The sequence below is a fragment of the Nelumbo nucifera genome, chromosome 7, assembly GCF_055504915.1.
Source record: "Nelumbo nucifera cultivar China Antique chromosome 7, China Antique-T2T, whole genome shotgun sequence".
NCBI classification, from domain to species: domain Eukaryota; kingdom Viridiplantae; phylum Streptophyta; class Magnoliopsida; order Proteales; family Nelumbonaceae; genus Nelumbo; species Nelumbo nucifera.
Genome location: NC_142655.1, coordinates 32,818,723 through 32,962,901, shown reverse-complemented (window position 1 = coordinate 32,962,901; position 144,179 = coordinate 32,818,723). Strand labels below are relative to the sequence as shown.

At 38.6% G+C, this 144,179-nt stretch overlaps 4 protein-coding genes across 6 annotated transcripts; 1 reads left to right on the top strand and 3 right to left on the bottom strand.

Moving 5' to 3' along the window:
- Positions 1–11,824: 11,824 nt before the first annotated feature.
- On the bottom strand, positions 11,825–13,014 carry LOC104598285 (endochitinase EP3-like). The gene is made up of 2 exons (XM_010260273.3): positions 12,543–13,014; positions 11,825–12,452 (listed from the first exon to the last, which is right to left on the bottom strand). The coding sequence occupies exons 1-2, from the start codon at positions 12,958–12,960 to the stop codon at positions 12,049–12,051; spliced, it is 822 nt and encodes a 273-aa protein (XP_010258575.2). The 5' UTR covers positions 12,961–13,014; the 3' UTR covers positions 11,825–12,048.
- A 41,434-nt stretch (positions 13,015–54,448) lies between these two features.
- TOC90 (Avirulence induced gene (AIG1) family protein) lies at positions 54,449–68,066 on the top strand. The gene is made up of 3 exons (XM_010260272.3): positions 54,449–54,605; positions 54,861–54,995; positions 64,926–68,066. Exons 2-3 carry the CDS (start codon positions 54,869–54,871, stop codon positions 67,148–67,150), a joined length of 2,352 nt encoding a protein of 783 aa, XP_010258574.1. The 5' UTR covers positions 54,449–54,605; positions 54,861–54,868; the 3' UTR covers positions 67,151–68,066.
- Positions 68,067–73,085: 5,019 nt separating this feature from the next.
- On the bottom strand, positions 73,086–75,300 carry LOC148790341 (uncharacterized). The gene is made up of 4 exons (XM_088892266.1): positions 74,859–75,300; positions 74,323–74,471; positions 74,138–74,217; positions 73,086–74,019 (listed from the first exon to the last, which is right to left on the bottom strand). The coding sequence occupies exons 1-4, from the start codon at positions 75,298–75,300 to the stop codon at positions 73,086–73,088; spliced, it is 1,605 nt and encodes a 534-aa protein (XP_088748392.1).
- A 17,694-nt stretch (positions 75,301–92,994) lies between these two features.
- On the bottom strand, positions 92,995–142,881 carry LOC104598283 (putative serine/threonine-protein kinase PBL3). 3 transcript variants are annotated; one of them, XM_088891120.1, is made up of 7 exons: positions 142,591–142,616; positions 139,264–139,359; positions 137,809–138,146; positions 137,588–137,723; positions 114,251–114,387; positions 114,048–114,171; positions 92,995–93,606 (listed from the first exon to the last, which is right to left on the bottom strand). In XM_088891120.1, the coding sequence occupies exons 2-7, from the start codon at positions 139,292–139,294 to the stop codon at positions 93,158–93,160; spliced, it is 1,215 nt and encodes a 404-aa protein (XP_088747246.1). In that variant the 5' UTR covers positions 139,295–139,359; positions 142,591–142,616; the 3' UTR covers positions 92,995–93,157. The 3 variants fall into 3 exon arrangements, with proteins under 3 accessions (XP_088747246.1, XP_010258573.1, XP_010258572.1); XM_010260271.3 differs by lacking the exon at positions 139,264–139,359 and having other exon boundaries at positions 142,591–142,881; XM_010260270.3 differs by lacking the exon at positions 139,264–139,359 and having other exon boundaries at positions 137,809–138,149; positions 142,591–142,879.
- Between the last annotated feature and the right edge of the window lie 1,298 nt (positions 142,882–144,179).

Genomic DNA, 144,179 nt, shown 5'->3' with positions numbered 1-144,179 from the left:
ATTAGACTCAAAAAAAGCAAAAATCGCAAAATTTTAAAAAGGTGCACGCATGGGATGAGGCACAAGGCGCATCAAGCGCATGCCTGGGTGTGCCTAGGACCTGGGCGAGGTGCATACCCCAAAATGTGCCTTGCCTGTGCGCCTAGTAGGCACACCTTAGGCGCACCTTTTTAAATCATTGAATAAAAGTAATGTACATCAGTGCATATCATATTGGATCTCGTCTTTTAAAAGTGCAAGGGGCAATTTGTGCCTAGGGTGCAAGGTGCAAGGCAAGACATGCCTTTTTGAAGCAAGGCGCAAAAATACAAAAAATGCCAAAGAAATAAAAGAAATGTCAGAAAATTCAAAACAATGCCAAAAAATTTAAAAAAAAATTTGCAAAAAAATAAAAAATATTAAACATAATATTAATAAAAAATATAAACTTAAATTTTAAAATAAATGTTTTAAAAAACCTATTATCTAAAATTAAAATACATAAACATAACATGTAAAGTGTATTCAAATGAAAATTTAAAAATAAAATCAAACATATAAAACATTTTCTAGAATGTAAAACCCACAATCTCTTTTTTTGCTCAATTGCATTACTTCAAATAGATAATGTGATGTAAAACATATTGCATTCCAGATTCTACGAGCCGCCTTTGTACTAAGCCCCTCAAGGTTGAGGAAAGCCCAAACAAGTCTATGTTAGGGTCTTAAAGGCAATTAAAATTATAAAATTGCAGCCTCAGGCTGTGAGGTGTGCCTTTTTAAATCATTGATTGGATCCTGAGGTTATAAACAACCCAATAGGCTGAACCATGTCTACTTCTCTCAGATCTCCATTTAAGAAGACATTTTTGAGTCCAACTAATGGAGATGCCACTCAAAACTTGCAACAAGAGATGATAGAGCTATTATGGAGTTCATCATAGCAACAGGTGCATATGAGTCATTGTAATCCACCCTATACATTTGAGAGAAGCCCTTTGCAACAACTCTAGCTTTGTATCTCTCTATAGATCTATCAGTTCAATTTTAACAGAAAAGACTTACTTGCACCCCACCGGTTTCTTTCCCTCAAGAAGATCCACTAGTTCCCTTGTATGATTTTTATGTAGGGCTCTAATTTCATCTAACATAGCACTATTCTGCTCAGGTATCTGCTTAGCCTTTGCAACCCTTTTGGGAATTGAAGCAGTACAAATGACAGAACCAGTAAGAGGCCAACTCCCTGATTTCTAACACCAAATGAGAAAGTTTCCATGGATCCAAAGTCTGTCCTGAAGCCCAGCTTATAATGATGATACTTCTTGGATAATATATACTCTCAAAGCCACAACCAGTTGACTATAATAATCTATTTTTACCTTTTGCTTTTGGACTTGTCCCTGTTATTTGATGATAAAGATCATCTAGTTATTGTTGGCTTTGGAGCGTGGTACCCTCACTGTGGTGGTGAGGTTACTGGCCCATTTTATGTTTAAGACATGGTGGAGTCATGCTAGAGAGTAGGTCTTGGTGCAATGGTTGGGTTACCCCATAGTGACCTGGGTGACCAGGGTTGTGTACATCTGTCCCTCCCCAGACCACGCATTGGCAGCGGCCTGGTGCACTGGGCTGCATTTTACATGGTAGGGTCATGCTACTGACTCATTTTCTTACAAATATTTTTCCATTGGTATCCAAATTCTATTTAACAAAAAGAGAATTTACGTATATGATACAGTTTATTCATTAGCCAGTATTGCTGTCAAGGCACCAAAGCATAGCTCGCTGACAGGGGAGTGTCATGTCACCTTGGTGATGGATTTTTTTTTTTTAATAAAAACCTAAATCCTAGGGTAATTTCCATAGGTTTCGTGGAAAATCAACATACTCATGAGAAGAAGAAAGAAAAGAAAAACTCAAAAAATATAGGGTTGAACCCTTGATTTTGTCCTAGGAAAAAAAAGAAAAGAAAGGGGTGGTGAAGCGGAAGAAGATTGTCTTAGAAAAAGTAATGGAAAGACTTCCAAAATAAAAAGGAGAATGGGTGGAATCCTTGTTTTTGTCCAAAGAAAAGAAGAAAAGAAAGGGGCAGAAGAAAAGAAGACGTACCTTTGTTCTTCTCATGTGATAAATCTTCTCTTGCTTGTTTATCAGTTAAGGTTTTGAAGCGCCCACCCACTTGTGTGTTGTAGGTTGTCAATGATACCGGAAAATTTGTGGCCCGATCTGGCATCTGATCCGATTATCTCGGATTTGGATGATGTGTTGTAGTCAGATCATATTTGGATTTTGCAATCTGCATCTGATTAATAATCAGATTGGATTCGGATTTGATTCCATCCAATCCGATTAAAATCCGATCCGATTATATTATAATTTTATTGATTTTTATATAATTATATTTAAAATATAAAAAATATATTTTTATATATGAATTGATATGTTTAATAAATTCAGTATATTATATTTACATTAATTTATTATACATAAATGTTGAAAAGTAATTAACTTTTGATTTTTTTGTTTGTATTTTAAAAAATTAAAGCAGAGCCAGATTAAATCCAAATCCAACCTGATTCTATTATAATTCGAATTCGAATCTAAGGTCTTCAAATCTGATTGGGTTTTGGATAGGACTTGGATGCAAGTTTTCAACAATTGGACCGGATTCAGATTTTGCAGAATTCGATCCGAACCCAATCCAATTACAGCCCTAGTGTGTTGTGATTGAACTTGAAAATATAATAAAATAATAAAAAGAAACTAATATATGAATTATGGAGAAGAGAAGTGACAATGGAGATGACCCTAGGAGTGTTAAATTTTTTAAATGTAAAAGATTGTTTTGGATATTGAGAAGGCGACACCAGTGGCTGATGGCGATTGTGTTAGCTCAAAATCTCTCCCCATGGCTGAGGTAAGCGAATTGAAATAGCCAGGTAGAGAAGAATAAGGATACAAGGGCTGGTGAGTTAGGTGGTAAGGGGGACAATGGCCAGAAGAGGAGTTATAGGGAGGTTGTAGGGAAAGGGTTGTGGCCGCAAGAAGGCAAATGAGAAGTAAAGGTGGCCAAGAAAACCATTTATGTGGTCATTGATAGGTCAGAAAATTTTCAAGAAAGTTTTACTTGAAGCGATGCTTGATTGGAAGATTTGAAGGCAACCCTTCATTGTACCTGGTTGAACTTTGGGAGTGAATTGAGAAGAAAATGAGGATTGATTTTACCATCAGTAGTGAACAAACTTCTTAGTTCCTAACATTATGTACCTTTTACTTATATTGTCAGAGTAGGAGATTGAGAGGGTTATGAAGGAATGAGTGCACAACATTATGATAAGAGAGTCCAAATTTTGGATGGACTAATGGCATTAGAGTGTAGGCACCACAATGAAGAAGATTGGGATTTGCCAACTCTCTAGCATAGTATTCAACGCACCAAGGTGAGGTTAGGCAACCTGGGGGCGCCTCATTGCCTAGGCAATATAGGGGCTGAACCCCTATTTTTGTTATAGGAAAAGAAGAAAAGAAAAGATGGAAGGAAGAAAATGTGTTGATTAGAAAAAAAATTTAAGTTCATTACTTATTGGTTCATGTTTTGAAGTTTTTGAGGGATTAATATTGCACTTAGCAATGTCTGTATTGATTAAGTCATAACAAATAAGAAAATAATAAAAAGAAATTAGTATATAAACAAACAAAATTTATACTTTAGTTTAATAATGTCTATTTTATAATTATAATCTCAAAAAATTAAGAATATAAAAGTATTTTATGACAATATACAAAATTGCTTAGCAATTAGGCGAGGTGAGCCTCTGAGGAGAAGAGAGAGGGGAAGGAGAAGAGTCAATCATACTCTCTCTCCATCCCCAAATACTTTTATTAAACCTGATTAGAATAGTTGGTGTAATTACATGAATACCCTTGGGTAGGGCGACTACTTAAAAACTTACAGAAAAAAAAAGATCAATAGGCCCATTAACACAAAAATGATAAACATTAGGCTGAAATAAACTAAGGCCCATCTGGCCCAATATCTCTACAGGAAGATTAAGGAACCAAAGTCTGAAGTATTGAATATGACAAATGGAACCAGAAGAACAGTATTGGTGATGTCATGACTTCTAATGTCAATGCTGCCCCAAGTGAAGAAATTTTATGAGGGCCGATACAACTTATGAGATCTATGAGCAAGCAGAATAAAGGTGATCTTTGTTGTACTTTGTTTCTGATCTATGACAGAGAACATGGCACCAGAACAAAGGTGAACTGTCAGATCAGATGCCTCTTCCTTTCTTATTCTTATTTCTTTGTTCTTACTTGTTGAGAAATATAACCTCAACAAACCAACCACAGTAGAAACATTATTGTTATTCTTGTTTTGATGTTTTAGTTTTCTTTTTCTTGGTCAAAATGACCAAGATTTATTCTTTGTGAGAGGGCCGAACTTCCTCTATATGAAGACACAAGGGCTTGTACTATTAAGATTTGTGGGAGTGGATTGTGAGGTTCAAGTTTTTTTTCTCAGATCTGAGCGTAAAGATCTTGTAAACGGCCTCTCTATGTCTGCAGGGATAAGGCTGTGTGCATCTGTCGCTCTGCAGATCCTGCATTGGTGGGAACCTTGTGCACTGTTTTTCCCCTTTCCTAGATTGGTTATGAGTCGTGAAGATTAGTAATAGATGTTGATGTTGATGTTGATCATTCCCAACTTGGTAATAGATGTTGATCATTCCCAACTTGCATAAGTCGTGCTCCAGCTTACTTTTAGCAACTCCTTTATTAAATATGTCTACGAACTGTCTTTTAGATTAGATGTTGATCATTCTCAACTTGACTAGGCCACCATAGGTTGCTTCTTGCTTTTCCAAGACACCAAACCAAGAGCGTAAATTCCAGATGTAGAGCATCTATCATCTAAGGAGCCTTCCCAATCTACATCTATATATGCCTCAAATTTCATGTGTCATAATTAGAAACAATGAATCTCCACCATGATGCTTCTTAAGGTAAGCATCCTGTCAATATCTACACAATGTGAACTTTGTGGAACATGCATATATTTGCTTACCATACTCATTACATATGAAATATCTGGCCTGGTGCAGGGATATAGAAGCCATCCTACCAACCTCTGATACCTCCCAATCCCAATATCTTTAATCTGCTCACCATCAAAACCATTAATCCTATGCAAGGTTCAAAATATTGATACAATCCTATCTGGATTATCAATTTAAATGTTTTTCAAATATTTAATAATATGTAATAGCTTTAAATAAATAAAATTCAAATAACAAAAAAAATTTAAATATTTTATAGATGGTTCGAATATTTAAGTAACTAGATATTTATCATAACTATATTTTAAATAGTTAAAATAACGAAATTATGTAATAAATTTAAAAAATTTATTTAAAGCAAAAAGATAATTATAAAATAATATTGAAATTAATAATAATTTAATATATTACAAATTTAATAATGAAATTATGTAATAATAGTAGTATAAATTATGATTTTATGGTTAATTAAATTCCATAAATAACTAATATTTTAAAATTTAAATATTTTACATATTATTTAAGTATTTAAATAGTTAAGTATTTTAAATAACAAAATACCTTGAAACAAGGTGTCTCCTCTGGTGGAAACAAAGTCTAGCCTGAACTTTCTAAGCAACCACAACAGAGAGAGCCTCCCATCATGTGATTTATTTTTATGCTTGGTTTGGATTTGGCCAGGGCTTCTATATTTGGCCAAGGCTATCTTTCAAAGTGCTTGCATTGCTCCAGAACGAGAAGATAAACTCCCAAACTTGTCTAAATCATCGTTGTTGTGTCTTGAATAGACTGTAGGCATCTCCTTCTTCCCATTCCATTTTTAACGCTTTCAACTAGTCCTCTTTGCAAAAGCCTTCTCACATCAGAAATAGAGAACATGGACTAAAATTTTTTATATAGATTTGACTTCTTAAAAAGAAATGGCGATAAACCCTTTAAAGAAGAGGGTTTTCTAATTTTTTAATGTATTTGAATATTTAAAAGTAAGGGAACAATACAAACGAATGTTCTCTCACATCCATTAACCAATTATAGGAATTTAATTGTGTGATGCTGATCTGGCACATTATGATAGGTTATACAGGAAAATGTGTAGATTAGGATGTGCAAGAGATCCGGACTCCTTTCAAACACAGTTAGGAAACTTAACTTAGAGATGTTTTAATCCATTGGGTTGTGATGTAGGCGCTTATATCTTGGGCCAATGGTACACACGCGCATGGAAGAAGGCGGCGCATAGAGCGGATGCAATGAGAGCGCGCGTAGAGCAGAGGTTGGCATGCAATGTAGGGCCAATAGTGCGGCCACATGCGGCGGCCTCGGATGCCGCGCGGTCTCAAGTATAAATAGGGGGTGACCCCCCAAGGTGAGCATCTAGACTCATTACTGTTAAGAACTTCCTTGCCTCCCTCGTGGCCTCGTTAGAGCATCCCAACCTCAGGCCTCATCCACCTCCCGTCACACCTGTACTAACTTGACCGTCAGAGTCTTTGCCTCAAACTAGCACTCGGGGCCTCTAACGTTCTCTCTCTCTCTACAGGTTTGACCTAGCAGCAGTTAGTAGGCGTCATTGACATCATCATTAGGTGCACGACCTTGGGTGGCACCTCGGCCTCGGCCCAAAAGGCCTACACTAGGTAGCTAAACATCCGAGGGCCAACTCCCAAGAAGCCGAAGGAAAGAGAAGCCCTCACCTTTACGGACGAGGACTTGAAGGGGATCTCAGTCTCCCATGACGACGCGCTAGTGGTGTTGGTCATCGTTGCAAATTTCATGGTAAGGAGGATATTGGTCGACAGTGGCTCCTCAGCCGTCATCCTCTTCTACGATGCCTTCGAGAAGATGAAGCTGGCGCCCAAGCGCCTCCAGCCCGCCAACGTGCCACTCGTTGGCTTCTTCGATAATGTTGTCAAATCGGAGGGAAGAATCACCCTACTAGTCACGGTAGGGACAAAACCTCGGCAAGTGATGAGGATGAATGAGTACTTGGTCATGAAGATCGGCTCCCCCTACAACTTCCTCACCCTCGACCACCTTGGGTGACCCCAGGGACCCCTTGGCCTCATAGATCTAGCACTTTCATTTGGGGAGTCATCACCCCTTTGGTTGCATTTAGCGTCTATGGAGGCAGTCCTCTCCCTCAACACCTCTACCGTAGGCCTTGGAGCAAGGACCCCAAGCTCAGCCGAGTAGCCTTCGCTACTGCTGGCAAGCATCGGGGTTTGGAAGGAGCTTACTTTCGAAGGGTTTGGGAGTCCATAGCATTCTAGGCCAGAGTTTGAATAAGACATTGTACCAGGAGAAGTCCTTTACCTAGGAAGACAAGGTCTAGAAAATTCTAAGGAAGGCAGGAAGGAAGTTCGAGGTCTTTGAAAGCTAAAGTGCTTGGAAGCAAGTGGTGAGGGCAGACTCGACTAAGTTCCCTATTTAAAGGAAAATGGACGGCCCAGATCGCCTTCAATCTAATGGCCACGGAGAGACCGCCTCTACGGCACAATCCAACGACAGAAAAATGTCACTCGCCTCGGGGAACCAAAATGGCGCTGAGTGAGACGGTCAGTCTACTCGTTGAGTTAGATGGTTCGCCCGGCGATCCTGAACCAGAAGTAGCGGGACCCGATCAACCTAGCTCTCGTTTCGCATACTGATACGGTGCGGTCACCCGTACCATGCACGGCTCCAACCTGGAGCCCATCTCGAGCACGGCCCTGGCCCGTTAGTATGGAGACCCATAGTGCACATGGCCGGCAGCCGATGCCAGAAATCATCCCCCACACGGTTTGTAGCTTGTTAGTAGCAGGACCCGTCCTATGCATGGTCAATGCACAACCACCTACCACCAAGTGTCACCCTCGATGACCACCGACCGAGGCCTACACCTTGTATAGATTCACCACGACATCAGCAAAGTGCAGGACCCGGGGGCAAGTACGCCTCTACCCATATCCAACATGGGTTCGAACTTGCAGAAGCCGAGGTCGAGGCTTCGGCATGGTAGAACCTTTACAACACTCCTCGGAAGGAGAACCAAAGACCGAGTCGATGCCACCGCAATCAAAAACTAAGTGCACCCTCGACAAGATGAAGCCAAGGCCGAGGCCCTCGTTAAAAAGATCCATCTGGGTCTCCCAGTGAAGATAACACACTCTCTTCGACCAAAGCCAAGGTCCTCAGATAAGACCTCCACCACGGCCTCAAGAGTGAGGGGCAAATGATGTATGTGCTTATAACTCGAGCCAATGGCACGCACGCGCGTGGCGGAAGGTGGCGCACAGAGCGGATCCAATGAGAGCGAACGTAGAGCAGAGGTCGGCATGTGATGTAGGGCCAATAGCACGGCCGCACGCGGAGGCCTCAGATGGCCACGCCCTCAAGGCCAGACTGCATCCTGGTCGTTCGTGTCCACCTACCTCTAGGCTCAAGTATAAATAGGGGTGACCCCTCAAGGTGAGCATCTAGACTCTTTACTGCTAAGAACTTCCTTGCCTCCCTCGTGACCTCATTTGACCATCCCAACATCAAGCCTCGTCCGCCTCCCGTCATACCAGTACTAACTTGACCGTCGAAATCTCCACCTTGGGCCAGCACCCGGGGCCTCTGACGTTCTCTCTCTCTCTCTCCACAGGTCTAACCTACCAGCCTTCGGCCTTAGCGAACTTCAGACTCATTAGTCAGCCTTCAGCTTAGAAGTGGATTTACCTTGTTGCCCTCAAACCATCCTAGGCAGCAACAGGTTACCTAACCAGTCGTCCTCTCCAAGATACAAGGCGAAGTATTGTTCTTACTCTAGTAGGTTCGACAAGTAGGCTAAAGTATCTCCAACATCAACTCCTGGTTATTGAGAAAAAACTTGACCAACAAGTCGTTCCTTAAACCATTGTATCGAATCATCAACATTTTTCTTTATATGATATACCCAATGTTTTCGAACTACCATTGATCTGGATGGTTGTATTGTTCAGCCTAGGAACCGTCTAGGAAACTGGTTCTGTTTTACCGCAAACCCGGTCCCTGGCCAAAAACTGTTGAATTGGTCAATGACCCGCTAACTCGGGAGGTTGAACTGTTGACCTGTTCAATAGTTTTGGCCATTTTTTATTTTTTTGTTGAATAGTACGTCTATTTGGACTGGACAGTCAAACTGTCGAACCAAAAACCAATGGCCAGAATGATTCTGGTTCTAGGTCGGTTTTTAAAACCTTGGATATACCCATTTAAATCCAATTATGTTCACATATATGTGGCTGAGGAGGTACCAAATTCCATGTTCCATTATTCATGAGGACATCAAAGCCCTAACCCATGGTACGCCTCCATTAAGCTAGCTTTTGCACCTGTGAAAACAAGCAGGTTCCACTAGATCATCAGTAAGTGAAGAAAGCAATACATGCACTATAGGGTATTTGTAGCATTACATGCAATATAGCCTCGAAAACATGTGATTGGGACCTAGTAGTCTTGGAGTGAGATCAAACTGGTGGGAGAGCAAGTGGCGCATCATGCAATGGACTCTATAGAGCAAAACTTAGGTGGAGGGGAAGTTATTAAGTAGAGGAGAGGAAGAAGGTATAGGAGGCTAATAGAAGGGGTGTCAATTGGACTGGTCTAATTCGATCCAGTCCAATGTGAGTCCATTACAAATGGACCAGATCCAATCCAATCCAATGAATATTTTGGATCATTTTGGATTAGTCCAATTTAATGTCTGGATCGTTTAATATGTTCAAATTTGTTTTAATTTAGATTGATTTCAACCCAAACACAGTTCATTGACACCTATATTCTTGTCTTATATCAATGGACCAGATATTGGTTTAATCCAACCCAATCCAATGTTAAATTTATTATGGACAGACCAGGTCCAATCCAATCTAATAAATATTTTGGACTAGATTGGTCCAATCCAATATGTCTTATTGGTCCATCCAATCCATCCAAATTAATTTTCACTGAAAAATTATGCAAAGAGAACACTGAGAACCCGTAATAGTTAAGAAGGGGATGGAATACTTTTTCATCAAAAACCACATCACGACTAATAATGATACAGTGGGATTCAAACATTGGTAACCTTTGTGAGAAAGGCTATAACCAAGAATGGCCATGGTAATGAGAGTGATCATGCAAGGCATGAACTTCATAGGGTGTGGCACTATATTAATCATGGTTTTTGAACCGTCGTTGATCCACACACTCAGACCACCGTCATTGAATCAGTCAACAACCCATTGACCCGGGCAGTCAACCCATCAATCCATTCAATGGTTTTTGACTTTTTTATTTTTTTAATTTTTATTGTTAGAACGAGCCGTCCGTTCAAACTAGATGATCGAACCATCAACCTAGAAACCGGTGGCCAAAACAATTCCATTTCTAGGTCGTTTTTTAAAACCATGATATTAATTGAGAATTGCAGTGGGCAATCTATTTATGAGGAGATCTGGTTTGTAGGGCTTCATCCCAAAAGGTACAGAGAGAGCCCGGGGGGGGGGGGGGGGGGGGGGGGGGGGGGACAAAGGGCAGGAATGGAGACTTAGAGAAAGGAGTGCACTGGGATGAGAAGTTGATATAGTGGCCTAGGGGTGTCAATTTGGACTGGATTTGGTCCAATCTGATCTAGTCAAATGTGATTCCATTATAAATGGACCAGATTCAATCCAATCCAATGAATATTTTGGACTAATTTGGACCAGTCCAATTCAATGTCTGGACTATCTAATCTATTCAAATTCATTCTGATTTTGATTGGTTTCAATCCAAATCCACTCCATTGACAGATATATTAATTATTATCTTATATCAATGGACCAGATATTCGCTTAATCCAACCCAATCCAATTTAATAAATATTTTGGACTGGATTGGTCCAATCCAATATGTCTTGTTAGTCTGTCCAATCCGTCCATTAGAAATGCCCCGAGCATCGATCAACAATGGTGAAATTCAAAGAAGCAATTATCATCACATGCAAATTGACTAACATAAAGAAAGGAAATACCAAAACATTTATAACATGTGAAAGCTGTATGAGGTAGAACACCACGTCGCCCACAAGCTAGGTTTGCAGTTGGAGAAGCATAGGGAGAGAAAGAGATCAGTACGTTGTTGCAACCATGTACCCTACCCATGGTTTCTTATAATGATAAAAAATAGGACTTGATAGTAATTAAAGATAATGAAAGAATCATAATCGGTACCCAAATTAATTATCCATTTAAATTAAGTAGAGAGAAGAAGGTCACGTGGGTGAAAGATATCTTATTCAACAAGATTTGAAAAGTGGTTATTGAAGGAGATGGACGATAAAACCAAAGAATATGATGGACGATTAAACATAAATTCTTAGAATTAATAAAGTTTGTTTAAATTAAATTTGCTAAAGAGAGTCAAATGATTTATCCAATCTTCTTCAATCTTTAATGGAGATGGTTTTTAAAATGAGTTATATAGCCATTAAGAGAAATGCTTGAAACAAATTAATGAGCTTTAGGTTGTATTTGGATGTGATGTAAGTTAAGGGTTCGGTTTTGTATGCATTTGGAAAGAGGGTGTAATTAATATTGATGTAAAGTATACTCTCGCTCAATTTTGTGTTTATTTGGATGAAGTGTAGTTTTATGTCGACAATCGATGCAAAATCCCATTAATTTTAAAGTTTTATATCGATAATCAATATAAAATACATCAATTTTATCGATGTAAAACTTTACATTAATGATGTTTTATGCTGATTCCAAACGCAGCTTAATTTGTAGCCAACACAAGTACCTTTAGAGCTGGCCTAAAGTCAAAACTTGTCAAGTTCAAGAAAAGGCAAATGAAAGAGTCAAATACCATGAAATTACAGTCGAGTAGTAGAAGGCTTCCGATCCCTTTATTAATTATTTAATTTACGTTACACTCCATTTTCTTTTCTATTAATGCTACAGTACTAGAGTACTGTTTATTCAATTTCCCTATGAATGCAACTTCATAGAGATCTCTGTTATTAATTAATTACTACATTCTAACAAGTAAGGTTGTCACCCGGCGACACACCGAGCTTGTTACAGTAGTCGGTGTAGTACCCAACTCGAGCCTGAACAGCGCCGGAGTTTCCTCCTCCACATTCACCGCCATTAATGGCTCTTATCGTGGCGCCGAATCCTTGTCTCATGACCGAATGGACATTGTTCATCCAGAACCAGAATGCAGTCTTGAAAGACACCACCACGTCGTTAGCCACAGTCTCCGGAGCATTCAGACCGTTGAATCCGATGCTCTGTCCGGCAGGCCCGTAGTTGTAGTTCCAGGATATTTGGATCGGACCACGGCCGTAATATCCTTTGCCCGGAACGCATGGATACTGCGTGTTGCTCTCGTCACAGTAGTCCTTTGAGGCACCATCGATCTCTTCTATGTAGCAGAAGTCTGTACGTACGTAGACCCAGAAAAGATTTAGATTTGAAAGACAAATTAATCAACTCAGTAACAGAGTTGCAGAGAATTGAGGAAACTTACGTCCAGTCTCGTGTGTGACATGTGCAAAGAAAGCAGCAATCTCGCGCTTCGAGTCATCGGCGGAGCCATCCTGAGCGAAACGAGGGTAGGAATTAAGGGCGTTAAGAAAGGCACCTCGGGTGTAGAAGTTCTTGCCTGCGCAACCGGAGGCCGCTTTGCCGATTATTCCGTTGAAGAAATCGGGTGTGACAACGTCTGCAACTGAAACGCCGCTACTGCTGCCGCCACCGCCATTGTTGCAGGGACCCTGTTGGCATCCGTCACCACAGTAATCGTTGCCTGTGCCGCAGTACCCAAACCGGCTACAGCAGAGGTTAGGGGCACAACCACAGTTCTGACCCACAACGGGATCCGGCAAAAGACTGGCTAGGGTTCCGGCCACAAGGACAGTTAGGGTTATAATTTTGACAGTAGCCATGGAAGGAGAATGGAGGAAAATGGTGGAGACTGAGAGTATCGTGCAACTGGAACGCCTGAGTGTGCTATTTATGGAGAAATAATTTGGGCCCCGTTTGGCGCGACTGTTCACGTGATCTACGGTAGATCGTCTTTTATCTTTTTGCGTTTGGTTTGCCACAGATCTAAACGCCAAAGGTCAATGTACAAAAAAGCGGACAGGACAATTTTCGATAACCAAACAGGCTTTAGACTGCTCAGATCTTAAGGAAGAACTATTAAAAGATTTTTCCAAAAAGACTTACCAAAGGACCATCATGATTGTTGCTGATTCCAAAATTACGATATCTTGAAAGCCAATCCAAAACCTAAACCACTTTGGCCACAAGTTTCTGAGCCAACAATTGGACTATCTAGTTTGAATGAATGGTCTATTACAATTAAAAAAATTTAAAATAAACACAATTAAAAATCATCACCAATTTTTAACTAAAAAAATGGGTTAAGGGTGAAATGGAACTGATTACCTGAAAATTTAGTTTGACAGCATGATACATCAGTTTACTAACATGTAATGTAACATCACCCGTGATCACGGAAGAATTTACATTAAAAATAAAAATCATGTGAATACTCTAAGAAAACAACATCCAATTAAGCATTGGATATGCTAAATTCATTGAAAGATATTCTTGAATGACAAACTCGTCGCCACGTATGAGTACATAGATTTCCCCATCCCCATAGGGTCCATTTCCTTCTTTTTTTTTTTTCTTTTTATGACAACAAATTCATTTTGTGTTTTATTTCTACTTGATTCTAAAAATAATTGAAAACAAAATAGTTATAATTTACAATTCTATGTACGACCAAATATATTCAAATACATTCTAACATGGTTTTTAAAATGGGACTGGACCGGATGGTTGGACCAGAAAAATCGAGAATCGATCAGGTCTGTTTTACCCCAAAATCGTTATTTCACCAAAAACATTGATTTAATCAGCAAACCGCTGACTTGGGCGATCGAACCATTTGACTTATTCAACGATTTTTACCGCTTTTTTTATTATTTTTTGTCAAAACGGACCATCCATTCAGTTCGAACAGTCAGACCGTTCGACCCAGGAACCAGAACCCTGACCGGTTCGTTGTCCAATTTGATTTTATAAACCTTGCATTCCAATATATTCAACCATATTTTTTGAGGTGTTAACACAAATTCATTAACTAAATCACAAATACACAACATGAATCCCAAGTTTTGGGCCTCAAACCCATTTATTGAAAACACAAACATATATACACACACATCATAGGTCCCCATGTGGCAGGGAGAGCTCTTCTTGTTCCTAATTCATCTACAAATGGGATGGAAATTTTCCCATCCCCCTCTGCGTGGGGGAAAAAGTATTCCCATTCATGATTCATTCAGGACATATCTCTTTTAGAATTTAAAACATGGAAAAAATTGTCATTCCTAAGTGTAAATACTGCAACTTTATTTGACGTTCTTCCAAATAAAAGATTCACAAAATGGCTATGTCCATTCTAACCGAATTCGAAGTTCCTCATCGCATAACAGTACTCTTAACTACACCCACCTCACAGCGTGCATTAAGAACATTTTCCCATAAATAATAAGATACAAATAGGGGAGATGTTCCAGATCTGCCGCTGCAAGTGATGTGAGGATGGCGGGAGGAGCACATCTGTATTCATTCTAACGACCGGTAGGTAGAAACCCTAAATGTATGTTGGTCAAATTAGTTAGGCAGATCATTGGATGACCTTGCTATTTTTCCACTATCGAAAAGAAAACTATCCATTGGACAAAGCTTGACGTGATCAACCATCTCACTTTACATAGACCCAATTTCTCTATTCTGGTTTTTTCCTCTGTAAATGTCGATTCAAATTCGATCAATTAATCCATTTATAAAGAGATCAAATTCAGAACGACTTCGATCAGATTTCAAATTTGACTTGGACTAACAAATGAAATAAATAAGTGCATCCCTAATTAGTCTAGGAGTCTTAGTCCTCAAGTGGGTCCCATTAAAAGTTACCACCCACTAGGGGTGCTCACGAGCCAAGTTTCTCATGAGTTATCCGAGTTTGGCTTATGAAAAGCTTGACTCAATTCGGTTTAAACTGAGTTCGAGCTTGATATATAGGCTCGTTTGCTAATGAAGTCGATCTCGAGCCTAGTGAAACTTGGTTCGTGAGATTCATGAGCCTAGTATAATAAATAATTAATTTTTTATTATATACATACACACATACATACATACACATACATATACACAAAAGTTGTTCATTAATCACTATTCACTAATCCAAAGTTTCTTGCAACCATTCAAAAACTAGGTGGCCTAATGGGCTTTTGGAACTTCATGTTTGAATTAGGAACTAAGTCGGTTCGGTTTGGGTCGGTTTCGGTTTTCACACATCGGTTTAGGAATTTGCACAACCGAAACTGACCCGTGCTGATGAAAACCCGGCCGACTCGGGTTGGTCGGTTTGGGTCTTCTTTTGAACAGCCCTAATGCATAATTTTTTATTAAAAAAACATGACTTGTAGTCGAAATCGAGTCAAGCCGAACTTGAACTTGTGAGCTTTGAACCGAGTTGATCTCGAACTCGAGCCTAACATGATTTCAGTAAGCCAAGCTCAAATATCCAAGCATTCGGCTTGGCTCGGCTCGAATCCACCCCTACCACCCACCCATATTGAGCATATTATATTATTATATTTGGATTCATCATCAATTATAAAAATCTGCACATCCTCTCATTTGGATGCTCCTTCCGAGTCTGAGTAACAAATTAAAAGAAAATGCAGGAATTCCACAATTTAATGAAATCAAATCCCATGTGGGAGACAGTACTCATTCCAAGAAAATGATCAAACAAATGATACTAAAGGAAGTGTCACCAAGTCATTACATTTTAAGAAAAATTGACCTCCCCATGTATATGAATTTTAATGTACGTACTAGTGTGAACGCACATGTAAGGGCGTCAATTGGATTGGATTTGGTCCAATTCGATCCAGTTCAACGTGAGTCCATTACAAATGGGCCAGGTCCAACCCAATCTAATGAATATTTTGGATCAGTCTAATCTGTTCAAATTTGCTTTAATTTAGATTAATTCTAATTTAAACTTAATCCATTGACACCTATATTCCTATCTTCTATCAATGGACTAGATATTGGCTCAACCCAACCCAATCCAATATAAATTCATTATAGATGGACCGGGTCCAATCCAATCCAATAAATGCTTTGGACCATTAAATATGGACTGGTCCAATTCAATATGTTTTGTTGGTCCATCCAATCTGTCCAAATTGATTTGGTTTGGACGGGGTCCAATTCAAAACTGGTCCATTGACACCCCTAGGCACATGCTATTCTATGCATAAAGATGGATTGCTCTTTTCCAAGAACTAATTTCTATTTTATAATAGTTTGAGGAGTATGTAATACGAAGATACAGTATAATTTCAAAAATACATTCTAATAGGAATAGATGAGTCCGGATCTGCTCCTCCTCATAGAGCGTTCCTCACACGGTCACACTTTCCTAACAGCATGTACCGGCCATACATCGAAAACATCTTGCATACTTGTATGTTGTTATTCATGGGAGATGTTTTCAGTACACGGTGGAATGCGACTGTAAGGTGGTATGAGGAGCGCTGTGAGGAGCAGATCTCAATTTAGAATAGATTGTCAGTCACCAATAGTTGTTACCTTAAAGCTGCGTTTGGAAACGATGCAAATGGAGTGTAAATCTTGGTTCAGGGTAAATTTGTACTCTGGTTCACTTTTACCTATGTTTGGCAACATTACATTTATACATTGACAAATGACAGACCAATACATATTTACATTGATAATAAGATGTATGGCTGTGTTTGGAAACGATGCAAATAAGTGTGAATGCAAATATATAGAGTGTAGAACGGTTCATATAAATTGCAAAATTGGGTTAGTTTTGCACTTACAAATTTACCTTCTTACCAAACAGACTTTTAGCCATAATGGTTGCGAACATGAATTCCAATAAAGAATATACTTTTTCTTTTTTATCAAAAGTCCACTTGAATGCAAATTTACTTCTTTTTTATTGATGTACTTTTACATCTTTTTATCAATGTAAATATGCATTGGTCTCACATTTGTCAATGCATAAATGTAATGTTGCCAAATATAGGCAAAAGTGAACCAGAGTGCAAATTTTTGTCGATGCATAAATGTAATGTTGTCAAATATAGGCAAAAGTGAACCAGAGTGCAAATTTATCAATGTAAATATGCATTGGTCTCACATTTGTCAATGCATAAATGTAATGTTGCCAAATATAGGCAAAAGTGAACCAGAGTGCAAATTTACCCTGAACCGGGATTTATACTCCATTTGCATCGTTTCCAAACGCAGCTTAAAGGTACATCAATAAAAAAGAAGTAAATTTGCATTCAAGTGGGCTTTTGATAAAAAAAAAAAAGCATATGCTTTATAGAAATTCATGTTTGCATCCATTTCAACTAAAAGTCTATTTGGTAAAAAGGTAAATTTGTTAATACAAAACTAACACAACTTTACAATTTATATGAACCATTCTACACTCTACATTTTTACATTTACATTTATTTGCATCGTTTCCAAACGCAGCCTAAGCTTGTATATAGACTAAAGAGAGTAATTTTTTAAAAACTAAAATATATCATTTAGCAAAGAAAAAAATACAACTGGGGGCATGATCCAGTCCGAGCTCGGCCCCACCCAAAAACATCCCAGCAAGATGGATTTTAGGCATGCTCGACCAAAAAAAAAGACGAGGCTATTGAAATGGTAATATTAAAAAGGGTAAATTGGTGAAAGTTTCTGATCGTAGCTGAAATTTTCCCAGAAGTTTGGTAATTAACCTTTTTCTGAATTTTCTAATATATATAGTTGCAAGTGGATTCTCTCTTTTAAATTTCTCTAACAAAACGCGTGAAAATGTCTAAAATATCTATTGAATCTGGTTTCTACGGAAAAAATAATATAAACTTTATAAACATTGGAAAACTAGAGAATTTAAAATTGTAATTTTACCATTGAGTGATTGATATGAAGACAAATTTGGAAAGAAAATTCATTTTAGAAAAGAAATTGGAAGGGTTTGAACTAATGATTCATATGAAGAGAAAATTTGGAAAATAAACATTTTGATAAAAAATAACTGCACGAGTATTTTGGACATTCCCATTCTTCTTTTTAGAGGTTTCTGACAAAAGGAGTCTATTTACAACTATATTAGAAAATTTAGGGGAAGTGATTGCAATTATCAAACTCTCAGTTCAGATCTGCTGACCATAACATATTAATGGCCACGCTCATCCAGCTGCACATTGAAAATATCGATAACCACAACACAACCAATGTTCCATATGTGCGGCTGGGTATCTACCACTACTACAGATTCTATGAAGAAAATGGGGTAGAGCCCCTATTTTCTGTCAAAATTAGTAATTATTGAATAGCTGTATTGTTGGACTCAATAATTATTAGCCCCTATTTACTGAAAATTTACTGTCATTCAAGGAGGGATTTGATAAGGAGAATGGGGCAGAGTCCCCGTTTTCTAAGTGTATTTATTTGAAGTAGACTAGTTCTCCTTAGATAACTCAGTTGGTGTTGTTTTAGTATGTTTTTGGTCCTATAGACGTTTATAGATGGGGTGTTTATCAAATAAACATTTAATTGATAAACACTACTTTAAACGTTTATTACTTTTGTTGTTTGGTTGGGCATTTCATGGGTATTTCAAGCAATACCCCATAAAGCTATCTTCCACCTCAACTTAATGTTTATTGCTTTTGTTTTTTGGTTGGGTGTTTCATGGATATTTCAAGTAACACCCCATAAAGCTATCTTCCACCTCAGCTTAATGTTTATTTTTTTTGTTGTTTGGTTGGGCATTTCAAGTAACACCTGCATAAAGCTATCTTCCACCTCGGCTTACAATGCTCCGAGTAAGCATTTCATTTCAATAAATGTTAGGGCGTTGGGAGAAACCCGAATTTGAAGTTTCCCCCAACGCCTCAAGCACATAAATCCAAGTGTTTCTGTTTTTTTTTTATGTTTATCTGATAAACACTGAAACCAAACAGTGGCTTCATGCACAATAAATGCCAATGCCTAAGTGGCGCTGATATGGCGGAGTTTTTCCAATAAATGCCCACATAACAAAACATAGCCTTATGGATTACAATAGTCTTATCTCTTCAAGTAGAAGATCTTCAATATTGTGATAAGCAAAGCTTTTGAACAAAAGATGTATTAGAACAAGGTGGAACATATTCTATGGGCACATGTGACATGGATGAATTAGAATTGGAATCAAAATTCGTTGGAATTAAAAATAGAATGGTCTATTCCCCTACCTGTTTAGTTCAATTAGAATCGGAATCAAATCAGAATTGGCTGAAATGGACTCTCATTCCCAAGAAAGGGAAGGGAATGGGCATTCCTCCAGTGAAGGAATGTCATTCCACCAGGGTATCAGATTTCAGTTCTGCCCAGCCAAATGGTTGGAATCGTAATGACCATTATAGTTCTGATTCCAAACTGCTATTCCCGTGAACCAACCCAACCCTAAATAGTAATTGAAAATCCACTATTAAATAAATCATGTTATTTGTATTAAATTTACTGTTAATTAAATTATTGTTAAATAAATCTCAATAATTTACTGTTAAATTTAATTAACAATAATTCATAGTAATTGTTAATTTAATTAACAATAAGAACTATTAGATGATATGCTTATGGCATTTAATGTAACATTTACTTATTAGTAAATGTATACATGTGTTGCATGTGGCAATTTCCAATGATGATAAAATTTAAATGCTCTTATTAGAGCTCATGTTTCAAAGATAAGTGATCAAATCATAGTGTAATTGATATCATAAAAATGATAACCAATTAGGTGATTACCATCATCATTTAAGAGCTGTGTCCAAGTTATATGGGATCAGCTACATTAATCCCCTTTCACCATTCAATGCTATATCCATCGTTAAATTATAGACACTTATGTTTTTAATTACTTTCACCTAAGTCCTTCTCGATTTACCCTTGACTATTCTAACTCTTCAATACTAAATTGAACACCTTTTTAAAGAGATTTATATATGGTTTTACATGCAAATGACCAAACCATCTCAATCTACTTTCTCTCAATTTTCTTCTTTTGGAGCTACTCCTAGGTTCCTTCATATGCCACCAATCAAATGGTATTCATTAAAATTTCTTAGTGGTGTATGATCGGTTAAAATTCTTTTGGTATCATACTTTCTAGCATCATAGATATGAAGAATATATATAATATTAAAGAAATTTTCAAAATTTTTTATAAGTTTTAGAATTTTTTATATTTGATATTTTCATTATTTATTTTATGACATTACAATTTAACTTATTTAACTGGGAGGGAAATGAATTGTAATTGACTTTTAGAACATGGTTTTATATTATGGTCAAATGGGTAAATCCATCACCAAACAATGAATCCAAGTCCATTTACATCCAAACCACTTGCTTGCAAAGGACCATTTACTTGGTTATCATCATGGTGGCTTAATTTAACAATGGAATCACAAATTAGACATCATTTTTTCTAATTCTTATATTCAAGTTCTACCATTAATAAAAATAATTCTTATTTATCACATTTAGTTTTTAATATGCCAAATATATAATATATGACATGTGCCTAAAATTGTTTTTTTTTTTATTTTTTTTTCATATTTTTTGTACTTCTTTAGTTTATTTTTTTAATCATGAAACCATGGGTTGACCAATTTGACCCAAATGGTTGAACCATTAATCTGCCATGTGGGTAGAAAATTGTTTCAACTTCGTTTGATTTTAAATATTATTTAAATAACTAAATAGTTTAAGTACCAAAATATTTAAGATAACTAAATTTTAAATATTTAAAATGATCAAATTATATGATAACAGTTATGGATTATTTAATTTAATAAATAATTATTATTTTAAAATTTTAAATAACGAAATTATTTAGATATTTAAATAATATTTAAAATATACTAAATAACATAATTATGAAATAAATTTAAAAACATGATTAAAAATACAAAAATAATTATAAATAGATTTAATAATATTTGATAATAAGAATATAAAATATAAATAATTAAAAAAATTAAATACTATTGACACAAAATAAATAGATTAAATGATTTATAGCTATTGAAGCTTCTAAATAATGAAAATATGTAATAACTTTCAAAAAATTTAATAGATACTATAAAATAGAATAACAATTACAACTATTATTATACTAATAATAATTAAAACATTATTTCACTTATATAATTTTCAAAAAAAAAATTTCAGTTTTAAAATTATTTTAAAATTAAAAGGAATTATATTTTAAAATGATGAGACAAGGCATTGATTATGATGATGACATGCTATGATTATGTAACGAAGAAGAAATATAAGCAAATGCCAACCTGTTTCTTTAATCATTGTCTCCCCAAAAACAAAATAATTGGAAGAGCCTAAGCACATAAAATAGGGCTTTTTCTCTAACAAAATAAATAAATGAAATAGGGCTTTTTCTCTAACAAAATAAATAAATGAAATAGGGCTTTTTAAGTTACCGTACATTGTCTTACAACTCTTAGGTCACGGGTGGGGTTAGGTTGGTTTGACTCATTTTCTTCAACCAAGCCAACTTAGTTGGTTTATTTATTGACTAAATTGAAACCGATCCAAACATGAAGGGTCGGTTTGGGTCGACTTATCGGTTTATTTAACATCTCTTTTCAAAACCAAAGAGTGAAGACTCTCACAGTTGTCTCTCCATTTTAATTTTCAAGAGTCCTTGACAATAATGCTTGCTAAACCCAAAAAGGTAATAAACAAACTAATAAAGATAATAAATAACTTTATTTAACTTCTCTTTTTTTTTCTCTTTCCAAAATTGAAGAGTGAAGATTCCAACAATCCAACATGTATGTCCATTCCAATTTCCAAGACTCCTTCACATCAATGTTTGCTAAACCCAAAAAGGTAATAAATAACTTTACTTAAATTTAAAGTTAACTATGATAGGAAGTAGGGCTGAGTAGGGACTGCTTAGTAATTACTTAAAATATATAGGGTCGAATCGGTTCGATTCAGTTTTGGTTTTTATGTATAAAAACTGAAACCGAACCGAGTTATCGGTTTATTTTCTCACACAAATCGGAACTGACCTGTGGTTTTAAAAAATCGATAACTCAAGTTGGGTCGGGCAGGTTTGATTGGTTTGACATTTATGTTTGATTTGAAGGAAAATGTAGGAAAAGGAAGGGAAAGACAAGGAAACCAAATACAAGATTTGTAAAGGTTTCCTTACATTTCATTTCTTTTCCCTACATTTTTCTTCAAATCAATCATGGCCTTAGAGTCTGTTTGTTTCCTCTTAGCTCTTATCTCTTAATAGAAATCTTTTAACTTTAATGTGAACAACCCTAACAGCTCCAATAGCATCAGTTTTTTGACCAAATTGAACGTTCTTTTGGTCTATTTTAAGTTACCATACATTGTATCACAGCTCCATTAGCAGCAGCATCAAGGCTTCTCCTTTATCCGTAGATTCTCTCAATCATTGCTCTAAATAGCATCCATCGTATACTGCTGTTGGATCAGGCGTTGCAACCGGTTCGCCTCTGAATTAACGGCCACGACAAATTCAAGGTCGCCATTCGTCAATAGGAGCTTGAGCTTGGGGAGGAGAACAGAGGACTGACGGTTACCGGCAGAGGGGTTTGGACTTTGGAGGGTGACTCAATTGGAATTTCAACGATTTTGGATAATTTCTGTTGATATTAGTCACCGTGGGGGTTGTGTACGAGGAAGAGAAGCGTGCTTTGAGGGTAGGAAGGGCCTCAGTTGCTCCAGCCGAAGACGATGAAGTTGAAACTTGGAAATGGATGTTTCCCTTGGCCTGTTTTGTACTGTTGATAAAATCTATTCGAGGATCTCGCTTAATAGTTGAAGCTTTTAGGTTGAATAGTTCTCTGAGATAGTATCAGAGCTATGATATCAGAATCATTTCTAGTGTTTGATTGTCGTCATCTCATTATAATCAATTAATTTTAAGCATAAAGTATGGGTGGGCCTGTACTATCCACGTGGTTGTCAGTTAAGTTTGTACGTGATTGGATGGGTTTTCGCTTTTCCATTTAAGGATGGGAGACCAGATCTACTCCTCACATAGGGCGCCTCACACCTACATCACATGCACATCCTACATGCATTGAGAACATCTCTCGCATTGGGAACCCTACTGGCAGCCACTGCTACCAAAAATCCAAGAATTTTGCAAAGAACATGTTACAACCGGAAAATCTATGATACCGGAAAAGATATGATATGAAAAAAGTTTTGACCAATCAAAATCCACCTATGAATTTTAATAACTAACACCTAATTTATTACCATGTTTATGATTTTATTAATCAGTTATTTTTCGGATATTATATCTTTTCCATATCATAATTGAACCCTATGAGAATGTACAACTTCAAAGTATAGTTTCAGCCTTTTGGGATGGCGGGATCAATGGATATAAGCCCCAACGAAGATAGATGTATAATCAAAATATCCATTTAATCGTTTTAGCTGGTTCCCTTCTCCATTGACATAAATCAGATGCAGTCTTGTAGGAACGAATCTTACAGGGGGCAACTGAAACTCGGGAGCCTCGTATTTGCTTTTCTTTATCTCGTTGGTAAGCGTAGGAAGAGAAGAAGACGATGAACGGAATGGAACGAGTTTTACAAATTCATTAAACTTTATTTTTGTTTTTTGTAAAATGCCCAATGGTTTTGAATAAAGTTGCAAATCCCTCTACGTTGTGATAGAAAAACATTGCAACCCTTTGCACCATGGGTTTCAAAACCAGACCAGACCGGACGGTCAGATTGGAAAAGTCAGGAAGACTGGTTCCGTTTTTCACCAAAATTGGATTTTTGCCAAAAAAATGTTGATTTGGTCAACAAACCGCTGACTCAGGTGGTTGAACTGTTCAATGGTTTTGATTGTTTTTTAATATTTTTTGTCAAAACGAACGGTCGAACCATTCGACCCGGGAACCGGACCCCTAACTGGTTCATTATCCAAGTCGATTTTAAAAACCTTGCTTTGCACCAAACAAAAAAACTATCTAACACCTCAACAAATTCCACTAATCCAAATAGCATTTGGCTATGTGGAGGTTTATTTGAAAAATGGTGTCAGTTTATCCAGTTCGGCTCCGGTCAGGGCAAAGCCCATTCAAGTAACTTTTACTGCCTTTGCATTGAGAATATTTCCGTACTAGTATGTTTTATTTCATGGGGAAATATTCCTTGCAAAATGCTGTTAGAAAGGTGTGGGCACAGCTTTGCCCTAATAGAAGCCAATCTCCAATTTATCATCACATAGGTGTTTATACCAAAATGCTATTTAGTAAGATTGATTATTAAATAAATGTTTTCTCAATTTTATGAGAGCCAACCATTGGGGGAAATTTCATTTTTATTGTTTCCCTCAACACTTAAGTGTTTATTTACTGCCCCACTTAGGTGGAAATTAATGACATCTAATGGCGCTTTACTGTCAAATAATACTAAATAAACGTTTATGGATCACTTTATCACTTTTCAAGATAAATCCAATACAAAATGTTTATTAAATAAATGGCCACAGTATAAACAACCTCCCAATCTTGCTTATTGCATGTTGCCCTTCACTTTACATCTTTAATAATCCCTCAATGGAGATTGGATGTCATCCATCACAGAAAAGTGGTTTGCACACTCAACCTGCTTCAGACACAGAAAAAGGAATTGGAAAAGGTTATCCATCTTCGAAAAACAGAGAATTGACTTTCTCAAATTAATCAGCAGAGAAGTATGGACAGACCCAATACAGATTTCTGATTTCCACTGCAGAGTTATAAACATTCAAAATGTCAAAAACTCCCACTCTACACACCAATGCTTGCGGGTGAATTGGCATCAATTCCGAATTGGCACCCACCCCAACTGTACTTGGGACCTAAAAATTTTGGCACTGGGCTTAATTGTCATTCACCCATTAATCAGTCAATCTGCAAAAAAGTACCCGAACAAGAAAATGATCTTATGAGATTGACGAATCTGAGAACAGAATAAATGAATAAGAAGACAAATGGACAGTTTTATAAATCTCCAAAAACATATCAAATTAGGGATTCACGTTCTGAGCTCAAATTTGCAGAGAACCAAACAAATAGCGACAGAGACATTGGATGTCTTTGATCTTCATATCTTCTTCTACTCTAGCCTAAATTAACAACAACAAAATAAATAAATAAAAAGTGATTCGGGAGAAAATTATTTGAAGTAGTTATTCAACTTGTGAAGGCTTGCTTGAAGAATGTGGAGAGGAAACTCAGAGATTATCATATGCTTCCTCATCATGCCTCTTGTTTTGTTTTTCCTCGCAAAGTTTAACAGAGTTTTCATTCTTATGTTAACTGATTAAAACTATGAAATATGGGGACCGGATCTAGTAGGCACAATATATAAGCACGTTCAATAAGCACTTGATAAAAATATTTTGATAACTATAAAAAGTGGTTTTTAATATTTTTCAAAGACAGGTGTGGTCTAAAAATGAGCAAAGTTTAACAAAGTTTTCTCTTTTATGTTAACTGATCTAGTAGGCACAATATTGGAACCGTTGACATGTGACCATTTGAATTCGAGAAGTGTGACGAGAAAAGCAGAATTTTACATCGATTTTATTATAGTATTTACATCGATAGTCGATGTAAAACTCTTCTTTAGTTGAAGTTTTATGTCATAAATTTCATTCCATTAAAGCGTATGCAAAGCCGAATTGAAGTGGAGTTTTATGTTGATTTTGATTTACACACCTTCCAAATGGCAACAAAACCAAACCGGCATATATATTTATATCGCTTCCAAACGCAGCCTAAAATTCTAGACTTTCAACTATTTCAAGAAAAAATGACCAAGGCCAGTGGTCTAAACCGGGCGGTCTGTAAGTGGATTGATTGAGAGGAGGGGAAATTTGTTTCCATTGATTGGGGAAACTCCATACCAGCATCAATCCTTTAGATTCATTCGACAAGGTAATGCTTTAACCCTTTTGGTCGTTTTTCATTATCTAACACTTGCATTTTTGGTTGATGTATTTTTTAGATTTTGTTTTGATTTTCTTCATTCTTTGCACTTGTTTCCAATTGATTCTTTGTCCTTAGTCCCCGTGATGGATCCAATGTTTCTCTCTAGATTTTCGTCTCTAAGCTCCACACTCTGCTTTTTGGTAACCGCCTCTTCTGTTTAGAGTTAAAAGATTTCAATCTTGTTGTATTAATTCCTCACTTTGCATCATTTTGTTTGTTTCTTTCTGTAGCTATGTAGGATCCTCTAGATAATGTTTTTGATGATTGACGTGAAATACTTATCAGTGCTTTATTATATGTTTACTCTTGGAATTCATGCATCTATGGTTATTGGCATCTCTCCTATTTGATCTGGTTTGCAATTATGTAGGTTTCATTTGGCACGTCATTTTAGAAGTTCAACAGTTTGTATTTTTGTCTTTTCTCATTTGGTTAGAAAAAGATCTAACCATTAAAGAGATATCATGTCAAAAAGATCTGTAAAGCCCATTTTGAACAATTTTCAGAAAAGCTCCAAATGGAACTTTTCTGTTTTTTTTTTTTTCAATTCGTCTTCGCATGGAAAAGGCATGCCTTAACCAAACGGTCTTCAGGCTATCAAGATTTTAATGCAAAAGTTCATTACATCTTTTGACTGTGAGAGCTTTCAAAAGATCTTTCAAACAAGATTTGCCAAACGACCCCATAATTATTAGCATGTTCTGATTCATCTCTATGCGGCTATCTGCATACTCTGCTTTTGGTGATTTGGGCTTTCTTGTTTTGAGGACTCAACTTACGGGTTATAACATCAATGAAATGCTTTCAGCTGTTGTTAGTAGGTCAGGTGGCTTTGTCTAGATTGATCTCTTCCAGAGATAGGCTATTGGTGTTATTTAAGTCTGGGTTCTAGATTGGTGTCTTTGGTTTCTCTTGTTGTAGGAGGAGTGCATGGTTTCTTTTCTTTTGCCTAAATAAAGTGCATTGTGCCTTTTTCTTTTCTTTTTTTCTGAGTTGCATTCTTCACATATTCAAATTTTATTTTCCTTTAAATAAATCTTAAACTTTGCTATAAAAAATGCTAACCGTAGGGAAATTTATCTGTACAAGATATTTTGCCTTGGAAAGCTTCTAAATCTCTTACACTTTTCCCTAATTCGCTACAATAAGGGTCCGTTTGGTTTACAGGAATAGGGGTCTGAAATCGGAATTGGAATGGGCTATTCTGATTCCAACTGTTTGGTTGGGCGGAATCGGAATGCTATTCCCATTCCTGTTGGAATGTCATTCCCCTATTTGAGAGAATGATCATTCCCTGCCTCTCCCTTGGGAATGGAATCTCATTCCTGCTGATTTTAATTCTCATTCCCATTTCTATCTGAACCAAACAGACTATAGGAATGGATCATTCCGATTCCTATTCTAGAGGATTTTGATTCCGATTCCAACTACGAACCAAACGGACCCTAAGCAATCACCATGCAACTACTGTCCAGTACTTAGGGTCTGTTTGGTTTGCAATTTGCAAATGGAATCGGAAACGGATTCTTCTGGAATCAGAATCAGAATGGTCCATTTCCATAATATGTTTGGTTTAGACAAGAATGGAAATGAAAATTGGAATCAGCAGAAATATGATTTTATTTCCAAAGGAGAGGCAGGAAATGGCCATTCCAGTAGGAATGAAAATAGGATTCCGATTCCCCCCAACCAAATAGTTGGAATCGGAATAGCCCATTCCAATTCCAAACCCCTATCCCCGCGAATACACGCCACACTGGTTGTTTAGTATAGGAAGTATAGTGGAAAAAAATGCAAGAGTTCCGGACTTGAATATTTGATTAATAATAAGGTATCAGTAGAAACATCTAACACAATGGTTTGTTGGGTATGTGTTCAGCACAAACATACTCTAAATTATATTGTATATGGAATCAAAGAAGGTATCAAGAGAAAAACTGGTGGATATACAAATGGTTCCCAATAAGGCTGCATGAAGTAAAAAAGAAAATATCTAAAATTATAATGGAGATGGGAATTGAAGCCAACTTTGTTATTTAGGCTGTATTGGTTGCAATGCAAATAAATTTGTACAGATGCGAAATTATGGCAATGCAAATGATTTGAGTGTAAATTGTGACATTTTTTTTTTTCAAATTTTAACTTATTTTATTTGATTGGAGTACAAATGAACTAAATTAAGACATGAAGTAGAATAGAGTAAAGCCCAAAACAAAATTAAATGAAAATTTACATTTTTTTTTGCATTTACACTTCTATACATTTGTATTAAGTATAAATAAAGTTGCACTGCAACCAAACATAGGCTCTATTTGTTGGGGATTGAAGCCAACTTTGTTATTTAGGCTGTGTTTGATTGTAATGTAAATAAATTTGCACTGATGCAAAATTATAGCAATGCAAATGATTTGAATGTAAATTGTGACCTGCTTTTTTTTCAAATTTTAACTTATTTTATTTGATTGGAGTATAAATGAACTAAATTAAGACATGAAGCAGAATAGAGTAAAGCCCAAAACAAAATTAAATGAAAATTTACTTTTTTTTTGCATTTACACTCCTATACATTTGTATTAAATATAAATAAAATTGCACTGCAACCAAACATAACCTTACAAATACAACCAAACATTCGCACAGTAGACCATACAAAAAAACATATCATGAAACATCATCAGTTCATGGACCGAGTTGACTAGTTTCTCCTACAAACCCTAACTCCAAGACATATCCTCACTTTCAAGGTTTTTTTGTAACTCGAACGCCAATTGTCCTTATCAGGACTCATTTATAATATGCAAATAGAACCTATTTGTATCCCCAACAAATACCAATGAAGACTGTTTGCTTTTCAGATTTTCGGGGCTCAGTTGTATATCAAGTATCTTATATTATGCACTGCAAAGACGCATTGGATGCTTGAGAGCAAGGCTTTTAAAACCAATTCAGACAACGAACTGGTCAGGGGTCCAGTTTTCAGATCGAATGGTTTGATTGTTCGAACTGAATGATCGGTTCATTCTGACAAAAAATAAAAACAGTCAAAACTATTGAATGGTTCAAATGGTGCAACCACCCGGATCAGCAATTGCTGATCAAATCAATATTTTTTGGCAAAAATTCGATTTTGGAAAAAAACAGAATCGGTCACCTAACCAATTCCCGGTTTTTCCAGTCCGACCATCCAGTCATGTCCAGTTCTGAAAACCATGCTTGAAAGAGAAGAGTACACTTTGCTCCATGATGAGTTTGAGAGAGAAGAGTACACTTCTCTCTGATGCATTTAAGTTCTTAAGGCAAGAGTTTAAGTCTAATGGTTTAATTACTATCCCATGACGAACATTTTCTGTATTAGAATGATTGCCTGTTTTTCCCAAAGATTTCAACAGTATAAAAACTTAACCATATACACACTCAACTCTCACTGTCTCACATTGTTCTTGTTCTTTGGTGTCTGCCCATTTGTAGTCCCTTTTCACAAATTAGTTGTGATATTCAGATGGAAATTTAGTGAAGACTAACTTTTAGCTAATTTCATTTTAAATTAATTAGTGATTTTGGAAATGACATGATAGCTAAGAGAATTGATGCCAACTTTATCTTAAACTTGTAATAAGCAAGCTGATGCTTACTTTATTTTAAATTCCATTGCTGTTTGTAATAAGCATTAGGACCTCTGGTGTATCTTAACAAGGAATTACATTCTCTTGACGTTTCTAAGGATGCAGTTCTTCATTTACCAAAATTGTTGTGTAGAGGTCTCAAATCCAATACCTTATTCTTCAACCATGAGCAAGCAAAGTTTTAAAAGGCTAAAGGTGGAGGCGAGGCGGCGATTGGGTGCTAAAGAGGCAAGGCGTAAGCCTCAAGGCGGTTTGAGGTGTAAGTCTCAAATTAAAATCTTAAAAGTTATGAAAAAATAAATAATTGAAAGTTTATACAGTTGTTTGTGATTTAATGTATGGTTCAACAATTGCTGATTGTTCAAATCAAATTGAACATACAAAAATTTGTATAAAAAATAACCCAAAGATAAATCAACAAAAAAATAAACATTCAAATGAGAATAACAAATCTGTAGTCAAATTAATAAATAACAATATCATGTTCATTGTATGCAACGTGTATTACCACAGCACTTATTATGTTCATTGAAATAACAAATTAATAAATAAGTAAATAACAAATTAATATTGATCCAGATTCAATTTATTTATGGAATGCATTTCAGTTTAGGAAATATTGAAATGCATTTTAATACTGAATCTGGATTCGTACAGGAGAAAGGAGGAGGCGGAGGACCTGTACGCACGATTCAAGGAGGAGGAGGAGGAGGACCTGTATCTCTGTACACACGATTCGATTTGTCTTCCTCCCTCCAATATTCTTGATCTTGAATCTTGAGTTTGGTTTGTGAGAACTGAGAAGTCTTCTTGAAATCTTGAGTTCGGTTGAACAAAAAAGGGGGAATAGCAGTTTCAGTCTATGGAAACCCATTTTTTTTGGGGTTTTCACTTTTCTTTTAATTTTGTTCAAACTTACCCATCATGAAATCAAGTTTTCCCCACCCAAAACCCTTTTAACTTGAGGCTACCACCTCATGTAAATTGAGGCGAAAGGCTAAAGGCCTACGCCTCACTAAAATTGAGGCTTACGCATGGAGAACTCCAAGAAGGGATTTGTCCCTTTTAGACATGGAGTCACTCTCTCCAAGGGTATGCCTCCCAAGACTCCTGAGGAGATTGAGGGTATGAGAGAGGTTCCCTATGCCTCAGCCGTAGGAAGCATCATGTATGCTATGTTGTGCACTCGGCCAGACATTGCTCAAGCTGTGAGTGTAGTAAGTAAATACCAATCAAACCCAGGACAGGAGCATTGGACTGTTATAAAGAACATACTCAAATGATAGAAAGTCTACATCTGTTTACATCTTTACGATGGGGTCCTATGTAGTAAGAAAAATAGTCCATGACCCAGACTAAGCACATTTCCGTAAGTGATGCTGCCTAATGAATGAAGTTGTTAATCCTGGAATTTGAAATTCAACACATCACCCATTCCACTGTTATGCGACAACACTGGATCTAACACAACGGGAATGCGTTGTGAGACATTGTGGGGGGCTGATTCGGTCTCCTCTTATTCTTACCTTTGGGATATCACTCATGAGGTTGTATGGATGTTAATTTGTTTTAGATTACTCATACTTGTGCGTATGAGTAATCCTTTGGTTTGGTCCTCACCCTTGGGCTGCTTATCACATAGGGTTTTGTCTCTAGCGAACCTTAAACCTTGTCAAGACTCTAGTTAGCTTCTTGATGTGATTAAAGGTGAATAGAGGTTATGTGCAGCTGATCACAAGTAGTTTTAGAAACTTCAATTTCTTGGCTCATTTAGATTCTAGGTGTTTGTTCTCCCCATAAGTTAAAGCTTGAAAGACAGAGATCTAAAAGAATGGGTCGAATTTCATTGAACAATTAAGAGCTTGTACAAGGCTGTATATATACAAGAAGAATAATGAAGAATTAGAAACTATTACAAGAATAGAAATAATAAATTGAGGCAAGAGCTTCATTTGGAAACTTCCAAAAGGAGAGTTTCCTTTTTGCTTTGACTGGTCTCTCTATAGTAAGAATTCTTTGAATAGTAGCTGGTCCATCTTTAGTAGGAAGACTAGAGCTCTCTTTGGTAAGAGATCTAGACCCCTCTTTGGTAGGAGGAGGAAGCCTAGGGCTGGTTGACTCCTCAATATGCCCCCTCAACCGAAAATGGGTAGGAAGCACATGAAGCTTGGACCTAAGCCAGTCAAACCACTGAGACGACAAAGGAATAGTGAAAATATCTGCAACCTGGTCTTCAGTAGGAAGGAACCACACCACCAAGGACATTTTAAGAATAAGATCATGAAGAAAGTGAAAATCGACCTCAATGTGTTTAGTGCGAGCACAAAAAATGGGATGAGCCGCGAGGTACGTGGCCCCAATATTGTCGCAGTAGAGAACCGGTGGCGATTGAGATTTGACACCCAGATCGGAGAGAAGAGAGTTCAACCACAATAGTTCCGTAGTGGCATTAGCTAGAGCTCGAAATTCAGCCTCTGTACTAGATCGGGCTATTGTAGGTTGCTTCTTAGCGCTCCACGAAACCAAATGAGAACCAAGAAAAATACCATATCCGCCAGTAGAACGTCTATCATCAGGGCAACCGGCTCAATCGGCATTGGAGTATGCTGCTAAGGGGTTCGATGAGTGTGCCGAGAAAAACAAACTAGAGTCAATGGTGCCTTTGAGATACCTCAGAATCCTCTTTACTACACCCTAGTGTTCATCAGTAGGAGCTTGTAAAAATTGACAAACTTTATTCACTACAAAGGCGGCATTTGGCCTTGTCAGAGTGACATACTAAAGGGCACCTACAATGCTCCGGTACTAAGTGGGATCAGATAGTGGTTCACCATTAAATTGAGAGAGCCGGGATGAGGTGGCCATTGGACTAGAAAGAGGTTTGGCCACAACAAGGTTAGTCTTCAACAAAAGATCCAAAATATACTTACGTTGAGAAAGAAACAATCCGGTGGCATCATGATGAGTTTCAATACCAAGAAAGTAGTGCAACGACCCCAAGTCTTTCAGAGCAAAGGTTTGAGATAAGATGCTGATAAGATGACAAACATGAGAAAAGGAGGATTCAGTAATAATAATATCATCAACATAAACAAGAATGTAAATGGTAATTTGTTCTCGACTGCAAATGAACAAAGAGGGGTCACACTGGGAACCCCGAAATCTGAGATCGTATAGACGATTGCTCAACCAGGACAACCAAGCCCGAAGAGCCTGTTTGAGCCCATAGAGGGCCTTATGAAGTTTGCAAACATGATGGGGGTAATTGTTGTCCTCAAAGCCTTTCGATTGACGCATAAAAATAGTCTCAATAATAAATCCATTAAGAAAAGCATTATGAACATCTAATTGGCAAATGTCCCAACCATGGGAAACTACGAGAGCAAGAATAGTGTGCACGGTAGTAGGTTTGACTATAGGACTGAAAGTCTTAGTGAAGTTGATGCCCGAAACCTAAGTGAAGCCTTGTGCAACAAGACGGGCTTTGTAACGATCAATGGAACCATCAGGGTGCCGTTTGATTTTGAAAACCCACTTGGAGCCAACCACATTCATAGAAGCATCATAGGAAACCAGTTCCCAAGTACCATTTTGAAGCAAGGCATGAAATTCGGCAGCCATGGCAGCCTGCCAATGAGGAGACTTGGAAGCTTGTCCATAAGAGGAGGGTTCCTCCTCATGAGTATGAACATCATGTAGTAAAGTAGTTGAGAGAGGATGGTGAGTGGCAGTTAATGATTGAGCCAACCTAGACGTCATAGACCTTGTCATCATTATATGAGTGCCCACTGGAGGATCCACAATAGGAGTTGTGTCCAACAGTTCCTGATAGGGCAGGTGCGCAGAACTGGCAGGGAATCAACACTGAGAGAAACTTCCTATTATGGCTCAGAGGAAGAAGTAGCAGATGCCTCATTAGTAACAGAAGTTGGACATGTGTCATCACTAATGATGCCCAAAGAAGGAAGAAGAACTCCAGTGGGAGTAACAGGAACGAAAGGCGACGATGATTGTGTTGATCCGGGAAAGGAGTGCTCATCAAAGACAACATGTCTAGCAATTATTTTTTTGCTAGTAGCAGGATTTTAACAATGGTACCCTTTGTGACTGTTGTTGTAGCTAATAAAGATACAGGGAGCAGAGCAAAAATCCATCTTGTGCGCATTATAAGGCCGAAGAAGAGGGTAACACTTACAACCAAAAACCTTTAGCATAGAATAATCAGGATGATTTCCAAACAATTTCTAATAAGGAGAGAGATTACCAAGGCCTGGAGTCGGCAGTCGATTGATGAGGAAAACGGCAGTTTCAGTAGCATCTTCCCAGAAGAACTAGGGGAGAGAGGAGGACGCCAGTAGAGACAACATGGACTCAATAACATGCCGATGTTTTCGCTCAACACTGTTATTCTGCTCATGCGCATGAGGACAACTGAGGCGGTGAACAATACCAACATTATCAAGATAACGAGAGAGATTATGAAATTCGCCACCCGAATCTCTCTAAAACATCTTAATTTTTGTAGAGAAAAGGTTTTCCACATGATTCTTAAAGTTAATAAAAGCATTAAACACATCTTACTTCCTTTCAAGAGGAAAAATCCATAAAAGTTAGGAATATGCATCCATAAATAAAGCATAGTATATATTTAGAGCCCTTATTGGACAAAGTTGGGGCAGATCCCCATACATAAGAAAAAACTAGTTCAAGAGGAGTAGAAAAAGTGGTAGTTGAAGATGGTAGACTTAGAGAGATCCAGAATAAGGTAAACCAAATTTAGAAATAATATTTTTCACAACTCAGAGAGATGCATAACCAAGTCGTTGATGCCATTCTGCCACAGAAGTTTTCTCACCTACAAAACCTGTCGAGTTCTCTATCTTGTGCTGAACCGCTCCAGGAAACTGTTAGAATTCATCTCTACAGGGTCCTTGGAGTAAAACTCTCCCCGTATGGCCCTTCAAGACAAAGAAATCGGGATGAAATTCAAAACTCATATTATTTTCCTTGGTAAATCTACTTACAGATAGCAAATTTTTAGTAAGAGAAGGAACATGAAAGATATTCTTCAAGGCAAACTGATTATGATTGCAAACTGGAGAAGTAGACCCTGTATTATTTATAGTCAAAACTGTTCCATTACCAATCTTGACTTGATCGGAACCTTGGTACTCAGTTCGGACTTGTAGGTTATCAGCATTCGGTGTCATGTGATGAGTGGCGCCACTATCCGGATACTAGAGTGGATCAAATCCGGTTCTAGACATAGAACCGTTATGTGAGATGCCGCTGTGAAAGGCTGTAGGATCTGTCGGATGCAAAGTGTTCTCTCCTTGATACGAGAGATCAAATCTTTAGTAACACTTCAGTGCTCCATGGCCTGATTTGTTACAAAGCTAACAAATAATACTATTTCCTCTTCCACGACCTTATCCACGGCCTGAGGGCTGACCACCACGCCTCCTGTCTCTGCCACGATTGCTGCCACCCCTACCTTGATTGTAAGAACTCTGAGAGGGTAGAAAACTGTTAGTCAAATTTTTATTATTATTCATTGCGAGATTTGCATTAGGATTTTCACTAGAAAAATTGTGTTGTAAATGTCAGGTTTTATGACTTAGAAGTAACCCAAGGACATCACTAATATTGAGTTGATCTGCATCAACTCGATTTGTAATGGTTGTAATAAGGGATTCATATTCATTGCCCAAGCTAGATAGAATGTATAAAACCATATCTACTTTTGCTACTAGTTCTGAGATTGCAGAAGGATTATCTACAATTGTTTTGGCTTTTTTAACATAATCACTGATGGACAAGTTCCCTTTCTTGAGGTTTTGAAGTTGACATCTGAGTTAAAGTACCCTGGATTAAGAGTGAGAAGAGAAAGATCTCTCCAGAGAACTCCAGACTTTGGCGGTTGTAGAGAGTCCAACAACTTGTGCTAGGACTCCTTCAGTTAAAGAAGCTATAAGCCAGTTCAGGACCAGCTGATCTAACTACACATTGGTGGAAAATTCTAGATTCAGAATTCTCTTATTATTTTCAATAGGATCTAGAATCTCTTCTAAGGGAGGCTTGGCCGATCCATCAATGAGCCCCATCAACTTGTAGGCTCGAAGTACTGGAAGCAATTGAGCTTTCCAGAGCAGAAAATTTTTTCCATTGAGTTTGATTGTCAGATAATGAGAAATATTAGGAATAGAACTGATATTCATTTGTAGGGAAGAATTCTGGGAAGAGGTTGAGCATGAGCTCATTATCTCATAAGCAATGGAGGTGTTGTAGGCCATGGCTCTGATACCAAGTTAAAGCTTGAAAGGCAGAGATCTAAAAGAATGAGTCAAATTTCATTAAACAATTAAGAGCTTGTACAAGGCTGTATATATACAAGAAGAATAATGAAAAATTAGAAACAATTACAAGAATAGAAATAATAAATTGAGGCAAGAGCTTCATTAGGAAACTTCTAAAGAGGAGAACTTCCTTTTTTGCTTTGATTGGTCTCTCTATGGTGGGAATTCTCTGAATAGTAGCTAGTCCATCTTTAGTGGAAGAGTAGAGCTCTCTTTGGTAAGAGATCTAGACCCCTCTTTGGTAGGAGGAGGAAGCCTAGGGCTGGTCGACTCCTCAATACCGTACATCTCACTGGTCATTCCTAAGTCAATTATGGTTAGTTCTTGTTGAGTCATAATTTCAGCTTTACCTCCTTGTGTGCCAACTTCTTCTTGACCACCATGATCTTTCTGAACTTGATCTATTTACAGATGTTAATACTGGATTAAATAATCCTTGGAGTCATTCTCTTGGTTTCTCAGAGTAGTTTGAATAATTTGGTCCTTTCTCCTTTTATGTCCTATTGCATCCAATGATAAAAGGGAGTGATAACAATGTTGTGATCACTGTGTTATAGTTTTCCAAATTGTTAAAAAAGCATGCATAGTAGGAGGTAGCTCTCATGATAGGCTTTTAGTGTTATTTTCGTAATACCAATCAAGTATGATTGAATAAATCATATCTTCTTTGAGTTCACACCTCCGCCCCACAACGTTCCACAACACATCCCCGTCGTGTATTGGGAACATCTCCCAATGATGACATCATCGGTTCTAGTACTATCATCGAGAGATGTTCCCAATACACGACAGGGATGTGTTGTGGGATGTTGTGGGGTGGAGATGTGAACTCATCTTTGCCATGGCTATGGCATGGCATAATTAGCATTCCATTTCAGTCATCTTATGCTGACAAATAGCTTAGTCGCATTAGTGAAGAAAAATTCCTTCATAGCTAACGCTCTTAGGCATTTGGACAAGTTTCCCACTACATCTATTAAAATATCCAAAGATTTGATTTTCACTATGATGCAAGTCCATTACAACATTGAGTTGGATAGCTTCTTGGATGGACTCCTCTCTGCTTAATAAAAACCAGGGCCACCTTAAGCTTGATTTATTTAGGAGTTGGGACATTATCTTGTCCCCTTAAGTCCTTTGTGTGCAAACTGCCACGTTGGGACCCCCCTTTTCTTTAGTTTGGCTTATGATTTGATAACAACAAATAAGATAAACATGAAGCAAAAAGAAAAGAAGAAAAAAGGAGGATAAAATTAAATAAGTCACAAACCAATGAATCTTATTTGCTATTTGTGTTTTATCATTCATCACATTCAAGGTTCAAAATATTTATACAGGCGGATACACCATTAGTACTATTTTTATGTGTTTTTCTTATTTTTTTTTCAAAACTGGTTCAAAAGGGCCGATTTAAGGCCAATTTACCCTTTGAACCACTTGTTGATCAACCCGAAACACCCCTTTTAGGGGCATATTAGGAAGGCTCCAATACGTGAAGAAATTTTGATCCTTGATCACATTATGCACTAGTTTTGTTTGCAGTGTCTTTCCCTTATTTGTTATCACACTGAATCTCGAGGTTTCTCTCCTTTAATAAGATTATTAGCAAGAAATCATTTGCATTGGACAAGCTAGAAATTGTTTGCAAAGTCTTTAATCGTGATTCATGCCGCTATTTTTTTTGTTAGAATTTGTTAAAGGCTTCAATTTCCTAGCATGACCACCTATCTAGTTCATAAGACCAACGGATTCTTTCAGAACCAACTAGGCAATGTAGGCATGTGGCATAGTCTCATGAAAGGAATAGCCTTTTAATAAGAAATAATTCACATATACTCATGAATCAAAAGTTAATTTGGATTACACAGTGTTCATTTCAGTCATAGATTGAAAACCTGAATCTGTAGTAATTAGTATGCATGCATGCTTTTTTTTGGATGTTGTTGATTCCTGTCTGTCTCGAATATTCTTTCCATGCCTTTGCTTATAATTGTGAATAACTTTTGCTATTTGCTCTTTAGGGATTATGTTGTTGTCTTCTAAGTAAATTTGTATTTTCTTGGTGCTTGGACATTTGCTTTGCATCTCTAGATATTTAGGAACTTATCGTCCTTGTAGAAGAGAGTCAGGTACACTTGGGCCATAGAGACCAAGAACTCGGTGAGGCCGATAGAAAGATATTAGCCAGTCACCAACTTGAGAAGCCCATATGGGTGGAGGTCTGAGGATTGGTGACCTCATCCATTGTTAGATAGTGTATGCCCTTAGCTCCAATCAGATTGATGTACTTGATGACATTTATTGTAAATGAATAAAAGTACATAATTGATTCATGTGTTTTGCTATGTTTCTATGTAATACCCTTAAACTGGACACCTATGAGACTCGTGTTAGTTTAGAATCTTCACAGTCGTTGGATAGATCTGGGGAGATTTATCCTACCAAGCATGACATTGATGTGCCGCCAAGTTGGTTGGGGTGGCTTGTCTCAGCTACCAGGGCAAGACCTGAGGTGCATGCAGTGTGGGTTTTCTTGAAACCCTGAACTGGACCAAAATTCTAGTATTGCCTTGGACCTTAGAGATAGATTGGCAAAACTGGAATGTTACACCTAACCCCTAGACTCGATTATGATACTGCACTAGGTGTCAGATTTGGTTGTCTTTGATGTGCCAATCAGTGATATCCTTATAGGGGGTCAAAACCTCGGTATGTTGGGACAGTCCCAGAATTCATCTGAGTGGGTGATCATAGTGACAGAGTCAGCCCCTTTGTCGGACAAAGTGAATGATCGGGGATGCACTCTCTCTAATGAAAACCTAAACTGCCGACAATTGATTTCAACCGTTGAAATTTGTTTTGCAAAATATATTTATATAGAGATACACACACACACACACACACACACACATATATATATATATATATATATATATATATATATTATGGTTTCAAAATGTTTGCAAAAAGGTTTTAATTCTCGGGATCCATGTGAGTAGAAACTGCAGCACTGTTCCTTGCAACCGAGGGAGATGTCTTCTCTTGTCGGGCAGTGTTTGATCATTATGGGCTGAGAGTTTAAGTGTAAGACCACTGAAGGTAATACCTGATGGGCTAATCTTGCATCTGCTCACAATCTTTGGGTTTTCATAAGGTGGCTGGACCCAATGACCATTTAGTGTAAATGTTGGGCCCATTAAGAGTCCATGGTGATGGACTCAGTGGTTCACTGTCTCCTATGGTGAATTCGGCCAGGCCTTGTAACAAAGGCTGGGCTGAACCCATGTGGATGATGTGTATATCAATGTTTGGGTCCCACGCCATACAAAGAGAGCCAACTAGGCAATATGTTAAGAGGTTAAGTGAGCACATAAGCTCAATGGGCCTAAAGCCAAATTTGAATTGGACTTAAGTTAGTTAATTAAAATGAGGCAAAATATGATTTATAATCTGATTAAGATTAGCTGATGGGTAAGACAAATCTTATCCATTCAAGAGTCTAGATCCAAATATCAGATTTGGATTAAGGAACCCTCTCGTAATTAGATTAGGAGGCTGATCTTGAGAAGGCTATAAATAAAGGGGGCGAATTCCTCAGTTAGACAACACAACAATCTACAAAGTGATCAGGAATTGTTCTTGATATTTCTTCTTAGTAGAAGAAGCAATCTGAAGTCGTGCTCACCAGCCCTCTACTCCATTCTTGCTGAAGAATTCGGTTCTTACTGAAGAGTCGTCCTGTTGATCTTGCTTTACTACGCACTGTGTCATCTTCAGTGGTAGCGGGTTTTGGTTTTCTCCTTGGGCGTGAACACCTTCATTAGGAGTTACTGCTACTTCGTATCAGGTATATCCCTCTCCTCCCTTTTTATTTCAGATTTGGTCCGGTTTTAGTTAAAGATTGATCATTGAAAATGCAGTTTTCTAAAATTGGGAATGTGATTCCCAGATGGGAGAGAAAGAAATTTTTGAAATTTTGCCCGACCTTCCTGTAGGGTTCAGCCATCCATATGATGGATCTCTCATCCCTTCAGCCATAGATTTATGTGTCACACCCCAACCACATGCATCACACCCCATGTGCTAGCTTAGTTATGGTTTCATCTACATTAGCTCTATTTTGCTTGTTGGTTCCTCACAACACCCACATAGATTGATAACACAAAATAAAAGAATGGAAAAAACAAATAAAATCAAAAAATAAAAAAAATAAAATAAAATAAAATAAAAGGCTAAAAATAAAAAATTGATAAAAACAATAGTAGGTGTTTGGCATTAGTGCTAGGAACACCGCTCCATTTTCTCATAAAAATGGTGTTGGGCATGTGGAGGAAAATGGTGCTTATTTTTTGTTTGGAACCAGTGCTACCACATAGGTTGTTTTTTGAGAAAACAACACTGGTTTTGTTTGGTACCAGTGCTGACAACAACATTTTCAACATGGTATATATTATCCAGTGTCCAAGATGATGCCACATCATTGCACTACTGGCAACAATGAGCCATTTTCTCAGAAAACATTGAGTTTAGCATTGCTCCAGACCACACTTTCCCGATTTCCAAGGCATGGTCTGGAGCAACGTATTTTTTTTTGGAAAAATGGTACCAAACAAGAGGCATTGTTTGAAGCACCGCTTTCTCTAATGTGGTGCATATGTAGCACAGTTTTCTCAGAAAACGACATCGATGCCAAACACCGCCATATAAAATGTCAAAAAAATTAATCAAAGGAAAAAGAAAAAATTAAAATAAAAAATAGAAAAATCATAGCACAAATGCACAAACAAAAATCAACAAAATTAAAAGATAATTGCATAAAGTTAAGGACCAAATTCTAATAAAATAATAATAAATAAATAAGAAAAAGAGAAATACCAAACTCGAAAAACAAGAGAAAGAATAGGAGTAGGAGAATAAAAGAAACTCCCTTAAGAAGTAATAATGTCCTTTAAATAGGTGGGAATTAGCAAACAAATAGTGGATAAAATCATAAGAACACATCATTAAAAAAACAATATATATATATAATGAAAATTTATCAAAAAAAAAAATCCAACAGAAAGAAAAGACAAGAAAAATTAAAGGATAAAATAAAAAGAAAAAAAAAGAAAAGGGGAAAAAGAAAGAAATGATGAAAAACAAGGAGAAGTATCATAAAAATAAATATAAATACAAAAATGACCAAAGATAAAAAAGAAAAAATAGAAATAAAAACTCAAAAAAGAGTAAAGGTAAAAAAAGAAATTACTAATAAAAGCAAACAAAAAGGAAAATGATAAAAATAACAAAAGGGAAAAATAATGAGCAAAACCAAAGAGTATAAAATTTCTTTTGTATGCTTTAGTTATAATTGTAAGCTTAATAGATCAAGTTCTTTGAGTTCTTGAATGAAATTAGCATGCTAGTTGTTGCCATGCCAATTTTCCCTCTTAAATATCACCGATTAAGAATTAAGAAGAATAATCTAAGTTTTTTCTTAAACTTGTGATAATCCAAATAGATTGATTAATACAATTGTTTTTAACATGGATCAGGTTTTTCCCTTTGGTTTGGCGTGTTTTCGAAGTATCTTCCTAAATTTTATGATGAATGTCCACTTTGTTTGCATTGGATTTTGCATTGCTTCAACCTAGTCTGTTATAGAAGTTTTAGCAACCTCCCTAGAGATAAAGTAACCTTGGGCTGCCTCCCTACATTAATTCCATCTACCACCCCTAGTTAGTCCATTCTCGTGCTATTAGAACCTAATAAGTTAGCATCCATTGCAGCTCCTTAGCTCTCACTCTTCCATCACTATCCTGAACCCAATCCTTAGATAACCAACTTATAGCAGCCTACCCTCTACATAGGTTGCCAGTCCCTCCCCAGCTTCATGTATATTTCTTTGTCTACCCAATTTTTTACCTCACTTGGTAGTTAATCTGCTAATGTGTTCTAAAATAGGGGTGAACCAATTTCATCACCTAATTTTCGATGCTTTGTTGGCACTACATGGTTTCCACATAAATTCTGCATTCTATATCATCCCAACTTAGTTGCCTTAAATCCAACCCTCTCCCCATAATCCTTAGTCAACCCCTCACTCTCTTTGTTAGATCAAATAATCAAAAAAATAATAAAACAAATTTTGTAATAATGAAATAGATAAAAAAACAAGGCAAAAAATGTAATAATAAATATGATGCCAAAATGGAACAAAATAAAATAAAAAAGAAATTTCCAGTCACCTTTTTGAACTTGAAGCATCTTTAGAACTATGGCATCTAGTTCTAAAAGGTTTAAGATAACAGAATTGGAAAATATCATGCCATTCCTTAGCAACTATGGTATTGCCATTGAGCATAGTACCCATCTATGAAGATGTAGCCAAGTTGAAGAAATATTTAGAGGAATTAAGGCATATTTGGTCCCCTGTCCACAAGATTTCAATAAGCTATGCATATACCCAAGATTAGAATTGTCGAAAGGGATCAAAATTCCAAATTTTGAGAAGTATAGGGGAAGGGGTTGTCCTAGAGTGCTTACTGTAGATAGATGTTTTAGTTTGGGGCAGATGAGAAGGTTCTCGTACAACTTTTTTAGTAGAGTCTAGAGGGTGAAGCATTAACTTGGTTTGCGTCGCTTGATGTAGATAGGAAGAAGACTTGGAATTAGGTGGTTACGACTTTTTTGGAGAAGTTTGATTACAGCATAGATTTGACTCCAACAAAAGAGACGTTAGAAAGCATGAAGAAAGAACCTGGGGAAAGTTTTGCTGAATGTGCATACCGATGAAGATCTATTGCTACTCAGTTGAAGACCCCCATCCCTTTGGAAGAAATGATCAAATTGTTTATGAGGACCTTAGAGCCACCTTTCTCAAGGGCATAGTTAGTGTTAGAAAGAGAATTGAACATGACTTTTGATTGAGAAGTCGCGGTTCGACTACAAACCCTCCACCATCTAGTGAAGTGAATCAAGTGCAATCTACTATTGGTAATTATTAACAAGTTATGCCTTTAGGTCGAAAACGCCCTGCTTTATCCCCAAAATCAAACAAAAGAGTTAAGAGAAGGCTTACCCCACTATCAATGCCACTTTCTCAATTATTTCCTCAGCTAGTATGAGAAGGTCATCTGATTCCACTTCAGCCAAAGCAAATTCTAAATCCACTTCCCTGAGGGTTCAGATCGGGTACATTCTATGTTTATCATTAAATTTTAGGACATCCCATTGATCAATGTGTTCCTCTTCGACTCGTAATACAGAATCTAATTGATAGCAAAACCTTTCAGCCTTAGCAACATACAATTTTGGTGTTTTTGGTTTTGTTTCCCTTTTCTCTTGCCATATAATTAAAAAACCAAAAATAATACGAACTACACCTGGTTTGATCCCTCACAAAGGGTACGTAGGTAGGTTGGGCAATGGTGCTTAGGTTCAACCTAGATAATAAGATAAAAATAAAAGTTTTATAATCATCTCAAATTTCATGATCAATTATCTTTCTATCTGAATAAACTAATCTTTCAATTCTAGACTTCTTCATACCCATTGAATTGCCTTAGGGTGCCACCTTGATAGGTTCTACCCTACCTTAGTTAAGCATTCCTTGCATTGTTTTCTTGCATTTCATATACACCAACAATGGCACCCATACGCATGCACATTTATGCCTTTTCCCTTTATTTTATATCATGCATATGTTATTCGTTGCTTAAAGGTGAAAGGGGGAAGAAAAGAATAGAAGAAAAGTAAGAATAGGATGAGGTTAACCTGGAGGTTCTAGACATGCTGCCAATACACTATGATGATAATAGAAGAAGTGACTTAATTCTTAGATTACTTAATTTTGCTTAAAAATCCTTTGTTATGAAACCATATTTTCGTCATCTCTTTTTTCATCCATTTTGCATTTTGCATAATAAATTTAACTTCTTTGGTCTGGTGTCTTGTTTAGAGAAAAATGTCTAATCATGTTGACAATCGATTTGTAACCCACCAAGAGTTTGACGAACTTAAGAAAATGATGGTTGTCTTGGGTTCCAAGGTGGATTGGTTGATATTTGAAACATGGGCCGACCCATTTTACACAATCCCATCGGGCATACCTTTGTCCCTACCAGCGCGCACAATATCTACACCTACTCAAGCAACCTTCAAACCACCACCTCAACCAGCATCCTCATCTTACATACCAACAATTCATGGATGTTCACCTGATGCATCTATAATATCCAAAAAACCATTTGTAATATTGGTCCCACATTGAACAACTTCACTTTATGCATCTCCATCCAAGCTGGCACCATAAGCCCCACTACCTGCTCCAACCCGAACAACCCAAAATAACCATCTACCCTAGAAGAAGGAAAGAAGGGTACTCACCTAATTATCATGTCCTCATGCTAAGCTGACCTCATTGATAAGGGTATATTCGATCCCACCAGGGAGATTCCATATATGGTGTCACTACTACCAAAGAAGTTGTTTCATTAAAGATTCTTTCATTACTTTTATTTTGCTGCATCAAGACCAATTTTCAGTTATTCCTTTCTATTCCACTTTTACCTTTTGTAGTTTGGAAATGAACATGATCATTGAACAAATATCTTTTACATTAATGAAAGTTTTTACTTAACTGTTTCATTTTATTTTTCGATCTTTTGTGCTTCCGATAAAACAATAAGTTTTAATAAGAAAGGGACTCCCCAAACTTGGAAAGAGATAAAACTACCACTTTTGGATTGTGGATTTGGAATAAGCCTCAAAGGCATAACTACGTGAAATAATGAATGCTAATCGAAAGTCCATGTCTAGAAATGCCTTAAGGGAGGGGGTAATCACATCAGTCCAAAGCAACAGTATCCATTCCCACCATATTCACAAATGAACACATCATTGATTGCTCAAACTGGGTTAGTCATAAGGTTGAAGCCATTACAACATGATACATTCCTTCAAATATATTTCCTGAGCCATCATGGAATGGAGGCATTACATTAACCTAGTGCATTACTGATTAACCAAAGAAAGGACTGGAGGCCGTTATCGGTTGTTTTTATTCCCATGAACCCCTTGCCACTGTTAACATCACTAGTTAGCCCATTGAGTTGTTTCATTGGACCTTCTTTTTTGTCAAACCAATCAAATTTACCAAAAGGCTAAAAAAAGTTTAAAAATGATGAAAAAATGAATTAGAAAAGAAAAAAGAAACCAAAGAGAAAGAAAAGAAGAGGAAAAGAGAATATGATCATTCTCTTTCAAGTAACCTCAAAATTTCTAAGTGTTGGAGTTGCCAAATGACATAAAATACTCTTGAGTCAGTTAAACTCAAATGGTGCTCAACATGTAGTTCTTCCCTATGGGTTATGCACGCTGTGAAGAAATGATGGAAGGCCCACTTTTAATTGTTTATCCTTTCTTACTTCAAACCCTCTTTTATTTGTTTAATCCACTAGTTACATCTTTGAGCCTTTGTAGTAGGTTTTCTTTTGAAATAAACCCTCCTAAGAGATGGATGTTAGATATTCAATTGTGCTTATGAATCTCAATCAGTTTTCAAGAGAAAGGAAAATAAAGAAATGAATATGAAAATTGGAGCAAATGCGCAAATTTAAATTAAAAAAATGAGAAAAAGAAAACACGACAAAAATGAAAGAATGTTGCAAAAGATAAATTGGGGTAGCCAACTACAGTGAAAAAAGAAAAGAAATGCAAGTAAGAGCAGTTGAGACAGATATTAATCAAATCAATGAGATATTATGACACCCATTCTCAGTTTTTTATTTCAACTTCACTATTTACATTTCATCCTATAATAAAATCTCCCTTGATCACCTAGGTGCATAATCCATAGTATTTAAAGACATGGAAAACACGTTTTTCATTTATGGTTGTGAGAGTGTTTAATTGATGAAAAATAAGAGTACAAGAGCATAATCTTGAGTGCTCTAGAAATCGATTCAAGCATCCAATACCCATTGTAGTTTAAGTTTCTTGAGCCTTTTATCATTTGTTTTATAACCCTTGTCTTAAGCCACATTTTGTCCTAGTCAGAAGTCCTCCTCAATCCTTGAGAAATTGGCCATTAACACTGTAGAAACCTAAGTGGGCTGACAAGGAAGGAATTGACAAAAAAAAGAAAGAAAAAGAAGAAAAGATGAAGAAGAAAAGAAGAAATCGAGCCTAGTGATTCTCTAAAACCAAGGGATAAATGGTCTAAAGGAAGAATCTCCTCGTTGAAAGCACCATGCATCAATAAATTAAATACCAAAGAAGGTGAAGTGATCAATTATATGAAGCATGGTGGAATTATAAATTAACCTAGTTTGAGTGAATCTGGCTTCACCCCTCATTTAAATGTGTCGTACGCATCCATTTTTGACAAATCACAAGTTTCTTTATGCAAAATTGAACAGTCATACCCTTTGTAAGCTGTCCTTCTTAATTGATCCAAATTGGGGCAACCCCCCTTCCGATGGGTGTTTCTTGATATGAATCTTTAATTGGCAATCATTGCATATCCAATGTTTATGTCTTTTAGGTTTAAAGTGTTCTGATCATTACTTTTCGAGGAGGAGGTGGTTGCTTTTATTTCTTATTCAAGTCCAAAAAAATCATCAATTGAACTTTATCTTTGAGTATCCATTATTTTGATTTCCTAAAATGTGTTCTTTTGCATATCGTCTCCATTGTGTTTGGTTATTAATGATTACATTGTGTTTTCTTTATTGATTAATCATTTATAAATTCACTATTGAAGCCATTCATTATAAGAAGAATTAATCACATCATGTCTTTGAAATCATCTAGCCTTCAAATAGTCATATCATTTATCACCCTATGTTATAGAAATCTTTGTTTGATCATGTCAACCATATATGTTTCAAATCCTGTTATGGCACTAAAGTTCCTCGTGGCACCAAAGTCCCTTGCGGTGAAATATCAATTTTTTGTTAAAAATTGCATCATGATATAGCATGATTTTGCTAAGGGTAAATTTCTTAAACTACCCTTATTGTTTAGTTAACTGACTAATTATACCCTTATCGTTTAACTATTGTCTTGCAACACTCCAACTATTTTTGACAATTGCCTAAAACATCCTTTACCGTTAATGCTCTGTCATAAAACGTTCACACATGACATCATGTGACTATTATGTTTATAAAAAATTCCTAATTTACCCTTTTATGGTCCAAAATGCCCTTCTAATTTGTTTTCCCTCTTTGAACTGCAACAACAGAATCGAAGTGGTAAGCTTTCAACCAACTCTACAGCTCATCAACTTCCAATGTCAAAGCTCTACCTTAGAGGCTACAAAGGGGTTAGTGAACCTAGGCGAAGATTTGGACAAGGTTGTGTGCAAGGTCAGAGAGGTTGGAGCAAGAGCAGTTCCAGTTGTTGAAGTAGGGAAATGTGGTTAAGCTAGATGGATAGACAAAAGGGTGGTTGAAAACAATTGGATGGTTGGAAGTCGGTGAGAGGAAGACAATTAGAGGAGCAACAGGGCAGTCTTGAGGAACCCAAATGATGAGGGGTACTGGAAGTGCGGCACGAGAGACCCAAAGTCTTCCTCTGGAACTTAAAAGGTAGACAAAGGCGTCATCATTATGAATGAAGGTGTCCGTTGACAGGGAGAGAGTGGGGAAGTCCCGAAGTAGGGCTAGGAGGTGTAGAGGCTCCTAAGAAAGCAATTATCAAAATCAGAAGGTTTATTAAAATAATTTGATAACCATGCCTGGATTTCATGGTCTTGATTTTATTCCCTCTCTAAGAAAGCAACAGCAACAGAGGCTTCGTACGAAGTCCTGTTATAGAACCCCACGACGAGAGTAGATAGTAACTAGAAGCAATAGAGGAGCGAGCAATACTTCTCCAATGAGAGTATATCTAAACGACGGGAGTAGATCTAGATCACAACCCTATCTATCCAATTACTATCTACATGATCGGTGCCGGCAGGAACTTTGTGTACAGTACACTATTGTATAGGGGTGGTGAGGAGGGAGGAGGAGAAAGATCTATGATGAAAGTAGATCTAGATGGCATGAGTAGATAGTAACCGAAAGCAACAAAGGAGCGAGCGATACTTCTCTGACCAGAGTAGATATAAATGGTGGGATCAACACCGGAAGGAACTCCGTGTGTGGTACACTATCAAGCCGATTACTATCTACATGATCGGCATCGTCTCTTCTCGATCATGCTCTGCATCTTCGTATTGCTTAGATTCTACTCTTATTACAATCTTCAATCTTCGATTTCCTTTCACATATTTCATAGATTGTCACCGTGTCAAACCCCTCTACAATTCAATACCATCCAAATAATCAAATATGTCAAAGAGAAAATTCGGCTTTGAAGGTTTTGGCATAAACATGCCAACAACCTATAATTTTGAGACATCCCAGGCTTTGTGTTTAGGGGATAACATTTTGCAGTTGAGGGTTCATCAAAGAGTGGAAGACGGAACAGAGACAGAGACAGAAAACCCTCAGCATTTCACATCTAGGGTGCATCAAGAGTGGAAGACGGAGATAGAGACGAAAAATGGAAGTGGGGCATCTAGGGTGCATCAAGAGTGGAAGACGGAGACAGAGACGGAAAATGGAAGTGGAGATGGAAACAGAGGAATAGTGGAGGGCACTTAATGACGATGTCAATTGTCAGAAAAAGTAGGGGTGGTGCAAGACAATAGATTAACAGTAAGGGTATAGTTAGTCAATTAGCTAAATAGTAGGGGTAGTTTAAGAAATTTACCATTTTGCTAATTTGCTTTCCGGCACAATGCATCCTAGTTATAAAAATTATCAGTGTTTCAATCAAAGGTTATTAATTTCTCATAAAGTTTTAGTTAAAAATCATTCATTTGAAATATGTTTGTTTCAAAGTCCCTTTCGACACCAAATTCCCTCGTGGCATTAAAGTCCCTCTCGGCTAAAATATCAATCCATTTTTGATAATTGCATCATGGCATAACATGGTTTTTATTGATTTGCTTTGCAACGTAACGCAATATCCTAAGTATAGAAATCATGAATTTTTAAATCATTAATTTCTTATTTTGATCATGTTTTAGAAAAAAATCCTAAGCTTGCTCGTTTAAATCATATTTGTTCCAAAGTCCCTTGTGGCACCAAAGTCTCTCGCAGTAGCAAAATCCTTTATGACACCAAAGTCCTTTAAGGTGTTAAAGTCCCTTATGGCAGAAAAATTGATATTAGTTTCTCACATTTAGGCATAAAAATCATTAGTATTTCAATTAAAAATCATTAACTTCTCATTTGAATTATGTAAGTATCAAAGTCTCTTACAACAACAAAGTTCCTTGTGCCACCAAATTCCTTTCAGACACAGAAATCACCAATGTTCCAATAAAAAAAATTAATCAGTTAAAAATCACTTGCTTCTCATTTGAATTATGTTAATACCAAAGTCCCTCATGGCAAAGAAATCCTTAATCTTTTAACTAATCATATCAGTCTTCTGCCTTGTGGCATAGAGACCAATGTTTAGTCGGTTAATGTATCTATTTCAAAGTCTGTTATGGCATCAAAGTCCTTTGTGGCATCAAAGTTCCTCGTGACTAAGAAAATTATTAACCTTCTAGCTAATCATATTAGTCTTTCACCTTATGGCATAAAAAACCAATGTTTGATTAGTTAATGCATTTGTTCCAAAGTTTGTTATGACAAAAAAGTCCCTTATGGCATCTAAAGTCCCTCATGGCATCAAAGTCCCTTGTAGCAAAAATTTAACATCATCCTGGCATAACACAATTCTCGTTGGTTTTTCAGCATATGGTGGATTATTGATTACACTATGGGAGGTCCTCCCTCATTTCTAAGCATGTGTCAGCATGTCTAGAAATCTCACAACCTTTGATGATCCCACTATTGTGTTGAAATTTCCCATCATCCCTAAGGAGCATGAATGATAATAATAACTAAACTACACTATTAGTTTAGTGTAGGGTCAATATTGCCACACTCTCGTTAAAGTAGTCCGGCTAAGATGATAATAAAAATGGGTTGATCATGGCGCCCATTTTATATCAATCTATGTAGTGTAAGTTTCCATGATCCTCACGCTATTAATGAAATTAATGAAATTTAATAAATAATTAATTAGTTTTATTAATAAATTTAATAAAATAAATTAATAAAAATCTTAACTAATAAGTTTTAATTACTAATAAAATTAATAATTCATCAAAGGTAATAAAAATTAAAATCAATCTAAACACCAATTATATAATAATATAACAAAAATTAGTACAAATTTATCAAATAAAAAATCATAAACTTAAATTACTAATAAAATTCATAATTAATAGAACATAATAAAACTTCATAGAGTTAAAATTACTAAATATTTGTTATTTTAAATTTAAGATTTATTAATTTAAGTCCATTTTAGTTTGGCTTTAAAAAATAACACATTGAAAAATAATAAGATAAATACAAATTCATCTAATCATAACTAATATATATATAAATTTATTACTTAAATTAATATAGTTTGAATTTTATATAACGAAATTCATAAAACTTAACTATAATAGAAATGAATAATTAATAAAAATAATCAAAAAGTAAGTGGGCCTTAAATGTAAAAGAATGGATACTCTTGATGGGCTTGAGGATGGGTCTAATAATGAATGGTATGGGAGAGAGAAAGGCTTCTTGTAGTATAGCTTCAGTATGTGGTGTCTATAGAATTGTAATTTACAAAAAAAATGTAGGGCTTCTTTAAATTGTTAATATTTCTCTTTTAATTACAATTATTTTTTTATAATTAATTAAGAAAAATAATTGCAACTAATAGTTGTTTTGTTTTTAACTTTCTATTAATATTTTTTTATTATTTTCATATGCACGGGTCAACAGGACTTTGTTACAAAAGGGAATAGGAAGGTAGTCATAATAATAATGGTAAAAATAATAATTACTAAAAAATAATAATAAAAGTTTAAAAAGGTAAGAAAATAAATCCACCTAAGGATTTTCTCATGCATTTTAGGACCATAAACCATCTATAAGGGTGTATATAATAAATCCGTGCATCGCAAGGGTCCTGCTAATATATAGAATATAGAGTGCCTAACAAAAAAGTACATATTATAGAGTGTAGATGTATTAAGAAGAAAAAAATGAAAGATTAGAGAAAAATGCCTAGAATATATGCACATTGACAACAATGACAAGACAAGGGTTTCCTTGGGTCTTTGAGAGAGATAAAAAGAAAAGCAGGAAGTTCAGCGCTAGCTTTGGAATTAAAGTCGTGAAGAATTTTGCATTCTCTATTTTCTTTAGGCTCCACTTGGGAATGATGCAAATGGAGTGTAAATTCCGGTTCAGGGTAAATATGTACTCCGGTTCAGTTTTGTCAATGTTTGACAAGAATGCGGTTATGCATCGACAAATGACAGGAAACACATTTTTCAATGTTTGCTTACATCGAAAATGAGATGTAAATGTACATCGATAAAAAAGAAGTAAATTTGCATTCAATGTGGATGTTTGTTAAAAAAAGGCATATATTTTATTGGGATTCGTGTTTGCATTGTCATTGCAAAACTAACTGAACTTTGCATTTATATTTGCATCGTTCCCAAACGGAGCTTCAATGATTTTCAAGTTTTTGATTATTGTCTTTTTATTGTGGCTCCCCTAGAGGGATAATAGTTGGAGTCATGGGTTCCCAACAAAATTGTGATAAAAATGGGCCATGTGTCCATGTTTTGATTATGGCACACCAACAAACCCTACAACATAATTACAACACATGTAAAGTTGCATGTTGAGTCCAAAACCAACTTATATTTGTTTGTACCTATTGTGTGGAAAGGACGGTTTAGGTGCTTGCCCAAAGGAGAGGAATGAGAAAAAAAAATAGAAAGGGCATCAAATTAATTGGGTTAAATCTAGATTGACCTGATATCTAAGATCATATTTAACAGGTTTGGATTATTACTGAGAATCACATTTTGTAATTTGCATGTATTCATTCCAACTTGGGAATGAGAATATAGATTCAAGGGAAAATGTAGACCGTGGGGGAGTATGTGGGTGATTAAATTTAATCATAATTACACACACACACCTATATATATATATATCAATTGGGCCAAATGGTTTGTTAATTTTTATTACATTTTATTAATTTTATTACTATCAAATGCTATGTACAAGCTTTATTAAGTGACATTTAAACAAGTCTTACAACATTTTTAATTAGGCCAAACCAAACCCTAGCCATCTTAGCATTTTAGATATTAGAATTTGTGTGTGTGCTTTGCACGTGACAAATTCTGTGATGATGATAATATATAATATATTTCCATTTTTTTGTAACTTTTTATATTTCTACATCTATAAAAATAATTCTTATTTATCACCTTTATTATGGTTCATTAATATAAAAATATGTCCAAATAAAATTCTTTCATTGGTAGCGAGAATTAATAAAATTCTTATTATTTTTATTTATTATGGTTCATTAATAAAACTAATTTTTATCAATTACCTTTGTCAGAATTTTATTTGAATTCTCATTACCTTTGCAAGAATTAACTTCTATATGATAAATCCAACTTCAGCTCCTTCAACCACTGAAAACCTTACAATAAACTGCTATAAAAAATATCACTTACTTGTGCAGATATCTTGCCATCCAATGATGTGGGCTTTAAGGTAATGGAAATGAAAAATTAACCCACCATATGGTGGGAATAAAGAAGAGAAAACCACCTGCTATCTTAATGATCAAGAACTGAACCAATGAAAATAGGTTAAAAATACTTTAAAAACAATAAAAAAGTAGTTTAAAGAATAAATTGCTCATAAATTTGCAAGTTGGAAAACTCTTCATGGTGGTTAATGTGGCCTACAATTGGCTATTGAGAACATAAGATGTACTTTCAAAATTTTCTTTTAATTTAAATAAATGAAAGGGTAAATTGCTATAAAACCTCCCATAAAATTTTTTATCATTGCTGACCCCCCTAAAGCTTGGTAAATGCAATCACCTCCAATGAACTTTTTGACACAATTGCAAGTAGACCCTCTGTTAGAATCTTCTAACAAGAAGGACAAAAATGTTCAAAATACCCATGTAGTTACTTTTTGACCAAAATGTTTATTTTCCCAATTTTTTCTTCATATCAATCACTACCCTAATCCTTTCTAATCTCTTTTTCAGAATTGATGTATTTTCCAAGTTTGCCCTTCATATCAATTACTCAAAGGTAAAATTATAACTTTAAACTCTTTTTTTGTTGTTCATAACATTTATATTGTTTTTTTTATGTATAAACCAGTCTCAATAATAATTATATGGGTATTTTGGACATTTTTATGCATTTTTTAGAGGATTTTACAAAGGGGGTCTACTTGCAACTGTGTCGAGAAGTTTAGGGGAGGTGATTGCAATTACCAAACTTTAGGGGAGGTTTAGGCAAATAGTCAAAAACTTCAAGCGAGATTCCAACAATTACTATGGTCTGTTTTCCAATTATTGAACAAAAAGATGGATTTTTGTGTATTTTCCATAACAAGCGTTTAATGTGAATGTAAATAACACTATTGCCATTGACTTGTTTTACAATTATGAAAAAAAAGAATGGAGTTTTGTGTCTTTTTTGTAATAATCATTAAATGAGAAAGAATAGTAATTTCCTAATAAGCATTAAATGAGACAACAAAATTACATATTTACCACTATTCCTTCTCAGATTCAAACCTTAGAGATGGGAGGTTTAGTCTAGTGAAAATTCCAAAAGCCAACCACATCTATCCATACTTTTATAGATAGTATAAATATACATATAAATATAGATTTTTCATTCATCTTATTTCAATATTTAAGTTTTAACTTAAGTTGTTTTCAGAAAATGTTTACTTAAATATTAATATTTTAGTACATTAGTGAAAAATAAAATATATGTATTTTGAAGTTGGAGAAAGATAATTATAGAAATAGATAAAAAGTGGTAGAGGAAGGGATAAAGATGTTAGAATTAGATGTTTTATTGGGCATGTGAAATGAATTTGGGGATGTTTTAGGAAATTTTAGTGGGGAAATAGTTTATGATAAATTTTGAGGAGACGATTTAACTCACTGGGAAGTGGGAACTCGCATGAGAAAGAAAGGATGATATGGTCTAATAAGATAGGTTAAACCCCTTGTGAGGCATGCTGAACTGCACTGCTTTTGGATTTTTTTGGGACGGATTCGGATTATTGTGCTTCAGCTCGGGTTCGGGTTGAAATAAACGCAATGCCGACCCCGATACATTTACATCCCTATATTGTAATTGAAGTCTCCACCCTTTAATCGATTTCAATCCAAAGAGGATAAGAGCTTGCTTTGAGCCTGTTTCGATATCGACGAGAAACGAGGAGTGGAAGGAGAAGGAGAAGCGCAACAAGTAAATTCGGCTTCTAAAAGTAGGTACCTGAGTCCTTTTATTTTTCTGTCTTTTGCACTGAGATTGAGTTTGAGCCCTCTGATATTACCGATTCAGAAGGGCAAAGAATGGAGAAAGGAATAGATTGTTTTAACAAGGAATTTGCCGAATTTTGCTTCTTAATTAATGAAAATTTTCAGAGTTATTGATAAAAAAGAAAGGAATTTGCCGAATTTTATTTCCAATTAAGAAACAATTCAAATAAATGATTCTGGGTACCCGTTTCTGCTTTTAGAGTTAAGGATGAAGGGAATCAGGGATTGGATTTCATCTCAATTAGCATTGAAGTCGTTGCTTTCGTCAAGACCCCTGTCGGGTAATGGGAGCTTCTTTGATGATGAAACTCCGAGCGAGGAGCTTGACGATCGAGGTATGAATACTTTCTTGTTTCCTTCTGTTGTTCAATTGAAAATAGATTCTTCGAACTATTTGTTGGATCTATTTTCTTCTTATTATTGGACAATGTTTATGTTGGTTATTTTTATTTTGTTAAAATCTGTTGGATTACCTATTTCTAGAGATAATACACCATTTCTTATATCCTCCCCCGGGCCCCCAGAAAAAAATAAAAACCTTTCTCGTTCTATGTTATGCAAGGATTTTCTTCCTCATATATGGGGCATTCATACATCATAGTTTTCAACGCGCCACCCCCCCCAAGGTGACCCGTTTTTTTGTCCTAGGAAAAGAAGAAAAGAAAAGATTCATGAATCCAAGGGTAATTCCCTAGGTCCATAACAGCATCATCTTTCACTAGTAATTGTCTATAATCTTCTAAAATGTATACGCTTCATTTAAAACATAGGAATTTTTTTTGGAAAAGGTAATGTAAATTTATTCATCATAAACAAAAGTAGGCTGCAACTCAGACCCAAGAAGGCAGTCTGAAAAGCAACCAAAATTACAACCTCCACCAGGAACAAGACTGAAACAAAACAGACATGCTAAGATCTCTGAATTCCCCAGAAGTAGAAATTCAAGAGATCAACTTGCCCACATCTCTCTGAATTACATGATCAACATCCTTATACCTATTACAAAAGATTCTACTATTCCTTTCAGCCCAAATAGAAAATCAACAGATTCATGGAAAAAATTAAAATAAATTTTAGAAAATAGAGGGGCTTAGCCCCTATTTTTTGTCCTAGGAAAAGAAGAAAAGAAAAGATGAAAGAAGAAGAAAAATTTTGAGTTCTTCATTGCTTATTAGTTCAGTTATTGAAGTCTTTGAGGGTTCAAGACAACACACACATTGATTGAACTCTAACAAATGAGAAAATAATAGAAAGAAACTTGTATTTTAACTCAGAAACCAAATGGTTTAGTTTAGTAATGTCTATTTTATTAATATAATCTCAAAAAGTCAAGAACTTAAAGGTATATAAGAGCACCATGTACAAAATACTTTGGCGGTTAAGCGATGTCACCCTCCATGGGCACCTTGTTCCCTAGGTGTTGCCTTGACAACCATGTTTTTTTTTTTTTTTTTTGATAGATAAAAATTCACTTGATTTCATTAGAAGCAAATGATAAAGAGTCTGTTACAAGCATCCTAATATGAGGCGCGAGGTGCAGCCTCACTCATTAAAACAAAAACATCATAAAGTTACAAGTGGGTCCACTACAACTGATCCCTAGTTACTCCTTGTTTAGCTAGAGAATCAGCAAAAGCATTTGCCTCCCTCCTCGCCCATTGTATAGTTACATCCATCTGCTGAGTTATCCATTTGAATTTCTTCATTTCATTTCTATAAGCCCAAATCACTGAATCTGGGTTTTTTAGCTAACCCACCACCACCTTGGAGTCCCTTTCTATCACCAAATTTTCCAATCCTAACTCTCTTGCAATCTGTACTCCTTGTAGAGCTGCGTACAATTCTTCCTTTAAGGAGTCTCCATTCCCCACCAGTCCTGAGAAGAGTGCTCTTAAATTTCCTTGTCTTTGATGACCCTTCCTATTCTAGCTGGGCCTGGGTTGCCTTGACTACTCCTATCGAAGTTTAGTTTTGGAAATCCTTCAATGGGAGGTGTCCAAGCCAACCTTGCCTTAACCTTCTGCACTAAGCTAGAAGCCACTAAAGGCCAATTCCTCTAAATATCATCAAATGTAAAATTTTTGAATAGTTCCAATGTTTGTAGCCGGTGTATAACCCTAGTCATTACACACTCCATAATTTGTCATTTGCTCCTTTCTTTCTCTTGGAAGATTCTGGCATTTCTCTCTTCCCACAAGGTCCACACCACTGCTGCTCTAGTGTACCTCCACATTACTCTTCCCCAGTTTTCCTATAAGCCGCTTCTATACCCAACGGTTCAGGATCCCCCATGATGCATCCATTGTAGTTCATTTTAAGTTGAGGTGAACATGGTGGTCTTTATTGCTTCCTAATTTTGGTTCTTACTTTTGTTGATTTTGCTATTCAATTTCATCCTCTTCTAAAGTCATCCATGGTAAAAGGATTAAACAGTTCCATGGTCTTCACTGGTTCACCCGATGCACTACTTTAACTGTTATGCTTTCTATGACCTATTCTTTTGTTCTTGATTTTCTTTTTGAAGGTTCTGTCATTTCTTTCTTCCCATAGCACCCACAAAATAGCTGCACGTGCATCACCAGAATCCTTCTCTTTGTTGGCATTCTATAGGAAGAGGATCAAATAGTCCAGCTACATCAATTGGAGGATTCTGTCTGCAATCAATAAAAAGCATGAAACCTCTCCTAAATACTAGAGACAAAACCACAAGAGATTAGTAAATGGTTAGTAATCTCTCCACTAGTAAAGAAAAAGACGCATACATGTGGAGAAAGACACCAATGATGTCTCCTGTTTGGAGGTTTTCACTAGAGTTAATTGATGTAATGTATTCAGTTATTTTGTGCCACAAGGGCACTTCTGTCATTTTACCTTTTATTATGTTTTTTGATTGCCCTATAATATAAATACCATCTTTGGCACTGCCAGCTAGAGTTTTTTCTTCCTCACATTCTTTTCTCTTCTCTTCTCTTCTTCTCCTTCTCCAGAAAACATGGTATCAGAGCCGGACAGTACACTCTAGACCATTTTTTTTCTGATCACAGTCCTTTCTCCTTCCTTGAACTGCGAATGAAAAAGGCAGCTTCTGGACCGGACTGAGAACACTTCAGCTACCTCTTTTCTTCCCTGTCTTTGCTGAAACTCTAAAAGGGGTTACTTCCAGAATCAGTGGATGATGGTTGGTTGAGTGATTTTCAGAGGTTGATGACCTTTGTCTTTTCCTGTACTATTTTTTATTTGGGTTGGAACTCCAAAACATCCACTCGGACTGAACAGGGGTAAGATCTAAACCCTTTTTTTGCACTCCTGGTTCTTGGTAGTAAATCCAAGAACAGGCTGAACTGTGTATTGGCTGAATGGTATAAGGGGAGTTGTTTTTAACTCTTTTGGGTGAATCTGAAGATCCAAATCTGTAGGAACTTGGAACCTGTGTAGGTCATGAGTGACCTGGTTCAATCAGCAGGGTACTGCAGTATGGTTCAATCGGCAGGGTACTGAAATACCTGTGTATTACAGCCGTGACTGTGTTTGGGTGTGCTCTTTGCATACAGAAATATCCCTCAGGAGTGGTATTTTAATTCTGGTAGGGTTCCTGTCATCATCAGTGTGTGTGTGTGGACTGAAGAAAAAAAAAATATTTTGTTTTATGTGGAATTGTGATTATGGCCACTGAAGACTCTACAACATCAGGAACTACATCAAATCAAGGTGGACTGAATGGTGGGCATGATACATTGAGTTTTCCCATGACTATCACTCCCTTGGATGGCCAGAATTATTTGGCATGGTCTAAGGAGATGTGGCTGTACATTACAGCTGGGAGGAAGGTAGGGTATATTAATGGGAAGGTTAAGGAACTTCAGTCCGACACTGCTGAATGTGACAAGTGGGACCAAGAAAATTGCATGATTATGTTGTGACTTTTGACATTCATGCTGCCTTTTGTTAAACAAAATTTTATGTGGGCTGAGACAGCAAAAGAAATATGGGAACAAGCAAATGCTACATACTTAGAACAAAGACATTGTGCTAGGATTTATCAATTACAAGCAGAATCTTCAACATGCAAGCAAGGGGAAAGGAGTTTATCTGCATACTATTCAGCCCTGACTTTAGTTTGGAAAGAGTTGGACTACTATCAAAGCATTGAGTGGGAGAGAGATAAAGATGCAAAAGCCTACAAGTAGTTAGTCTCTCAGCAATGGGTTTTTGCTTCCTATGGGGTCTAAACCCCATGTATGAACCCATTAGAGTGCAGATTTTGGGCAAGCAAGTACCTTCCTTCTGTTCAAGAGGTATATGCATTAGTCTAGTCCAAAGAAAGCAGGAGGTCTGCTATGAATGCTTCTGAGGGTTAGACTGTTGCCTTAGCAGTGAGAGGAAACTCAAATTCAGGATAAATTGTGGTGTACCATTTGTCAGAAATCCAGAGACACCTGGGAAATCTGTTGGGAGTTAACTGGAAAACCAAAGTGGGTACAAGAACTAGGAAAGAAGTCAACACAAGAACAAAATAAGAAGCCAAATTAGAAGCAATATACTTCAGCAAACTTATTATCCCATAAGTCTCAGTATGATAATTCTATAGTGAGCTCTTCTTTGGATTGTCCCCTAGTTTTATTATCAAGGAAGATATTATTAACTCCTTCCATGACCATTTGGAACAATATGGTAGGGCTCTTCGATAGGTAGATTCTGGCCCTACACCTTCGACCTCTTTTGCATCCTCCTTAGGTAACTAATAACTCAGCCTCTTCTTTTCATGTAACCTTTGACATTCCAGAATCCCCATGGATTATTGATTCCAATGCTTTATACCATATGGCTGTTAAGTCTACTCTATTCCATTCATATACCTTGCTCTCTGACAAAGATAAAGTGATGTTAGTCGATAGGTCCTCCATTGCTAGTCGGGGATCTATATCTCTACCCTTTGGCCTCCCTCTAACCAATTTCTTACATGTCCCAAAATTACCTATTAATTTGTTGTTTATTAATAGTATTACCCATGCCTTGAATTGTTTAGTAACCTTTCTTCCATATTCTTGTGTTTTCTAGGATTTGGCATTTGGGAGGACGATTGGTAGAGGGAACATAGTCAATGGTCTCTATGTATTAGAAGATAAAGTTGGTCTTGTAGCTTCAGCTTCAACTTCAAAGTTTTTGAGTCAGTCGAGTAAGAGTCAAGTTGTTTTGTGGCACCATAGATTGGATCATATGTCTTTTAAGTCTTTGAAGTATTTGTTTCCAGATTTGTTCAAATCTGTGTCAATTAATGAGTTTCAGTATCAAATGTGTTAATTAAGTAAGCATTGTAGTACTTCATTTCCTTTACGCAATAAAAGATCGGATTTTCCTTTTCACCTTGTGTACTCTGATGTTTGGGGCCCTATTAATATTCCAACCAAGAATGGCTACAAGTATTTCATTTCATTTATAGATGACTTTTCTTGATACACTTCGCTTTACCCAATGCATTCATGAGAAGAAGTTCCTAAGCTTGTGAAAGACTTTTAATGCATTATTACACTTGGTTTCAAACAAAGATCCAAGTTTTCCAGTCAGACAATGCAAAGGAGTATTTCCATGGTGACTAAATTGAATTTTTTTTGCATGTTGTGGCTCCCTTCACCGAAGCTCTTGTGCTATAACCCCTCAACAGAATGGGGTTGTGGAGACAGAATCGCCATCTCCTAAAAGTTGCTTTGGGGATGCTTCTGTAGACGAATGTTCCAAAAAAGATTTTGGGTGAATGTTGTCATGATTGCTGCCTATGTTATCAACCGTATGCCATCTCGGTTATTGGAATGTAGGACTCCACATCAGATTCTCTTCCCTAAGGCTATAACGTTTCCTATACCCATGCATGTTTTTGGTTGTCAATGCTTTATTCATGATTCGTCCTTCTCTCAAAAGGGCTATCATTGTTTTGACCCTACTTCCAAGAAATATGTTGTCTCCATGGATGTCTCTTTCTTTGAGAAAGTTTCTTATTTATCTATTTCTCCTCAAGGGGAGAGTAAGGTTGAGGAGAAACAGACACTGCTGTTATTATTACCTTCTCTTCTTGATCCTCCTCCATTTAGTGTCTTTCGTAGACAACGTTTTAAAAGCTAAGGCCAACAACATCCTCCAGTTGTGGAGCAACCTGAAGCTATGCAACCAATGCCATCAGACTCATAGGGGTTGGATCCATCACCCAATTCAGGTACCATTACCCAGTTGATATTCCTAAACCTATTTTTTTTATCAATAGATATTCCTAAACCTATTGATATTGATACTTTAGTTTGTGATCTGTACCTCCTTATTGGAAAAAGGTATCGGATTATGTACCACACACCACCCTATGGCTCAGTTTTTATCTTATGAGAACATTTCATCCTCATTTCATGCTTTCCTTTCGGCCACTTCTTAAAAGTGTTATAGAGGCCTTATTAGTTCCTGAATGGACGAATGCAATGAAGGAGAGATTAGTGCCTTACATAAGAATGGCACATGGGAGTTGGTAGACCTTCCTAAAGGAAAGGAACCGATGGGGTGCAAACAAGGTTTTCAAGGCACCAAGGCAAGGCTAGGCGACAGGGGAGCGCCTTGTCGCCTAGTCGCCTAGGCGATGGACTTTTTTAAGTAAAAATCACATATCCTAGGGTAGTTCCCTAGGTTCCATAACCAAATTTCTTCGATAACTGTCCATATTTTTCATAAGAAAATTATAAACTTCATGTTTAAGTCTAGAAAATCAAAATATTTATGAGAAGAAAAAGAAGGAAAGAAAATTCAAAAAATATAGGGGCCAAACCCCTATTTTTGTTATAGGAAAAGAAGAAGAACAAGAAATGTATTGATTAGACAAAATTTTAAGTTCTAAAAGAAATTAGCTTGTAAACATAAAAAATGAATATTTTTCTTTAATAATGTTTATTTTAAAATTATAATCTAAAAAAAATAATAATATAAAAATATTTTATTACACAGTATGCAAAGCTGCTTGGCGACTGGGCGAGGCGTGCCTCCAAGGGCGCCTTATCACCTAGGTGCCCGCCTAGGCATCGCCTTGACAACTATGGATGCAAATGGGTGTTTTCTATGGAACATAAGGCAGATGGCATGGTAGAAAGATACAAGGCTCGCCTAGTAGCAAAGGGTTTTACACAAGTGTACGAAGTTAGACTATGCAAAAACCTTTGCTCCACTGGCAAAGATGAATTCCATTCGGGTTCTCCTCTCTTTAGCAGCAAATTTGGATTGGGAACTCCACCAATTAGACATCAAAAATGCTTTCTTGAATGGTGATGTGGAGGAGGTGTACATGATCCAACCTCCTGGCTTCTGTGCTAAAGGCAGTGAACAAAAAGTTTGCAAGTTGGTGAAGTCTTTGTATGGCCTAAAACAATCACCAAGGGCTTGGTTTAGTAAATTCCATCAGGCAGTACAACAGATGGGTTTTAGATAGTGTCAAACTAACCACACATTCTTTGTAAAGAAGGAACAATTAATATGGCAGCTTTGATAGTCTATGTGGATGACATAGTTATCACAGGTGACTGGGCCTCAAAGATACAAAGACTAAAGAAGTTCTTGGCTACCCGATTTGAGGTGAAGGATCTAGGACCATTATGTTACTTTCTTGGGATTGAAGTTGCCCACTCTCAATAGGGAATCTTCATCTCCCAAAGGAAGTATACCCTAGACTTCTTGAAGGACACTAGAAAGTTAGGAGCTAAACCATTTGACACTTCTATAGATGTGAAGCACAAACTAGGAGATTGTAATGATGAGTCTATAAAAGGATTCGAATGTGAATAGGATGGCAATGTTCCCCATCCCGTCGGGTACTCAGCTTCCTTGACTCGATGGGGCTAAGGATGGATATTGCCTTGGCAAGGATGGGGATTGATAATGATACCCAACCAAGGATGGGGACGGAGATGAGACCAAGGATTTGTTTCACAGTCTTAAACCTTGAGCTTGGACTTAGATTAATTTAATTCTGACTAAAAAGTTAATCTATAGATTAACTTAATTATAACATTTAATGATTAATAAAGTAAAATAAATAAAATAAAACATTAACGGATAATACGAAAAATAATTATTTATTGGGTAATTAGTAGTAATTTATTATTTTTGTTAAAAAATTATTAATATAATTAATATAAATTATTAAATTATTTTTATAACAAATTACTAAAATTATTAATATAATTATTAGTTGCCATTGTTTCACTTTTCCTTGATAAATCCCATGCATTGCACGAGTCCCTGTTAGTTCTGAAATATAAAATAAAGAAGATAGTAAAGAAGAAGAAAGAGAAGTTCAAAAGGATTTACAAGGAAGAGAAGGGAAGATGAAAAGAGTTGTTCAATCCTCTCTCTATCCCTTAATTTGATTATATATGTGCTGAATAATAAAGTATTGTAAAGCAGTGACTTAAAAGGTGCGCCTGAGGCGCACAAGCGAGGCGCATTTCAGGGTAGGCGTCTTGCCCAGGTCCTAGCTAGGCGCAGCCCTTTCAAAAGGCACACGCCTAGGCGCACCTTGTGCCTCAGCCCAGGCATGCGTCTTTTGAAACATTGATGCTTTTTTGCTTTTTTTTGTGTTTAGTAGCTGGGCCGGGGGCCCTGCCCCCATGCCCTGCCCCTCAAGGCAATCCTAAACAAGTCACCGAAGCTTCGAGAATTCCCTATTTGGTACTATTGTTCATTCATTCATCCTAATAAAATGTCTTCTAAAAAAGCAATAAAAACTATAATATCATTATTTTTTGTGTGAGAGCTAAGAATTTAAGACCTAACGTGGATTTGTTTGGGCTTGCCTCGAGGGGCGTGGTACAAAGGCAGCTCATAGAATCAAGAGTGGATTTTATATGCTTGAAAATGTTTTATATATTTGATTTTATTTTTAAATTCTCATTTGAATATGCTTTACATGTTATCATGTTATATTTATGTATTTTAATATTAGATAATAGGTTTTTTAAACCATTTATTTTAAATTAAAATTTATATTTTTATTAATATTATGTTTATTATTTTTCTTTTATTTTTTGCATTTTTTATTTTATTTTGATTTTTAGCTTTTTCTTAATTTTTGCGCCTTGCTTAAAAAGGCGCACACCTTGCCCTGCACCTCAGGCACAAATTGACCCCTGCGCCTTTTTTTTTGCGCCTTGCGCTTTTAAAATACTGTTGTAAAGTTACATGAGTGCCCCTAGTTGGCGGCTGACTTTAAAAAACATAAAAAGAATAAGGCCCATTACTGCAGAAATAAAACAGAAAAAAAGCTACTAAAAATAAATGAAACTAAGGCCCATTCCTATTTATTCTTTTAATTTTCAGGGTGAACTCTTCCTTTAGCTTGGAATAATGGAGAAGTGCATCTGAAGTCTTATGTTGAAGGAGAATACCACATAGCTAAAAAGAAAATTTATAAAATGGTTGTAAAATCAGCAGTATAGTATGAAGTGGTGTGCAGGAAAGTCAAGAAACAACATGCCTAAAAAATGAGCAAGGCAGAAATTCAAATGTCGAGATGGAGGAGTGGGAAATATTTGAAGGAACTTAGTGGTAGCTTCAATAGGTGATAAAATGGGGGAAAGTAGACCAAGATGGTGGTGTGGTCAATCAGTAAGAACTGATCTATTACAAGTTAAAGGGGATAGAAGAGCTAGGTGCAGACCAAAAAGGACATGGGTTGAAGTAGTGGGAAATGATTTAAGGGCTAATACTACTCTGAAGAGGTAACAGCTCGTGCCTCTTTTGGGTTCCCTGTACTGTCTTTTTTCTGAATTAATAAATTATATTCATTCATAAAAGAAATTGATTTAAGGGCTAATAATTTAACAATGGATATGTTACTGAACAGAATGAAAATGTGGAAGAAATCAATTCTGTATGCTTGTTGGGACAATTTTAGCTGATAATGATGACCTTGGCCCATATGCTTGTTTTATATAATATTTTTACTAGTAATCAATTCTGTGAGTGGATCCCCTGCATGTACCATGTTTTTTTGGTTCTTTTTAGACATGGTAATTGCTATCTTTACTGTTCAGACTGCATATACATAGTTGCCATGTAAAGAACAAAAAAAGTGAATATAAACGTACACCAAACTATATGTTTTTTTCCAGTTTAATAATTCAATAGCTGGCTACTCAAGGAGCTTTTTTTAGTGGATTTATCTGTCTTCTCTTTGAACTCCACCTGTTGATTATTTGGATGCACTTTTCATGAGAAAATATTTTCATTCATGATTTCAGGTTCAAATCCAACATCTGGTTTGTCAGCACCACTAGTTTCTACTTGTGTTTCTGCTCACTCCAATTGTAATCAAGAAAATCAGCTTCTTACTTCCACTTCACACAATTCAGTTGAGGATTTTCATGTAACATATAACACCAATGAGAAGTTGGACCAGTTGGCTAAGATTGATGCACTACAAATCAAATTCCTACGTGTTGTTTGCAGGATTGGGCAGTCACTGGATAGTATGTTGGTTGCACAGGTGTTATACCGATTGCATGTAGCAACTCTCATACGATCAGGGGAATCAGACTTAAAAAGAGCCATAATTAAGAGTGACCGAGCTAGAGCAATAGCAGAAAAGCTAGAGTCAACTGGCCAACCTGATTTGGAATTTTCCTGTCGGATTCTTCTTCTGGGGAAAACAGGTGTTGGCAAGAGTGCAACTATAAATTCCATCTTTGGCCAAACAATGGCTGTAACAGATGCATTTCAACCTGCCACTGATCACATTGAGGAGATAGTTGGGACCATCAATGGTATTAAAATAACTATTATTGATACACCAGGTTTCTTGCCTTCTACAAGTAATCTGCGCAAGAACAGGAAGATCATGCGATCAGTGAAGAGGTTCATAAGAAGATCCCCACCAGACATTGTCTTATATTTTGAACGCCTTGACCTCATCAACATGGGCTATAATGATTTCCCTCTCTTGAAGCTTATAACTGAGGTTTTTGGTTCTGAAATTTGGTTTAATACCATTCTTGTTATGACTCATGCTTCTTCAATTCTTCCAGAAGGACCTAGTGGTTATCCACTCAACTATGACTCATTTGTGAATCAGTGCACGAATCTGGTACAACACCATATACACCAGGCTATTTCTGATTCAAGACTAGAAAATCCCGTCCTTTTGGTGGAGAACCACCCTCAGTGTAAAATGAATATCACAGGGGAGAAAGTCCTTCCAAATGGACAAGTTTGGAGGTCTCAGTTCTTGCTGTTATGCATATGCACTAAAGTGCTGGGAGATGCCAACAACCTTCTGAAATTTCAGGATGACATTGAAATTGGTCCAATGCGTACTACTCGGTTGCCATCTCTGCCCCATCTCCTTTCTTCTTTTCTTCAGTTCGGTTCTGATTTGAGAATGAGTGGGATGGACAGCGAGGTGGATGAGATTTCAGACACAGAGGGTGAAGATGAGTATGATCAGTTACCTCCTATTCGCATCCTGACAAAGTCCCAGTTTGAATCATTAACAAAATCTCAGAAGAAGGACTATCTTGATGAACTGGACTACCGGGAGACTCTTTATCTGAAGAAGCAATTGAAAGCTGAGATTAAGAGAAAGAGAGAAGTTATTCTTTCAAAAGATGATAATGACTTTGAAAATCAAGAAGCATCTCCAGAGGCTGTTCCTTTGCCAGATATTACAGTCCCACCAAGTTTTGATTCTGATTGCCCTGTGCATAGGTACCGTTCCCTTGTGGCTAGTGACCGTTGGGTTGTCAGACCTGTTATGGATCCCCAAGGTTGGGATCATGATGTGGGGTTTGATGGCATTAATCTAGAGACAGATGTAGAAATAAGAAGAAACCTCCATGCTTCTGTTGTAGGACAGATGAGCTGGGATAAGCGTGATTTTGGCATTCTGACTGAATGTTCTGCGAGTTACATAGAGCCACAGGGCCCTATTGTTTGTGCAGGACTTGATGTTCAGACTAGAGGTAGGGATTTAGTTTGTACATTACATGGAGACACAAAGCTGAGTAATTTGAAGCACAATATGACAGGATGTGGGGTATCTGTAACTTCTACAGGGAAAAACTATTTTGTTGGTGCCAAGATAGAAGACACCATTTCAATTGGGAAGAGGGTGAAACTTTTGTTGAACATTGGTCGCATGGGAGGTCTTGGTCAGGTGGCTTATGGGGGTAGCTTCCAAACAACTTTAAGAGGGAAAGATTACCCAGTGAGGAATGACAAGATCAGCCTGACTATGACAGTTCTCTCCTTGAATAAGGAAACAGTCTTTGGGGGAAGTGTTCAGTCTGATTTCCGCCCAGGCCGATGTACAAGAATGTCAGTCAATGCAAATTTAAACAGCCAGAAAATGGGGCAGGTATCTATAAAGACAAGTAGCTCTGAGCACATGGAGATAGCTTTACTTGCGGTTGTATCAATTTTTAGAGCTTTGTCCAGAAAGCGAATTTGTGATGATTTAAGTAGCAGTTAAAGGGAGAGTAGTAGGACAATGGATATTCATCTGCTTCCCTTGAAGTATTTTTCTTTTTCCTGATTCAGAGGCAGTTCTCATGATAACAATGGCATGCACCATTAAAGAATAAATACTTGTTTTGGAAGACGCCTTTCTGGAATGAGGGATGGTTTTCTGGAGACTGGAAGACAAGGCATTTTTTCATCCTTTTTGGGTTTGGCAACCTGTGATCAAACCAAATGATATTTATATCATGATGTGGCATTGGCACTTGCAAGTGAGCTGAAGGTTTAACAAAAATGCATGTAGCATGTGGTATGTGGTAACCATTGTGGAAAACCGTTGGAAGGAGCTTTTATATCTTGAACAATTTGATGGAAGGTTAGAAAATTTTGCATCCAACTGGAAAGTTACTCAGCTGTGTTTCCTCGTTATGACTAATGGGCAGAGATATCAGCAGGGACTAGTCATAGGGCCACAACTGAACCTTGTGATCAACGTTCGTAAAGCATGGAGGCTCTTCTACTAGTCACCTTGTTTGCCTGGGTGTTGGAATAGTAAAGAACATCTATTTGGGTTTTAAACAACAATGATTTAACCCCCCCGGGACAGTATAGGAATGACATATTCAAAAGATGCTTGTGCTCAAGTCAGCTACTTCTTAAGCTAGTTGTAAACTAGACACTGGATGGAGCCACGGGCACAATAGACTTATTTGCAGACTGAAGCCTGTATCACAAATTGACTGCAAGTTGTTGGTAAGATGGACTACCCCATACATTTCTTTTGGGTTGTGATCAGTTGACCCATGGAATTGGAGTTCTTTTATATGGTGTTAAGGGGTGATTAAGGGCTTGTTCATTTCCTCTTAACTCTCATCTCTTAAGAGAAACCTTTTAACTTTAAGAGAAAAATGGTTGTTCGTTTCCTCTTATTTCTTATCTCTTAAAGTACAATCATACAACTTTTTATTTTCTAATGATACCCCCAAAAAGACAAACAAAAAAACTCTTCGTATATAGGGTCAAAATGGATATTTGATAATTTTCAGAATTTAAAATTCATAGCAACATTCTTTGCCATTCAAATTTAAGAGGAAAGAAAAGTTCACCAATACCAATATACCTCTTAATGTAATTATTACATTTTTAGATGTCAAAATTTAGAGCAAACGAACAAACCCTAAGATGGATATTTTATCTACAAATTGTAGAAAAATAAAAGTAGAAAAATCTTTCTTATGGTATGTTTTTCAATGTTAAACTTGGTTTTCTAATAAATGTGTCATTAGATTTAAAGTGAAGATGATGGTATTAATCAATGTTCTAAGTATTAGAAAGGTAATTTTAAGAGACACATTGGGATATGCTTTGCCCTTGCATGGATACAGATGGATAGGTTGGGAGAACTCAAATAAGTTCCAAAAGTTATATAAATGATGCTAAATCTTGGTCTTATATGGCCATAAATGAGGTATATAAATTTAAGATACTCCAATGGTTTATGTGAAGATATGTGTGGACTACCAGAAAACAATTGGAACGTTGAAAAATGATAAAATAACTAAGATATGCATGTATGCCTTAATTCGTAGGAAATAAACATAATCATTGTTAATATTTATGAATAAATAAACTTAATAATCAATTGTTGCATAAAATTTGTTGATGGGAATCGCATGAAAATGTAAGCTAAAATTTAGAACTCATAATTATAAAAAGTGGTTGAAGCATGACACCGTGGTAGATTTGTTGTTTCTCAATTTAGGGATTCCTGTTATTAAGAGAAGAGATAATTAGTGGCCTGAGCTACTTAAAGGGGGTGAGTTAATGGAATTCATTAAGAGGCAGAATGATAGTTAACTAAAGAAACAAATTGGTCATTCTATTGAGTTTCATCCCTTGCCCCCAACTTTCGAAATCGAGGTGATTGTCTTATTGCTTGTCCAGTAAGAGGTTGGTTCAAAGGAAGTATCTCAGTTGCTCATTGGAGTGAGGGTCAAATTCAAGGCTTCAAGCTAGGTTGTGGTGTGTGGGTCGTATATGCTCCCCAAGAGGTTATGCCACTTCTGCTTATGTGGCTAGCACGAGCAACCTCATTAATGTGTTGTTTCATCTTTTGAGGTGTTTGCCTAAGCATCCCCTCAATTGTGAGATGTGTGGCAGGTGTCAAATCAAGGTGGAATTTGGATTGTTGATAGGCGACTGATCTGAGCCGTTAAACGCCCTATATAAGGGAGGAGCCCTGAGCAATTAGGACATAATCATTTACTTCTGGAGTCTACGAGAGAGTTGGAAAGAGCTTAGGTCATTCTAGTTGTCAGCTTGATTAAGTTCATTGGTTTGGGTTCTAGTTTGATTCAACAAGTCTTCTTTGCTCTTCCTGTTAAATCATGTTTTCTTCTAGTTCCTAGTCTGAGGGTCGGAGTTGGTGAGTGCCCACTTTGGCTTGTCTAGTGGAGCAACTAAGGTCGAGGTTAGGGAGATCGAGGTCCACAGTCCCAATGTTGGGGACGAGCCTAGGTCCAAGGCCAAGGTCGGTCGGGGTGATTGAGGCCCAATGTTTGGTAGTTGTTGAGAATCCCTAGGTAAAATAGGGGAAACCAAGGTGAATTTCGTTGACAGTGATGACTAAGATGAGAGCATTCTCAAGGTTAGGACCTTGGGACTGATGCTCGGGTGGTAAATTTTGAGTTTAGGGAAGAGTCATCCGCCAAGAATCTACTCGATGATGGGTCCTTGACTCATCCAAAATGTGTTAGAGGAGGAGGAGAATCCGCTATGGATCCATCAAATGTAACACATCCCCAAGGAATTCTACACGAGGGTTCCTATCGAGGAATGAACCTACGAGGTGCCAATGGGATGGCTATGCATGTATGAGAACAGCCTCATAGTCGGGCTTAGGTTCCCTATTGACAAGCTGGTGTCTCAACTCTTGGCATTGCACCGAGTAACTTCATTACAACTGGTGCCAAATTCGTTGCGGTTCTTGATCACTTTGGTGTGCGCAACTTGGTCCCACAACATTAGACTAGACGTAAGGTTTTCACCCCCTCTTCGTCTGAACCACACTATTAGAGGTGTGTAAATCGGGTTGGGTCACAGGTTGTGTTGTGTCTAGGGTTTTAGGTCCACAGACCGGGCCGTGCAGCACGCAACCCACATGTTTGCATGGCCCGCTGCACAGCCTGACACAACCTCTCTCTCTCTCTCTATATATATATATATATATATTATAATAATATAATATATAATATATTAATAAAATAAATAATTTTTTTAATTTTATTATACTAATTTATTTAATATTATATATATAAGTAATTTTATTCATCAAAGTTCATATAAAATTAAAATTTTAAGTTTTTGTCATTTTTTAAATAAATAGCTTTGGACTGATGCATGACCCGACCTGGCCCAAGGCTCGACCCGTAGTACGGCATGAGCCTACACAAGCCTGGGCCGTGGGATGTGTCGGGCCGACCCCCCAAGTTATCCCTAGGGGGCGGCACAACCCACGGGCCGGCAAAACACAACCCATTTTACACCTCTACACACTATGTTGAAGGAGTGGTTTTAGTTCTTGCATGGTTGAGAATATCGAGAAGATATTTGTTCTAGGACCCCTCCTTTATCCATGGGTGGAAGGGGAGGTTTTTCTACATCTGCGTAACCATGGCTAGGTTGGCTGAGGAGGGGCTGAGTAGAGCTCATCAATACAGTCTCCTCTAGTAGACGAAGAAGAAGAAGAAGAAGAAGACCATATTAGGGCCTAGTGGCACCTCAGGAAAACTCCAACCATGATTTTGTAGTGGCAAAAGAGGGATCGAGACCATGTTAAGATCTCGAACAATGACTAGGACAGTGTGGAAGGAGTTGGAGAGAGTTCTTATGTGCATGACAGGTGGGTCTTTGCACCTGAGTGATCAATTATATTTAATGACTATGCGGAACTAGCACGGGGAGTCTATCTCCTGAGAAACTTCAGGTCGAAGGAGAAAGATTTTCTTTTGTATCTCTTTTAGCGAACAATTACAAGATATATATATAGAGTTAGAGTTAGAGTTAACTCCTAAACGAAGATGGAAACCAAACCCAAAAACAACTAAAATTCATACAGGATAAGGCTACGCTAAGATAAGGTTTATACAAGGTAAGGCTCAATACCCCCCCTCAAGTTGGTGCATGTAAATGGGAAATGCCCAACTTGGCAAGAAGATGTTCGAATTGTGGCCTGCCCAGGGCCTTTGTAAATATATCAACAAGTTGCTCGGAAGTCCGAACGTAGGAGGGCCATATATTCCCATTCTGGATTTCACCGCGGACAAAGTGACAGTCTACTTCAATGTGTTTAGTCCTCTCATGGAAGACCGGATTCGCAGCAATATGCAAAGCTGCTTGACTATCACAGTATAATCGCATAGGGTCAGGATGACCAACACCTAATGAATGCAACAACCCTTTTAACCATTTCAATTCACATGCAATTGTTGCCATAGACCTGTATTCCGCCTCAGTCGATGATCTGAACACTGTATGCTACTTCTTTGTCTTCCACGAGATAGATGCTTGTCCCAATAAAACAAAGTATCCGATGAGAGAACGTCGTGTCAGTGGACAACCGGCCCAGTTAGAATCACAGTAAGCATACAATCGAAGATCACTGTCAACTGGAAGAAAGATTCCCTGTCCCGGGTTACCTTTCAAATATCGCACCACACGTAAAGCCGCCTCCCAGTGTTCTTCACGGGGGGTCTGCATAAATTGAGCGAGCACATGCACACAATAGGACAACTCAGGACAGGTAATGGTCAAGTAAATCAAACGACCCACTAACCTCCTGTAACTCTCCGGCTTTATCATTATAGGACCATCTGCCAGAGCTAATTTATGATTTTGTTCTAGGGGAAGCCCAGCTGGCTTAGCTCCTAACAATCCAGTTTCTGATAGGATATCCAAAGCATACTTCCGTTGACAAAGAAAAATACCTTTCGGGCTTCTAGCGACCTCCACTCCTAAAAAATATTTCAAAGCTCCCAAGTCCTTCATGTGGAAGCATTGGCTCAGATACTTCTTGAATTTCCAAATGGCATTGCTATTATTTCCGGAGATGACAAGATCGTCCACGTAAACTAAAATATTTAATTGTTCCTGCTTACGTCGAAGCATAAACAAAGAGTAATCAGATTGCGACTGGGTAAAATCATACTGTTTCAAGGTTGTCGTTAGTTTAGCAAACCAGCAACGAGGGGCCTGTTTCAAACCATAAAGCGACTTATGCAGCTTGCACACCTTTCCAGGCAATCTTGAAGCAAATCCAGGAGGCATCTTCATATAGACTTCTTCTTGTAGATCTCCATGAAGAAATGCGTTCTGCACATCCATCTGATGCAGTTCCCAATTTTTAGCCGCAGCAACTGCAAGGAATGTACGAACTATAACCATCTTTGCCACAGGCGCAAACGTTTCATTGTTGTCTATCCCTTCAACCTGTTTGTTTCCGAATATCACAAAACGTGCCTTGTACCGTTCTATTGTGCCATCTGAGTTGTACTTTATCTTGTAGACCCATTTACTTCCGAGAGCCTTTTTCCCTGGTGGCAAGTCCTCCACTGTCCAGGTTCTATTGTTTTCTAAAACTTCAATTTCCTTTCTCATTGCTTCTCTCCAACGAGAGTCCTTGACAGCTTCTAAATAACACTGTGGCTCATGACTAGCTGTGACAGCTGCTAAGAAAGAGCGATGTCGCAAAGAAAATTTATCACAATTCACATAATGTGTTATAGGATAGGGAGTACCTGAGGAGTGAGATTGGCAAGATGAACTGGCAGAAGGGCTTAGACTTTGGTTGGAACACCAAGTTGTGTGTATGATGTAATCCTTGAGACGAGTGGAAGGATGCTTCACTCTATGACCTCGTCCAAGTTGTTCATTCCCTGCATTCATTTCTACTATAGAACCCCCCTTACATCATGCTCCACTCCATTATTTTCACACCTGTCGCCTATACTATCACCCCTTCCTCTTATATTTTCACTCTCTTCTTCGTCATACACTTCAGTCTCCACCTGGTTATAATCAAGATCGCCATCATTGTGTTTGACTTGTTTTTCTTCAACAGTATACGGAAACTCAGTTTCTGAAAACACCACATCCCTAGAAACAAAGTATTCATTTTTCTCCAAGTCATAAACCCTCCACCCCTTCTTGCCAAAGGGGTATCCCACAAAGACACAATGTCTGGCTCTACTAGCAAACTTGTCCCTAGTACGATTTAGGCTTCGTGCATAACACAAACACCCAAACGTTCGCATATGTTTGTAGCTAGGTTTCTGCCCATACAACATCTCATACGGTGATTTTCCCAAAAGAAGAGTGGAGGGGGTCCTGTTGATCAGATAACCAGCCGTCATAACACACTCTCCACAAAACTCAATAAGGAGATTAGCCTGAAATCTAAGGGCTCTGGCAACATTCAGTATATGTCTATGCTTTCTCTCGACACGTCCACTCTGTTGCAGTGTTTCAATACATGAGGTCTGATGTATTATACCTTGCTCAGAAAAATATTCCTTCAAGCAAGTAAATTCAATACCATTGTCACTTCTAACTATCCTTACCAATTTATCATATTGGCGTTTAACCATAGTGAAGAAGTTCCGCAACGTTTTGCCCACTTCACTTTTGTCATTAAGTAAGAAAATCCAAATAACTCTTGAGAAGTCATCAACAATAGTCAAAAAATACATGGCACCACAAGACGCACGTACAGAGTACGGACCCCATAAATCATAATGAATCAAATCGAAAGTTCCTTTAGCATTATTTTCACTAGAATCGAACGTACCTCTTGTCTGTTTGGCTTTTGAACAAACACCACAAATCCTGTTTCCACTACCATTCTAATGTTCAAATCAGGAAAAAATTTAATTACTTTCTCGGAGGGATGACCCATTCTCTTGTGCCATAACTCGTATGAAGCTTCAACCTTTGCCTTGTGAACCTTGCTTGAGCACGCACTTTGAAGTAGTAGAGCCCTTCGCATAGTTCACCCGCACCAATCACCATCCTCGAAGTGCGGTCCTGTACAACACAAAACTTATTAGTGAATTGGATATTACAATTTGACTCTTCTAATAGTTGCGACACAGATATCAGGTTACAATTCAAACGAGGAACATAAAGCACATTAGTACGCTTCATGTGTTTGTTTAAAATGGTTGTCCCTTTCTTTATTGCCATGACACGCTTTCCATCGGGCAATCCAACCTGACAACCAGTCACGATCTCGGGATAATGCAAGTGGTTCAGGTTCCCGGTCATATGGTGTGAAGCTCCTATATCAATTATCCAATTCATACCTGTCAACTTCTCATTTGTGTTGGGTTTGCAAGAATTCAAGAGATTAAGAAAAGTGGACCACTGTTCATTAGTCAATCCACCGAATGCTGCGCGATCTCCCTCTGTCACGTGGATTGGTTAAGAGGTTTGCCCTACCGCTTGTGCAGCATTTGCTCTCTGTACGCCTCCACGTCCACAACCAGTTTTGCCTTGTGTTCCTTGGTCTCGTGCTTTCCCACTTCCAGTAGATCTCGGCCGGTCTCCCCACCAATCCGGGTAGCCGATGAGTTGAAAGCAACTCTCAGCCTCATGTCCTATTCATCCGCAGTTCGTGCACACTCCAGATTTTTCTTTTGTGTCGTGTCCCGTTCTTTTTGTTCCACCTTGTTCCTGTGCAGCAAAGCTCATTGCCTCCCTTTTTTCTTCTTTGCCGTGTGTCATGGTTCTCAGGCGCTCCTCTTGTATCACCATGGCATAGGCTTTGTTCAAGTTTGGCAGCAGATCGGTGCCCAGAATATTGGAACGCACTGTTCCATATACTGTGCCGTCCAAGCCCATCAGAAACTGATGGACTCTTTTTTCTTCTCGTCTCTTCTCCAGCTTCGCAGCGATGTTGCAGTTGTAGCCTGCACAGACGCATGTCAGAATTTGTTCGTAATTAGCAAGCTCTTCCCATATTTGTTTCAGTTTGCCATAATATGTCACGATTGGGAGACCGGCCTGTTTGTTGTTCGCGAGATCTGCCTTGAGTTGCTGAATTCTTGGCCCATTGCCTACTGAAAACCGTTCTTTGATGTCATCCCACAGGTCCTTCACGGCCTCCATATACGTGATTGTAGAACTCAGGCTCGGTTCTATCGTGTTGAGGGTCCATGAAACCAGCATCGAGTTTACAGTCCACCAGTCTTCCAATTCCGGTGAATCATCTGCGGGCTAAGATATAGTCCCTTCGAGAAATCCGATCTTCTTCTTGGCTCGGAGCGCCATCCGCATTGCTCGAGCCCATTCTTCGTAATTATCTCCTTTCAATTGAACTTGGGTAATTATATTACCCGGGTTGTCGTTGGCAGTCAGGTAGTACGGTGAGACTACCTTTCTGCTTCCACCCTCACCTTCATTCTTCTCTCTTCCATCCGCCATTATCGATCAACCAAAGCTTGAAGACGATATTCCGGTCGGATTGTAAAGCACATTAAACCGTTAAAATCGATGAGCAACCAATATTCTCACCGGCTCAAGGGAGTGTCTCGTCGATCCTGTTTAAGACTCCGGCGGGTGCAACAGCGTCAGTGACAGAGTCACCACCTCCGGGACTGGCAGGGTTGAAGAGGTTTGCGTTGGGTCAGAGATCCGAAACGTGGGTCGCTGATGACCTGGATAAATCGTTCGGTCGTGAGAGTATTGAAAGAATGGTAGGATCCATCTAATGGACGCCATGAAGGTTGCGGAATGGGTGGGGCGAATTTCAAAAATTTCCTACCTTCTCCCAACTGGGAATCATATTCCCTGAATTTAGAATACAATATTCAAGGATCTACTTGAACCCTAATCAAACCAGATCTGTACCAAAAGATAAATGGGAGGATTATACCTGATCCGGAGAAGCAGTATCTCCCAAAGTTGGTGTTCACGCCCAAAGAATGCTCCAAGATCTGTCCCTGCTGAAGATGACACAGCTGTGGATGGAACAGAACCAGCAGGGTGCGTCCTACACACTGGATCCTTCACAAGAATCCCCTGGATGTACTAAACACTGAATTCTTTCAGTCTTTCTTGCAAGACTGATGTCAAGAACTGGTTTCTTGACTTTCTTTTCTGCAAAGATCGAATCTTGCAACAATGCAGATGGCGGCGGCAGGAGGAGATTTCCAGAAACAAAAAAGCTGAACTGTTTTCTTTTCTGGAGAGAATGAGATCTAATCTCAATTCGCAGGAACCTTTCTTGCTTACCAAAACCCCTTGGATCGAAATCTGATTTCTCTCCCTCTTGGTACATTCGAAATCTCCTTCTTTCTTCTTGATTAAGAAATCTCCTAATTAGGAGTTATCCCAATCCAAATCAGTATTTGGATAGGGGATATTCTTAATCCTTTTCCCAGATAGAGTTAGCTTACTCCTGATCTTATCAGGAGGTTACCAGATTCAAATCTGATTTGAATTTGGTCTCTAAGAGTGGATAAGGCTAAGAGCCCAATCCTTTTTGCTAACTTCAATCTCAAATTCGCCCCATTGATGGGTGATCATATCAGCCCACTTCGAAATGGGCTTTAGGCCCATTAAGTATTCAGTGTTTAATTAGTTTCCAATCTGCTGCCCAGTTGGGCTTCTTTGTATGGCGTGGGACCCAAGCATTGATCTACACACCAGCCACATGGGTTCGGCCCAGCCTTTAATAGAAGGCCCAGCCAAATTCACTGAAAATCTCAATGAACCCCTTGAGTCCATCGTATGAACCCTATGGGCCCAACACTTACATTAAGTGGTCCCTGGGCCAAGCCATCTTATAAAAACCCAGGGACTGTGGGCAGGTGCAAGATTAGCCCATCAGGTATTGTCCTAAATGGTCTTACACTTAACCTCTCAGCCCTTAATGATCAAGCATTGCCCGACAAGAGAGGACCTCTCCCTCGGCTGCAAGGAACAGTGCCGCACTCTCCTCTCACATGGATCCCGGGAATTAAAACCATTTGCAAACATTTTGAAACCGTACATATATATGTAAATATATTAATTTTGCAAAACAAAATTCCAACGATTGAAATCAACTGCCGGCAGTTTGGATTCCATCAGAGAGAGTGCATTCCCGATCATTACCCTTTGTCCGACAAAGTGGCTGATTCTGTCACTATGACCACCCACTCAGATGAATTCTCAAACTGCCCCAACATACCCAGGTTTTGATCCCCACTAAGGATCTCACTGATTGGCATATCAAAGGCAGCCTGATCCAGCACCTAGTGAAGTGTCATAATCGAGTCTAGGGGTCAGGTGTAACTTTCCAGTTTTGCCCATCTATCTCCAAGGTCCAGGGCAAGACTGGAAATCTGGTCCGGTTCAAGGATTCAAGTAATCCCATGCTGTATGTGCCTCGGGTCTTACCCTGATGGCTGAGACAGGCCATCCCAACACTTGGTGGCACACCAGTATCAGCCTTGGCAGGATAAATCTCCCCAGACTTATCCAACGGCTGTGAACATTCAAAACTAACATGAGTCTCTACAAATGTCCAGTTTTAGGGTTTTGCACAGAATTAAACCAAACAACATGAATCAAACATGCACTTTATTTATTTCCACTAAATAACAAAAGTACATCAAAATGATTGAAGCTAAGGGCATACAAAACTGTCTAACAGCTCCCACTTGCACTTAGGTCCAATCTGGTACAAGCCGGAGTCCCATACTTTCCACGTGTTTCTCAAACACCTTCTGTGTCAGTGGCTTAGTCAATGGGTCTGCCACATTATCCGCTGATGCTACCTTTTGAATTAGGACGTCCCCTCTACCAACGATCTCCCGTAGTACATGGTACTTCCTCTCGATGTGCTTTGACTTCGAGTGGGCCCGAGGCTCTTTAGCCTGGGCGATCGCTCCATTGTTGTCACACAACAACGGGATGGGTGATGTGCTGGATGGAATCGCTCCCAATTCGTGTATGAATTTCTTCATCCACACGGCTTCCTTGGCAGCTTCACTTGCGGCAATGTACTCGGCCTCGGTTGTGGAGTCTGCAGTGGACCCCTGTTTGCTGCTTTTCCAGCAAACAGCACACGATCCTATCGTGAAAACATACCCAGATGTAGACTTTCTATCATCTGGATCCGACTGGAAATCGGCATCGGTATACCCTAGAACTTGTAGTGAACTACCATCGAATACCAGACAAAACTCTTTCGTCCTTCGAAGGTATTTGAGTATGTTCTTCACAGCAGTCCAATGCTCCTGTCCTGGGTTTGCCTGGAATCTGCTTACCACACTCACCGCCTGAGCTATGTCCGGGCGAGTGCACAACATGGCATACATGATGCTCCCCACAGCTGAGGCATAGGGAACGTCTCTCATGCTCTCAATCTCCTCAGAAGTCTTGGGAGACATCTTCTTGGAGAGAGTGACTCCGTGCCTGAAAGGAACGTTTCCTTTCTTGGAGTTTTCCATGCTGTATCTTTTGACAATTTTGTCAATGTAAGCAGCCTGGGATAATCCAATTATCCGCTTCGATCTATCTCTATAGAGTCGAAGACCCAGTATGTATGAAGCTTCTCCAAGATCTTTCATGGAGAACTGCTGTGATAGCTATACCTTGACCGAAGTCAACATTCCTACATCATTCCCAATGAGTAGGATATCGTCCACATACAAGACCAAAAAGGTGATCTTATCCCCACTGGATTTCCTGTAAACACAGGGCTCATCCGGATTCTGCTCAAAGTCGAACGTTTTGACTGCAGAATCAAAACGGATGTTCCAACTCCTAGAAGCCTGCTTAAGTCCATATATGGATCTATTAAGTTTACATACCATGTGTTCCTGACCAGCAGCAATGAAGCCTTGCGGCTGCTGCATGTAGATATCTTCACTAAGATCTCCATTCAGGAACGCTGTTTTGACATCCATTTGCCAAATCTCGTAATCATGGTACGCTGCTACAGCTAGCAGGATCCTAATGGATTTAAGCATGGCCACCGGTGAAAAGGTTTCCTCATAGTCGATGCCTTCTTTCTGAGTATACCCTTTCGCCACCAAACGAGCTTTAAAGGTCTCATTCCTGCCATCGGGGCCCTTCTTCCTCTTGTAGATCCATTTGCAACCAATTGCTTTTACCCCGGAGGGCAGATCCACTAGAGTCCAGACTCCATTGGTCTCCATTGAGTCCATCTCGGCTCTCATGGCCTCCACCCACTTCTGGGAGTCTATGTCTAACATAGCTTCCGCGTAAGACACGGGATCCTCTTCACTAGTCAAGGCTTCCACCAGGTAACTATCCTGGTCATAACCATATCGGACTGGTGGTCTGGATACCCGGGTGGACCTTCTAGGTTGGTCATTACCTGGAACTTGTGGGTCATCTCCCACTGCTCCTGAGCTCTTCTCATCAAGAACTATTTCCTGACGATGGGTGTCCAGGATGTAATCGGATTCTAAGAATCGGGCGTTTCGACTGCAGAACACTTTCTGCTCACTTTGGTCATAGAATAGATAACCTACCGAATCCTTTGGGTAGCCTATAAACAGGCAACGACTGGTTTTAGATTCCAACTTGTCCGCACTTGTTCTTTTAACGTGTGCAGGACAACTCCAAATCTTCAAGTGTCTCACACTTGGCTTCCTTCCGGTCCAAAGCTCATATGGAGTTTTCGGAACTGATTTGGTTGGAACCCTATTCAGCACGTAGATAGCAGTCTCTAATGCGTATCCCCAAAAGGATGTGGGTAATTCTGAGCGTACGAGAAGTGACCGGACCATGTCCAATAAGGTCCTATTTCTCCTCTCTGAAACACCGTTGAGTTGAGGTGTAGCAGGAGGAGCTAGTTGTGACACTATCCCATTGGCCTTTAAGTAGTCCCTGAATTCGTCAGAGAGATACTCGCCACCTCGATCTGATCGAAGGGCCTTAATTTCTCTCCCTAACTGTTTCTCGACTTCCTGTCTGAACTCTTTGAACTTTTCAAATGATTCAGACTTATGTCTCATTAGGTACACGTAACCATATCGTGAAAAATCATCTGTAAAGGTGATGAAGTACACGTGTTGATTCCGTGTCCTAACACTCAGGGGACCACATACATCAGTATGTATTAGGTCAAGTGTGCCTGCACATCTTTCAGGCTTACCGTCAAATGGCCGCTTAGTCATCTTACCTTGGAGGCAAGGTTCACAAGTGGGAAGATTTTCTACGGTTAGAAAATCCAAAGGACCATCCTTTACCAGTCTTGTGATTCGGTCGACACCGATGTGGCCAAGTCGGTAATGCCAGAGGCACGTGAGATTTACTGTATCACGAGTCCTTTTCTTGGGATTTTCGACCGACGTAGTTTCGGTTAAGTTAGTTTCCAAAGAAGGATGCAGAACATAGAGACCGTTCTCTAGCTCCCCGCATGCGATGAATTTATTATTCCGTTTAACAGTAATCATATTACTAAAGTAAACAGTATATCCATCAGCACACAATTTTGAAACAGAAATTAAATTCCTTCTCAAGTTCTGTACATAAAGACAATCTTTAAGTACAAGGACTCCTTCTTTAAAAACTAATTCTACGGTTCCTATTGCCGCAGCTGCAACATTTGCAGTTGTTCCCAAGAACAGTGTCACTTCACCTTCACTCAGCCTTCTGCTAACTTTGAACCCCTGCAGTGAGTTACACGCATGAGTTGAAGCCCCGGAGTCAACACACCAGGACACAGAAGTAACTAACATATTAGTTTCTATGACACAAGTTTCGATATTACCTTTCTTAGATTCCAGGTAGGTAGGACAGTTCCTCTTCCAGTGGCCGGTCTGCTTGCAGAAGTGACAGACATCAGATGCCTTGTTCTTCTTCTGCTTCTTGGGTTTGGTAGTCTTCTTCTGGGCCTTCTTTGCCTTTCTCTTTCTCTTGCCCGATTTGTTAGCTTCAGCAAGCATAACCACAGGCTCATCCTTCTTGAGTAAATCCTCGGCCCTCTGCAACATATTGCTGAGTTCCTGGACGCTGACATTCAGCTTATTCATATTGTAGTTCATAGTGAACGCATTGAAGGAAGAGGGCAAAGAATTTAGGATGGCATCCACTTGCGTGCCAAGATCTAGCCCGGATCCAAGAGCTTCAAGTTCGTTGATGTATCCCATCATCCGAAGACAATGGTCATGAACTTTCTGCCCTTTGGTCATCTGCGCGGTCATGAACAATTTCAGGACCTTCTGTCGAGTAGAACGGTTCTGCTCCTCATACATTGTCCTTAGACTGTCCAATATGTCCTTGGCAAGTTCGATCTGATCGAACTGCCTCTGTATTGAGTTGTCTAATGAGGCAATGACAAAGCAGCGGGCTAGGGAGTTCTTATCCTCCCAATCTTGGTAGTCCCTCCTACGGGCCTCAGAAGCCCTATCACCCGGACGTTCCGGGGCAGGATTTTTCACTACCTTGTCTAACTTTTCAGAAGTTAGGACCAGCATAAGATTTCTGTACCAGTCGGCATAGTTTGGGCCCTTAAGCTTGTTATCGTCTAGAAGCTTTGCAAATTGACCGTTTGCCATTTTCTGATAAAACAGCAAAATCATTAGTCCACAACCTTAGTTTGATTCATGTTTACCTACATAGATATGGCTTTTAATCTATGTTCCATTCCCATTTGTTCATCTCTGAGATTTCCCTCCTATCTCAGTGACGGAGACGACGAAATGTCTCTGGAAATGTGGGAAATCACATGGGGTGCGTGAAGCCAACTGTTTCAGCTGCATAACCCCACCACCTTTCTGTGACGGATCATATCCACTCATCAAATGAGTTTCCCTTTGGCCTCTGTCAGACAAGGTTCAGAGCCGTTTTCAGGTAAACCCTTCTGTCAGTGAGTGCACACCCATCATATTCAGGTTACGCCAAGGTACCGTGAGAGAGTTCCCATTTTCTGGTGAAGCCCCTCCCACATCGGTCTATGACGCCCCTATCATCTTATGAAACACTCTAACAGATCCAACAGCAAATGGATAGCCCAATTTTATGGTGCGTTTCCTCATTACTGATGGACCCATCATTATGCTAATGACGGAAGGCCTTTAGAGAGTCCATCATATGGATCTCCCTATCACTTGCATTCATATTTGCTGGAGGGAACAAAATCACGGCCTAGTTCTAATTTAGGTCAAACCAAAGTGGCTCCCACTGACTTTCATAAAGTCAGATTTCTGGTGGGCCTTCATCGGCTAGGGGTTCCGTACGCATCCCTTTTCAGGGTTGTGGGGCCCACCAGGAAAAGAGGGGGTCATCCAATGACCTTCAGGGACACCATGGCAATGATGTGCATTCAGCCATGGTGTGCGCAAGAGCCACTAACGAGTCATCACGGGCCAAGTACTTATGGCCCATGGTCGCAGCACATCAAACATCCAAACATCACATGTAAAGGAGGAATTGATCCAATCAATTAATTGCTGTAAAGCCCATTCAACGGCCCATTTAAAAACCAAGTCATTAACGATTAATGTCCACTAGGTGTATGGGCTGAATCGCAGATAGCAGTTTAGCCCATACAGCTTATCTCACGATAATGGGCTTTTGCAGTTTTAACCCTTTAAAACTGGGCTTTACAGGTGGGCCGAATTAATCCCTGTAATTGAACATCAGATTTGGAACAAAAGTGTGAGACAATTGGACTGAGAACAGCCCCTTTCGAAACCCAGATTCGGTCCAAACAGTTTTGGTCCAATCTAGTCCGAAATGGTCCAAAACTGATTTTCAATTCAAGAATTAATTATTGAATGATCTGAAATTAATAGTTTTGATTTCTAGCAAACACAAAACAATTATGGACTGTTCGCACCACCTGCAAAACAGAGGTTAATCACAAGGGTTGCAGTTTCATAAACTGCAAATCGCAGAAAACGATTTCTCCATCTGCAAATCTCCAGCGCCGCCATCTTCTTCCATCTTCTTTAATCAAGAAAAATAACAGAAATCCTATTTCTATTAATTACATTCTTGATCAAATCCTATACATTCAATCTAAAAAATAAAAAAAATTATTTACAGACCGAATTGAATGAAATAAATAAATAGAAAAGAAAAAGGGTGCGCAGACCATCTGCGCTAAAACTGCACTGCGATCTCCAGGTTTGAACAGTCCATTAAATCAAAATAAATAAAGAACAATTCCAAATAAATTTTGGATTTAATAGAAATTAATTTCAGATCAATCGCCCTTAACAAGAAACAGTTTCTTGAAAAAAAAAAACAATCTGTGCAAATCTTGAAAGAACACCTTCTATCCATCTGCGCAGGGTCAGATCTGATTTTCTTTTGGTTCAAGATTCGAACCTGTGGCTCTGATACCACTGAAAGAATGGTAGGATCCATCTAATGGACGCCATGAAGGTTGCGGAATGGGTGGGGCGAATTTCAAAAATTTCCTACCTTCTCCCAACTGGGAATCATATTCCCTGAATTTAGAATACAATATTCAAGGATCTACTTGAACCCTAATCAAACCAGATCTGTACCAAAAGATAAATGGGAGGATTATACCTGATCCGGAGAAGCAGTATCTCCCAAAGTTGGTGTTCACGCCCAAAGAATGCTCCAAGATCTGTCCCTGCTGAAGATGACACAGCTGTGGATGGAACAGAACCAGCAGGGTGCGTCCTACACACTGGATCCTTCACAAGAATCCCCTGGATGTACTAAACACTGAATTCTTTCAGTCTTTCTTGCAAGACTGATGTCAAGAACTAGTTTCTTGACTTTCTTTTCTGCAAAGATCGAATCTTGCAACAATGCAGATGGCGGCGGCAGGAGGAGATTTCCAGAAACGAAAAAGCTGAACTGTTTTCTTTTCTGGAGAGAATGAGATCTAATCTCAATTCGCAGGAACCTTTCTTGCTTACCAAAACCCCTTGGATCGAAATCTGATTTCTCTCCCTCTTGGTACATTCGAAATCTCCTTCTTTCTTCTTGATTAAGAAATCTCCTAATTAGGAGTTATCCCAATCCAAATCAGTATTTGGATAGGGGATATTCTTAATCCTTTTCCTAGATAGAGTTAGCTTACTCCTGATCTTATCAGGAGGTTACCAGATTCAAATCTGATTTGAATTTGGTCTCTAAGAGTGGATAAGGCTAAGAGCCCAATCCTTTTTGCTAACTTCAATCTCAAATTCGCCCCATTGATGGGTGATCATATCAGCCCACTTCGAAATGGGCTTTAGGCCCATTAAGTATTCAGTGTTTAATTAGTTTCCAATCTGCTGCCCAGTTGGGCTTCTTTGTATGGCGTGGGACCCAAGCATTGATCTACACACCAGCCACATGGGTTCGGCCCAGCCTTTAATAGAAGGCCCAGCCAAATTCACTGAAAATCTCAATGAACCCCTTGAGTCCATCGTATGAACCCTATGGGCCCAACACTTACATTAAGTGGTCCCTGGGCCAAGCCATCTTATAAAAACCCAGGGACTGTGGGCAGGTGCAAGATTAGCCCATCAGGTATTGTCCTAAATGGTCTTACACTTAACCTCTCAGCCCTTAATGATCAAGCATTGCCCGACAAGAGAGGACCTCTCCCTCGGCTGCAAGGAACAGTGCCGCACTCTCCTCTCACATGGATCCCGGGAATTAAAACCATTTGCAAACATTTTGAAACCGTACATATATATGTAAATATATTAATTTTGCAAAACAAAATTCCAACGATTGAAATCAACTGCCGGCAGTTTGGATTCCATCAGAGAGAGTGCATTCCCGATCATTACCCTTTGTCCGACAAAGTGGCTGATTCTGTCACTATGACCACCCACTCAGATGAATTCTCAAACTGCCCCAACATACCCAGGTTTTGATCCCCACTAAGGATCTCACTGATTGGCATATCAAAGGCAGCCTGATCCAGCACCTAGTGAAGTGTCATAATCGAGTCTAGGGGTCAGGTGTAACTTTCCAGTTTTGCCCATCTATCTCCAAGGTCCAGGGCAAGACTGGAAATCTGGTCCGGTTCAAGGATTCAAGTAATCCCATGCTGTATGTGCCTCGGGTCTTACCCTGATGGCTGAGACAGGCCATCCCAACACTTGGTGGCACACCAGTATCAGCCTTGGCAGGATAAATCTCCCCAGACTTATCCAACGGCTGTGAACATTCAAAACTAACATGAGTCTCTACAAATGTCCAGTTTTAGGGTTTTGCACAGAATTAAACCAAACAACATGAATCAAACATGCACTTTATTTATTTCCACTAAATAACAAAAGTACATCAAAATGATTGAAGCTAAGGGCATACAAAACTGTCTAACAAGTATACGGCAACGATGAAACCTAGACCAACCCAAGGCTTGATTGCCGTCGAAAGTGGGGGGTTGCGTAACCCGCTTCCGCCTGATAATTGTGCTGATTACGCGCAGCAGCGTCAAATGAAAGACTGGCTCTGATACCATGAGAAACTTCAGGTCGAAGGAGAAGGATTTTCTTCTGTATCCCTTTTAGCGAACGATTGCAAGATATATATACAGAGTTAGAGTTAGAGTTAACTCCTAAACGAAGATGGAAACCAAACCCAACTATGCTAAGATAAGGTTTATACAAGATAAGGCTCAATATCTCCCCCTTGACTGAGAGGAGACCTTGTCTCACCCCATTGAGATCCTTCATAGCCATGTGTACAACAAGATCATGGAGGTCAATATGTTTTTTATCATCTTTTATCTAAACCGCTTATCATGAACACTCTCTACGATCGCCTGACCTAGGTTTTTCATTAGCACACGGCCATGGTGAAGGAGAATGTTGCCTATAAGTCTGAGATTGAGAGGCTAAGCATCAAGTTATCCTCTAGCAAGGAGTTTAAAAAAGGGCCAAGGTGACCAAGGAGAAAGTCATTTCACTGGAGGCATGAATCAAGGAGAGAGACTTCATACTGTTGTGGAGTTAAGTGGATCAAAGGACTACCGGGAATGCCCTAAACGAATACAAGATTGTGACTTTCATGGATGGCTTTATTGTGTACAAGGCTGAGGTTATATTCCAAGCGCTACGTCGATCTAGGTTTGAGTATCTTGGATCTAGAGGCCACTATGAAGGAGCCTCTTAACGTTGTCCGAGGCCTTTACGTGTGAGGTTCAGCCATTCGTTTCTTTGGATGAACTGTTCAACCCTTCAAAGACGAGCTAGGTTCTTAGTGGTGGCCAACTCTTGGGATGTTGGTGCCACCAACAAGTCGGCATAGTTCGAGTCAATGGCCTTAGATCTTGACTACTGCCCTATTTAAGGCCATTATGTATGGAGCTCAGTTGTTTGATTCCTTGGATAAACCACCCACTCCTTCATGGATGAGACAGGTTTGTATTCTTGATCAACTCTTGGGATGTCAATACAACTAGTGAATTGATGGAGTTTTAATTGGAAGCCTCAGTGCTAAACCATTGTTCCCCACCGAGCATAATTCAGCTAGGTCTTTGGGAGCTTGGAGGCTCTATGGTCTTTGCCAAACAATGAAGGACTTTAATTTTTAATTAGAACCGAATTTCATTAAATTGTAAATCTAAGGTACAAGGTTTTGACAATACACTCTCAAACTGGAAGAGTTTAAGGAGTGCAACACAGCCTTCCCTTTTGCTGTCTCCAAGTGATAGGTTCCCAAACTGATGATGTTTTCAAAGTGATAGGGTCCTTCCTAGTTTAGTGCAAGGTTGTTCTTGGGTTGCACAACCTTTCTGATGCAAGATCACTTTCTCTAAATTGTCTTCCACAGATCCAAGAGTTTTTGTAATTGGATGTCTTTTATTGGTAGGCGATTATTTTGAGTTGAGCCTATTCTCAGATTTTTTTCTAATAAATCTAGGTTTGCTCTAACTTGCTCACTATTAGTGATCTCGCTGAACTGTTTGGTCTTCTACAAGGTCAGTAATCCAATCTCCATAGGTATCATAATCTCGATTCCAAAGGCTAGGTTGAAGGGTGTCTCACCCATCATCAACCAAGGCATAGTTTAGTATGCCTATAAGATGTGCAATTCTTTTGTCCATAGGCCATTTGCCTGGTTAAGCTCATCTTCAATCTGTGAAGTAGTGTATTGTTTGTCACCCTAGTTTTCCTATTGCATTGTGGGCAATGGACTAACATGAATCTCTATTCGATGTTGTGTTGCTCATAGAATTATTTAAAGAGGTCACTGCTGAACTTCTTGACAATGATGGTGATGAGTATCCGCTTTATATTGAACTGACAAAATAACAGATCTCCAAAAGTAGTGAACATTTTCTTTTTGTGACTTATGCCATGGCCTTAGCCTCAAACCATTTGGTGAAGTAGTTGACGACCACTATAAGGAACTTTCTTTGTCCATAGTAATAAAAAAGGTGCCTAGTATGTCCATACCTCACTGCACAAAAGTGTTAGACAATGTATGTCTTTAACTCCAATTAAGTTGATGTATAGATACATTTATTGCAAATGAATAAAAGTACATTATTATTTCATGTTAATATCGGTATGTTTATGTGTATTTACCCCTTAAACTAGACACTTATGAGACTCATGTTAGCTTAGAATGTTCTCAATCATTGGATAGACTTTGGGAGTTTATCCTGCCAATGCTAACACTGATGTGTTACCAAAGAAGTTGGGGTAGTTTGTCTCAACTGCTAGGGTTAGACCTGAAGCACATGTAGTGTGTGTTTGGATGAAACATTAAATTCGGACCATTTTCCAGTTATGCCCTGAACCTTGGAGATTGATGGGCAAAATTGAAAAGTTACACATAACCCCTAGACTTGATTATGATACTGCACTGGGTGTTCGATTGGACTGTCTTTGATATGCCAATCAATAAAATCCATTAAGGGTCAAAACCTGGGTATGTTGGGGCAGTCTAGGAATTCATTTGAGTGGATGATCATAGTGATTGGAAGGCTTGTTTGCACTATTGTGTCCACTAGAACCCTTTGGCTTTCTTTAGAGCTTTGAACATGGGCATCTTTTAACACCAAATTCTTTATTGCAGGGTTTTTTCCAATTAATAACTTAAATATAATAGTTAATAAAATGGAATGGAAGTTAATGAAAGAAATATGAGTAAATAAATTTCAATATAAAAGGCCTTAAAAATAGGAGTGGCTAATACACTTGAATATATTAGCCACCGACATGGACCATATAGTGATTGTATGGATTGATCTAGTGGACATGAGTCGAACGGAATAAAGTTTTAACCATTCCACCCATGCCATGTATTAGTAGCTTCCAAGGTTGATATGTGTCGATACTTTGAACATTGATACTAATCAAATGCTTAATAAACATGTAATGCGATTGAACTTGTTTATAGTTTCCTATTAACTATTTTTCTAACCCCAAATACTATCTTGGTTGATAGATAGTCACTATTAAATTTTATTGATGATATCCAAAACAAAAAACCTATGAAGGGGACATAAAAACCTCACCCCTCTATAAAAACCATACAAGGAGAACTTCAGCACAAAATAAATGATTAAAAGTTCGAAAATCCCAAAAGTAGTAGGCCAAAGTGAAACCAGAAAACCATATGCATAAAAGGGAATTTACAACAATCCTTCTTAATCTTCATTGGATATCACATGGAATATCATCAAATTACTTGAAGCACTTGATTGCTTGGAGATTACAAGCAATATTGGCTACTACAACAATAACACAATTTCCTTTTATATATACTAGAAAGTGCATTATAACTCATGCAGCTTCTGATGATATCATCAATAAGATTTGCAATGGTCTAAGGAGCATAACCTATTCCATTAAGGGCACTTATCAACATTAGAATGATTTTCAATAATCACCTTGGAAAACTTCACAGTTTCTAAAATGTTCTTGGCTTCCATGATAGTCTCTAATAAACTGTTTATGAGAAGCCTATTAGGCTCATCTTTACACTATTTTGGGTTTAGGTTTCGGGTAGCTCTCTTTCAAATTTTGGCAACACTTGACTCATGAACAAGTCTAATCTTTAAATACCCCTCCCCCACCATATGTCCTTTAGTTTTGTAAAGATATTGGGTCAGATGGGCCATAGTCCTTTTCTTTTATTTTTAGCACTATTTATGTCTTATGTCTTTATTAGTGGGCCTTAGTTATGGGCATGTTACTTTTCTTATTGTTTTTATTGGGCTAGCCGCCCTATTATGGGTATACTTGTAATTGTATCCAAACTACAATTATTTTCTTATTGTCTTATTCTCCCTTTTGAACACTTTTCTTCTTCTTCTTCTTCTTCTTCTTCTTCTTTATATTTCATAGTTATTATAAGCATGATTCACAACTTGGTATCAAAGTAGGTTTTTTGGAGAAGAATTCAGCTTTTGTGATTTTGGATGCTTTATTCAGATGTGTAGAGGCCATACTATTTACACTGTATGAGTAGTTATAAATACTTTATTTTGTTTATTGATGGTTTTTCTTGTTATACTTGGCTTTATCTTACATGATCACATATTCAAGTGCCAAAACTTGTGAAACAATTTCATGAATTTATACTTACCCAATTTGATATCCGCATCAAAATATTTCAATTAGACAATGCTAAGGAATATTTTGAGAAAGACCTTGCCTTATACTTTGAGAGATTTGGGGTTGTGCATCAAAGTTCTTGTGCTCGTACTCCACAAGAAAATAGAGTAACAAAGAGGAAAAACCTACATGTTGAAGTAGCTAGGAGTATTCTTTTGCCTTTCATGTTCTTGTGAGATTTTGGGTGATGTTGTCATGATAGCTACTTATTAACTACATGCCTTCTTAACACCAATAAATAATTTGATTTCCATCACATTTTCAGCCTAGGAATTCAAGAATTCAACATAGAACAATTTTAAATAATATAAGAGAATATAAAGATTAATTTTCAGATGATTGGCTCCATCTGAGAACCAATTTCTCAGAGATTTTTGTTAACTAGGTCAAATCAGCTAGACTAATTATTGTCGATTTGATCTTTGGTTCAAATCTGATTCGATTCAACCCAAGAACTGAACCTAGTAATCTAATACCACTGTTGGAAGGGTTAGAATCCATCATATATCATTACATTTCAAAATCTGAAATACATAGATATATCATTGATGAATTAAATGAAAAAATAAATGAATTTTCCCTCATATCCTTGATTCCAATGAACTTTTCCATTTATTTATTTCAAATGTTCAAGTTTTATTGCAGAAGGAAATTCTCCCATAGGCATCTAAGATGAATATGGAAGGCTTGGAAGTAAGAAAATGTGCTAAAAAATATAACTATTAATCAAAATCATTCTACTGGCATATAGGGGTGCAACTTGGGCGAGCCCAACCCAAATCTGGACTGACCCAACCTGAAATTTTTACATAAGTTGGACTTGGATTTTCAGTCCTCAAGCTGGGTTCAGGCTCAAGAATTTGGGCTTTTTTTTCAGGTTGGGCCTGTGCATAGCCCTTAGGTAGCCCAACCCAATTATACACATATGTAAATTTTTGCATGCATATATATATAGATAGATAGATAGATAAAGGTATAAATATAGATATATATTTGCAAGTATATATATATTTATATACATACATATATGTATACATATTTGCATAAATACACACATATATATATAATTTTAGAACCGGTTCATTGACCAACACAAGCCTGGCCAGGGCTCTCGAATGCATCAAATTACAATGCGGATTAGGCTTGGGTTGAAAAGATCGAACTTGACCTTGGGCTCGGACTTTAAAGCCCAAATTTTAGGGTTGGGCCTGGGTTGACCATAAACCCAGCCCAACCAGTCCAACTTGCACCTCTAGCGGCATATAATCCATATCAGTCCGTATGAAATGGATGGCCATCAATCCCATTTCACTCATGCCACATGCTGATTATTGTGAACAGAGATACGATATGCCCCCATAAGATGAAATTACGAAGACTAAGATGACCTATAAAGCCTCCATCCCTAATGCCCAGAAATCTGCAATAAGATGCTAGGACACCTCAGGAGGGGGGCTGTCAAAATGCAATAGAGAGATGATGCTTTCTTAAGACCTAATTTCACGAATACACCGAACACAAACACTTCCCTCCCAGTAAGGCTGCAACAGTGTTGTAAACAAACTTCACAGTCGCTATCCAACAATTCCAAAGTGCTTTGAAACAAGTATGTTTTCTTCCAATTTTGGGCAGTTTCTTTGCTGAAGATTTGTTGATAACATGTTAAAGGACCACCCTCCGGGACCCTTCCTGCCAAGCCAAACAAAGCCCATAATAGATGCCCCACAGTTCAGCCATAATTCCCAATTTGAGAGTTAATCTACCTGAGCCATCTTCCATTAGGGTCACAAATGAGGCCTCCTGCAGCAGCAGGGTCTGGGTTGCCTTCTATTCCATCATTTTTCAATATCTTCCCAAGGTTTAAAGTATTAGAAACGTAAATTTTATCAGAAAGACAATTTTAAGAGACATATCGGGATACACTTTAGATATGTATGGATACGGATGAAGAATCAAGATACACATAAATATAGTAGAAAATTCAAATAAATCTTAAAAAATATATTACAAACAATATTTACAAATTTTATATGATTGTAAATAAGCCATTTAAATGTAAAAAAATAATTTAATGATTTATATAAAGTGTGACATATCGGGACACAATTAGTAACCGTTGAAAATGATGGAATAACTAAAATGTAAAAAAAAAAACTAAAATGTGAATGTCAATTTTCAAAAAAAACAATATAACTAATCTTAATATTTATTAGTATATAAATTTTAATAATTAATTCTAGCATTTATTAATAAACACTTGTCACTCATTAAGAAAATTGAATTTACTTAACATTAAAAACATATATAATAATAGCAAACAAATGTTTGTGGCTCATTGGCAAATTTGTGGTTGTAAAAATCAAGTGACCAAGGTTCAAATCTTGCTATTTCTAAAATTTGAAATTTTTATACTAACAAAATGAAATTAATGAGAGGAGATCCTTAATTGAAGGAATTAATGAGAATTTGAATTAGGTGTTAAAATTCAAATTTAAATTTAAATTTACTTTGAAGTAATTAACTAATTAATGAAAGAGAAATTAGACTTAAATACAAAATAAATTAGGTTGCTTCCTATTTGAACCTTACATTTCCCAATTGCTTCCACATGGTTTACAATTCCCATAACTATTATTTTTATGTTTATAGCTTCATTAAAGATCATCTAAGACCTAAATTCAGTATAATTAATGCAACTTTTGGAACTTAATTGAGTTTTCCAATGTATCTCTACGTATCCTGAATTTTTTCAAGGGAAATGTATCTTAATTTTTTCACCGTATCCATATCGATTCAAATATATTCTGATATATATCTTAAAATTGCTTTTCCCACATTTCTTGCATTTTCAATCCTTTAAAACATGAGGATATTCTACAACAATTCGGACATACACAGCTAGAGCTATTTCCGAAACATAAAGACCACCTTGACAATTTAAGAAAAGCATACACTTTCTCTCCAACCAAAATTAAAAAAAAAAAAGACAAAAATACATTTTTCTGTACTGATACATTGAAAACTGAAATGCACTACTAAGCTATTAATTTTGCAACATGAACAACTCTATAAATCTGTATGTTTGCTGAAGGTGTAATATTTGCAGATGAAGGTGCATTTTATAGTTTGGGAAGGGGGAGTTGTTAGTGTGGTGCCTATCACCAAATACCAAGAAAAAAAAGTGCATTTTGTAATAACGATACTGAAAAATGTTCTCTATACCATCTAATTGCTGACGAAAAACATAGAACCACCATTCTATTAACACAAACATGAAACAACCAAATAATTTCAGAAAAAAAAAAAGAGCCCGTATAATGCAAGGTTCCATCTATTACAGACTTTGCTTTGTCATAAAACAATCAAAAGCCCTAGAATTTCTACGGAATACCAAATATGGGTACAACAAAATAATTTACATTTGGACCAGAAAGAATGAAAAATTCTGCTGCTCAACGAACACGTGGAGATCGTCTGTGGGATGGCAAAGGAGAAGCACTTGGTGTCAGATTCATTGCTGAATGGTGGTGTCTAAATGGAGATTTAGGGACAGAATTAGAGATTTTCTGTTCCGACTGGGTGTTCTTTGCATTCTTCGGGGCTTGGAGCTGTTCCAGTATTACCAAAACCTCAGACATACGAGGCCGGGCCTTGGCTTCAGTACTGAGGCACTGTAAGGCAAGGGTGGCAGCTTGATAGGCTCCTTTCTGGGGATACTGGCCCTCCAATTTGGTATCCATAATCCGGAACAATTTGCGCTTGTCACCCAAATATGGCTTTGCCCAGTCCACCAGGTTCTGCTCTATGCCAACTTTTGATTTATCAACAGCACGACGCCCAGACAACAATTCCAAAAGAACAACCCCAAAGCTATAAACATCACTTTTTGCAGACAACCGACCTGTTCATCATTGCAAGTGTTAGTGCATGGTTATTAAACCTACAAGATCTCTTTCGCCTTAGTAGGGCATTCACCAATCAAGTTCCAACTCTGGCTTGTAGCCACCTGTACTTAGGATGAGGACCTTTTCATGCCCCTCAAACTACTATTTTGAGGAACCTAAATCCCACAAGCATGTAGTAATAAGAAACCTTGATACCCTGGTGTAACCAGGCTAAGTCATTAAAATGGCCGACACAGCGGGCTGAGAAATGTTTTGGAAAATGTGCATGTAAAGTTGTAAACTACCAAGAATATGGATCGCCTGGATACATTCAAACAGTAAAGGAGACTTAGGAGCAGGTAGGCACACAGGATGAGCATACAGAGTACGCACAGGAAATTTTGTGACACTTGTCCCATTAAATATCCTCAGCTTACCCTTAAAATGATTTAAGGGGCATGCAAGGTTTTATTTCCTTTCTGGCACTAGTAAGTTTTCATTCCTCTAAAATATTTTCGCATAGAAGCAAACTATAACATCACAGAGGGGCAGCAAAAGAGTAAGTAGCAATAATCAGCCCCCCAAACTTTTATTTGTGACAAAGAGACAACCTTAACTTTCAGATTCCAGCATTTAGCCCCCCACCGCATTAATAGACTTGCTGGAAAAGGGGTAAACTTTATTGGCAATCTGTGCTACATGCAGTAATGTGGGGAGTTTGGGATGAAAGAAACGAATGCCTATTTGACAACAAATTCAGGCCCCTCAGAGTTAATTTCAGATATCACCTACCTCTGTAACCTCTGGACTGCCAATCCAGATCTGTTCAAAGGACTCTCAGGCAATGATCTCAATAGAGATGCTCACTCTTTCTTTTCCTTCCTCACCCTCAACAAGCAATATTGAGGCAGCCAGCTGTTTTCAGTGATGGAGTGGTGACTCTAAACTTTGATGAAAGTGCTTTAGGTAATCCTAGCTTAGCTGGAATTGGAGGCATGGTAAGGGATGAAAGGGGTAACATGCTGGACGTTCAGTGGTCCAACCGGACTGGCTGATTCACAAAGGTTGAAGTGATGGCTGTACTCACAGGAATTAGATTAGTAAAAATATTGGGAATTCAGAACTTAATCATTGTAGGTGACTCAGCAAATACTATAAAATGGTTAAAGGGCAAGGAGGGGGGGGGGGCCTTGGAGACGGCCATTTTTTGGAAGAGGCTAGGGACTCCTTGGACTGTTTAAACGCAAGATTAGATTGGATTCCTAGGGAACTAAATCATATAGCAGATGGTTTAACCAGATGTGGGGTGTATTTGGATTACTTGTATAGTGACAAGCTTCCTGTGTAATCTTTTGGGGATCCTCCCCTGTTTTGTACATCTCGTGTACTTCTTTCTTTAATGAAATTTGGTTAAATTTTCCTCAAAAAAAGATAAAATTAGGATAACGCCCATTCAAAATTCTGGATTGTTTTGTAATTTTTTGTCTGTACTTTTTCTTTGTCTGCAATTTTCTGTATTTTGTTGTATTTTCTTAATTACCTTTTTGTTGTTTTTTGCAATCTCAGTGTTTTTTGTATTTCCTCTTTTTTGTTATATTTTCTGTGATTTTCTGTTTTTTTTTGTATTTTGTTTTATTCTCCTTTTTATTTCTTGTATTTCCTGAATTTTTTCAAGGGGTTTCTTCAGTTAGCTCCCCCTTAAAAATCAAAATCTCAACTAGCATGGTACGGAAACCAAAAACCATGCCAGCGCCAGCCAACAAATTGCAAATTTGTTTCACCTCCTCCCCCCACGTCAGCATAAAAAATTTATCATTATACCCCTGGACCCCAAAAGAGTTGTCTTCGAAATTAATCTGGCCGTTGAAGCACTGCTCTGTTCGAAAAACCTCTCAGCGTGGAAGCTCTGTTCGAAAACCGAAACCTTGTTCTTCCCTATCTCATCCGGTGAATATCCCGATCGTTTCGTCTCCCCAGCTCATCCGGCAGCGACGTTAGTTTCGGTTGAAGCTCTGCTCTGTTCAAAAAACCTCTCGGTGTTGAATCTCTGTTCAAAAACGTAACCTTCTTCTTCCCCATCTCGTCCGGTGACTATCCCAACCGTTTCGTCTTCTTCCCCATCTCGTTCGACAAAATATTTGGGCGTTGAAACCATGGTCGAAAACACAAGGATTCTCAGAGCCCCCTTGTGTTTACCGGTTACCAGCCGTCGACGGCACTCTACATTCACCATTCGAAGGAAGCTCGAGGGTCGGTTTACTATACACCGACCGTCAGAGGCACTCTACATTGACTGTTGAAAGGAGATCGAAGCTAGGTTTAGCGGCTGTTGGAAGGATTCTAAGGCCCCTTGCGTCTAACTCACATGGAGGCCCTGTTTTCCCTATGTTGCCGACTCACTCTAGTTGGATGTCCCCTGTGTTTCTGGCTAACTTCGATGTTTTAGCATTCCGTTGGCCACCCATGCGAAGCCTTTCCAGCTCGTTGCACTCTTATGGGTCATTCTCAATCAGTATCAATGATTGACCGTTCAACCCCCTAATTCAATTTACTTTGTTACTTGATTTTTCTTGGTTGATTGTCGAAAGGACTTCTGTAAATGAATTGTTTAATGTTAATTAAGATATGGATGTTGTTACCGTGGGATATTTAACATTTGTAGGCATGAATAGCGAACGAAGTGTCGAGAATCAATCCCCTAGTACTTTGCAGTATGATACTAAGTATTGCTAATGCAAACGGAAATGCATCCCTCGAATTTCAACAACCCGGAATAACCCGCATAAGTTGTTTTATAGTTGTCAATTAAAATCTGAGGTAATATTTTCGGTGGGACGATATTATTTGTTAGCATTGATAATAAAGCATGTACATTAGAAGTCATATGTGTTGCACTTGCAAGAACAGGTGCTGGATAGCCCAACGACTAAAAGTGATTTTGTTGGCGGTTGCAAATTTTTTGAGTGGGCGATTCCTCGAGGTTGGTCGGATGAGGTTATATCTACAAGTAGGTATGGTGATGTTGTGGAATGCCTTGGAAATGTGGACAAAGCAGTTGATGTTTGCATAAAGCAAATTAAGTTCATGAAATCAACCCATGAGTTAGTTGTTAAAAGTATAGCTACAGTTAGGCGACTTGTTTTTGTTCTTTTTGTTATTATTCTCCTAACACTGGTCTTCTGGAAATAGTTTATCATAAGTGGTGAATATGTTGGTTCAGCGTTTTTATGATTGTGTTAGAAGACTTCCCTCCTTTTGTTTTCATATTGGTAAACCATTTTGGCGTTTTGTTGTAGTTATGTTGAACTTTTAAATATAAAAATATAAACATAATTTATTTTGTTCACTAAGAAATATTTGTATATCCATCGAATAGACGTTCTTGTAGGAGATAGAGAAACTTAGGCTCACAGAGAAGCCGATGGTGGGAAATATTGCTTTTGTAGAACCATTGTTTCCCATTGATGGTCTGGGTCGTTAGGCCAAGGGGCGACCAAAAGGTGTGAGGATGCTTGGTAGGTCAGTGGCAGTAGGAGGGTGTGGGTATGGTGGCCACCGCACACCTCCACACCCGTCGGAGCTACCAATCGGTGAACCTAGGTAAACTAGCGGAGGTTCCACTTCCACGGGGTGGGGAGAGGTCTCCAAGACGTTCCTAAAGGAGGCAAAAACACACCAAGCCAACGAGGAATGTCGACGATGGGAAACGATGCTTTTGTAGAACCATTGTTTCCCACTATCAGTCCAGGCCGTCGGCCGGGCGACTAGAAGGTGTCAAGATGCTTGGTGGGTGAGTGGCAGTAAGAGGGAGTGGATGTGGTGGCCAACGAACCCCTCCACACCCAACAGAGCAGCTTCCAGGTGATTCTGTCATTTCCGACACAGTCCTAGGGGGGGCACAGGGGTAGACAGGCGGTGGTACCATCTCCATGGGGTGGGTAGAGGTCTCCTAGACGTCCCTAGAGGAGACAAAGACGGCCCGGGCCAACGGGAAAGGCCGATAGTGGGAAACAGTGCTTTTGCAGAACCACCATTTCCCACCATCGGGCCGATGGGCGACCGTAAGATGTCAGGATGTTCGGTGGGTGAGTGGTAGTAGGAGGGTGCCGTACCACCTCATAAATTGAAGTAAATTTAATTGTTAGGTGTGACGTGCAAACCTATACTATATTTTTGGTACGTAGACATATAAATAAACCTAAGGGAATCCAATTGGCATGTGTAAAGTGCAAGTATGTATCAACAGTACACGACTACATCCATTAAAATTTTCACATAGATGTTATACTAGCATAAAGGAAAGGGAAGGTTCCTAACACCCCTAATGGGGGTGGTTCCACGCTGTTGGGATAGTATTTAGGTTGAGTGGGGGTGGGAGCAGTAGGGAGTAGGGAGTAGGGACGATCAAAATATATGGCCAATAAATATCATTAGTCCCTTCACGGTACCAAATGCACCGATGGCGACCACAAGGACCGTTATCCTCACTTTGCAGGTTGTTGCTCGATACACTAGTTTCGGTTCATGCCCTCATCTCTGTGACCTCGCATCCAAGTTCCAAATTTTGCTGTCTCAAAGCTAAATTCTCCTGCATCAAAGCATCCACGTCTCTCTGTAGGTTCCAACTGTGCCAAAGAACGTGGCAGTATTCTGGGTATGTGACATCAACCACACAGACGCAGTGGGCTTCTTTGATGTGGTAGATTCCTATAACAACCGTTGTTTGTATGCTAGCTTCCAGCAATGGACGAAGTTCACCGGTAAATGATAACCCCGTGCCCATGTATGTTGAAGACCACAGTTTCTTAATAGAAGCCCTTTCTGGCACTCACAATCCACTCTTCATCCTGTGCGTTCAATTCACGGAGGATCAAGTTAAGCAACTCCCACTATGGAATAATTACAATGGTAACATCATTGTGCTCCATCGTGGACTTGAAAAAACAAAACAAAATTTGGTTAGAATATTAAGTGTGTTAACCGAATTCATGATCCACCCCATTTATAAATGTTTTAAGAGCCTAGCAAGGCCAACAGGTCATTGTAATGCAATATATTGGAATGATTTTCAAAGGTTAATTCCATGGGAATGTCTGTCTAAGGGTCATCGCACTGACCGATTGACCTACATCATGTTGTAGTGCTCCTCCTTTACATCAGATTGCCCCATGGTCGTTGGGCTGCACTTCGTACATCCGATTTCCTTTACATTAGAGTGCCCATTGGTCATTGACTTGCACTACTCTCCCATCGATCCTATGCCTGTCTTGGTCCTTGTGCATGGGCGGCCAAGACATGTGTGAAAAAATACCTAGGTCTGGTCTATCCCTCCAGCCTATGGTGATGTCTGTCGAAGGGTCACCACACTAACCGATTAATGTTGCAGTGCTCCTCCTTTACAACTTATTGCCTCATGGTTGTTGGGTTGCATCTCGTACAGCCAATCTCTTTTAATAGAGTGCCCATTGGTCATTGATTGCCATACCCCACCCATCCCCTACCCCTCTCATTTAAACCCCCACCACCAAGGTTAGTAGCGGTCTACATATCCATTCATGCATAACATCTGTGGGCACACAATCCAGTGCGAGGAGAGATGAACCCTAAGACTTCAACACCAAAGCGACATACAGACAATTATTCAATACAACATATCCTGAGACATCACTGTCACATTGAATTAACCAACGAGGGATGTGAATTGCTCGAATGATGGCGAAGAACCCGACTTCGACAACGACCAGAGCATGCATACGTGTGTTGGCTCAAATGGTATATTTGAAAGCAATAGATTAGCAGCAACAATGTGGCATTGTGTCATAACCGGAATCAACCAAGTGTTTGAAGACGCGACTGCATTTCAAACTACCTTATCTAAATACTCTGTAGCCCATAAATTTTCCTTTAAGTATAGTAGGAACGACAAGACACGCATTCATGCGCAGTGTAGTATGGACAACTGTTAGTGGGAAATTTGAGCTACTACACTGAGAGGAGGGCCAATGGTCTGAGTGCATAAGTACCAACCTCTACACTCTACAGGGACAACAACAAATGCCGGGGGGACCATCCCATTGTTGGCATCTATCGCGGTGGTAGCTAGCAACTTCCCATGGTATTTCACATTTAAGTGCACCCCATCTCCAAATAGCAGTGACCAACACCCATAGCGAAATCCATGGAGAGATACATGGAATGCTAAGAAGAGTCGCTTGAAACGGCCAACTTCATCGATGCTATAAGAGATGTACAAACCTAGATCGGACTCGACAATCTTCTCACAGAACCATGGAATACGTGAGGCGGAGTCATCATCGCTACTATTGATTAGAACCTTTGCGATCTCTTTCCCCCTTCAAGCCTATTGATACGTAAACTACAACACGTAGTCAAGTTTGATATCCTTCATGATATCCATTGCTCTGTATGATGGATTGTCCCATACCTTCTCAACAAGAAGATTCCCTACAAACTTATTTGACTTGGAAAGACTTACAGAGGATGATACACCTACGGTGTGGGAGTGTTGAGGTTGGTACTTATGCACTCAAACCATTGGCCCTCCTCTTAGTACACTAGCTCAAATTTCCGACTAACATTTGTCAATACTACATTGCACATGAAAGTGTCTTGCCATAACTGCTATACTTAAAGGAAAATCTATGGGTTACGAACTATTTAGACAGGGCAGTTTGAAATGTAGTCGCGTCTTCAAACACTTGGTTGACTCCGATTAGGAGACCATGCCACATTGTTGCTACCAGGCTACCACTTTCAGATATACCATTTGAGCCAACACGCATATGCATGCTCTAGCCATCGTCGGAGTCCGGTTCTCCGCCATAATTCGAGAAATCCACATCCCTCGTTGGTTCATTCAATGAGACGGTTATGTCCTAGGATATGTTGTTGTACTGAATAAGTGTTTGTATGTCACTTTGGTGTTGAAGTTTTAGGGTGTGTCTCTCCTCACACTGGATTGTGTACTCTATCTTCGCAATGCGTGGGTCGATCCAAAAACGCCCACAGATGTTCTTCACAAATGAATTTAATTTTGTGCTCTCATTTATAACAAGGCAGGCATAGGATCGATGGGAGAGTAGTGCAAATCAATGACCAATAGGCACTCTAATGTAAAGGAGATTGGATGTACGAGGTGTAGTCCAACGACCATGGTGTCACAAGTGACTCCTTCACCGCGCCATCAAGCACCTATTGTCGTGCCATCAGAGTGCCTACAGCGTGCCTTCTGGGTGTCATCATGTGTGTCATGGGTGGGCTATGTATGTATCTTGTAAGGGGGGACCGCCAATGGCGTTATTGTAATTACTTAGTATGATTTTCCACTCTTTTGATGTTTTCTTATGTCACTCCCCCAAAAGCTTATTGTACTCTTTGAGGGGAGGTAGGTAGTCAAGTGAGCTCATAAGCGTGTAAAGGTTAAGCACGAGATCCCCTCGACACTGTACCGAGTGCTTGTGCTTACCACTGATTAATGCAATACAAGTTGCATTTTGTCTAATTTGTGTGCCTTCTTGTTGCCTTTTGTGTGTTGTTGCTTGCATTTGTAGGCTTTTTCGACCCCATCGAGCACCACACGGGGCCTCGTCGATTAGCCCCGTGACAGTTGGTATCAGAGCAAGTTGCTCCTCAATGCTCGTGACCCTTGCATAGCAACACTAGTGGTGGCACAATGAAGCACAACAAGGAACTCACCGACGAGATTAGGCATGGCCTTGCCCATGCTAGAGAGACCGATGAGGCTCTAGGCGATGAAGCCGTTGCAGAGAAGGCCCCGAGCGTCGCACATCCAAGACAAGAAAGTGCGACAAGTCAGTTGGCACGCTTGTTGCTTTCGACACATGCATCCTTCGCTATGAAGTGACTGTTGGGGAGATGCGTGACCGAGTAGAAGAAATCCACCTGAATGTGGAAACAATTGAGAGCTCCATGGTGGAGCTAGAAGCCCGTTTAAATGGCATTATGAACGAGGTCCAAGACGTCCTGAATAGAACCCTCAAGGAAGTCGTTGGAACAACATCCCGACAAGAAGGGAGCTCATCTCGATCCGACATCCAAGACCAGGTGGATGAGATGAGAGCTGAACGGATGGCCATGAAAGTAGCCATGGCCTCTCCTTCTAACCTCCAGACTCAATTGGATGAACTAAGAGGAGACATGACGCTCCTCAAGAGATTAGTGGCCAGCACTCCAAGCCCCTCCACAACATTGGCCCCTACTCGTGTGAAGATTCGGGAGCCCACACCTTATGCCGGCTCCCGAGATGCTAGAGAACTTGACAACTTCTTGTGGCAAATGGAACAATACTTCCGTGTTGCTGGCATTGATGATAACATAACACAAATTCGTACAGTGATCATGTATTTGACTGACATTGCTATGCTATGGTGGCGCAGGCGATGCCAAGACATTGAACGGGGTACGCGCATCATGTATTTGACTGACATTGCTATGCTATGGTGGCGCAGGCGATGCCAAGACATTGAACGGGGTACGTGCACCATTAAGACATGGGTTGATTACCCAGAGAACGTGGAGTACTTGGCGCGGAAGAAGTTGAAAGCACTCCAGCATGGGAACTCACTCCACGATTATGTCAAAGAGTTTTCACCCCTTACCTTGGAGATCACGAACATGTCCGACAAGGATCTACTGTTCAACTTCATGGACGGACTGAAGCCATGGGCCGAACTAGAGCTCCAATGCCGCAACGTACAGGACCTCGCCACGACAATGGCAATGGCGAAGCAACTCAATGAGACCAGCTTGTCAGATGAAGAAGCCCCTAAGCCAGAAAGCCCGTGTTCCCCTAATTTGAGTGGGGGAGCAAGTCGCCCACGCCCTCCGTACGACAACTCCAACTTCAACAAGCCAGCAAGACAGGACTATGGGAAGAAGCCACAAGGAGAGCAAGGCCCTCAGCACCATTACAAGCCCAGAACCGCTGGGTCCCCAATTTCTTGCTTCCTTTGTGGGGGAAATCACTTGGTTCGCAACTGCCCAACCAAGAAGAAGATCAATGCCCTTGTCGCCAAGCTCAGTGATGACGAGCAAAGTGATGAGGAAAAGTCTGTGCAGGCGCCAAGAGGCCAATCATGGAAGGCCAAAGAAAGCCCAAAGGGGGCTGAAGTATGTAGACATCCTCCTCGGCGGGAAGCCGACTCAAGCCCTTGTTGATGCAGGGGCCTCCCACAACTTCATTTCAGTTGTCGAGGCCAAGCGACTCAATCTGAACACCGTGAAAGAGACAGGGTGGCTCAAGGCCGTGAACTCCGGGGCCAAGGCGATTGAAGGCATGGCTCGTGGGGTTGATCTCCAAGTTGGGTCGTGGACAAGCAAGATTAATCTTTTAGTGGTACCCCTGGATGATTTCCAAGTTGTCTTGGGAATGGACTTCCTGACACAAGCAGAAGCAGCACTCTTGCCTCATATCAACTCTCTATGCATCTTGGACGAGCGCTCCCCTTGCATGGTACCAGTTATGACTTCTACTAGGGTTCATGGGAAGCAAGTTTCTGCACTACAACTTTTTCATGAAGAAGCCTTGTTCAACGCCAACATGAAGGAAGCAGAGAAGTTCCCCACTCCACTAATTGAAGAAGTCGCCCCTCAAGTCAACAACCTCAACAGCAGCAAGAAGCAGCAAGCCATCCAGCCATCTACACCTCTCCAGCAACAGAGTTCGTGCGCGTCGACAACTGTCAAGCAAAGCAGAAGACCCAAGGCCGTGTCCAAGTTCGCCCTCACCTACTACCACAACCACAGGGGAAAGCGAGTGCCACCCAAGCCACTTAGGGACCACTTCTGCACCATCCCTCAGACTGAATCACGTAGTAGCCCTGCGAGTCACCCTTGGGGAAAAATTCATGGGAACCAACACCCCAACAATCCAAAACATCATTTTGACCCTTACTTGGCCCAAACCTACCCTATAACCAAGCTGAATCAGCCATTAACATACCTTGAGACCGCCAAGAAAGGACTTAGCCATAGGAAACCCTAACAAAACAGGCCAACCCAACCATGCCACCAAACTATACACCTCGGCCTTGGACGACAGCCGGTTCATGGAGCAGCAGAAGAACCTTCCTTCCGCATTAGCGACTTTAAGGGACCAGCCGAAACCGATCTCCGATGACGTAGATCGAATTGAGTGGGGGAGTCTGTCACAAGTGACTCCTTCACCGCGCCATCAAGCATCCATCGTCGTGCCATCAGAGTGCCTACAGCGTGCCTTCTGGGTGTCATCATGTGTGTCATGGGTGGGCTATGCATGTATCTTGTAAGGGGGGACTGTCAATGGCATTATTGTAATTACTTAGTATGATTTTCCACTATTTTGATGTTTTCTTATGTCACTCCCCCAAAAGCTTAACGTACTCTTTGAGGGGAGGTACGTAGTCAAGTGAGCTCATAAGCGTGTAAAGGTTAAGCACGAGATCCCCTCGACACTGTACTGTGTGCTTGTGCTTACCACTGATTAATGCAATACAAGTTGCATTTTGTCTAATTTGTGTGCCTTCTTGTTGCCTTTTGTGTGTTGTTGCTTGCATTTGTAGGCTTTCTCGACCCCATCGAGCGCCGCACGGGGCTTCGTCGATTAGCCCCGTGACAATGGGGCAATCTGATGTAAAGGAGGAGAACTATAGCATGATGTAGGTCAATCGGTCAATGCGCTAACCCTTAGACAGACATCCCCATGGAATTAACCTTTGAAAATCATTCCAATATATTGCATTACAATGACCTGTTGGCCTCGCTAGACTCTTAAAACATCTATAAATGGGGTGGATCATGAATTCGATTAACACACTTCATATTCTAACCAAATTTTGCTTTGTTTTTACAAGTCCACGATAGAGCACAATGATGTTACTACTGTAATTATTCCACAGAGGGAGTTGCTTAACTTGATCCTCCGTGAATTGAATGCATAGGATGCAGAGTGGATTGTGAGTGCTGAAAAGGACCTCTATGAAGCAACCATGGCCTCAACATAATGTTAGAATTCACATAACAGGGGTATTTTGGAAATTTGTGTTTATCTATTTGAGAGTGAAAGGTTTGTTTTATTCAAGTTTAAGTTGTGTGTCCCATCACTTATGAGGGACAATATTGTCTTTCTTGTAACTAAGCTTATGTGAGATAAATGCAAGTGGATCGACTAGAGAGGACTGATTTTCCTCTACTGGCCGAACCCTTCTCCTCTGCTTCTTCTTCCTCTTCTTCTCTACTTTAACCAAAAGCCGAATAGGGTTTTCACATGGTATCAGAGCAATAAACTTTTTTTCTTCTTTCCTCATCATCTTTCTTCTTCCTGGGTTCGCCACCAGCCATATCAGCCTTCTTCGATTTTCTTCTAGCCTGAGTGAAAGCTCGACAAGAGGCCAAAAAGGAGTGGTTGTTTTGTGGTTTTGGAAGTGAGTATGCCTCCAGTTGCTGTGGTGGTGGTCATTGAAGTGGTGTACTAGATGTCCTCTATTCTGTGATACAAAGAGGGCTATTTGTGGACAGGTATGAATAGTTTTTTTTTCGCCCAAGTAATGGACTGCAAATGTTGTGTTTTGGTCTAAAATATTCTTCTGTGGTTGTGTGAAGTGATTAGTATGCATATCAGTCTTGTTTTCCTCTATTTATACCTGGGTATGTGCATAGAAAGTAGAGTTTTCAGTTGCTGAATTTCACGACAGCAATGGTGTGGTGGTGTTTCTACTGTGCTGAATAGTGTGTGGCTGATTCTGCATAGTTGGAAGTAAAACCTTGTGTCGTATGGTAGTGTTTACACTGATTTCTGTGGTGGTGTTCATACTTCCTTGTGAGATGAGCAGATTTGGTTGAAAATGACATCAATCGATGATGGTAGTGACAACAAAACTGGTGTTATGATCTCTCCAGATTACCTAAATGTTCAAATGACATCTATTACGTTGAATGGTGAGAACTGTGTCGTGGGCCAAGAAGGTAAAGCTTGTGAGAGAAGAAAAGCCTTCCTCTGACTCTCTAGGGTTTAGTGATTGGGAGCAAGAGGATGCTCAAATTATGACATGGCTGTGGAATAGCATGGAACCAAAAATCAGTGTGAACTTTATGTTCCTAGATACAGTTAAAGAAATGTAGGATCATGCTAAGAAACTGTATTCCAAGCAAGACAATACAACTAGGGTGTATCAGTTGTACCAAGAGTACTTTAATCTGAAGCAAGGCAACTAAAGCTTAGAGGAATACTATGCAAGTTTGAGAAATATCTGAAATGAGCTTAATGTGTATCATCCTCTGACACCAGATGTTCAGGTTCAGCAACAACAGCATGAGCAACTTGATGTGATGAGGTTTCTGGTGGGTCTGAAGGCTGAATATGAACCTGTCCGAGCACAAATACTGGGGGGATCTGCGCTTCCCTCACTTGAATAAGTGTTTGCCCATCTTAGGAGGACATCTATTGAGTCTACAGAGCATTCTTCTCTCTCAAACAGATCTGATTTGGTGGTGATTAGAGCGGGCCGTGGAAATAGAGGTGGTGGTGGTGGTGGCCATGGACTTCCAAGTAACCATGGTGGTCCCGGGTTTAATCGTGCTGGTGGCCGGAGTGGAGGTTGGGACTCAAGGGGAGGCCATGGTAAAGGAAGAAGTAATGCCCCTAGAAAGTGCACGTAGTGTGGATTAGAGGGGCATACGGTTAATTTCTGCTATGATTTAAATGGTCCACCCAACACTTGGGCTAACCATGCTGTGACTAAGGGTAGTGGTATAGCTAGTAAAAGTCAACAAACTGACCTGATCCCCCCCATCTACTGGTGCTTATGGGAAGGAGATGGTGAGTGTACCCCGTGCAATATATGAGCAATTCCTTTAGACATATTCTTAGCAGAACACAGTTACCCTTGCCCATTCAGGTATGGCTTGGCTTCCAAGCCTTCACACTGGATCATTGACTCTAGAGCCCTGGAGCATATGTCTGTGACTCTAAATGTATTTTCTTCACTTTCTCGGTCCACATCTCAAATAGTTACTCTTGCTAATGGTTTTACATCTCCCATTTGTGGTGTTGGTGATGTTGATCTCTCCACCGTATCCTTATCATCTGTTTTATATGTTCCCAAGTTTCTTTTTAACCTTATATCTGTTAGATTAACCAAATCACTTAACTGTTCCATAACCTTTTATCCCTTTTCTTGTATGTTTTAGGATCTCAAGACGGAGATGAAGACTGGTAGAGGGCATGAAGCAAGTGGATTGTATTACCTTGATGGTGGTGGCCCTCCCGTAGCTTTTCAATCGTCTCTTACTCCTCTTCAATGGCATTGTAGACTTGGTCATCCTTCTCTCAAAGCCTTAAAGTTGTTGGTTCCTTCCTTAAGTCATCTTTCATCATTGAATTCTGAGTCGTGTCAGCTTGGAAACATCATAGAGTCTCTTTTAGTTTGAGAGTTCATAGTCATGTCTTGAGTCCTTTTTCTTTGGTTCATTATGATGTTTGGGGTCCAATTAAAGTAATGTTATACAATGGTTATAAGTATTTTGTAATTTTTTTTATGACTTTTCAAAGATGACATGGAATTATCTTATGAAAGATCGTAGTGAATTGTTCTCTATTTTTCAGAAATTTTATGCTGAAATGCGTACCCAATTTGGTGTTCATATTAAAATTCTTCGCTCTGATAATGCAAAATAGTACACCTCAACACCATTTTAGCAATAGTTAGAGTACCGTGGGATAATTCATCAAACCTCTTGTTCCTACACCCCGCAACAGAACGATGAAGCTGAACGGAAGAATCGACATCTCCATGAAACTGCTCAGTCTATGATGCTTAATATGAATGTCCCAAAGCATTTTTGGAGTGATGCTATTCTCACGTCATTTATTCTCATCAATCGGATGCCCATGTCCATCCTTGGAAGTCAATCCCCCTTCTCAGTGTTGTATCCCACCCTGTCTCCATTTCCTCTCACCCTGAGTCTTTACGCGTGTTTGTTTTGTTCAAAATTTGGGGCCTGGTTTAAATAGGTTAGATGCACGAGCTACTAAGTGTATATTCCATGGATACTCTAGGACTCAGAAAGGGCATAAGTGCTATAACCCTAACTCCCATAAGTCATTTGTGTGTTCCGATGTCAATTTCTTTGAATTGGTTCCTTTTTTCTTAGACATTGTGGTTCCTTCTCCTTCCCCTGTAGTTCCTCTTCCTGTCCCTGTTGAGGATCTTCTTCCCGTGGTTCCCATTCCAGTTGCAGATTCCCCTCCCGTGCCAGTTACTACTAAGAGGCCACCAACCAAACAAGTGTATACTCACAGAAGAGCATCGGCCCCTCCTCCAATTCAGCCCTCGCCGACAGATCCTGTGGTTACATCTTCTCCCTCAAACCTTGATCTCCCTATTGCCCTGTGGAAAAGTAAACGTACTTGTACTTCTCATCCTATTTCGCACTATGCTTCCGCTGCTCACATTTCTACTTCCCATCACAACTTTATATCATTGCTATCATCTGTTTCCATTCCCAAGACTGTCCAGAAAGCCCTTACCTCCCCAGGGTGGCAGCAAGCAATGGAAAAGGAACTATCTTCTCTACAACACAATCACACGTGGGAACTCATTGCTCTTCCTCTTGGTAAGCATGTTGTTGGGTGTAAATGGGTCTACATAGTGAAGTATCTTCTAGATGGCAGTGTGAAATGATTGAAGGCCAAGTTAGTGGCCAAGGGCTATTCTCAATTGTATGGTGTGGAATATATGGAAACATTTTCTCCTGTGGCTAAAATTGGTTCAGTTCGGGAATTGATTTCATTAGCTGCTATGTATGATTGGCCTCTTTTGCAACTTGACATAAAAAAATGTCTTCCTACATGGTGATCTCATTGAGGAGGTGTATATGGAGCAACCACCAAGGTTTGTTGCTCAAGGGGAGGATGGTAAGGTTTGTAGAATCAAAAAGGCAATTTATGGATTGAAACAATCTCCACGCGCATGGTTTGACAAGGTTAGTGAAGTAGTGAAAAACTTTGGGATGAAACAGTGTCAAGTAGATCATTCTGTGTTCAACCATGACTCAAAAGATGGGAAAATCTTGCTAGTGGTGTATGTGGATGATATTGTCATAACTGGGAGTGACAATAATGGGATTGACAAATTGAAGAAATTCCTACAGGACCACTTCAATATGAAAGATTTGGGTAAGCTGAAGTACTTCCGGGGAATAGAAGTTGCAAGGTCAAGACATGGAATTAACTTATGTCAAAGAAAATATGTCATTTACCTACTTGAAGAAACAGGGTTGTTAGGTGCTAAACCAGTCGAGACTCCTATGGAACTGGATGTCAAGTTGAGTGTTGATGCAGGTGAATGGTTTGATGATCCTGAAAGATACAAGAGGTTGGTGGGAAAGTTGAATTATCTTACTATTACCCAACCAGTCGAGACTCCTATGGAACTGGATGTCAAGTTGAGTGTTGATGCAGGTGAATGGTTTGATGATCCTGAAAGATACAAGAGGTTGGTGGGAAAGTTGAATTATCTTACTATTACCCAACCAGATATATCATTTGACGTAGTATGGTGAGTCAATTTATGCAACATCCTCGGATTCCTCATTGGGAAGCAGTTCTAAGGATTATTAGGTACTTGAAGGGTGCTCTAGGTCGTGATTTGCTATACAAAAGTAAAGGGACTCTTGAGATAGTAGGGTATACAAATGCTGATTGGGCTGGTTCTGTATCATACAGGAGATCAACTACATGGTATTGTACCTTCCTTGGTGGCAATCTTGTAACTTGGAAGAATAAGAAACAAACGGTGGTGGCAAGTAGTGCAAAAGCTGAATACAGGGCTATAGCTCATACCACATGTGAACTAATACAGCTGAAGAACTTGCTACAAGAGATGGGGTTCTCAGTTGACAAACCCATGAGACTATATTGTAATAATCAAGCAGTTGTTCACATCTTTTCCAACCTAGTCTTACATGAGAGAACTAAGCATATTGAGGTCGATTGTCACTTTGTAAGAGAGAAAGTGATTAGTGGAGTGATAACCACATCTCATGTGAGCTCGGGAAATCAGTGGGCATATCTCTTTACAAAGGGATTGTTTCAGGGCAGAGTACATTATATTTGCAACAAGTTGGGACTATATGACATATACTTTCCAGCTTGAGGGGGAGTGTTAGAATTCACAGAATAGGGGTATTTTGGTCATTTGGGTTTATCTATTTGAGAGTGAAAGGTTTGTTTTATTCAAGTTTAAGTTATGTGTCCCATCACTTATGTGGGACAATATTGTCTTTCTTATAACCAAGCTTATGTGAGATAAATGCAAGTGGATCGACTAGAGAGGACTGATTTTCCTCTACTGGCCGAACCCTCTTCTTCTTCTCTACTTTAACCTAGAACTATATAGGATTTTCACACATACGTAGGCACGAGGTATCATTTACCGGCTAACTCCGTCCATTGCTGGGAGTTAGCATACAAACAACAACTGCTATAGGAATCTGCCACATCAGAGAAGCCCACTGTGTCCATGTGGTTGATGTCACATACGCAGAATACCACCACATTCTTTGGCACAGTCAAAACCTACAGAGAGACGTGGACGCTTTGATGCAGGAGATTTTATCTTTGCGATAGCATAATTTGGAACTTGGACGCAAGGTCACAGAGATGAGGGTGTGGGCCAAAACCAGTGTATCGAGCAACAATCTATAAAGTGAGAATAACAATCCCCATGGTCGCTTTGGTACCGCGAAGGGACTATTGATATCTATTGGCCATATATTTTGATCAATAGTTGTATTGTCCTTACTCCCTACTACCCCCTACCCCCACCCAACCTAAACACTATCCCAATAGCATGGAACCACCCCCACTAGAGGTGTTAGGAACCTTCCCTTTCCTTTATGCTAGTATAACATGTATGTTAGTGTCGAGTATGTAGGGGTATTTCTATCTTTTGTGCTTGTGTTTAGGTGTTGATGTGTAAATTTATGTTAGATTTAATGTCCCTAACTTAAGTAGGGACATATGTGACTTTTCCACATTATTTTAGTAATATAAAATACATCTGGCCGAATGGGAGAGTGTGCTTTTTCTCTCATTCGAACCAGAATCTTTTCTCCTTGTTTCTCTTCTGCTCTTCTCCTTTATCTCTTTCTCTCCTTCTCTCTTCTCTCTCTCTTCCTTGACTGTTATCAATCTAACAGGCAGACCGAACACTAACAATGTATATGGAAATATTAATGGTAGTCATGTACTGCTGATACGTGCCTGAACTTTACACGTGCCAATTGGGTTTCCTTAGGTTTATCTATATGTCTATGTGCCAAAAATATAGTATAGGCTTGCACGTCACACCTAACAATTTAATTTACTTCAATTTATGAGGTGGTACCGCACCCTCCTACTGCCACTCACCCACTAAGCATCCCTACACCTTACAATCGCCCATTGGCCCGACGACTTGGACCGGCGGTGGGAAATGGTGGTTCTGCAAAAGCATCGCCTCCCACAATCGGCCTTCCTCGTTGGCCCGGGCCGTCTTCACCTCCTCTAAGGACATCTAGGAGACCTCTCCCCACCTTGTGGAGATGGTGCCACCGCTCGTCTACCTCGCGCTCCCCCTACAGGACTGCGTGTTGAAAATGACAGAATCACCCGGAGGCCGCTCTGGCCGATGTGGAGGGATTCGCTAGCCACCAAACCTACTGCCACTCACCCACCGAGCATCCCGACACCTTCTCGTCGCCCATTGACCTGACGGCCTAGACCAACAATGGGAAACAGTGGTTCTGCAAAAACATCGTTTCCCACCGTCAGCCTTCCCCATTGGCTCGGTGTGTCTCAGTCTCCTATAGGGACATCCTAGAGACCTCTCCCCACCACGTGGAGGTGGTACTTCCGCTCGTCTACCTAGGCTCACTAGCTGGCCGCTCTGGCAGGTGTGGAGGGGTACGGTGGCCACCATACCCACACCCTCCTACTGCCACTAACCTACCAAGCATCCTCACACCTTCTGGTCGCCCCTCGGCCTAATGACCCAAACCATCAGTGGGAAACAATGTTTCCACAAAAGCAATATTTCCCACCATCAGCTTCTTTGTGAGCCTAGGTTTCTCTGTCTCCTACAAGAATGTCTATTCGATGGATATACAAATATTTCTTAGTGAACAAAATAAATTACGTTTATATATTTATATTTAAAAGTCCAACATAACTACAATAAGACACCAAAATGGTTCGCCAATATGAAAACAAAAGGACAAAGAGTCTTCTAACACAATCATAAAAACACTGAACCAATGTATTCACCACTTATGATAAACTATCTCCAGACTAGTGTCAGGAGAATAATAACAACAAAAACAAAAACAAGTCGCCTAACTATAGCCATACTTTTAACAGCTAACTCATGGGCTGATTTCATGGACTCAATCTGCCTTCTGCAAACATCAACTGCTCTGTCCACATTTCCAAGGCGTTCCACAACATCTCCATGACTACTTGCAAATGTAACCTCATCCGACCAACCTCGAGGAATCGCCCACTCAAAAAATTTGCAATCGCCGGCAAAATCACTTTCAGTCGTTGGGCTATCTAGCACCTACTCCTGCAAGTGCAACACATGTCCCTTGCAATGTACATGCCTTATATCAATGCTAACAAATAATATCATCCCACTGAAAATATTACCTCAGATTTTAATCGACAACTATAGAACAACTTCTGCGGGTTATTTTGGGTTGTTGAAATTTGAAGGATGCATTTCCGTTTGCAATAGCTATACTTAGTATCATACTGCAAACTACTAGGGGATTGATTCCCGACACTTCATTGGCTATTCATACCTACAAATGTTCAATAACCCACGGTAATGACATAAATTAACATTAAACAACTCATTTTCATTAGCACTAAACCAAGCAATACTAAAAAAGTTCATTTATAGAAGTCCTTACGGCAATCAACCAAGGACAAAACAAGTAACAAAGTAAATTGTCTGTGGTCGAGTAGCATCAACAAACAGGATTCCGATCTCCGGTGCGCCGCAAATTACCAAGATTGGATTAGGGGGTTGAACAGTCAATCACCGACACTGATTGAGAATGACGCGTAAGAGTGCAACGAGCTAGGGAAGGCTTCACAAGGGTGGCCAATGGAATGCTAAAGCACCAAAGTTAGCTAGAAACACAGGGAGCATCCAACTGGAGTTAGTCGGAAACATAGGGAACACAAGGCCTCCAAGTCAGTTGAACACAGGGGGGCTGAGAATCCTTCCAACAACTGCTAAACCCAGCTTCAAGCTCCCTTCAACAATCAATGCAGAGTGCCTCCAACGGCCGGTTTTTCTTCACCACCAGTCGGTTTCGGGCTGCAAAGATGGGTAAACCAACGGTTCAATTCGGTTTTGGTTTTCATGTGTGAAAACTGAAACAGAACCGAACCGAACCGAACCGAGTTATATAACTACTTATTACTCATTAATTATTACTTAACTAGGTTGTCTCTATCCTAGTTACAACCTAACTTAGTTTCTAGTCTTCTCTTTAGGATTGTCATTAATGGCAAGTATTACAAGGCAAGGAATCCCTAGTCCTACTCCCTACACCTTTACTCCTTTAGAAATATTAACTTGATAGCTTCTTGCATTTTTTGGAAAGGTTTAAAGAAAGGATCCCTACTCTTTAAGGTCCTTTACACCAAATAGGCAATTACAAATAGGTGTCCTTTTTTTTCTTAGATTAGAAGTCTTCTTCCAATTTCCAAATTTCATTCTTCTTTCTCTTTGACTCTTCTTTTCTTGGTAACTTAATCCGCCCTCAATTCAACCACTCTCATTCTCTCAACTCTCAAGAATCAAAATTTTCAAATTTCAAATTTCAAGGAACCAGCCACAAGCAAGAAGGGACAAGGCGCAGTGGATGGACAACAAGTAGAACAACAAAGTTTGACTTCCCAAATTATTCAAGTGACAATCCTATGACTTGGATCTTTAAAGCCAAGAGATACTTTGAATATCACCAAACCGACCCAAACCGACCAGGTCGGTTTTGCTTAGTATAGGGTCGGATTTGGTTTCATCTTTAGGTAACTCGACTAGGTTGGGTCGGTCGGAAAAACACCAGTAAACCAACCCAACCCGACCCATGAACAGCCCTAGTAATACAAGAATCGCGTGAACATTGAATTTGCACAGTTTCCTGATGCCTTTTATACAGATAATGTTCAAATTATAATAGAAAAAAAAAAGAACATAAAATAAGAAATTTCCATCATTGTCAAAAACAATATGAAGGCTTGGTCTAACTTTTAAGAGGGATTTTAAAATACCAAAAGCATTTAGAGTTTCAAGGAGAACAATAATATGGCAATAATAGGAAACTTTGTAATTAAGAAATATAAAGATATAGGAAGAACAAGCTAATTAAATATGGGAGACGAATGGACCTGTAGCAACATATTCAGGTGCTGCATAGCCATGAGTACCCATGACCTGGGTTGAGACATGAGTCCTGTCACCAGTAGGGCCTGCTTTTGCCAAGCCAAAGTCAGAAAGTTTTGCATTAAATTCCTGCATCAGTAAAGCATGATAAATTTAGGAATATTTAAGGATCAGGATCTTAAATGCCGATGGAACAATTTGCAGATACCGCATCTAAGAGTATATTAGAAGCCTTGAAATCCCTGTATATGACTTGAGATTCAGAATCATGCAAAAAAGAGAGCCCTCTGGCAGCACCAATGGCAACTTTGATCCTTATTGACCAAGATAGAGGCTGGGGTCCTCCTGCAAAATAAGAACTTTTTCTAATCCATAATCACAAATGACAACGTAGCTAGAAGACTTCAGGTTCTCTCATGCAGTAAACCTATTATGAATTTATATGCTTTGATAAACTCCTGAAAATGGTTAGCATATATATAAATATAGTAAACTACTTAAAGAAGTCAGCATGATCCAATTCCATTTTGTACATCCCATCACTAAAAGATCAATATTGTACATTTTTTATTGGTAACTTTATCAAATGATTTAAGGGAAAGTGGACTAGACGGTATGGTCATGTGCAGAGAAGGCCACCTAAAGAACCAGTATGAAGCAATCTGTTACAAGTTGAAGGAACTAGAAGAGCTAGGAGCTAACCAAAATGGACATGGTTTAAAGTAGTGAGAAATGATTTATGGGCTCATAATTTAACAATGGATATGGTACTGAGCAGAACAGAATGGCAGAAAAGGACTCGTGTAGTCAACCCCATATAGTTGGGAGTTGGGACAAGACTTCGATGATGATGAACTTTAACAGATGATTGTACTTCTGAAGTAGATGTCAAAGGATGAAATCCTAATATATAGACTCCACAAATAATACAATTAATCCTGGCCAAGTAAGATTTTTTTAATTTTTGGGACGGGGCTAAAGAAGGAGAAGAAGACAAAGAAAGCTCCTCAAATAAGAAGCAAACGCTCTGTTTAATCTCTGGAAGTGCTGAGAATTTGGGTAAAGTTTGAAGTCAGCATTTCATCAGAATTGATCTTTTGGGTGGTGCGTTCATGGTTTTAAGGTAGTAATGGGGGGATGGTTGGGATGTTACATTATTGTATGTTTTTCGTCGTGTTTTGTGGAAGGGTTTTTTGATATTTGTGCTGGGTTCTTGGTAGCTGTATTTGGGGTGGGGTTTTCAGGATGCCTTTGATGTTTGTAAGGTTGATCATCTCTTGTATAAGGGGTTAAGTTGAAAGTTGTGGTTTGTTCATTGGTTGGATGATTTCTTATCACCTTGTTGTATCCTTTCTTATTTTCTTAATAAATTTTATTTTTTATTTATCTTCAAAAAAAGATCTTTTTTTTTAGTTTTGGTAATTAACAAGATGATTTTCATTCAAAAAGTCTTGACGCAGAAGATAGAGACAATACAATTGTGCAGAGGACACAACCTAAGGGGGAAACTGAGTCAAGTACTAGTATCAATTTAGTCTTTGTACCAATCCCTCGTGTGCCTGAAGCAGGTGTTCCTGTTTCCTCTTCTCTTGTCAATCCAAGAGCCCATGAATATTCAGTTCCAATTGAGATGGCTGAAGGGGAAGGTCAGAATTCTGAGGGGGAGAACAAAGGAAGAGAAGGAAAAGGGTGAAAAAAATATGGAGGTTATTTTGCAATTTCCAGGAAGAATTAAAAAAGAATGACATAGAAAAGATGATAGAGAATTCTAAGAGAGCTCTATCAGATGCAGGAGAGGAAAAACTCGATGAGAGGAATGGAAAGTCAAATAGAAAGAGTTGTGAAGAAGTTGAAGACTCAGTTGTTGGTTTCATTGGGAAATTAGGTAGCAAGCTCAAACACACTACTGAGTTGAAAGCCTACATCAAAAAGTTTGAAGAAGGGGAGAAAATTAGTAAGAGGAAGCCAAGTGAGAATGAGAGACAGAGACTGGATGTCAAAGGGGATAAGGAATTTAGTGGAAGAGGAAAAAGAAGAAGAGGTAGTTAATAAAAGGGATTATTATCAAGGGGAAACCAGATAAAGTTATTATGAGGATAATTAGCTGGAATGTACATGGTTTGGGGAGTGCAAGGAAAAGAGCTATCATAAAGAAGGCTATTAGGAAAGAAAAGCCTGATGTGGTGTTGTTGCAGGAATCCAAATTCACTGACTTTGATACAAGGTGGGTAAGAAGTCTTTGGAGATCCAAGGGGATAACCTAGGTGATATCCCCCTCTTGGGGGGGGGGGGGCTTGGGAGGTAACATCACACTATGGAGGAGTGAAGTTCTAGAAGGGGTAGAAGAGTTGATTAGTAATTTTTCAGTCTTCATTAAATTTAAACAGGTTGAGGATGGATTCGAATGGGTTTTAACAAATATTTATGGACCAAATAGTTACAGAGAAAGGAATGAGATGTGAGAGGAACTCAATGCGATTAGAGGCCTGAGGGAGGGCCCTTGGTGTATTAAAAGTGATTTCAATGTTGTTATATTTTCAGAGGAGACAAATAATCCAAGGCAAAGGATCACAACCAGCAAGAGGAAGTTCAATCAATTTTTGAATTCCATTGAACCCAAGGATTTGCCCCTTGCCCATCATAATTTTACTTGGTCAAGTCTCCAACTTAATCCCCCATTTGCTCTACACTAAATAGATTCTTGCTTTTGATAGATTGGGAGGAGCATTGGGGTGGACTAGTATTGAAGACACTACCCAGAATAACATCAAACCATTGGTTGATAGCATTTTTTTTTGATAGATAAAATTCAATTGATTACATTAGAAGCAGATGATAAATAGTTTGTTACAAGCATCCCAATATGAGGCACGAGGTGCACCCTCACTCATTGATACAGAAACATCATAAAATTACAATTAGGCCCAGTATAACTGTTCCCTGGTTACCCCTTTTTTAGCTAGAGAGTCGGCAAAAGCATTTGCCTTGCCTCCCTCCCCACCCATTGCATAGTTACCTCCATCTGCTGAGTTAACCATTTGAATTTCTTTAATTCATTTCTGTAAACCCAGATCACTGAATCTAGGTTTTTTAGCCAACCCACCACCACCTTGGAGTCCCCTTCTATCACCAAATTTTCCAATCCTAACTCTCTTGCAATCTGTACACCTTGTAGGGCAGAGTACAATTCTGCCTTTAAGGAGTCTCCATTCCCCACTGGTCCTGAGAAGAGTGCTTTTAAGTTTCCTTCCTGATCTCTGATGACCCCTCCTATTCCAGCTGGGCCTGGGTTGCCTTGACTACTCCCATCGAAGTTTAATTTCAGAAATCCTTCAATGGGAGGAGCCCAAGCCAACCTTGCCATAACCTTCTGCATTGAGCTAGAAGCCACCAAGGACCAATTCCTCCAAATATCATCAAATGTGAAATTTTTGAATAATTCCACCATTGGTTGATAGCATTATACAAGGAAGAACTGAGAGGTTGGGGTCCAACTCCCTTCAAATTTGAAAACATGTGGTTAGGCCATCTGGGTTTTATTCAAAAAATAAAGGAATGGTGGAAAGAGGAAAGGCCTTAGAATACAATGAAAAGGAATGAGTTTTCACATGAAGTTACAAGGGCTGAAAACAAAAATCAAAGAATAGAATGATTTGCATTTTGGTAGACTAGAAGAGAGCAAACAAGAGGTTTACGATCAGATTGAAAAGTTGGATAATAAAGAGGCACAAGGTTTAATTGAGGAAAGAGAGAGAGATTTAAGGTGGTGTTTGAGAACACTTAGAATAATAAAAGAAGTACTTCTTTTAAGACATGGGACCACACATTAAGTGGTTTTTAAGTACTTATGGGTGTTTGGTAAAAAAGTGGGGAAGTACTTTTTTTAAAGTACTTCTTTGAAAAAGTGACTTCAAGTTGGCCTTTTTGTACTTCTCCAAAATAATAGGACGAACCAGCCCCTAACAAAATTTTATAATGACCAAAATACCCCCGCAAGGTTATACCTCCCCCTTCTCCACTCATTCGACCCTCAAACCCTAGCAGCAGCAGCGCACCAGTTGGCAGGTCCACCAGCGACGATCGGCGGTGAGGAACAGTGGCCGGCGGATTTGTCGTTTGGCCACTTCCTCCTATTTCCTGAAGTTTGTTTCTCATTTTAACCATTTGTTTTGGTTTTTTTTCTAACCTGAACTCCCTGTTCTTCACAGATCTACACTTGAACTCCCTTGTTCGAACGGCGACATTCTCACCGTCCGGCCACCGGCAACAAGAGGTAAGTTTGCAGACCTATACTTGACTGTCCATTTTTTCTTCCTAGTGTTTTTTTTTAACTTGAAACTCGACAGAGACCTCGAAAAAGGTTTGATAATGATTTGCTTAGTGCCCTAACCCAAATTTAGAGATCAACTTCAACTACATCAAAAGACTGCTGCATTAATTGGTCTCATTGACTTGTAATTGATGGCCGTTATCCTCAAAAGCACATAACCTCATGGAAAATCTGTTTTGCTTCTTCAGTTATTCTTCTTTCTTGTGGATTTCTTTTCCCACATACAGTGTGTGAAACCCACTAAACGACATTCCGTGTTTGAGGAATGCAAGGGTTGGATGAATTCCTATTTTAGCTAGAATTTCTCAATAGGCTACACAGTTCCTGACTTGTACACGATAACAGTGCGGCTATTGATTCAGGGACACTCTGGAATCTGGATCCCTCAACTGTTCAATGTTTGAGGAAGATCTGTTCAATGTTCTAATTGATTCAGGGACACTTCAGATTTGTCATTGACCACTGAAAGCCTACCTATTTCAAAGCAAGTTTCTAATTGTTCAATGTTCTAATTTCTGATTTGTGTGTAACTAGGAGCCTAAAGTCTTGGTATTGACCACTGAAAGCCTACCTATTTCAAAGCAAGTTTCTTCTCCACATCTTACAGCTAGAAATAGGTAAATTCAGACCCCTTTTCTTTACAATACTCAGGGTTTAGAAATCACTCAAAAAGAATGAGCAAGAATTCTTATTCTTTTCAAAATTTTCAAATTTTCCTAAAGCATATGTTGCCTCACTTTTTTACTTTTTAGAAGCTTATATGGTTATGATTCAGAAAAAAAAAATTCACCACTTTCTTCATTCTGATATGTCCTTAATTATTTTCTGGTTGCATTAGCTGAATTTATACTTCCATGCTGAAAAGATCTGATCAATTGCAAATATGCAACTTATTAGAGATAAACTTGCTATTTTCTGAAATGAACTAGTAATTTCTATGCCCGGGGCTGGGCTGAAATGAACTAGTAATTTGCTTGACAGAGAACTCTTCAGAACTTGTCCATTGCCAGCACCTTGTGAAAAAAAAAAAAACAGTTTTGAACCCCTAACCCTACCCAACTTTCAACCTGATCTAGGCAATCCTAACCCAAAGTTGAATTCAGGTTGGGTTGTGCCCCACCGGACCTTCTCCCATCCTCATAAAAGTTGACTTTTTTTATCACATATTGATCTTATTTTTATTGGTATTTGATCGTTTGATGTTGTTATTGGTTGTTTCAGTACAAATTGAAAAAGATATGTTTCAAATGTTTAAAATCTATTATGAATTATGATAGATCTCTCATTGGAAATCTAAAATTATAAAATCATCAATAATAAAACATAAAACTGTGAAACAAAAATCAGTGATGATAACTAGTCCTTGGGATTAGGGCTTAAGAATTGAGCCAAAGCAACTGCTCAACATTAAGAGGTCAACTAAGGGCTACCTAACTTCATGGATAGTTGAAAATCCCAGAAATTTCTGATCATAATTCATACACTTGGATTTAGGTATTTATTCTTTTGGAGATTTTCTTTTAGAGCTAAACCTAGGTCCAAGCCCATATCCCCTTAGTTAGTCCAACTACAGTGTCAAACTGTCAACCTAAGCTCATTGCCACCTAGAATCCTAAGCCCATTCCAATCTAGAAGCCCACCTTAGGCCCAAGCTCATCTCAAACCGATTCCATGCTCAGCCCAACTCGGCCAAGGCCATATAGGCCGGCTGTAACCTTAAGTCCAAACCATTCCAACCCACATCCAAAACCTGCCAAGGCCAAGGAAGTCTAAGCCCAAACCCATTTCAGCCTATGGCCCAACCAAGGCCAATGTCAAATAGGCCTAAGCCAAGATATCTGTCTAGGGTGTGAGGTAGAATGTGTATAAACATGCACTTATGTAAAAATAATAATAAGATGCAACCATGAATAATTCTTTGGATTCTCCCCAAAAAATAAAAAAAAAAATAAGAAAAAAATAAGAAACAAGAACAAAGTGATATGTTAAGTGGGGTAGAGCTAAACCTAGGTCCAAGCCCATATCCCCTTAGTTAGTCCAACTAAAGTGTCAAACTGTCAACCTAAGCTCATTGCCACCTAGAATCCTAAACCCATTTCCAACTAGTATCCAGCTATGCCTAGCTTCAAACCCATTCCAATCTAGAAGCCCACATTAGGCCCAAGCTCATCTCCAACCAATTCCATGCTCAGCCCAATTCGGCCAAGGCCATATAGGCCGGCTGTAACCTTAGGTCCAAACCATTCCAACCCACATCCAAAATTTGCCAAAGCCAAGGAAGTCTAAGCCCAAACCCATTTCAGCCTATGGCCCAACCAAGGCCAATATCAACTCCAATCTAGAAGCCCACCTTAGGCCCAAGCTCATCTCAAAACCAAGTCCAAATCTACCTTGGCCATAAAGGCCAAGCAAATGCTAGTCCAAGCCTATTCCATGCTCAGCCCAACTCGGCCAAGGCCATATAGGCCGGCTGTAAGCTTAGGTCCAAACCATTCCAAACCACATCCAAATCTGCCAAGGCCAAGGAAGTCTAAGCCCAAACCCATTTCGGCCTATGGCCCAACCAAGGCCAATGTCAAATAGGCCTAAGGTGTGAGGTAGGATGTGTATAAACATGCACTTATGTAAAAAATAAATAAAATAAAATGCAGCCATGAATAATTCTTTGGATTCTCCCCAAAAAACCAAAAAAAAAAAAAAAGCCTTTCCAGCCCATGCCCAGTTCAGCCAAGGCCATATAGGCCCAACAAGACCCATTTCAAACTAAATCCAAATCTGCCAAGGCCAATGTCAAATCCTCTCTTTTCACACCCACTGAAAGTAGAAGTAGTAGAGACAATCCTCATTAGCTCATCCATAGCTTTGATGGTATGGTCTAGTTCATGGGACATGTTTGGGCTGAACTTTGCCCCTTGATTAATACAAAATAGCAGGCTCAAGCCTGAATTCAAAACTTGATTTAAGAATAAACAAATTCATATACTTGTCAATACTAACATAATTCATATACTTGGACTCAGGTATATTATTCTTTTGGCCATTTTTTCTTCGATTTTATTGTCAATATTAACATAATTAGTATTGCATAATTAGTAGGTTATGGCTAGTAGTCAAGGGAGAAATGGGGGGAGTTCTCGGGCTACGCGGACTCCTGAATTATATAAAATTTGGGTGGATGTATGCTTGCAACAAGTCATTGCCAGCCACTGAACCAATACTACATTGGATAGACAAAGATGGGCAAATGTCATTCAGGATTTCAACAGGATAAGCGGGAAAAAACTACACCCAGAAACAAATGAAGAATCACTGGGATGCAGTAAAGAATGAGTGGAAGATATTCCATAAACTGTCAACTTTTACTAGATTGGGTTGGGATCCAGTGAATGAAACATTCACTGCTAGTGATGACTTTTGGAATGACTATCTGAAGGTATGGTGTAATTTTTAATTTTTAACATAATAAACGTGTAGGTTAATCATTTTGTTATGCAGAACCTTACATAGTTCTGTACTTGTGTGATAGACATGCCCTGATGCGGCTCAATTTAGATACAAGGGTCTTCCTCATGTGGCAGATTTGGACATCATATTTGGTGGCACAGTTGCCCATGGCTATGATAGTTGGGCACCAAATGAGGGTACACTACCAGAGGTGGTGCCGTTAATCCAATCGACTCTAGATGATGACCGAATGGATGAGGAATTACAACATGAACCAAAGACACCCAGGCCTGCATCTGAAACAATGCAGGATGCTGGAAGGGTCCCAACAAACACTCACTCATATAGAGTTGTCAACAAAGTCATAGAGGAGAGTAGCAACTCTACCAGGAAAAAGAAGATGTCGGGTGCTATGCGGATTGGCAAGAATCTGGACAGAATTGCCTATGCATTGGAGCTATCAACTGCCCATAAAGTTGGCCAGGACAAGAGGCTAAATTCTATGGAACGATGCTTTAGCCTCCTAAAAGAGATCCCTAAGATTGAGGAGGAGAGTCCTTTATTCATGTTTGTTAGTCTCCAGTTCATGAAAGGTGAATTCCGTGACTTGTTTATTGCGATAAGGTCCCCTACCTTACGATTGTAGATGATTCAAGAGTTGTATGAGCATCCCAATAATGTGTGAAACTTGTTTGCATCAATTTGTGTTTTACTTTTTTTTGTCACAGAGACTAGAGGACTTGAGTACTATTCATTTTGACAAGTATTTTCGTAGGATTATTATCGTTGGACTTGATTAATATTTTAATGTTAATTAAATTTGTTGTTTATATTTTCTGCAACTTGATTTATATTTTAATGTTAATTAAATGTGTGTTTTTTATATTTTCTGCAATTATGTCTCCACTCATTGATTATTAATTTTGTTTATCTTTACTAAATTGCATGATAGCGTAAGAGATGACTAGTGATAAGGAAACTGAAACGGAGACTGAGGTATCAGATACAGTCGAATTCCAATAGTAGTTTCACTTACAACGGGGTGATGGATACCGATGATGAGCATGAGTGCATTGTGAATGTTGTCTCAATGGTGAGTGAGTCTTATTATGATACTTGGGTTCACAAATAACCCAAACACACCATGGACCATACGGGAATAGTCTACACAAGGTCTCTCCTTGAAGGGCACGATGACCGATTGTTATGAACTTTGTCGTATGGACAAAGACGTATTTATACAATTGTGCAATACTCTGAAAAGCGTGGCCTCATTGCAAACAGTTGAGATATTTCAGTGGAGGAACAACTAGCCATTTTCCTTCATATTGTTGGACATAATGAGAGGAAACAGATGATGCAAGAGTGGTTCCAACATTCTGGCGAGACAATCAGTCACTTTTTCAATGACATGCTGATGGCAATAGTCAAGCTCTCCTTGTCAATAATATGCCCTCCCAACTTCGACATGGCCATATTTCAAGGTAGCATTACACTATGAGCCCATTTTAAAACTACATCATAAATAATTGATACTGAAAGCTATTGGTTTTTTTTAGTAGAATTGCATAGGGGCTATTGATGGGACACACATATCAGCATGGGTCCCTGCTGTTAAGCAAACACCGTACCGACATAGAAAAGGGCCTTGCACACAAAATGTAATGGCCGCATGTGATTTCAACATGCAGTTTACATTTGTTCTTGTTGGATGGGAGGGAACTGCACATGACTACCGCATATTTGTTGAAGTCGTGCATAACCCAAAATATAATTTCCCACATCCACCACGAGGTATGGCTGCATACATTGCAACTTGTTATGCATTATATGAAGTGTAAAAATATATTCATATTCTCTTTATTATTCTTAGGTAAGTATTAAGTTGTTGATTCTGCGTACCCCAACACTACTGGCTACATGGTATTGTACCGTAATACACGGTACCACTTGCCTGATTTTCGAAAGGGAGGACAGCTTACAACAAAGGAAGAGTACTTCAATAATGCCCATTCCTCCTTGAGAAGCATCATCGAGCGAAGTTTTGGTGTGTTAAAGGCTCAGTTCCCTATCCTAAAGTGTATGCCATGCTATCCAGTAAAGACACAACAGTTGATAGTTGTGGCTTGCATGGCAATACACTTCATCCGGGACAACCAGGACAGAGACACCCTATTTAATGAGTTTGAGAATGATGAAGAGATAGAAATTCAACATCCGTCTGAAACAAATGATGAAGATTTCAATGAAGATGGAATCAACGGTGTGGATCAACAACAAAAAATGTGGCTGCTTAGGCAACAACTTGCAGATGCAATATATGCTGCCCAAACTCAGCCACCATTGAGGAGGCATAGGTCAACATAACCAATGTTGGTGGTCTTGGTTTTCATTTTTCTCTGGATTTGATAAACATTATGCATCAAATGCGGATATATTTGACTTTATTATATGTTGGAACTTTGTGTTTTAGATACTTTATGTTAATCTAGTAGTTGATAGTATATATTCTCTCATTACAGGTAATTAATGGCTGGTAAGAAATACTACGTAGTGTTAATTGGTCATCGTCCAGGTATATACGATACCTGGGTCGAATATAACTTGCAGGTCCATCAGTACGGTGGTGCAGTGTTTTGCTCATATAAAACATACGAAAAAGCAGATTGCTAATTCCATCGTTTTATAGCTTTACATGATTCTTCAACTGCTAGGCCATCTAGTCGGAATGATGCATCCAAATTAACCTGTGTATTGGGCATCCACGGTGTGTTCTACTAGTTGGAGTTTATTACACTAGGCATGTTGTATATGTCCAAATGATATGCAATTTTACAAATGCCGCACTTTTATGTTACTTTAGGACACATTAAACAAATATGGACAGGGAATTTGTTTGTGAAAACTGATCTTTAATTACATCTATAAGTATTTTGTGAAAACTACGCCTCAAAAGCACTTTCCGGAGGTATTTTGTGAAAACTGCGTCTTGAAAGTGCCTTCTAGAAATATTTTGTAAAAATTGCGCCTGAAAAGTACTTTTTGGAAGTATTTTGTGAAAACTGTGCTTTAAAAGTACTTTTTGGAAGTATTTTGTGAAGACGGCGCCTTAAAAGTACTTTCTGGAAGAATTTTGTGAAAACTACACCTTAAAAGTAATTTCTGGAAGTATTTTGTGAAAACTGCGCCTTAAAAGTACTTTCTGGAAGTATTGTGTAAACTGCACCTTAAAAGCATTTTCTGGAAGTATTTTGGGAAAACTGCGCCTTGAAAGTACTTTCTGGAAGTATTTTGTGTAAATTGTGCCTTGAAAGTGTTTTCTGGAAGTATTTTGTGAAAACTGCACTTTAGAAGAATTTTGTGGAAACTGCACCTTAAAAGTACTTTCTGGTAGTATACTATACATTTATCAATATTATTCATTATTTGTTAATATTAGTTATTAATATTATTTATAATTATTATTTTTATTATTATTATGATAATTTATTTATTTATTTATTTATTTATTTATTTATTATTATTACTATTATTATTATTATTATTATTTGGATCCACATGGCAGCCCACGTGGGGGTTCACGTTGGCCCTCAATTGAAATGTATGGTATAACATGTGAAAAGTATTGTATACATGTATAAATGAAGTGAGGGCTAAAAATATCATTTGAATAAATATAAGCACTTATGGGGAAAGTAGCTTACCAAACATTCCCACCCCAACAAGTACTTAAAAACATAATAAGTGATTTGAAAAGTGGGTTACCAAACAGCCTAAGGGTTGTTAAAATAAGTACTAAACAAGTACTTCTTTTAACAAGTACTTAATCATCAAATAGGGTATAAAATGGCTTTTGAAGAACAAATTGGAGGATATCTTTTTTTCTTTGAAGATTGATAAAGAAGAAAATTTTGTTCCCAAAAATGCAAATACAGCATAACCAGGTGACAAGAGATCATCACCCCAACCAAACAACATCTAAAGCAAAAGCAGAACCCTAACAAAAAATAAACAAACTTCATAGTACAAAAAACACAAACATCAGGATTCCTTTTACGAATTCAAAGAACAAAAATCAGCACCAGTCTTCTTTCTTCAGTCCTTGAAATTCTGGAAGCAGCAACACCCAACCAATAACTGTAGAGCTGTTGGAGGATATCTTATTTTTTTTATCAATGTTGGAGGATATCTTATTGAAAGAAAAAAAATCAATTAGAAGCAAAAAATTGAGGAATAGAAGGCTAAATAGGTAGACAGGAATACAAAGTTCTTTCACATTGAGGCCAATGGAAAAAGAACTTTATATCCAAGTTAGAGATTGATGGTGACATTTTAACTCAACCAGGTGAAATTACAAGGGCTTTTGTAGACCATTTTAAATCTACTTTTAGAAAGTCCATTTTTAGAAAGACCATTTTAAATATACTTTTAGAAAGCCCATTGGTGAAAGGATTTGGGTTTAAGGGTTGGACTGGCCCACTCTTTTAGAGGATCTCAAAGTGTGGCTGGAAAAATACTATGAAGAATATGAGATCAAAGCAGTTGTATTCTCAATGGAGAAGTCCAAAGCTCCAAGGTCAAATGGCTTTAATCTAGCATTTTACCAAGATTGTTGGGAGAAAATAAAAATGATATTCTGGACATTTTCAATGAATTCTCTAAGAAGAGAGTAATAAATCCAAGTTTAAATGTCACTTTCATTGCCTTGGTTCCTAGAAAGAATATAACTATTCACCTAAAAGATTTCAAACAAATTAGCTTGGTGAATAGTCTACAAAATCATGCTAAGGTACTATTAGGAAAATCCTCCCAATCATTATATCTACTAATCAAGGAGCTTTTGTGCAAAATAGACAACCTAAAGATCAAATTTTGATTGGTAATGAATGCATTGAGGAAATTAAGAGATCTAGGAAAAAAGGTTTGATCTGTAAATTATACTTGGAGAAAGCCTATGACTTGGTTGATTGGACCTTTCTAATTGAGGTCTTGAAGTGTGTGGGTTTGGTGATAGATGGTGTAAATGATTTTGGGATTTTTTGAGAACTTATTATTACTTGGTTTTTGAGAAGGGTGGAGTGATGGTTATTTTCCCTACTAGGCATGGGATCAAGAAAGGAGACCCTCTCTCCCCTTTTTTGTTTACCCTTATTGCAAATGTTTTGAGTAGAACCATTTCAAGGGCAAATTCAAAAGGTTCAGTGCAAGGGTTGAGAGTGGGAAAGGATAATGTGCCAATCAATCACCCATCTATAGTTTGCAAACGACACCATTTTATTCTATGAAGGTGAATTGGAATGGGTGAACAATTTAAAATTGTCATTACAACTCTTCACAAGAATATCAAATTTAAAAATAAATTTTGAGAAGAGTTGTATTGTAGAGATTAACATGGCAGAAAGGGAGATGGTAGAGTGAGTAAATATTTTGGAACCCGGTGATAGAAAGATTTTCAAAGAGGCTTGCTTCTTGGAAGAAAGGGTATCTCTCATTGGGAGGAAGGATCACCTTAATTAGGTAACCTTCCGGTTTATTACTTGTCAGTGTTTAAAATCCTAGTAGGTGTAGGAAAGAGGATAGGGAAGATAATAAAGGACTTTTTGTGGGAACCGAAGGGGGAATAAGAGGGACCATAGGATAAGGTAGGAAATGATCTGTAGAGATATTGGGAATAGGAAATATGCAAAGAAGAAACACTACTTTGCTAGGAAAGTGGTTGTAGAGAATGCCTCTAGAGAAGGAGACTGGGCAAAGGTCATCACGAGTATTAATGGACTCTTGGATAATGGATGGGATGTCGGAGCATTGGCAAGGGCAAATTGAGTTTCTCCATCAATAAAATCCTACCATCTTTCCTTCCTTTTATTTTTTTATCAATAAGATAATATTTTATGAGAGCCAAATAAGAAAGTTGAAACAGGGTGAGAAAGTTTTTCCCCAAAATACAATTTTATAGTTTTGCCCAAAACATTTGATGACTCATAGCCCCATGTCTAGCTAGTGTTAGACAGTGTATGCCCTTAGCTCCAATCAGATTTATGTAATATATACATTTATTGTAAATGAATAAAAGTACATTATTGTTTCATGTTGATATTGGTATGTTTATGTGAAATTACCCCTTAAACTGGACACTTATGAGACTCGTGTTAGTTTAGAATGTTCTCAACCGTTGGATAGACTTGGGGAGTTTATCCTGCCAAAACTAACACTAATGTGCTGCCAAAGAAGTTGGGGCAACTTATATCAGTTGCTAGGGTGAGACCCGAAGCACATGTAGTGTGTGTTTGGTTAAAACACTGAACCCGAACCATTTCCAGTTATGCCCTGGACCTTGGAGATTGATGGGCAAAACTAGAAAGTTACACATAACCCCTAGACTTGATTATGGTACAACACTGGGTCAGATTGGGTTGTCTTTGATATGCCAATCAGTAAGATCCATTGAGGGTCAAAACCTAGGTATGCTGGGGCAGTCTGAGAATTCACTTAAGTGGGTGAATATAGCGATAGGATCGGACAAAGTGAATGATAGGGTTTACACTCTCTCTAATGGAAACCTAAACTATCGGCAGTGGATTTCAACTGTGTTTGAGATTTGATTTGCAAAACATATATATATATATATATATATATATATTATGTTTTATAAAAAATGTTTGCAAAAGGTTTTAATTCCCAAGATCCATCCGATAGTGTTTAATCATTATGGGCCGAGAAGTGTAAGAGACAATTAAGGGCTGAATACCTGATGGGCTTTATCTTACTTAAGTTCATTATCCTTGGATATTCATAGGATGGTTGAATTCAATGATCATTTAAGTGTAAATGTTGGGCCCATTTTGAGCCCATAATGATGTGCTCAAGGGTTCACAGTGTTTAGCAATGAATTCAGCCAAGCCTTTTCACAGAGTCTGAGCCGAACCCATGTGGACTTATGTGAGGTCATTGTGGGGCCTAAATTGGCTAAGAAACACCCTTGGGTCGTGAGCCTTATAGCTGATGGGCCTAAAGCCCATAATTAATATGATTAATTAAGATGTCACATGACAGCTTAAGTTGTCATGTGACATGGGGCGAATCTGGGTTCGGAAATGGGTATAGAGCACCTATCTTCTTAAGAGGATAAGGCTTATCTCTTAATAGAGTCCAGATCCAAATTAGATTTGAGTTATTTCCTAATTTGAATAAGAGAAGTGCTCCATAAAGAGATAAAAGTAGAAGAGGGCGAACTGATCAAGAACTACTCTCAATTCTGCTCTCTTCTTCTTTTGTCTCCCAAGAAACCCTAGTTCGACTACAGCTTTTGGGACTGAAATCAGTTTTCTCTCTGATTTTTGCAAGAAAAATTCAGAGAAAATTCGTGCTCACCTCCCCGATTCAATCCAAGCAGTTGGATTGCAGTTTTGCTGAAAACTGCTGAACCGGCTTCAAGAGTACACTACACCATCTTTAGTGGAGGCTGGTTTTAGGACTGATTTGGGCGTGAACTTCCACCTTGGGATCTGCGATTGTGGTATTTGTATCAGGTATACATCTCCCTCTTTGTTTGGTTTCAAATCTGGTCTGGTTCAGTGCAAGACCGATCCAAGGAAAATGCAGTTTTTCAAAACATAGAGAATTAGATTCCCGGAAGGGTTACGAAATTTTTGAAATTTTGCTTAGACATCCAGCATGGTTCGGCCATCCAGATTTGGGCGTGAACTTCCACCTTGGGATCTGCGATTGTGGTATTTGTATCAGGTATACATCTCCCTCTTTGTTTGGTTTCAAATCTGGTCCGGTTCAGTGCAAGACCAGATTTGGTTCGGCCATCCAGATTTGGGCGTGAACTTCCCACCTTGGGATCTGCGATTGTGGTATTTGTATCAGGTATACATCTCCCTCTTTGTTTGGTTTCAAATCTGGTCTGGTTCAATGCAAGACCGATCCAAGGAAAATGCAGTTTTTCAAAACATAGAGAATTAGATTCCCAGAAGGATTACGAAATTTTTGAAATTTTGCCTAGACATCCAGCATGGTTCGGTCATCCATATGATGGATCCTAACTCTCAATCTCCCTAAATGTGGGCTTAAAGATCCAAGGGATTTGGATGCTACATCTTGTCCATGAGATGACCACCTAAGAGTCCCCTTCCACTTCCAAATTAAGGAATCCAAAACGCTTGGCAAATTTTAGTCCATGTAGAAGTCCAAGTGCTGCCAGTGCATCCTAACCCACCTGAGTCTCTAAATACACATCCTAACCCATCTACATCTTGGTTACCAAGGAAACTTCTATCAAAATTAAGCTTCACAAAATTTGTTGCCAGGAGTCTCCATTCCATAAAGATTTTTTCCTTTCCTTGGGCTGAAACAGCCACTTCTTTCCAAGTTCTCAAAATGTCATTCAATGAAAATATTTGGAAGTCCTCCAAAGTTTTCACCCAGTGAGCAGCTTTTAACTTTACTATTTCGAAGATTTCCACCTCTGATCTACTTTTTTCATTGAGATTCTTCCGTTTCTATCTTCCCAAATAGTCCATAACAAGGCAGCCCTAACTGTTTTCCATAGCAATCTTCCTCTTTGTTTTGGTTGCCTCATGAAGCTAGGGTCAAAGAGGCCCACCATGGTTGGGATCTTCTCCTCTTATTAGATATAATATTTGCAGGGCGATGTTATAAAGTTCTTGAAACATACATGGTTACGATCTTCTCCTCTCAAAGAACAATTCCCTTCTCTTTATACCCTATCTTGCTTCAAAAATGAGACCATCTCTGAGTTCTTATTTCTTCCAACTAGCAATGACATAAACTAGGACTTAGGTTTCAGGAGGGGCATAAGAGATTCTGAGCTTCAAAATGTGATGAGCTTGCTCCAATTGTTGGAGGAAGTATTCCTTGATCCCTCTTCATTGGATGGCCAAATATGGACTTACTCTCCTCGTTTTTTCTCTTGTGCTTCATTCTTTAAAGCCCTTTCCCAACCCTCCATTAGCTATTTGCCTTCCTTACCAGCTAAAGAGATTTGGTGCAAGCCTAATCCCTACTAGGATTGGTGCATTTTGTTGGGAGGTTGCCCACAAGAAGATCAATACTTGGGACTTGCTTCAAAGAAAGTGCAAAAATTGGTGTTTATCCCCACACTAGTATGTTATATGCAAAGCCAACGCTGAGACTTGTTACCACTTACTTATCTCTTGTACTTTTACTGCATGTAGTTGGGATCGGTTTTTCTCCTTGTTTGGATGTAGGTGGAATCCTCTGGTTGATGTGCAAAGCATATTTGCTTCTTCCTTTTTCCCGTGGCCAAAAAAGAGGGGAAGACTAATGTGGAGATGTACTAGAGCAGCAATATTGTGGACGATATGGGAAGAAAGGAATTCTAGAATATTCATTGATAAAGAAAGAAGCAAGGAAAGCTTGATTGAAACAATATCGGTAAGAGTGGCCCATTGGCCCAAGTCTTTAGACTCCTTTTCTAATATTACTACAGAAAACATCCTTAGAAATTGGAAGGAAGTGGCGAGTTCAGCTCCTCGAACAAGAGTGCTACTATTCAGCTTTGGTCTCCACCAGAAACAGGTTTTATCAAACTCAATTTTGATGGTAGCAGCATGGGAAACCCATTTTAGGAATCGGAGGAATATTCAGGGATGAAGAGGGTAAAGTTACTGCTCTATATTCAGGCCCGGTAGGGGAGAGAGACTCTCTCAGAGCAGAGATTTTGGCAATTATGGAAGGAGTACAAAGGGAAAGGACATTGAACATTAAGAAAATAATAGCGGAAGGGGACTCACAATCGGTTGTAAACTAGCTTCATAGTGAAGAAATAAAGATATGGATCTACAACAATGAGAAGAAAAAATCTAGGTGGCTGACAAGGGGCATGGAAGTATCTTTTAGTTAGTGTAAGCATAGTGCTACATCCTTCAGATATACATTAGACAAACAAGGGGTGGGGTGACAAATTATTTTCTGGGGACAATTGTAAGAAGGGGGTGCTGTCAAGGGGAGAGATAAGTCTTTTATCTCCCAGTCCTTACCTGTATATTTACTATTTGTATCATACTTTTTCCTAATATTAATGAAAGTTTACAGTTATTGACAAAAAAAATTCTATGACTATTGCAACTGTTGTAAGGCCTATTTAATTGTTACTTTATAGCTGCTGTTAGTAGGCTGACTTCTTAGGATACTGTCAGTTAGTTACTTGTTTTTTCTTATTATTTTGGTTCTAGGGTGTGCCGCCAGGGGCATACTTGTAATTTCTATTCCTTTATTAAGTTAATATAAATAGAAGACTGGCGACAGCCAGTATGAACTTTTTTCTCTCAATCGTACCTCTCTTTTCCTTATCTTTCTCTTTCTCTCTCTCTCTCTCTCTCTCTCCCACTATCCATAAATCATTACATGGTATCAGAGCAGGTTTTCTAAGCTGTAAAAGACCTACGATCCCTCCTGTTTTGAGCAAGGTTTCCTTCTTTAAAAGTTTTGGACATGGAAGACAGGGAAACCCTAGTAGGTTACTGGCAGAAACCCTAACAATTTTCTGACGACAGTTTCTGTGGAAACCCTAGCAGTTTTCTGGCAGCAGTTTCTGTGGAAACCCTAGCAGTTTTTCTGACGGCAGTTTGTGGTTTTTTCCTTGGTCATAATACCAAGAAAACCCTAGTCAGAGAAGGGCAATGCTGGTACAGGCTCCCTTCCTCCTCTGTTCGATGCTGTGAAGTCAAGTTCAGGTTAGCACCTTCGTACAAGTGCTGAACAGGTGTATTTTTTGTTTCAGTCTTCTTTGGCCGATGGTGTGTAGGGCTCATTCCTTGGTTATATAGGTATTTGTTTGGATGTTGGATGGTTAGACTATATGAACTACAGTCAGACTGATAGTAATGTCTGTCTTGGTGGTGTTGAACTGATTACCGGGCTGGTTTAATGACTGGTTGTGTTGACTGAACCTTCTCAGAGTTGTTCTCAACAGTGTTTTTTGTTCTCTTGCTCACATCCTAGAAGTAAATTCCTTGAGGGTTGGTATTCTGATTGTGGTTGCTGTGTAGTTGGGTGGTGTTTGGATTGTTTTTCAGTAGTATCCGATGGAAAATTATGAATCAACTTCACCGGGGGTTAAATCGACCCATAGCACTGCGGGTATGGGAGGTGAAAACATGGTTTTTCCCATGCCAATTACCCCTTTAAACGGTCTGAACTACCTGGAGTGGGCTAAGAGCGTAAAACTCTATGTAACAGCAAGGGGTAAAAGCCGGTTACATTAATGGAAGGGTGAAAGAACCCAAAGGTGAGATCTGGGAACAGGCCAGAACTACCTATTCTGAGCAAAGGCATTATGCCAAGGTTTACCAGTTACAAGCTAAATCTTCAACATGTAAACAGGGAAACCGTAGTTTGTCTTCATATTATTCAGCCCTTACCTCCATATGGAAAGAATTGGATCATTATCAGGCTATAGAGTGGAAACATGATGATGATGCTAAGGCCTACAGGAAGTTGGTCTCTCAGCAACGTGTGTTTGCTTTCTTGTTGGGGCTGAACCCTGCATATGAATCGTTGACGGTACAGATCCTAGGAAGCAAAGAATTGCCTACGGTTCACGAGGTATACTCCCTTGTTCAATCGGAAGAAAGCAGGCGGAATGTAATGGTTACAGCTAAGGGGTAACAACAAGTTGCTTTGGCTGCAATGAATAATAACTCCACGGGAAAGAAAAGTGACACTAAGAAGACTGATGATAAAGATAAGTTGTTCTGTACCCACTGTCGGCGTTCACGACATACACGTGACACTTGTTGGGACATCCACGGGAAACCCAAGTGGGCAGCAAAGAATCAAGAACAGGGTAAAGGTCAAGGTCAGAAGAAAATGAACACAGCACATGTGGCAACCCAAGATACTAAAGTTGCCGGTAGTACCCGGGATCACCCTAATAAATCTGACCCCAAGGAAGATATAATGAATTCCTTCAGAGAGAACCTGGAATCTTATGGTAGGGCTTTGCGACAAATGGACAGCTCAGTCACTAGTACTCCCTCTACTTCATTTGCATCTACTTTAGGTAATACGGCTTCTGCATTCCATGTCACTCCCACGGATTCCCCTTGGATCATTGACTCAGGGGCCTCCAACCACATGACCGGTAAGCCGAACTTGTTTCAGTCTTATAGCCTTTTGTCAGGAAGGGATAGAGTGAGACTTGCAGATGGTTCTTTTTCTTCCATTACAGGCCAAGGATCAATATCTCTTCCCCATGGCCTTAACCTGAATTGTGTATTACATGTCCCTCAACTTCCTATAAATTTGCTTTCAATTAGTAGCATTACAAGCTCCTTGAACTGCAATGTGACCTTTTTTGCTAACTCGTGTGTTTTTCAAGACCTAACTTCTGGGAGGACGATTGGTAGAGGAAGCCTAGTGGATGGTCTCTACATTCTCGACAACAAAGCTGGTCTCTCGTTGTCATCCTCAGAGTCACATAGTCAGTCAAATAAGAGTCAAATTTTTTTGTGGCATAGTCGTTTAGGTCATGCTTCTTTTGAAATAATAAAGTTTTTGTTTCCAGTTTTATTTAAGTCATGTTCAGTGTCAGAGTTCATATGTCAAACGTGTCAGTTGAGCAAACAATGTAGACCAACTTTTCACTCAAGTAATAAAAGATCAAATGTTCCTTTTCATGTTGTGTATTCTGATGTATGGGGACCTACCAATGTAATCTCTGAGGGCGGATGTAAGTACTTTATCACATTGATCGATGATTACTCTCGCTATACATGGGTAATTCCTATGCGTAGTAGAGACGAAATTCCAAAGATAGTGAAAGACTTCCAGAGGATGGTGTTTACACAGTTCCATGTTGAAATACAGATCTTCCAATCCGATAATGCAAAAGAATACTTCCATGGGGAGCTCAATGAGTTCTTTGCCTCCCACGGATCTATTCATAGGAGCTCATGCGCCAGAACACCACAACAAAATGGTGTTGCAGAAAGGAAAAACAGACACCTCCTTGAGGTAGCTCGCGGGATGATGTTACACATGAATGTTCCAAAAAGGTTTTGGGTGGATGCTATACTTGTAGTTGCTTATGTCATCAATCGCATGCCCTCCAAAGTGCTGAACTACATGGCCCCTCAACAGTTATTGTACCCTCAGTCTCCTTTATTTTCCATCCCCATGAGAGTTTTTGGTTGTCGTGCCTTTGTCCATGATTTGTCTCCATCCCGAGGTAAGTTAGACCCTCGATTCATTCCTTGTGTCTTTCTAGGGTATCCCTCCTCTCAAAAAGGGTATCGGTGCTTTGATCCAGTTAGTTGTAAGTTTTTTGTGTCTATGGATGTGTCATTCTTTGTGTCTGAGCCATTCTTCCCTTCTTCTCCTCAGGGGGAGAGTCGTAGTGTAGAAGAGGAGAAGCAGGTTCAGGTATCTCTTCCTTCTATTCCAGACCTTACTCCCTTCCGTGTCTTCCAACGTACACGTCGTAGAAATCAGCAGTGTGATAAAGATATGGAGCAGCCAAACACTGAGCAACTGACACCATTAGACTCCTAGGAGGTAAACCCACCCCCTAACCCTACTCCTAGTGTGAATGACTTTGACATTCCTATTGCCCAACGAAAGGGAGTTAGGTCATGCACTACCAAACACCCCATTGCCCATTTTGTCTCCTATGATCACATTTCTCCCTCATACCGTGCCTTCCTATCTGCAATTGATTGCATCCCTGTTCCCAGAAATGTTGCAGAAGCCTTAAAATGCCCTAAATGGACAGATGCCATGAAGGAGGAGATTAATGCTCTTCACAAAAATCAGACTTGGGAATTGGTGGATCTGCCAAATGGGAAAGACCCTGTGGGGTGTAAATGGGTGTTCACGATTAAGTACAAGGCAAATGAAACAGTTGAAAGGTACAAAGCAAGATTAGTAGCCAAAGGATACACACAAGTATACGGGGTTGACTATGATGAGACTTTTGCCCCAATGGCTAAGATGAACTCGATTAGGGTTCTCCTGTCCTTAGCTGCTAATCTTGATTGGGAATTGCATCAACTAGACATAAAGAATGCCTTTCTGAATGGTGACTTAGAGGAGGAAGTATACATGGTTCAACCCCCTGGATTCTATGCCAAGGGGAGTGAAAATAAGGTGTGCAAGCTGCAAAAGTCTCTTTATGGCTTAAAACAGTCTCCCAGAGCCTGGTTCAGTAAGTTTCACATGGCAGTTCAATATATGAGCTTCAAACAATGTCAGATCATACACTCTTTGTGAAGAAATGTCAGGAACAGGTTGTTGTATTGATAGTATATGTGGAAGATATTATCATTACAGGAAGTTGGAGCTCAAAGATACAAAACTTGAAACAATTCCTTGCATCTAAATTTGAAGTGAAAGATCTAGGCCCCCTAAAGTATTTTTCCTTGGGATTGAAGTTGCTCGCTCAGAAAAGGGTATATTTGTCTCTCAAAGGAAATACACCCTTGATCTATTACAGGATACAGGCAAATTAGGTGCAAGGCCGGCAGATACTCCTATGGATGCAGACCACAAGTTAGGTGACTGTGTTGGTGAACCTCTGAAAGATGTGAAACAGTTCCAAAGGTTAGTGGGAAAGTTTATTTATTTGTCCATGACCCATCCAGACATTGCCTATTCCGTTGGGGTCCTAAGCCAGTTCATGCAGAGAGTTCTTAGATACTTGAAGAAATATCCTGGAACAGGCCTACTATTCAGTAAATACAATCACCTAAAGGTGTAAGTCTTTACAGATGTTGATTGGGCAGGAGCTGTGGATGACAGAAAGTCCACTAGTGGGTATTGCACATTTGTGGGAGGAAATCTGGTGACCTGGAAAAGCAAGAAACGAAGTGTGGTAGCAAGGTCAAGCGCTGAAGCTGAATATAGAGCTATGGCACATGGGGTGGCTGAATCCTTTGGCTAAAGAATCTTCTAGGGGAGCTTAGAGTTGTTGTTCATAGTCCTATGTTTCTTTACTGTGACAACAAGGCTGCAATAAACATCGCCAGCAACCCTATCCTACATGAGAGGACCAAGCACATTGAAGTGGACAAACACTTCATAAGGGAAAAATTGGAAAAAAGGGAAATTTGTATTCCTTATGTCAACTCCAAGGAACAACTTGCTGATGTTCTCACAAAGGGGCTTCCATGCTCGCGGCACAATGAGTTATGTGACAAGCTAGGCATGATAAGCATATTCAGCCCAACTTGAGGGGGAGTGTTGTAAGGCCTATTTAATTGTTACTTTACAGCTGCTGTTAGTAGGCTGACTTCTTAGGATACTGTCAGTTAGTTACTTGTTTTTTCTTATTATTTTGGTTCTAGGGTGTGTCGTCAGGGGCATACTTGTAATTTCTATTCCTTTATTAAGTTAATATAAATAGAAGACTGGCGACAGCTAGTATGAACTTTTTTCTCTCAATCGTACCTCTCTTTTCCTTCTCTCTCTCTCTCTCTCTCTCCATAAATCATTATAGCAACAAAGGCCAAGGCCCTGGACCTGGACAACCCCAAATCAATTCAGATCTTGAAGCTTCTAATTTGGTTAGGTAAGGGTTTAGATAGGAGAAAATTGAATTCATAAATGTAATTAACCAATGATAAATGACTAACAACAATTTTGAAGTGCAAGGAAGGTGAGGAGGAAGCTGAAGTTAGAAAATGAAATTAACAAAAAGTTAGGAATTTGAAACCATGCTCACGAGTATAAACATGACAGGGCCAATAAAATCATGCCTAAAGAAAAAGATCGAAATGATTCACTTACGTCTAAACAAATGGTTCTCTAAGCTTCCCTTTGGCATGAACTCGTAGACTAAAAGCCTGTTCTCCCCATCCAAGCAGTAACCAATAAGTTTAACCAAATTTGGGTGATGAAGTTGGCCAAGATAGTCAACTTCTGTCTGAAATCAATCAGCTATTAGTAAAGGCACACAAAAGGAAGAGGAAAAAAGAATAAGATAAAATACTATTGATGAGGAAACTTACCAACCACTCCTTGTGGCCTTGGAAGCCTTCTGGCTTTAACTTCTTCACGGCAACAACCATTCCAGATCCAGGCCTTGCAGCAGCAAGGGTTTGCTCATCAAGCCATCCTTTATAAACATAACCAAAGCCTCCTTCCCCAAGGAGGCTGTCGGGACGGAAGTTTCTAGTTGCATTCTTTAGCTCCGTGAAAGAGAAGGCTTTCAAATTTGGAGAGGATAATATCTCACCTTCAGATCTGGGAGTAGGAAGACTCTCAGTGGTGCTTTTCTGGCTGTAAGATGGAAATGTCAAATTGGAAGGAGCTGAAGACAAGCCTGTTTTGCCGGTAACTTTTGAAGCTGCTGGAAGTTAAAGGGGGCAAAAAATAAATAGCAGTAGATAGTTTCTATGAATAAATTGAAGTCAAAAAAATAATCTAAGCTCAAACAGGCACCTTTAGTGGCTTTTCAAAAGCCTTTTGAAAAATAATAGATAATTGTTATGGTTCTGCCTATATTAAGAATGAGAGATCCTGAAGAAATGCAAAAGAGTGTATCTTATAATTTGGAAAAACTCAAAAGAGAACTGGAAATAACATATTACAAATATGATTTTTCAAGTTCAACTTTGGATTCAGCAGACAGTTTTGCAATTCTCAACAAACTCCCTGGTTTGTGGGAAAAGAGCACTAAGAGCTCCCTACCATATTTATCTATTCTAGGGTGAGGGCCATGAGGCCTGAACATAGCACATGGTGTAAAATTTAACATAAAACAACAAAAGAATCATAATTAATAACTCGTTAATAACACAAGAAAACAGGTAACTATCATTCAAAATGGTAATGCTTAGGCACTTCCTATATTACCCAGATTGGCAAGGACACAACTGGATACAATATTAGATTCAAAATTTATATTGCTCAAATCTCTGTATCAAATTTTGGGTCTTCCTTTTGGAGTGCTCTTGAGATCCAAGAATGTAATCTGGTTTAGCTTTCTGTATTGTTTGATGGTGTAATCTCTACACCTTGATGTAATCTGTGGTCTTTTTTAATAAATTTTTCTTTTATGTTACTATAAGAAAAAATTACATTAAAAATTGAAGTATCCAACACCACACCCTTGTTCAGGTATCCAGGTACCATAGGTCACTTGTTCAGGTATCCACATATGACCTCTCAGTTATAGTACAATTAGTTTGGGTGGAAACTTTTAAATGACCAGAACATCCTTTTGGATGCAGTAGTACTTTCATAAAGAAATTATGTTTTTACCAAGGCTAGTCAAAGGCACATGCTTTACACATTATGTTACACTTAAAATGAAAAGGAAAAAAAAAACATAAAAATTAAAGAAAGAATTACTATTAATAGTCATAATTGTGAATTCATTAATACTATAAGGAGAAGATATGGCAGTTACTATTTTTTTTAATAAATCCAATTTTAGGAGAGGAGCTTCAAGAAAATGTTACCTATAAGAAAGCAGTTACTAATAATAGCCATAAGCAGTTACTCCTATGACCTTTTTTTGCCCTCCCTTAATTAAATGATAAAGATAGCATAATGGCCTGAACAAATTTACATCCAACAACCAAGATTAACACATAAAACTACAATTGATATGGTAGTCATTACTTGGGCAAAACTCTAAATAAGACTATTCCATAATATCTCTAATCTGAACAGATTTTTGAAATGGCTATAACATCCTAGACTAAAGAGATATGCAGAACCGTAACCAGTGCTTGGTTTGATGGAAAAATCATGGGCTGACAAGCATGGGAACTTGAGTTCAAGTATGAGAATGACCACAAAATAAAAGTGAGGCATCAGGTATTGATTTGAAAATATGATTGTAAGAGCATATATGATTATCACCCTGTACAACCAGAGGTTCTACACATGGAACCAAGAAAACTGAGCAAGTACTAACAAAAGAATGAATTAATAGCTATATGTTTTATACTGAGAACAAGAAATATCCCTGAACAACTTGGTGACTGAGAACCAGAAACAAATTGTGCCAATAACCCTCCTCAACTGTATCCAGAAGAGATGTGTAATCCTAGAAAATATGACCCCATTAATTTCAGTCTAAACAACCCAAAAAATCATAGAGGGGATAAATCTCACAAACCGTTTCCCCTTTCTCTTAGGCCCTTCAGTTGCCAGAACATAAAAAAGTTCCTAACAAATAGCAGCAAAACCCATAATGTACCAAGTACAAAATACAAAGTCTTCCTTTAAACATTACATAAATACTAGCTTTCTCTTGCAATATGAAACATCAAAAGTCTAAATTAAAATCCACAATAAAATAGGAATTGTAACATCTTATTAAGGGCTTCAAAAAATATGTAACATCTTATTAAGATTTGTCATTTATCAGTCAAATGAATATGCAAACACTTTTACATTAAGTTTGAATGCATAACCCTTAAAACTGAAATCACCTGAGCTGCATTGTAAATATGGGTTGAGCAGATAGCCATTTTTCTTATGTATGTTGTACTACTCAGCTTTTAAGGTGTATGAGGAATGGGGTTATTTTAGGATTAGGAAGAAAAGAGGAATGGGATTATTTTAGGATTAGGAAGAAAAATTTATAGTCAGGAATTTTAATGTATCAACCCCCATTGGGATCTTTTTATAATTCTAATATTAATATAACGAGTCTCCCTTATTAGAAAGAGATATAGGCATGTGGTGTCGCTAAACTCAACATTTTATCTTTCATCTCCTTGTTCTCCCCTTTCTCTTTTCTCACCTTATTTACAACAAGAAGACTCTGACAATGATGAAAATGTTGATGATGGTGTATTCATATCTGCAAATTAAATCTCTCGATAATCTATTTTTCTTATTCTACAGTTCTTCTTGTATTCAGTACATATTTATTTTTTGGCATTTTGGGATGTCTATCAACACTCAACAGTCCTGTTAGTTCAATCTCCTTACTCCTAATCTCAGTTTATCCTCGCGTGGTTCCTTTTATCAGATATGATTTTACTATATATAGAAAGTTGTTAATTTACTATAAATAGTAATGTTGTTTTATTAAAAATAGTAATTATTATCTATTGGTTTGTCACTCTTGAATTTCCTAGGCCTTAAGAATTTTTAGAGAATTTTTAAATAACTCTTGATCCATAAAAAAAGAGTTCTAATTGCTTCCTGAAAATCAAGAAAAATTGTATCTGATGATTTCTGCTTGACTGGTGCTTTTCTATCCAAATCTAACATGGCTCAAGACTTTTTATTTTTTGATAGGAACATGGCTCAAGACATTTTAGGATTCTTATAAATTTCTAGATCCAGCTATTCACATTTTGTTGGATCTTGTGAAGAATTTTGTGAGATCCCCCATTTGTCCCCTTCTATTTTGATGCCTATTGGGACTTATCCCCTTGAGTTTATTTCCTAATCACATAAATACATAGAGGCTTGAACAAAAAATTGAACATTAACATGTTAGAATTCCAGAGGTTACATGTCATAATGCATGGAAGCAATAAGGCACATGCCTGAATCCAGCTAACCACCCATTTACCAATATCTCCCCATCTATAGGTAGTTGCATTATCAAGTTGATCCACAATGGTGGGAATAAGGTTTAGTATTCTTGAACCAACTTCAAGGAAACTCTCAAACCCATAAAAACTATCAAAAATTCAAAATAATAAATGAATGAAGGACCACTTAAATTGACTCCATACAAATCATAAACACCCATAAGTCCAATTATTGTGCATTTCAAAATTTTTACAGAACATTACATCAAAATTTCGACCAATCATGTTAAAGACGTCACATGGTCTACTTACTTTTCATTGGTTCACGTTTAACAAGGTGTACTTTTACATGGTTTTTTTTTATCATTAAAAACTTTAACAACGTTAAATATAGCACTGTGATGTGTTGCTTTATCACCGGCTCATTCATGTTTGAATTTAGTTGCAGCAATTTTCATAGAATGCACCATGGATTTTGCCAACACATCCAAAACAAATTAACATCATAAGACAAAATTGAATAAAGTCGTATTTTAATGGTAACGAACCATAATAGTTTTAATTAATAATTACTCTAAGGCTCAGGGATCCAAAAAGACAAGTAAATGCAACATAAAATTAATGAGCATCTCAAGCCGCTCAAAATATAACTAATGATTCAAATTTATAAGCACACTAGAGAAATAAAACAGCTTGTTTACCAGTTTTGGAAGTCCAACCTAAACCTCAGACCCCAAATTAAAAAATAAAAGTAAACGATCAGATGAAATCCGTCAAAATCCATGAAGAATTCGTATTTCAATATGCATTGAATGTTCAAGAAAAGAAAGATCAAAAATACGCATCACATTCAAACCAAAGTACAAAGCTAAGATACTGAAAACAAAGTTCGGACTCGAACAGCCAAAAGTCCCGCTAAACTAGCAAGCAATCCATCCTTCCTCTCCAAGTTAAAAGTTATAACCATGGAAAGCCCAACAGAATTGGGAAATCCAGCACTGGAACAGGACCATAAATAATCAGAGACAAAACCAATTCCCAAAATCACGAGCAAAAATAGCTAAAACCCAATCAATAGAGACAGGTGTAGCGCGAATTAAGCCCATAAAACCACTCCTAGCCTTCTGCAGACCTTTAATTCACAATTATCAGATACTCAGCACAGAAATCCAAAACAACCAAAACCCACGGACACTCCTCATTCCTAAGCCCAACTGCCGAACCAAACCGAAGAAAAAACTTCAAATTTCACACAAACAGAAAAAAGAATTTTCCGTCGAATCTTACAAGAAGTGTTCTGAGTGCTATGAGCATTCTCTACCCTGGCAGAAGCATCCAAGCAGTTGCCCATGGATGCTGAAATGGGAATTCCCTTAGTACCAACCGATCAACAGCTCATGATAAAATTAAAACGCCAAATTCCACTGAATCCAAGACCAACAGTCTATTCGGTTTCCAGAGAGAAATTGAACTAGAAAGCTTGCGGTTTCTGAAAAACAAAGCAACAGCGGAGGAAGCAGGATAGAAAACTCTGAGAAGAAAGTGACGCCTTGGTCCCTGTAAGATACGACAAACCTTTGTGCGAGGTCTGAGGTCTAAATGTGCATTTCATTTTCAATGAAATAATGAAATTACTAAAACACCCATTAGTGTGGGAAAAGGACAGTAGAATTGTGCAGAATGACAAAATAACCCCTCAGTATAGCTGTCTTCCGAATCAGGATTTCGTTCTCACACCCTTTCCAGCCGTACATTAGGAGAATCTGTCTTGTCTTTCGTAATGGATTTCGAAGCTAAGATTGGACTGGTCTCTTAAATCTAAACCATCCAATATTTACCCGTTAGACGTTACGTAGATATCCGAAAGTAAGGTTTGGATCGTTGAAATTATGGTCTCGATAAATTCGGATTTCGTCTCACAAAAATGACAAAACCGTCCTCGCATCATCCGCGCCCCAAAAACGCCCCACAGCCAATCCAGCTGTGTATTGGTAACATCTCCCAATGATAAGAAGATTAATCCCACTCCTAATAAATTCAACAATAATAATATAATTTTTTTCTTATGGTAGATAAACTAAATAGAGATGGTGGAATGCATTAAATTATTAAGATATCTATTTGAACTTTTTTATTTTTTTCTTTGCCCCATTCTCCTAAACCCTAATTCATCTAGAAATACTTCCACTTTTTCCAAACTAACCCAGTTAAAATAATATGGGAAAACAAGTTTCTTTAAATTTTTAACTTGTTTCACCGCGCTATTATCTTTCTTTATTTAAAAATATAAAAATTATCCACTCCTTTTTTCGATAAATCAAGAAAACCCAAAAGAAGCCTTGAACATATCTATCAGAAAGAGACATCTACCATTTTATTTAAATATTGAATCCAGTCAGAAATCTATAAGAATTTATTAGAGAATTAATCAAATCATAAATGAGAAAAGGGTAATTTGGGGATATAAAAAAATAAACAATTGAATAGGAATCTTTTTCAAAGTTAACTGAACTCAACTGAAGGGGGTATTTTTGCAAAGTGAAAATTTAGGGGTCTTTCTTGCAAATGAAAAAACTGGGGGCAATTGACACTAACCCCATAATATAGGGGGATTTTGTAATTTACCCAAAAAACTGAGAACCTAAAACAACTCAAATCAAATTCTCGTTGCAATAGTATTGACTATTAATAAATTAAACCAAAAATACAACATTCAAACCAACTTTATATAAATCTTAAGTGTTTATTATATACATTTAAATCAAACCAAATTAGATTACGTGGGATCGGATCGGGGTGGATCCATATTCGAATTCAAATCACCCCTCACCAAATCGCATTTTAAATTCAAACGATAAATGGATACCATTCGTAGC

What these genes read in the sequence shown, in the direction of transcription:
- LOC104598285 (XM_010260273.3), bottom strand. Translation starts at nt 12,960, where the DNA reads ATGGCTACTGTCAAAATTATAACCCTAACTGTCCTTGTGGCCGGAACC. An exon ending in TGTCACACACGAGACTGGAC is followed by an intron (nt 12,453 to 12,542) that starts GTAAGTTTCCTC and finishes ACGTACGTACAG; the next exon opens with ACTTCTGCTACATAGAAGAG.
- TOC90 (XM_010260272.3), top strand. Translation starts at nt 54,869, where the DNA reads ATGAAGGGAATCAGGGATTGGATTTCATCTCAATTAGCATTGAAGTCG. An exon ending in CGAGGAGCTTGACGATCGAG is followed by an intron (nt 54,996 to 64,925) that starts GTATGAATACTT and finishes TCATGATTTCAG; the next exon opens with GTTCAAATCCAACATCTGGT.
- LOC148790341 (XM_088892266.1), bottom strand. Translation starts at nt 75,300, where the DNA reads ATGGAGGCCGTGAAGGACCTGTGGGATGACATCAAAGAACGGTTTTCA. An exon ending in AACACATGAAGCGTACTAAT is followed by an intron (nt 74,218 to 74,322) that starts GTGCTTTATGTT and finishes TGTGTTGTACAG; the next exon opens with GACCGCACTTCGAGGATGGT. An exon ending in AAAGTGCGTGCTCAAGCAAG is followed by an intron (nt 74,020 to 74,137) that starts GTTCACAAGGCA and finishes TAGTGGAAACAG; the next exon opens with GATTTGTGGTGTTTGTTCAA.
- LOC104598283 (XM_010260270.3), bottom strand. Translation starts at nt 142,654, where the DNA reads ATGGGCAACTGCTTGGATGCTTCTGCCAGGGTAGAGAATGCTCATAGC. An exon ending in CTAATATACTCTTAGATGCG is followed by an intron (nt 114,172 to 114,250) that starts GTATCTGCAAAT and finishes TTACTGATGCAG; the next exon opens with GAATTTAATGCAAAACTTTC. An exon ending in ACCTGAATATGTTGCTACAG is followed by an intron (nt 93,607 to 114,047) that starts GTCCATTCGTCT and finishes AATGATGAACAG; the next exon opens with GTCGGTTGTCTGCAAAAAGT.